General features: G+C 39.4%; 1 protein-coding gene across 9 annotated transcripts; it reads right to left on the reverse strand.

Moving 5' to 3' along the window:
* Positions 1-43086: 43086 nt before the first annotated feature.
* Positions 43087-116397, reverse strand: PPP6R3 (protein phosphatase 6 regulatory subunit 3). 9 transcript variants are annotated; one of them, XM_075047786.1, is made up of 25 exons: positions 116108-116247; positions 98847-99016; positions 98354-98466; positions 87891-88123; positions 86190-86376; positions 85174-85311; positions 84599-84664; positions 84042-84154; positions 83241-83354; positions 82406-82535; positions 80374-80526; positions 78224-78373; positions 77637-77701; positions 70405-70520; positions 69932-70017; positions 65159-65245; positions 60977-61074; positions 58838-58892; positions 57985-58115; positions 56681-56799; positions 55098-55251; positions 54418-54524; positions 52733-52883; positions 48223-48345; positions 43087-44562 (listed from the first exon to the last, which is right to left on the reverse strand). In XM_075047786.1, the coding sequence occupies exons 4-25, from the start codon at positions 88115-88117 to the stop codon at positions 44511-44513; spliced, it is 2622 nt and encodes an 873-aa protein (XP_074903887.1). In that variant the 5' UTR covers positions 88118-88123; positions 98354-98466; positions 98847-99016; positions 116108-116247; the 3' UTR covers positions 43087-44510. The 9 variants fall into 9 exon arrangements, 8 of the variants coding, with proteins under 8 accessions (XP_074903887.1, XP_074903886.1, XP_074903889.1 ...); XM_075047785.1 differs by lacking the exon at positions 98354-98466; XM_075047788.1 differs by lacking the exons at positions 98354-98466; positions 98847-99016; positions 116108-116247 and adding an exon at positions 116273-116397.
* Between the last annotated feature and the right edge of the window lie 5499 nt (positions 116398-121896).

The raw sequence follows: 121896 nt of genomic DNA on the forward strand, positions 1-121896 counted from the left end.
GGGACTTTATTTCAGCATCACTGGGTGAATGAAGTCTGCAAGATATAAATAATTACCACACATTTTCTTAAACTGTATTTTACAATGGAGATTAAAATGGATTAATCAAAATATTAGATTAGAGTGCGGCAGTTCCTGCAGAAAGGCATGCAGGAAGGGCAGCACACTCTGCCAGTTATTGGACAGCTGCCTGCTCTGCTCACTTGCAGGCTTAGGCTGCAGCCCTGATGGTCACCCCATCTAGCTGGTGGCTGTACAAGCCTACCCAGCAGCTTGAGGTCTCCAGGGAATTAGAAGCACTTATGAGGCCGTGCTTTGAAGTTGTCGAAAGCATGGTGGGTGAGAACAGGCAAGGATTGTGCTCTGCAGCAGACAGGAATCAACTATCTAGCCAGGCTAGCCTGGGATGAGCGGAGGCAGCCACCCAGACAAAGCTCCCTATCAGGGAAGCTGCTGTCCTGGTGAAGGGCCGCAAAGGCTGCACCTCCCTGCCTGGGTGGAGGAGGGTGGAAGCACAAACTGTGCTCCAGTAGAGTCAACTTTGACAGTGGGTGGAGGAGCTGCAGGAGGAAGTTAACAGGCTATGCTGTATTAGAGAGGGTGAACAAGAAATAGATTATTATTTGAGACTTTGCAAGAAGAAATACTAGTGCCCTGTGGCACTGACCTCTAAGGACTACCAGACAAAGAGTTTGAACAGTGAACAGACAGTACCTTGGAGAATGAGCCACCATTGTCTTAGGTGACCCAAGGGAACAGGCCATCATTTCACCCTCCTTCCTTGTATGTACCAACCAGCAACAGGTATGAAGCCTTGGCAGTGGACAAAGCCAATAAGCAAGATTCACAGGGAGAAATGGCACCAGCACCACACACTAAAAGCTGCAAAAGGAAGCAGCAAGTGCTAGTGGTGGGTCACTCTGCTGAGAGGCACCTCTCTGCCTGCCTGCTATACAGTGAAGGGAAGTTTGCTGCTTCCCAGGAGCCAAGACAGGGAATGTCAGAGAGACACTGCACAGACCACTCTCCACTACTTCTTTTCCATGTGGGGACCAATGACATGGTAAAGCAAAACCTGGGCAGGATTAATCAGAACCTCAGAGCCCTGGGGGCACAAGTGAAGGGGACAGGTGCTCAAGTGATCTTCTCCTTTGTCCTGCCACTCAGAGGCAGGGGTGCAGGCAGAGGTCTACACATCATGCAGATCAATATCTGGCTTCAACTCCAAGGCTTTGGTTTCTATGATCACAAGACATTTTTTGATGAATACAGCCTCTTGGAAAGACATGGGGTCCACCTATCTAGAAAAGCCAGATGAATCTTTGCTAGCAGATTGGCTGATTAAGTGAAACATACTTTATAAACTAATGAACGTGGGGGATTGTGTCCAAAGCTGTGACACTTGCATATTCATAAGCAACAAGTTGGATGTGTGCACCTACCAGGGTAGTGAGAAATGCTCCCCAACCCTCTCCAAATGCAAAAGCCCTAAGATGAGCCATCTCAAGTGCATGCAGACCACTGCATGTTGTCTGGGTAACAAACAACAGGAACTGGAGCTCCATGCTCAGTCAGACAGCTATGATGTCATAGGAATCACAGAAACTTGGTGGGAAAACTCACATGATGATGACCACAATGGATGGATGCAAGCTCTTTTGGAAAAAAATAGGAAAGGAAGAAGAGAAGGTGGAGTTGCACTTTATCTAAAAGAGAAATTTGAGCATATGGCAGTGAGCTATGGAGACCATGAAAGTTGTATAGAATGCCTTTCAAGATTAGAGGAATTGTCACCAAGGGGGATCTTATGTTAGGTAACCTCCCAATCAGGATGACGAGGCCAACGAAACCTTACTTTGCTCAAGGAATTCTTGAGGCCAACAAAACCTGGTCCTCATGAGTGTCTTCAATTACCTGAACATTTGGGGGGAAAACAACACAGTGGTGCACAAGTCCTCCATCAGGTTCCTGGAATGCATCGAGGTCTGCCTCCTGCTACAGATGCTGGACATGCCGACTCAGAACAGCGCATTGCTATGTTTACTGCTCACAAACTGAGAAATCTTACTTGACAACATAACTACTAATAGCAGCCTTCGATAGAGTGATCATAACACCGTGGAGTTTAAGATCCTGTTGAGCACACTAAAGACCAGTAGGAGGATAAAGGCACTGGATTTTAAGAGAGCCAACTTCAATATGCTCAGAGCCCAGCTGCAAGGGATTCCATGGGAAGCATCCATGGAGAGGAAAGGAGGCAATGTGTGCTGGGAATTATTTAAGAACAACCTCCTGAAAGCATAAGAACAGTCCATCCCCTACAAAGGGAAACAAGAAGGCAGAACAAGAGACGACTATGGCTTAACAATGAGATTTTGGCTGTGCTTAAAAGCAAAAAAGAAGCATACCAGCTATGGAAAGGTGGCCAAATACCCATTGAGGATGACAAGAACCTTGCCAGGGCAGAGATGCAGTCAGGAAGTCAGTCGGAACTGCAATTAGTCAAAGATGTCAAGAACAAGAAAGGGTTCTTCAGATATGTGAGCAGTAAGCAGAAGCACTGGGAAGACGTAGCCCCATTACTAAATGCGGCAGGGAAACTAGTCACTAATAGTGCTGACAAGGCAGAGGTTCCCAATACCTTCTTCGCCTCTGTCTTTGCTGGTGTAGCCGGACCCCTGATCATAGGATCAAGTAGCTATGACAACACATAGGTTGACCCACCAGTGGTGGAGGAAGGGCTAATTTGAGGCTTCTTGCAAGGGCTCAACCCACATAAACTCTATGGGCCGGGACAGAATCCACCCCAGGGTGTTAAAAGAAATGGCTGACATTGTTGCAAGGCCGCTGTCTCTAATCTTTGAAAAGCCATGGAGATCAGGGGATATGCCTGATGACTGGAAGACAGCAAATGTGACACTCATCTACAAGAAGGGCCCCAAAGAGGAACCAGGAAACTGCAGCACCATTAGTCTTACTTCAGTCCCTGGGAAAATAATGGAATGAGTCCTCGCGGAAACTATTACAAGCCAAATGAAGCAGGTGATTGGGAAAAGCCAACACAGATTTACCAAAGGCAAATCATGCCTGACTAACCTGATCACCTTCTACAGCAAAATAACATCTTCTGTTGACATGGGGAGACCTGGACTTCAGCAGAGAGTTCAACAGTGTTCCCCATAGCCTCCTGCTTGACAAACTGGCACAATACAGATTGGATGGGTAGTCTGCAAGATAGGTAGGAAATTGATTAACAGGCCTCACTCAGAGGTTGGTGATCAATGTTTTTTACTCAGGTTGGCAGCCTGTCACAAGTGGGGTCCCCCAGGGATCGATATTGGGCTCCATCCTGTTTAACATCTTCATCAATGGTCTGGACAATGGGGTTGAAAGTACCTGAGGTGAACATGTCAGAAGGGTGAGCCACCTTACAGAGAGACCTGGACAGGCTGGAAGAGTGGGCTAGCAAGAACTGTATGAAATTTAATGAAGACAAGTGCAAGATCCTGCACCTGGGATGACATAACCACAGCCCAGTACAGGCTAGGACCTATGTGGTTGGGGAGCAGCCTTGCTGAAAGGGACCTGGGTGTCCTGGTGGACAAGCTGAACACGATTCAGCAGTGCGCCACTGCAGCAACGAAGGCAAATCTGATCCTGTGCTGCATCCACAGGGGCATTACTAGCAGAGTTGGAGTTGTGATCATCCCGGTCTAGTCAGTGCTTGTCGGGCCGCACCTGGAGTACTGTGGCCAGTCCTGAGCCGCACAATTAAAAAAAGACACAGACAGACTGGAGAGGTTCCAAAGGAGGGCCATGAAGATGATCAAAGGGCTGGAGAACCTACTCTATGAGGAAAGACTGAAGGATTTAGGTCTTTTCACCCTGGAGAAGAGAAGGCTTGAGAGGATCTCATCACAGTTTTCCAGTAGCTAAAAGGCAGCTACAAAGAGAATGAAGGCTCTCTTTTCACAAGGAGCCACATGGAGAGGACAAGGGGCGAATGGTACAAGCTGCACTGGGAAAGGTTTCATCTTAATATAAGAAAGAAATTTTTTACAGTGAAAACAATCAATGTCCCAGGAACTTAGTGGAAGACCCATCACTGAGGTTTTAAAGACTTGAGTGGACAGGGTGCTAGATAATAGGTTGAACCAGATGATTTTTTGTGCTCCCTTCCAACCTGGGCTGTTCTATTATCCACCTAATATATTACTTCTAAATTACAATAAGTCAGATATCAAATTATGTGTACTAAAATAGGGACCCATAAGAAAACAGGTCAGCACTTTCATGGCTTTTATTTTTTAACAGGACGTAAAGCCAATTGCTTCTTTAACAAGCATGTTGCAATATCATAATACAAAAAGACTCACAAATAGGCATTTCACATAAAGTACATTCACAGTAATGCAAAAAGGAACTACAGAATAATATTTACATCAAATAAATATTTTCCAAAAATATTTTCGTATTAAGTTCATTTAAGTATAAGAAAATTAGGCAAAATGTTAAAAGGTAGGTATTCGGTTACAAAATACAATTTTGTATCTTTGTTGTTACTGGTTTTTATTTTGTTAAAGCACAAAATGGAATTAGCAGGATGATATTACACAGCCTTTGTTATCCTACTGTAAATGCACCCAATTAGTCTTTTGCTGCTTTGATAAGAAATAACCTTACAGGCCCACTGTGTAATTTGAAAACAGGTTAGGGAAAATTTGGTGTTTTGCCCTGTATTCCAGAAGTGGAATGCTTGAGCACATTTCATCTTCATCTCTTGCAAGGAAGACTGAGGGTGAGTACTGAACAGACTGTTCTCCCTCATCTTCCCAATGGAAAAATAAATAGGGAAAAAACTTTCTTCTATTCTCCTCTAAAGTCTATTCACCTGATGCCCTGGTGATAAGAATATACTAGTAGTAACTATGAGGCAGAAGTTGTTCTCCCCAACAAAAAAACTTCAAAAAAAACAAAAGAAGAAAAAAAAACCTCCAAAATTAAAATCATTTGATCTCAGGCTAAAACCAGTTCTCAGTGGTCCAGCTTTGAAATGTGGAATTTCAGCTATGATAGAAAACAAGAATTTTATGACTTCTTGAGACATACAGTTCAAAAGGGATTGTGCTAAGCTAAAAGTTACTTTAAAGTTATCTTTTTTCACACCTGTGATTCATATGGCCGCAAAACTTCTGTTATATTTAGTAGGATATATACTCAGAGCCTGATGGGTGCTGAACACTCACAACATTTCTGATTCTTAGTGGGAACAGAAGTCTTTAACATCTTTCAATATCCTAACTTCCATCAATATTTTTTGACATATAAAGGTGTACATATTGGCCTTTTTTTTTGCATTTTAAAATCTTTTGTTAATACATTTTAGTATTGTCAGTGGAATAAAGGGGAGAAAAGTCAGTATGTCTGTGCTGCATGTGACCTTTTCCATGGCCTTGCAGAATAAAAATGTCAATGATGGCATGCACAAGGTAGGTTAAATAAGATGCCTGTGCAATGGTGTTGTATTGTTGAAAAAGGAATGTTTATGAATTCAATATCAAAAAAGCAGTTTACATCCTGTTTGTGTGTGGATTTTTGCCCTGTAAAGTGCCTATTTTTTCCACTGGCTACAGAGGGAGCCCATGCTCTTAATTTAGTTCAGGATTTAGATAATGTGAGTTGCCATGTTATTTGCATTTGGGGGCAACAATAGAAGGCTGATGGTTTCTTGGCAAGCCAAAACCACAAATAAAAGGCTATTAAGGTGTGGAGAGGGCTCACACACTCTGCTGAAATAGTAGCTTTAAAACCAAGCAAATGAAAAATTTCCCCAACAATCAGTAAACAGTCCCAGAAAAATGGAAATAAATCAGGGCAGGTAGAGAACAGAATTTTCTGTGCAGGTGTGCATGTCTATGTAGGGGGTTACTTCCCACCAAACTCACTTCAGTTCCTTAGCAATTGCCCGCCGCCCCAAGTTTCCTTATTACAGAAAATAAATGAGGCGTTGAGGTAATCACTCCCTGCCCCCCCCCCGCCCCCCAAGATAAAGCTTGAGAATGAAGAAATAAGAGGGACACATGGCATAGGATTCAGCTTCTTAGCTCTAGGAACTTACATGTGAGTACAATACCAAGCTCCCATGATAGTGAGTGGAGAGGGAATCAATATGGTCAAGAGTGACTCCACTTAAGCTAATTTAAGTACCGACATGTGGTTAGTTGACTAGCACTTTAGATTCCAGTGACTCTTTTGGCTAACTATCCATTGACTGTTATGGAAGTTTTGACATGTAGGTTACCTGTAGGGACCTAAATTAATGGCAAATAATTCCAGCCCTGATGACAATTTTTCAAACAATTAAAAAAATGTTAGAAAACAGTGATCAGTTGTTATTCATGCCTAATGGGTGGTAGAAGAAGGTAGAGCTGGATTAAACTTCAAGAAAAAATGTTGAGGTTAGTTATTAGGAAAAACTTCCTAACTATATGGTTAGAAAAAGAAATATAATGGTAGAGGATTTATGTGGAGGCTTCTCTAAAGAACAGGATCAGTGACTGTGTCAAGAATAGTGCAGGTACTCTTAATAGTCCAGAGGAGTAACACATCAACTACATGATCTCTTTGTTCTACCTGTATGTCTCTCTCTGTGTCAACAACACTCAGGGACCATGTGTTTCTTAGAATTATTTCAAATCTATTTATGCTATGACATAATCTGGATTTTTTTCTTTACTGTTGTGATTGATTGCACATTTTAACTTTGTGTACTCTCCCAGCACATTCATCATCTTTACTACCTAGCTTCCCTCATGTGTTGCCATCTTACATTTTGTTATCATCTCCCTTACTACTTCTTCTGTCATTCTTCTGCTTTGCTGTAGGATCATCACTCCTTTTCATATTCTCTCTATCCTTGTCTCATTTTATTTCCACTCTTTTTAGTCTGTTTTCCTAAAGAAATAGAGCTTACAGTGTTACTCTGCTTGTGGTCTCTTTTGTCCTTTTCCCACACAGGATTTTGGAAAAAAAAGCTTAAAATGAAGCATGACATCAATCATAAGGCATAATCTGTAGCAAACTAGGTTTCATTGACTTCAATGATGGCTGAATTAAAAATCTTTTTATTTTCATAGACTTATACAGTAATTAAATTGGAGAAATCCTCTAGAGGTCATCTAGTTCATCTTCCTGCTTCTAGCACGTCCAACTATATCTGGTTCCTCAGAGACTTAACCAGTTGAGGTCTGAATATCTCCAAAGCTGGAGATATTCCCTCACCTCTGTGGGCTTCTCCTCCAGTGTTTGACTATCTTCAAGGTGATTTTTTTTTCTTCCTTTTATCTAGCTGCAATTTCCTATATTGCAACTTGCATCTGTTGCCTTTCATCCTACCACTGTGCATATCCTAAACTGTGTGCAGCTGTAGCACAGAGGAAAGTTTAATTGCTGTTAGTACTTTGTGTGCCTGTATGAAACAGAGCACATAGCCTCCATTAAACTACTCTTTTCTTCAGATAAATATAAAAAAATTTATCGCAATTTTTGTATAATCAAGATGTTGCAAAAACAATAACCAGTGGGGGGTTTTTTTGTCTTAACTGGAACCTGAATCTGGATGACAACTCCTTTGATTTAACTCTTGAGCACTTTGGCTTATGCTATGTGAATGTTAGCAATTATCCTTATCCCTTGCCTTTCTAACAACCATGATTATGCTATGTATGACTGTAAGTTAGGAGCTCTTTAGTGAAAACAGCAACTGTAGTTTTCATATTGGGATAGTGACACTTGAATCAAAATTTATGCCAAGTTATTTTTCAGAATTTCACAGAAAGGTCTGTCAGCATGTCCATCACTTTGCCTTATACCTTATCATCTGTTAGCTGCAGAATAAGACCTACATATTTAGTTGAAAATATTTTTGAAGAGTTTTTTCCCAGTTTAATACAAGGTAAAAATTAAAAAGATCACCAAAAGCAAGGCACGAATAAGAGCTATCTGATTACAGAAGCTGGTCATAGTTTACCAGAACTTTCACTGCTTCATGTGCAGCTCAGTTGTCTGTATTAGCATCTTAGATTCTATAATTTTTTTAGTTTGCTTACCATTACAAATAAAATTGCAGAAGGTATAGTTTAAATCTCTGCTAATGATATATTTAATGCGAAGAAATAATGTTTCTAGCTCTTCCCTAATTTCTTTTCTGAACTTTTCCTCACTAGAGTCCACTATCCTCTTTAACACAGAATATTTACAATTTCTTGTACTTACAACAATAATCCCCCTAATTGTTTAAGACAAAAAGAAAAAAAATACTACTTCCTATGTAGTATTTTCTTCTGAGAAATATTGTTTGCTTACCAATCGATCCTTGCTTCAGTATGAGAAGATTCTACAAAGAAAAACCCAAAGAAATGGACTCAAGTTGTTTTAAGGGGTGTTTTTAAAGCAACCCCATTTCCTCCTCTGGGAAGGGTGGTCACTGCTATCACTTACAAAGAGCAGTTAAATCCCACTGATCCAGTCAGATATATAGTGAATATTCACTCAGCCTTTAACATTATCATCCCAGTTATCAAACCAACTAACAGTATGGCTAATTCAGAGGCACACAAGAAACAGAAAGAAATCCTTATTGTGTCCTTTCTTGAAAGCTTTTAAAGTTGCGTGTTGCAAGTGCACATACATGTTTCTTGGGTCTAAATTTTTAAGATCTATTATGATACACTTAAGTATGCATATTTTCTCATGTGTGGTTGAAAACTATAGGTATAATATACAATGCAATTGCTAATGTTATCTTATTTTCTAATCTATTTGCAAAATTTTCAGTATTAAAGTTCTATAATACTTGCATTAAGTCTATAGATCAGTCCTGAATGAATTTCATATGTTCATATGAGTATAAGTATGTTCGCTTACTTTCTTTTGACTTCAAGTTGTACTTTTTAACTAGTACCTCATTGTTCTGAGGTTATAGAGGTGAATTCTGTAAATACCTGAGTTTCATGAAGGAGAAAAGAAGCAGAGATAAATGTCTTCTCACATTAAGGTTTTCTTGATATAGTGCTCACAAACTTATCCCTGTCAGGTTTTTTTTGCCTTCTTTTAAATCCTCCAAAGTATTAAAAATTCAAAAGCATTGACTATGATTAAAGAACTGATTTCTTTTTTTATATACAGGAAATGAATAAAATCAAACTTTATGTTAACTGTAATAGCCTCAAATGTTTATAAAGGTAACTAAATGGATTAAGTTCCATAAACTTTCTGCATATAAAACTGCTAGATTTTCTCTCCTGGCTCTCCTCTTACCAGGCAATGAAAAAAGGCTATTGAAAAAAGGGCATTCAGTCAAAGAGTTATGAAGGACTATTATTCTAGCAAATCTTGTATATTATTTGTTAGAAGGTATGACTTCTTTGACCTTTAAGCCTCAGTAGATGTCTTTAATAGGTGGTACAATTCACTATGAATCTTTAGTAGCCTCTCAGAAACTATATAGAAAAAAAGACTGAGTCTCTTATTTTGTGATAACACTAAGACACATCAGTCAAATGAAATGGGAGTGCACCGTTTGGTAGGGGTTAAAATATCTGTATGTAAAAGGCAAACCCAAAAAATCCAATCTCTCTGGAGAACTGCTGCCAAAACCCTCTCATGAAAAAAGTATGGAGCCTTCTCAGTACCCCAAAAAAGAATGTAGGCTAAAAAAACAATATCAGCTCTGTCTTCCCTGTAACAGGCCCCCACTCAAAGGCCTGGTTTGCAAGACAAATGAAGGAACTGATTTTGTTCTACCTATCTTCCCAAATGCCAAAGCATAGGTGTTTTGGGTTTGTGGTGGGGTTTTTGGTAGTGGGGGAAGGGCTGCAGGGGTGGTTCCTGGGAGAAGCTGCTAGAAGCTTCCCTGGCTCCAAGTCAAACCTGCCTCTGGCCAAGGCCAAGCCCATCAGCAACAGTGGTAGCACCTCTGCAATAACACATTTAAGAAGGGGAAACCTGCAGTGGAGGAGGGCAGTGGGGTGTGAGAGAAAGCCCCGTGCAGACAGCAAGGTCAGTGAAGAAGGAGGGGGAAGAGCTGCGCTGGAGGAGGGATGCCCCTGCAGCCCATGGGGAGACGGCAGGCTGTCCCCCTGCAGCCCATGGAGGGAAGCGGGGGAGCAGATGCCCACCTGCAGCCTGGGGAGGAGCCCAGGGATGCCCCCGAAGATGGCCGTGACTCCATGGGAAAACCTGTGCTGGAGCAGCCTGTACCTGAAGAACTGCAGCCCATGGAAAGGACCCACACTAGAACAGCTCGTGAAGAACTGCAGCCCACAGGAAGGAGTCATGCTGCAGAAGCTCATGGAGAACTGTCTCCCACGGGAGGGACCCCACACTGGAGCAGGGAATAAGCAAGGAGTCCTGCCCCTGAGGAGGAAGGAGCAGCAGAGACAACATGTGATGAACTGACCCCAACCCCCATTCCCCATCCCCCTGCGCCACTGGTGGGAGAAGCTGGAGAAATCAGTAGAGTTGATCCCAAGAAGGAGGGAGGGGTGGGGGGAAGGTGTTTTAAGATTTGGGTTTTACTTCTCATTATCCTTGTTTTGATTTGATTGGTAGTAAATTAAACTGATTTCGTTTCTTCCCCAAGTTGAACCTGTCTTTTGCCTATGACCATAAGTGGTGAGTGATCCCTCCTTGCCCTTGTCTCAACCCACGAGCTTTTTTTTATATTCTCCTCATCCCACCAGGGCCAGGGGGGAGGAGTGAGCAAGCGGCTTCACAGTACTTTGTTGCCAGCTGGGCTTAAACCACAACAATAGGCTAGGATATCCTAGGCTTATTCTGGGACCTGATGCAATATATGTGATCGAGGAGAGGCTTAAGACTGCTGCTTCCAGCGTTATCTGGCCTTTTGTGCACAGAAACTATGCTCTGTGTCTTGCAGTATTTATAAAGAGGAAAATTTCTCAGATATTGGAGCAATATTAGAGCTTTATCCTAGTGAATCAACACTGCTACATTATATAAGCGTCTTGATTCTATGCCATTTTGAAAACTGTCTGTTATTGCTGGTAGCAACATGAATTTACAGACTTCAATTTGATTTTTTTTTCTACTTCTATCTGAGGAAAAGTTATGTCAACCATATACAATCTTATCAGCTATTACATTAAAGGACTTGAACTTACAGACTAATGACTAATTTCCTTTGAATGAAAGTTAGCTAACAGTTTCTATCAATTATCAGCAGATAGTTGCAAACTCTTTAAGAAAAAAAAAAATGCAATATCTCATGAGGTCTTTCGAATTGCCATCTTTGGAATTACCACACACTTCTATTATGTAGCACCAAGCAAATCCAGATAGCTCAGCAAACACCACATAGAAATTTCTCCAAACTGTGTTTATGATTAGTTTTTTGTTTTGATATTGGATCTGCTACCCCTCCCAGCTTTGTACTTCTGATAGAAGGAAAGAATAGGAAAGCTTAAAAAAGGACATTCATGGGCAAATGAGTTCGTTATAGTCCCCTATCTTCTAGCTTGCCTACATTTTATTCCTTCTATTTTTCCCATCCATACCCATTTAGTTTTGTATGTTCTTTGGACAAACAGAAACAAATGTACAACATTTTCAAATCCAGGTGTACCAGGGAATATGTTACTATATTTCTGTTTACTATCTTCATTCTGTGTTTCCTAAGAGTTACTTGGAAATTTTTTGGTTTTACATGGGGAAAGAAACATCTATTCTATTTGTCTATTTATTCTATTTGTGGACAAAATCCAAAATCATGACTTGGTTGAACACTTCATCTGGATTGTAAATTTTAGAAGTACTGTTCTATGGCCATATTTTAATCAACTTTCACCTCATTATTATCAGTCTAAGAATGCCATCAGAAGGTTTGGAGATTCATGTTTTTGCAGAGTTTGAACCAGCAGTGTCATTTTGAACTTAACTTGCTTAGACATGTAACAGCAAAAAAAATGTTGAGTTTAGTACTTTACAAGTCACCCCTACTGGATCACTTTTCTGTATGTTGCAACTCAGAGTAAAATGACTACCATCTTAGTCTATTATATCATATTCATTTGCCAATAAAGCTAAAATAAGAATGATTCATACCTCTTTTGGAACTATTATTTCAAGCTATTTATAGGTTCAAGAAGACATCATTGCACAGGCTTGATAGCTGTATTCAGAACCATAACATCGCATTTTTCAGGAAGCGACTTTCACACCATCCAGCTTCAGGTGTATAAGTACCTAAATTAGGAGGTCTCAGGAAAGTGATTCTGATTATTTGTTAGTAATTTCTCTCTCTCTGCTGAAAATATGAGCAGCTACGGTCTTGTCTTAAGAGTCTTAGTTAGATGCTAAAGGTAGATGGTGTGAATGCCTTTTTGTAAAAAAAAAAAAAAAAAAAAAAAAAATTACACTTGCCTACATTACCTAGAAGCCTTTAAAAAAAGATTTAAATGTTTTACAAAAGTATAGGTTTGTTCTTCAATCAAATGCCCGACTTTATAAGCCAGTCTTCACTGTAAGATGGTACTTTTTTTCTTTTTACATAGAATATAAAAAGTTCATCCTTCATCTGAAATTTTAATTCTCTAAATGTACAAATGCTGAGGTAAAACAAATGGGTAGTTTTTCTTCAGATTAATTCAATGGCTAGATACTTCTCTGTGCATTTATTCTTTCTTTCTTACAGCAGAGCAGTTCAATTATTACTGAAAATTTACAGGCTCCATTTTCCCTAAATAATTGAATAAAGCAAATTAAATAAAGCCCCCCAAAAGCAGAAATATGCCTGGCAGACGGCTAGCTTACTAGTTTTCTTGTATAATTGAATAATATTTATCAAATAAGCTTCGTATATACTGAAAAAACAAGAAACATTACAGACTGTTAAAATACTTGTGCCTGTTTTTCATTAGATATCTACTGTCTTGAAAAGGTAAATGGTGTGCATTAGCACTTCAAGAAGAAAACAAGCAATTTCATAAACGTTTCTGTAATAAACATTCATATCAACATAGATTTTGCTAGCATGATAAAAATAGGAATAATTGTGCTTATTCTGTTTCCAGTTTATTTTTTTCTGTATGTCCTGGATATCATCAATATGTCTTTGTGAAAAGAACTGGTATCAGTCGCTGCAGAATCTGGCATGACCCACATGTTACAATTTAACAAATAAATGAAATAGCATGGGTGGCCAAAAGGACTGCCTCCACTATTGTGTCAAAATATGCACACATGCATAAAAATAGACCCTTGCTTTCCCATCCGTCATTTGCTAATCAAAATGGCTTACTGTAGTCCTTGAAAGCTAGTAAATACAGACTCTGGTGAAGGTTAAAAAGAAGTGTTTCATAAACAAAGTCCTAATACAATACTGAAAAAATACACATTTTGACAGATGTCTCAGTTGCAAGATGATACTCTCTGGGAAGAAGAGTGTTTTCTCAATAGGAAGTTTTAAATTACTGAGGATTGTATCTGGTATTTTGAGTGAGGAACAACAGGTAGGTGAGCAAAGGTGGATTCGGGGGGGAAAGGAAAAAGGTTGCCTCTTTACTTGTAGACATCTCTCTAGGCTAAAGAAAAATATATTTTAAAATTTCCTTTGTCAAAATATGTGGGAAAAATGGGGGTAGGATTTATTTTGCCTACCTACTTTTAGGCAACTGCACATGAGCTAGTGAGTTATCTTAGCTCCATTAGAGTTAAGACACCTCTTCAATATGGCCATTGGAACTTAGAGTACAGATACATCTAACTGCAGATAACAGTGTACTTTGAGATGAGATAGGTCACTTCCTGGATTCCATTGACTAGCTGTCTTTCAACTATAATGGCAGCTTGAACAACTAGTTCTTATGTAAACACTTACATTGTGGACATGGCAAGTCAGTTACTTACTGAGTGGTCAAAATTGTACCTTGCAACATGTCAAATCTAGTTACTTTATGGAAAATGCTTGTTTATGAGAGGGGGACTTTTGTCCTCCATTGACTTTCAGTTGTTTACTCTGACTTGTTTTCACCTTTATAGGTGTACTGCTTTTGGCTGAGATGATAGATTTAATTTTCTTCATAGCAGTTCATATGGTTGATAACACACCAGTGTTTCAGCTGTTGCTGAACAGTGCTTGCACAGCATCAAGGCTTTCTCTGTTTCTCCTGTTGCCCCATGGGGGTGTACAAGATGTTGGGAGAGGACATTGTCAGGACAGATGTCCCCAACTTCAATACATGTTCAGTGTATTTCCATATTCTTAATATCTGACTGGTGTGGCAGACTGTCTGCACTAGCTTCCTGAATGACTTTTTGTCAGAAAGTTTGTTTAGTTCATGTAAATGTAGCCTCCTTTCAGAAATTTCTGTTGGTAATTGATATTCTGGTCCTGTACATTACCCTATTGGGTATATACTTCCAATATACTTCCCCTTGTAAGTAGAATTAGTACAGCAGTCAACTGCTCTAGGAAGTACAGTCTATATGTTTTGTAAGTAGGTATTTATTCTCACTGATGAATTCAAGACTGAAGTGAAATTGGACTTCAGCTGAATGTGGAGAAAGATGACAGATGAAAGACGATGAAAAAAGAAATCTTTTTCACAATTTAGCTTATAATCTTTCAAGTTTTGTGTATTAACATTAAAACAGTATCTAGATACCCACTGGCAAAGAGCTGGTGAAGACTTGCTGAAATCCTTGGTAATTTAAGAGCTAAACTTGGAGCATAAATGGTTGGAAGATTTCATTGTGTAGCGTGGGGAAACAGTTCAAATGCTTTTGTTGCCTTATATAGCAGCAGACATCTTCTGAATGTATCAGAGAACTTTCTTTGACCTTGCTGCAAGGTGAAAATGAGACACGCGCTTTTCATTTGTTCCCCTTCAGATAAAGTGAGATGCCTCAGGTTTGAATTAGGTCACTACAGGTTTTCACTGGGAAAAATGAACACTTCAACAAGAGGAACAGAATGGAAGAATGATCACTGCCCCTTCTGTTAAATGGCATGTATGTCTTTGATTTGACACTACGAGTGATTATTTTTTCCTTATTTTATTCATTTGCCATGCAAGTTAACTGAAACTGCAACAGTAATACCTTTGCAAAGTAATTCTGAAGAATGTTACTGTTGATTAAATCCTATTTCTGTTACAGACTTCAACCTGAAAAAAAAATGGCTCATTAACAAAAAAACCTAACCATGAAGTTGAAAAAACTTATTTTGTGTTGTCCTAAGGTTTCATTGAATTTTTTCAATTCATGAATGTGGTTTCAAATTTCAAACTGTGCTTGTTAAAATGTGATGTTTTCCTTTTTCACTTGTAAACCAGGTATGAAAATGTCAGCTAATAAAAAAAAAAATAATGCTTGAAGATTCATTGACTGCACAAAACAGCACAACTTCCCATGTATTATAGCTAGTTTCTTCTGTTGCAAAGGTCCTATAGATACAGTGTGTATAATACTAGTAATTACTGCAGTTTTTGAAGACTAAGAAAAAACTTACCCTTTGAAGTGGCAGTTCTTTTTTCTGATCTGAAGCTCAGATTTTAGAAATAGCTAGATCATTTTCCTTTCCATTATTTCTGTCACCACAGAGAACTTGCTCTTGGTTTCAGAAATTGTTACCATATCTTTAAAGAGCAACACATTTTTCTGTCAGTTATCACTGTATGGCCTACAGTTAGAAAATTACATTCATAGTTTATATAAATGAAATTTACTCATTTTCTGTATATTTATGGTTAGCTTGCTTATTTTATTTGCATTTTATTCCTGCATTAACTCCTATTTGAAGAATGTATGTGATATTTAGGGAAATTTTAATGCTTTGAAAGCCATTTCAATATTTAGAGGTGTCTAAAATATTTTTTATTAGACTTCTCTAAAGGAAGACCTTTAAAATGCAATTGGTGTCAACCATGAAGCCTTGTGAGTCATTCTGGGCTATTAAGAAGCAGACTTATCTTTTCTCAAGACAGCATTTTTAAAACAAAGTACTAATTCACAGACTATTCAGAAAACATTAAATATTAAAATAGTCCTCTCATTGGCAAAATAATTCCACTGTAAGCAATGTGAATTACATTTGTTTGTGTGCAGTTTTATGTATCCTTATCATTCTATTTTCTAGATACTGTTTTATTGCTCAGTCTGGTTCCCTGGATATTCTCCATATTGAATTTTGCTGACACAGTTCTCACTCTTTGCCTTTTCCTTTCGTTTTTTATTTGTTCTGAGCTTTTCCATCTCCACTCCACAACTGCACCCTGCCAATGAAACTGTTCATAAAGCTTCAGGGAATTGAGCAGGACTTGGCTTGAGACTGTATTAACACTGCTTAGGGGTGGGGGTGTGTGGAACTATTGTTCCAGTCATACATCAGTTCTTTTTAAATAAGCATTACCCTTATACCAAATGCAGGATGTGGAGTTGTTAACCACCAAGCTTCCCTATTAAGCAGTGTTTAAATATTTTTTAAATTAAAAAAACCCAAAACAATAAACCACCCTAAATTTAGGGTTCTAACTCTGTATTTGGACACCTTAATATAGTTTGATTACCTGTAAATTTTAATTAGCTTCTTCTGTGTCCATTTGCCTGTAATATTAAGTCTTCATAAATTTGTGGTGCTTAATGTTTGTGGTTCTATATTTAGTTAGGATCAGACTAAAAAAATCCAAACCTTCAACATACATACAACCTTATTTAAGAAACCTCTCCAAGCAGTTTTACCTTGTAACACTGATCAAACATTTATAATTCCTGTAATTTAAAACTGTTACAGTCAGATCTAAGCAAAAACATATGATTGCTGTTCCTTCCCTAAATATGGCTTTGGAAGGAAAGTCATCATAAGAATCTCCCATTCTTCCTCACTTTCCCCTCCTGTAGAGATTTTTAGGAAGGCAAATCAGGTGGGGATTCAGTTCCCCATGTAGTTATATGTTATAAATTGCATTCATTGGTATTGCTTTTTCAACCATGACATTCACTTTGATGCAGCACATGCATAAAAGCACGTAATTTCATAATATATCATCTTTGTTAGGCTATTGACAACCATATCTGAGTAGAAACTGCACAAGAAAATTGGGATAAACTATAATTACTCAGATGGGCCTTTGAACATGACACACAAGCCTGGGGTGTATATATGTGATGAATATTATGAGATGCTGATGCATGCAGGCACACAGAACAGCTCATTCAGGAACACAGCCACATGAGTTACTCCTCTTTAAGCGTCTGCTGTATGCTTATCCACCCTCTGGCAGGCAGTAAGCTGTAGCTTTTTTACCTTAGCAGTGGGTGTTAGGTATGAAGCTGTGCCTCTTCATGTAACCTGAATACAGCCATTGTGCAGGCTGTATGGTCCTGAGTTCCCTCCAGTCATCCAGCTGTGTTGCAGACTTTCCCTTAAAACTGCCTTTACCCTACATGTTTTATTTTTACCATCTTTTCTCCTACAAAATTGACAGCGAGCCTCTGGCTCTTGTCTTCCATGCCAGTTTTGCCTTATGCTATCTTTTTTTGCTAGACAAATTTCCTTCTCCAGTTTTCCTTTTCTTTAATTTTTCATTTTGTCTTTTGCTTGGTGGCTTTTCTATTTCCTATATATGTCTTCAAACTTTGCCCGTTCTGTTATGGGCATATTCCTACCATAGAGGTTCACTGTTACTGTTTGTACTGTATAAGTGAGGATTTGGATTCAGATCCCCTTCAGGTACTGTAAATCCCAGGAAATTAATATGTCTTTAGTACACATCCAGAAATACCTTTTTGAGAAATATTTTGGGATGTGAACGTGAACAATCCCTAGCACCAGTACTGAACCCTCCTTCATTTTTATCTGAGTGACTTCCTGCAACTTGTAACCCAAAATAGGCTGACATTCCTCACTGCTATGAGTTGTGAAAAGCAATATTTTCCATCCACATGAGCCTGTAACAGATACTGCTGACCAAGGTGATTGCTTATGACCAGATCTCGATCTCTGTTTTCCATGAGTAAGCCTCATCAGAGAGAAAAATCTACAGTCTTGGTACTGTTCCATGATGTACGTCTGCCATTCAGGAACATAAAAAGTAACATGACAGCTTTAAGGCTTAGCTTCGTTATCTCCAGTCCCCAACACTGTTGTGCCTATTCACAGGTCTGTTCACAGAGAAGTCTGGAAATGCAATTATTCCATCCTCAGTATCATCCATTTCATGGCATGCCTGTTGGACAGCTTATGCAGTTAGAGAAGATGTTGGTGGCTCTGATCCTGAGTTACTTCTTGTATCTCATGATGAGTAGTTGCACAGTGAAGGATCAGCTGTGATAATTTCCTTTCTATTGATGGCTAGTTGGTGTTTATTCCCCCTTCAACCCTAATTTTTTTTAGAAGTCTGGTGAGACTCTTTCCTCCAGTTGGAGACCCTTTGTGATGTATATCTGATTTTCAGTACCACCCTTACCCCCCAGGACAGTTCTTAAATGCTTAGCAACCTAATTGCTGCTATGGCTTTTCACTAGCATTTACAATTAACCTCTTTTAGCAGAACTGAGTCCACAGAACCAGGCAATGATTCCCCTGTCTTTGTGTGTGGAGACTGCTTAGAGACCAAAGGGCCTGGCTATCTCTATTCAGGTTCTGTAAAACTGATAAAGAGGCTGTGTCCATTGCCTTTCAGTAAATATTAACTATGTAGTTCTTGAAATAGTTTAAAAGTGTGCTTCCATCACCTGGCTTAAGGATGAAATTATGGTATCTTGGGCTCAGATAATTCTTCAGGGGAAAAAAAAAAAAGTGGATGCTAGTGATACTCCTTTTTTTTTTCCCTCTTTTTTTTTTTTTAAAGATATTGCCAGAATCTGGCAGATTACCATCCCTGACTTCAAGATGATACAAGTGGCTTCCTCCATCCCTCTCTTCCCTCTTTCCTTCCTTCCTGCCTGCTTGCGTTTTCCTCAGCTGCTTCCAGCACTTTCCAGACTGCAGGTCAGATGCTGACCTATTCTGCCTTTTTGTTTAGCTATCACCTGTTATTGTACCTGCTCTTGATAGCATACTTCCTTCTCAGCCATAGCTGTAAATTTTCCTTTTATTCTGTAGTTATATTTTAAAGAATTACAGACATTTAAATGAATGATGCCAAGTTCCTAGAAACATTTTTATTTATGATTACACTTTCACTTACTCAAAGTTACACAGTATGTATAAATGCAATACATTTAATTAACAAGAATGTTAATTTTTTGATGTACTGAATGCGGGATGGATAGCAAAGAACTAGGCCTACTGCCTAGTCCTTAACCATCAAAAACACCTCCTACCTCCCAGAGACATATCTTCTAGAAAAAGGGATGGAATACTTAAACAAAACTTCTGGAAATTCTTTCTACTACTCTGTGGGTTCATCTTCATAAATTATAGCTATTCCTATGGCCTAGGTAAATACTAATTACAGCAGAATATAAGGTACTCTCTGTAACAATGTTTGGCAATTTAGCATATAAGAATAATAAAGAAATATTTCATGTCAATTGAATATCAATATATAATACTTCTATAGTGGTTGCGTCACATAGATGGAAATATAAAATGTATTTTTAATAGGAAAATCTTTTATTGAACAAAAACATAGATATTGGCACATTAAAAGGAATATGCATTGAGAAAAGCAGAAAAATTATTGTTGTGTAAAGATCAGCCTTGTGTAAGTCTTGTTCTAATACAGAACTTGTCAATAGGAAAAAAATGGTTCTTGCTGTGTGGTTTGCTATAAAGCCAGACTGTACTATAAAGAAGTTGTCGTGCTTTAACCCCAGCCAGCAACTAAGCACCACGCAGCTGCTCACTCACTCCCCCCCCCACCCCGCAGTGGCATGGGGGAGAGAATTGGGAAAATAAGTAAAACTCGTGGGTTGAGATAGGAACGGTTTAATAGAACAGAAAAGAAGAAACTAATAATGATAATGATAACACTAATAAAATGAAAATAGTAATAATAAAAGGATTAGAATATATGAGTGATGCACAATGCAATTGCTCACCACTCACTGACCAATACCCAGTCAGTTCCCGAGCAGCGATCTGCCCCCAGCCAACTCCCCCCCAGTTTATCTACTGGGTATGATATCACATGGTATGGAGTATCCCTTTGGTCAGTTTGGGTCAGCTGTCCTGGCTGTGTCCCCTCCCAACTCCTTGTGCCCCTCCAGCCTTCTTGCTCACTGGGCATCAGAAGCTGAAAAATCCTTGACTTTAGACTAAACACTACTAAGCAACAACTGAAAACATTAGTGTGTTATCAACATTCTTCTCATACTTAACTCAAAAACATAGTTCTGTACCAGCTACTAGGAAGACAATTAACTCTATCCCAGCTGAAACCAGGACAGAAGTATATTGTAATAATTATTCCAAATTCTAACCAGTATTTAGAGTCTCAGAGAGGACATAAAGCATGGGGAAACTTTCTTAAGTGTAAGAAACAGTGTTTTAAAACTAGTTTTTATACCAATTTATCCAAATTTTGGCACAGTTAACTTACTATCACAATGGTATGATTTACTCTAAGTACCTATTAAACTCAAGTGTAAGGAAAGGGTATGAAGTGTTAGCGAGCTCTAACTTTCAAACTGAAATATTTCTTCAGCTGTAGTTGACAAAATCAACCAACTGATAAAAAAGGATTGTATCTGTGATTAATCTGGTGATTCTAAACCCAGCCTTGACTTTCAAGACACTTTTTATCCCTGTAGATGTACTGTATGAAAACACAACAATGAATAGGCAGATTGCTTTGGGACTCATTCCCCTTAGCTGGGGGTGCTGCTAGAGTGCTATTAATACCTCATCTAATAAATCTGAAACTTGCTGATAGAAAATTTCCATTTGTACTTTGAAATGTCTGCTTATGCCAGTATTTTCATGGTTAATACACAAGTCTGTTTACAGGAATGAGAAATGGTTTACACTTTAATACCTCCTTTTAATAAAGATCTGATTCAGAGCTTACTCTTTCAAGAAGGCATCTACTGCTGCTCTGAATCAGAGAGACAGTAATAGATGGCTGGGGAAAGAAAAAAGAAAAGGACAAGTGCAGAGGTACTGCTCCTGCTATCCCCCCAGTTATCGTAGTCTGTGGCACGTGGACTTCCTCAGTAGAGGAGTGTATCTATTTAGTTACGTAGTTCCTTTTCTTAAATTTGTGGTTTAGTAATTTAGCTCAACAACCTTCTTGTGGTACAGAAAACTGATCATTTTTATTCGTATCTTTCTCATGTTCTCAGTCACTTTTTTCAGTGCAGAAGACTCCAATTTCACATATGCTGTTTCTGACTTCTGATCTTCTCTGCTGTTGCTGTCAGTACCTCTTATTGTTATCCTGTGTTATGTGTTTGTGGGGGGAGCAGTATTCTAGATGCAAGTGCAAATTGGATTTATAGAGTTAAGTTTCTTATTTTGTTTCTAATAATTCCTAAAATTCTTCTAGCTGTTTTAACTACCTCCTCAGCATTAAGTTGATATTTTAAAAAACATTGCAAGAGTAATCCCAAGACTTTTCCCACAGTGCAGTAGCTAGATTAGAGCCTATTATAAGATTCTCTCTCTATGTCGTCAGTTGTTTTAACCCCAAACATATTGCTTTATCTGCCATTTTATTGCCTGTTTTTATTCAGTATTGTGAAATCATTTTGCAACACTCCGCAGGTTACTTTCATTTTTGCTCTCCTATTTAAGTTTAGAGGACAAACTTTCCATGCATGCCCTTTTCTACATTACATGAATGTGCTAAAACACAGTCTTATCATAGCTCTGTATGGGTTTCCACTAATTGATAACCATGTTTTAAAAGTCAGTGGAGATGTAGCCTAGGTAGGATTTCCTTCATGAAGGGGATAGTAGCTTGAGCTGCTCAGAAACATAGTTTAGGTTAGACATGTATCCAAATGGTCCAACAATGATACATTTTTGATGTCTCCTAAGACGGGGCTATAATTGACTTATGTAATTAGATCAGGACAGTGAAAAACCAGGGAGAATGAGAGAGAAGAGATTGGTTTTAGACCAATACAATCTCACAGAACAGTAAGATGTCTAAACACTACAATTAGAAAAATCTCATGGTAGCTGGTGGTCAGGCTGTTCCTGTACTCTACAAACTTAGCCAGTACCAGCTGTCCCTTGGGAGGAGCAATAGTTAAAGCTCTGCATACTAATGAACCAAAGTTGAAGATGTATGTGAACAGGGTTTGGACTCTGTTGTGTGCAAATAGCTTGACACAGAAATGTACGAGATTGGTTCAATAGTTGGCTCAGAATAACTCGGTTGTTCTGAACAATACTTAACATGCTTTGAGTTTAAGCTCCCTTCCTTCACAACATTTTGAGACTGAGAGTTACACGTTTTTCTTTACTCTGTGCTTGCATTTTGCATGTGTTCCCGCTGCTCTGCATGAAAGCTGGCTTAAGATACAGTATTTCAGACTGTTCTGAACCTTACAAGCTTATTTAGATTTTTATTTTAAGAATGTAGCCAAAGAAAATTGTATAAATAAAATAGAGGATGGTAGAAGACCCTGGAAAGATCAGCACTAAGGAAATATAAGAATCAGCAGTATTAAGGAAATAAAGAATCATAGAATGGTTTGGGTTGGAAGGGACCTTTAAGGGTCATTTAGTCCAACCCTCCTGCAATGAACAGGGACATCTTCCACTAGATCGGGTTGCTCAGAGGCCCATCCAACCTGACCTTGAATGTTTCCAGGGATGGGGCATCTACCACTTCTCTGGGCAACGTCTTCCAGTGTTTCTCCACCCCCACTATAAAAAATTTCTTCCTTGTATCTAGTCTGAATCTACCCTCCTTTAGTTTAAAACCATTACTCCTTGTCCTATTGCAACAGGCCCTACCAAAACTATGCTTAATGCTCCTTATTAGTTCCATGAGCAATATGGCTAGGTGTGTTAGAGTAAAAAGCATTTGTGACTCTCTAATGTGAATATGGTGGGTAGTTCAGCATCAGAAAATGCATCCAATATAGAAATAAGATATGCATATTTGACTACTTTAGTCAGCTAAAATACTGCCTCAGATCATGAAACAAACACAGAAAACAATTCTATTTTTCTACATTGTTTCTTTCTGTCAGCCTAAACGTGGAAATCAAACTTTGACTGCTGTCTTTGAAAAAACCCTATAGCCTGTGCAAATGCAATCTGATAAGAATTAGAAGTTTACCGGGGGCATATCGAATAGTTATGAGATAAGGCCAGGACTTGCAGGGTTTGAGTCTGTTCCCCATACTTAGGAAACAGGGACATCTAAATCCAAAACTAGCCAAATGCAGAAGGGCCCAACCACCAATCTAAATACCGTAGCTGGCAGCATTATGGGAAAAGTCATTGGCAAGGACAGAGAATAAAGTTTGCTTGGAATAGCTCCAATAGCTAGTTTTGACCATATCAAAACAAAATGCGCTTTTAATTGTACCTCATCACAAAATCTCAAAAAACATTGCTAGGTCTGTTTCCTAAATACAAATTTAGGAACAACTTTAACTATGGTGTCATAATTGCCCCTTCCTTTCTCCCCTCCCCCCCCCATCTGATCAAAATAATATTGCTTAGTCTATGGGGGAAGGGTGGGGAATGCTGCAGTGATGCAAATTTGGCACCGTGATTTCACTGGGTTCCTCACACACAGTATTGTATCTTCATGAGTCACTAACACACTGTAAATCCCTATATAAGTGAGATTTCTTTGAATAGTGCTATGTCACAAGAAGAGGAGGGGAAAAGAGGAATATTTTTCTGTAGAACAGAACTGTTTTATCTTCTCAGAGCTATTATGCCAAGCTGTGTTTCATCAGTTCGGGATGCTCACAGTCAGTGAAGAACATCTGTTGAAATGAATGTGCTGTTCCACATTTCTCTTCTCTGCAGAAAACAGCTACCCTTTCCTATTAAAATGGCTTATACACTACTGAGCCTGAAGTGCTACTTCATTCTCCTTTGGGCTTTGCTCTCAAAGAACATTGACCAAGTCTTTTTTTTTTTTTGCAATAATGCCTGTGGCCCAGCAGAAGTGTGGAGAGTCCAGAACAAGATCAGAATTGCTCAATGTCAGTGCAATGGTATCCTCATTGCTTCTCAAAAAAACCAAACCAACAACAATGGAAAATTTAATGCCCATCAATGTTTGCTAATACAGGTGTGTCATTGCTAAATATACTTTGCATTTTTTGTATCTTTCAGGATGCAAACATAGTATTATGTTTAAAACACAGTATTGTTTTCATTTTTCTAAGTATCAGTTAATTCAAAGAATTCATGAAGAATAAAAATTACTCTCTGCAGCCAGGAAAATAGAACATTTTCTCTTCAACCTCATCCTTGACTCCCAACTATTTTAATGCTGTTCTCGTAGAATGATGCTGTGATTGCAGTCTTTGACAAGCACCATATTTCAGGCAATACTGCACACTGTATGCACTCTGTGAAAAAAAACTTTCAAATTGTGACCTTAACAAACAACAAACAAAAAAAATGCCACCCCCGTCAACAAACCTAAAAAAATTAGGAAGCACCTGACAAGTCAGACACACGTTGCCAAACTATCACTTTTTGAAATCCTAAGATTTCCCTTGAATCATTGCTGTGTATATACATACACCTCTGCCCTTTAACACATTTCTATGTACTGCTAGAGAGCTCCACAGCATAATCTTCAGCACAGAACTAAGAAGGGAGTCTGCATTCTGAATAGAAACACACTCATCCTGGGAATAAGTTGTGCAGTCTGCCATAACCAAGTGTTGCTCTAGAAAGGAGAAAAAAAGTTCATTATGTGCAAGAAGAAATTGGAGCATGGGCAGATGATTAACTAAATGTAGTAGTGACATCAAACACATCACAGATCTGAACATTCATATAACCATTTAATAATTTAAATTATTTTCTTATGTTTATTTTTGGGTAGCATATCTGAATTATGCTTGCAGTATATCTTCTGTTGATTCATTTTCTGGAGCTACTTTAAGTTGCTTGCTATGAAGACTGTACATTTCAAACCTATTCACTCTGTGTTTTCAGCAATTTCAACTACTGATACCCTAGGCATTCTGGAACTGCAGAGCATGTTATCCAGACAACTATAAGTCTGCATTTACAAAGCTTTTGAATGGTGAATGCATTCAGATAAGTTGAAAATGGATGTAAAGCTAGAAGAGAATTAAGGGTTTCATAGAATCATAGAATCACTTAGGTTGGAAAAGACCTTCAAGGTCATTGAGTCCAACCATCATCCATACCCACTAAACCATGTTCTGGAGTTCCCCTGTCTACTCTCTCTTTGAATACCTCCAGGGATGGTGACTCAACCATTTCTCTGGGCAGCCTATTCCAATGTCTGACAACCCTCTCAGTAAAGAAATTTTTCCTAATATCCCATCTAAACTTCCCCTGCCGCAACTTGAGGCCATTTCCTCTTGTCCTATCTCCAGCCATCTGACAGAAGAGACCAGCACCCACCTTATTACAACCCTCCTTCAGGTAGTTGTAGAGAGCAATAAGGTCTCCCCTCAGCCTCCTTTTCTCCAGGCTAAACAACCCCAGTTCCCTCAGCCGCTCCTCATAAGACTTGTGATCCAGGCCCTTCACCAACTTGGTTGCCCTTCTCTGAACACGCTCCAGCAACCCGATGTCTTTCCTGTAGTGAGGGGCCCAAAACTGAACACAGTACTCAAGGTGCTGCCTCATCAGTGCCATATACAGGGGAACAATCACCTCCCTGCTCCTGCTGGCCACACTATTTCTGATACAGGCCAGGATGCCATTAGACGCCTTGGCCACCTGGGCACACTGCTGGCTCGTATTCAGCCAGCTGTCAACCAGCACCCCCAGGTCTTTTTCTGCTGGGCAGCTTTCCAGCCACTCTTCCCCAAACCTGTAGCATTGCATGGGGTTGTTGTGACCCAAGTGCAAGACCTGGCACTTGGCCTTGTTGAACCTCATACAATTGGTCTCAGCCCATCGATCCAACCTGTCCAGATCTCTCTGTAGAGCCTCCCTACCCTCAGCAGATCAACCCCCCTCCCAACTTGGTGTCATCTGCAAACTTATTGAGGGTGCACTTGATCCCCTCATCCAGATCACTGATAAAGATATTAAACAGAACTGGCCAATACTGAGCCCTGGGGAACACCACTTGTGACCTGCTGCCAACTGGATTTCACCCCATTCACCACCACCCTTTGGGCTCATCCAGCCAGCCAGTTTTTCACCCAGTGAAGAGTACACTTGTCCAAGAGTTTGTTACTTTTCAGGGATATACTTTATAGGAGTTCACGCATGCTGAAGACTTCTACTTTAATCAAATCACACATGGAAAGCAGTATCAAGGTTATAGAGAAAGAAGATCAGTTATTTTTCAACTACGGTAAGTTTGAAAAGACTGAAGTGCATTTTAAACAATTCATGTTCTATCACTGATGGCTGTTGGCAAAGGCAGGCTTGAAGGCTAGATCCTCTAGGCTGAGGGTCAATCAGCCAGCTTAGCATAACAACAAAGTGTAGCAGTATACAGTATCAGTATGCTCTACCAGCAAAGTTCTTCTGCAGACTGTCCTGGTTTCAGCTGGGATAGAGTTAACTGTCTTCCTAGTAGCTGGTACAGTGCTATGGTTTGAGTTCAGTATGCGAAGAATGTTGATAACACACTGATGTTGTCAGTTGTTGCTAAGTAGTGTTTAGACTCAAGTCAAGGATTTTTCAGCTTCTCATGCCCAGCCAGCAAGAAAGCTGGAGGGGCACAAGAAGTTGGCACAGGACACAGCCAGGGCACCTGACCCAAACTGGCAAATGGTGTATTCCATACTGTGTGACATCCCATCTAGTATAGGAACTGGGAGGTGGGGGGCAGGGAATCGCCGCTCGGAGAGTAGCTGGGTGTCGGTCGGCGGGTGGTGAGCAATTACCTTGCGCATCATTTGTACATTCCAATCCTTTTATTACTACTGTTGTCATTTTATTAGTGTTAGCATTATTAGTTTCTTCTTTTCTGTTCTATTAAACCGTTCTTACCTCAACCCATGAGTTTTACTTCTTTTCCCAATTTTCTCCCCCATCCCACTGGGTGTGGGGGGGAGCGAGCAGCTGCGTGATGCTTAGTTGCTGGCTGGGGTTAAACCACAACACGGACACAGGTATATTAGGAGAGTTAAACCTTCATCCCAATATGATAAAGCCATTCACACTACTGAAAAGAAATTCAGGCTAGTAAAAACAGTTTTGTCAGAAGTCAGTGGAAATTTTGAGTTGCAGATATCCTGGGACTGAAAGACAGACATAGGGCACTGCACACAGATGATGCAGTGAAAAACAGTGATGTAACCTGAGTGTATACTTTCATTCTAAGGACAGTTCACAGGTTTGTGGACACAGGCAACTGGGAAACCAAAGTGGAAGGCACCTTCCTTACCTGACATTGTGCTTACTAAAATCATTTAGCATTACATTTATTTAGAGGCCTGCAAGGCACATGTATTACCTTGAAGAGAAGACTTCTAGAACCAGCTTACATGCAAAAGGAGACAGTGGCTCCTGAGGAGTTCCTCCACACCACTGCAGGATGAACCTTAGACTCATAGAATCACAGAATGGTTTGGGTTGGAAGGGATCTTTAATGAACACCTAGGTCCAACCCCACTATCTTAGGCACAGACATCTTCCACTAGACCAGGTTGCTCAAAGCTCCACCCAACCTGACACTTCCACATCTCTGTGCAACCTCCTCCAGTGTCTCACCAGCCTCAGCCAGTTGCACTGCCAAGGGCAAGCCAGTGTTATCAGCCCTGCTGGCCTTTACTACCTCACTCTTTTTTTGTCCCACAGCAGGGATTCACAAGCCCTAGCAGCCTACATATAGCAGAGTCCACAGCTGATTATGTGATGTGTCCTTGCCCTAGGAGCCCACGTAACACAAGGCACAGGCTGGCTACTTTCTCTAGCAGTACTGCTTCTACAGGAATTGTGGATGAACAAAAAGAAAGAATAACAACAGTGCAGAAGTCAACAACTGCTAAGGTCTCTGTCATTCATTAAGACCCCTCCAAATTCAGTTTTGAACAGTGGATATCTTGTCCAAAACAAGATTTGCAACAGATGGCTTAAAAGAAAAATTGCAAATTGTTATTGTAAAACATGGAGATATGATTCCTAATTCAAGCTCAAATTATCTACAGACTTAAAATATAAGAAAGGTAAGTTTTGTCTTTTGAATCTATTATCTTTTGAATTAAGAAATAACATATTTCTGGCATATAACTAAGACTTAGAAGAAACTCATAAAGAAAAAAAATCTTATTTTGAATTTTTGTTTACAAAACATCAACGTGATTTTGACATTTCTGCAGCAATAGTTTTGTGAGTCAGTGTGGTGGTGCAAGTGAAATCAGCTCATAGTTGCAGTTCTGTTTCATTTGCTATAGCATTTCTGAGTAAACATACTTGCACAATGCCTCTTTGCATTTTGCTAATGAAATTATGCATATTCCACCCTTTGAAGATTGCATTCTCATATGCAATATGCAAATTTGTATGAAAAATTGATACCTGTCCCACAGATCAAACATATCTTCATATGATAAAAAAAGGAGAAAATAAGTTTTGTGTTTCTTGTGCAGCTTGGAGTACGGGTTGGGTTTTTTTTCTAGATACCTTCAGGCTTATTTTTGCTGTACAGCTTCACAAGATTTTTTTTGCATTGCTACCACCTAATGGTCATAATGTCTTGCCTTAGCTCTAATGGTAGTGATTTTGTCTCACTCATATACAGCTTTCAGACAGAAATCATACAATAGCTTTTGTCTTTTTATAAAAAATAAAATAGTAGTAAAATACTAAAATTACTGCCAGACTTTCATCATCCATTTTTTTCTATTTGCATGGTAGAATCTTTTTTCCTCAGTGTTCCTGAATTTCTAATGATAAAGAGGGTTATGATTAACTTGCAGATAGAATAACCCTTTTCTGAATGCGTAGTACTCAATAAATGAACAAGCTGCTTACAGTAATTAATGTCATCCTGTGCTCAAATTGCTTGTGCTAATAAAGCTAATTGGCAACAGCAAGCATTAACTGTGATTAGTCATATGCATCTAATGTCATCACCAGTGCCTATAATTTTCTACATAGAGGGAATTTCACATCTGTTTTAAATCACTTGTCTGTGGTCTGCATTGGTGTTCTTTCTTGTATTATTGTATCAAAGATACTTTTACTACAATAGATGACAAAAAAATTGATTTTCTTTTTCAAACAAAGAACTGCACAGTAGAGAACAAGATAAGAAGCGTTTCCAAGTCACTTATTCTGAAATAAGTGTTTGGTTTCAGCTAAATTAATAAATCTGCTTTTTCTGTCTTTTGCATATAGTCTGATATCCCCTTCTACAGGAGGTAGATTATTTGCAACAGAACATTAATCTAATAAATTTAGACCACAACCCATATTTCACAGTAAAACAGATGAGTCAAAAGATCCGTTTTGTATTTGTTTTGGAAATTTGCAAGAAGTTGTTATCAGGAGGACAAACTTTCCAGGCTTTTGCACCATTTATTATAGACAAACTCTTAGCTGTAAGTAGAACAATAATTATTTGCTGTGTCAATCCAAAAAAAGGGCAGACATTAAATTATCAAGAATCAGGTAGCTAAAGACACAGCCTTAGAAACCAAAATTTACTACTTAGTTTTATTACAACAGTCTTTTTTTTCTGTTTGAAGATTTCCTTCTCCCTTCAGTTTTCAAACAGCTAACCAATAATTTCTACAATTGTTTTTCATAAGTTACATTTACTAGACCTCTCTAGTTCACATAGCTTTCTATGTTCTCTGTCCAAATGGGTACATTTTTCTAAAACCACGAAGGTGTTTTCGGGTTCTCCAGCTAAGGCTTTTTGCCAGTGCTGGATGGAGTAACCATTTCATGTGTTACTTTGTTTGCTACACATCTTAGTTTGCTTTTATCCAGCTGCTTGGAATTACTGATTTATGTTCAGCTGATGTTTGGCCTTATGCCTCACAGCTTCATTGACTGTAAGTTGAGACCAGTTGGTTTGCCTTTACTGATCCTGAGGTGATATGATAGCTCTATGTTTTTACAGAGAGATGCACAGATAAAAGTAAAGGCAACATGTGTTCTCTGAACAGCTCTGGTGATCCCCTCTTGTTTTACAGCAATTTAGCTGGCTTTTTCCACTTCAGGTTTCAGGTATACCTCCATTACGCAAAGTTGTCTAGTTGCTTGTGAATTTTTTTTTTTATCCCATTTCAGAGTATGATCAGATCATGAGTTTTTTTCATCATTCTTCATTTTCTAAGACTAAGTTCCAGATCTCCTCATAAAAATCCTCATAATTTTGGAATTCGCCATGATCTTACTCATATGAATTATATGCACCACTATGACCTGCCTCTGTAGTTAATGTAACATTAATGTCAGTACCCTCACTCTTTCACAGAATAGTCTTAAGTTTCACAAAATAACTTTATTGTAAAGATATAAAGAACCTGATTCTTAAGCATATCAAAGCATCAAATTCTTAATCAGGTTCAATTTCTTTGATTGTTTTTGCCTATATAGACCACAAATGGTTTTGTTTTGTTGGTTTTGGGTTTTTTTTGAGAGAACCAGTAGAAATAAAAGATACAAATCTGAAATTGCATCTAGAACTGCAAATACTAACTTTCATTTTATCAGCAGACAACACAAACTTCATATCTTGTTCAAAAGATCTGAGCGACTTGTTTGTGAGCTCAGAGGATAGTTATCACATTGGCTCACTTTTATCTAGGCTTCCAGATTTCAGAAAATATTCTTTAACTTTTAATTGGCTTAGTTAGCAAAATCTTCCCATTTCAGAGAAGCCAGAGTGGTCCAAATAGACTTGGGAGATTTTTAAATTTTGACCGCTTAGATAACTTTACAAGTACCCAACTCCTTCGTAATGGCAGCAGTACTTGTGTTTATAAGAAATAGTCATACTGTTTGTTCAGACACATAAAATCAGCAACGCAGCTCTGTGAAATCTCTAAAAAAAAAAAGCCTCAAGCTTTCACCTGTTATGCCCAAAAGTACTCTGTATTTGTTTTTAGAGCTCATCACCACCACTAAAAACAGTTCATCCTTTCTATGCAATATGGTGAACTCAGATACTTACAAACCCTGCCCAGGGAGCACAGTTAGGGCATCTAGTCTTGGGGATGACTGGGCATAGAAGCTTTGCAAGAATGTTTTATAACTGAAGATTTCGAGACCCAAGTTTAGATGCCGTTTCATCTGTTACAGAAGTATACTACCACTACCTGGTCAGTGAACCCAACAGGGAAATCATTTCCTGGTATGACTGACAGAAAACGTTTCTGAAAAGAGATGAAGAGAGCAGACATGATGAAATATGATGCAACCACAAAAAAAAAAAAACAACAAAAAAACCAAACTATCTTGAGACCTCATGGACTGATTATGAGGAGAAACCATTTAGCCTGTAACCAAAGGAGGGACAGTAATGAAAAGGAAAAAGTCTAAGTTTCTCATGTTCCCCCTCAGGGATTTGGGTGGAGACTCTGCAGCAGTTAGTATAGCAATGTTAATGTTGCTGTATTTGTCTCCAAGAGGTTCACACAAAAGAGAAGTCCTCCAGCATCAGTGCTGCCTGTCAAGGGCAAAATAGAGAATAACTGCTCTTGGTACAAGAAGATAAATGCTACTTTGTACTAGAAGCATGGAAAGTTGTAGAAATAGGGCCTATTTTTAGGTGTTTTTATGGAGACCAAGTAAGCAGAGATTGTAATAAGGAATAAAATTAGAAAATAAGTAGATAAATGTGATCTTTTTGGCAAAGGTGGGAAGTTAAAGGGAAGTTGTGCCTCACAAGTCTATGAGATACAAATGGAGTTGTGCCCTGGAAAGCTAATCCTCATAATAGAAATGAAACTTACTTTTAAATTCAAGTTATTTAAATAACTGATCAGAATATGCACCTGAGGCACTTCATTTGTATGGTGCTACTTGAAGAAGTCATAGGATAGTTACTTAATCCCTTAGCATTTTTCTTGTTACTGCTTCTTCATGTAACCCATCTCAGTTTGAAGTTTTCTTTTTGTCATTTAAAAGCTTTATGGTTCTTGCCCTCACTTTGGATTTTACATCCTACAAAGTTATAATTTACTGGTCTAACAGATAAGTAGACCAGTAAGGGGCAAGCTGACCTGCCTCAAAGAAATGCAATACACTGCTACCTATGTAACTACTGTCCAATGCCAAAGAATATCACTTGAATTTTATTTGTATTCATTGTTCTTCTGACAAGCAAGCAAAAAATTTGCAAGTCTAACTATGAAGCTGGTCATCCTCTCACCTTCCCCAACATAGATACTAAGTCATTCTATCATCAAAAGGCTGGTGGAATAGAAGTAAGGAATATTATAGGGAAAGGAAACCCAAACCATTTTTGATAAAGGACTACCTGTATCGTTCAATTTTAGTTAACATGGCTACATGAGCCAGCTGTTTGCCTAGGCTTTCCTGATAATCATTAGAGAGCCAGGTTCCTCTAGAGGAACACTCTGGATCCACCTATTGCATCTCAGGAATGCTGCCTTCTCAAATATAGACAACAATTAAGTCACTTCTTTCAGACAAAATAAATATAAGAAGGTATTAATAGATGGGTACAGACAATCTAAGTTTTAGATGTTAAAAATTCAAGATAGTCTTACGTTGACAATGCAGTACTAGTCATTTACCAAAAAAGTGTTATCGTGGTCATCATTCAAATGCATTTTCTACAGCAAATGTTTCACCAATAGAAAAGTGCCCAATTCTGACTAAATGTCAGTTTAATGACTTGTTAGAGTTTTTATTTATTTAAAGTGCATGGGGAGCATTACAAATTCAACAGAATCCCAGTACTACAGCCAAGACTGCTGATTTTTATTTTATTGGGTTTTTTCTACTTTTTTTTTTTAATATGGAGTTAGTCCACACTACTAAGATGGTATACTTCATCATTAAGAATTTAAAAACTTTTCTTGTAAGATAAAATTGTCCAGCTTTTCCTTCCTTATTTTTTCATGGGCACAACAGTCAGAGATTTATATTAGTGATCAGTGTAATGGACAATACATGTAATTGAGGAGTTTTACTATGCTGTTCATTAGCTGTGCTCAAATCTATGAAAAGGGGGCATTTTTTCCCTGTACTGTTTTTGAAAGGGCACCTACGTCTTTTTAATATCACATTAACAGGTGTCTGAGAACATGCCACCACTAAAACTTGATGAAAAAAACAAAAGCTTTGATCTCAAAGCTATTTAAGCATTCTAACACCTGTAATCTATTAAAAACAAGTTTGTATTTTTAAACTCAACAAATGTCTTGCTTTAAAGATAGTGACAGTAGTAAAATATATTATAGGAAATGCTTTGGTATCTTTTAAATCCTTAGAAAATGGGTAGATATGCATAGTGGAAAAAAACCAAACTACATGGGATGGGATAAGTGGTCATGGTTTCCCTTCTGGTTACAATGCAACTTGGCTGTGCAGCTTGTAATGTTTTGAAGTGTTGGCTACTACCAAAGAGAGATACTGAATTTTTACTGAGCCTTACCTTCTGCAAGGCATGGGGACCCTGCAAATTAAGACTCATGCTGAGCATTGACAGCCATGGGGACTGGAAATCTGGGGACTCTGTTGCCCCTTAAGTGTTCTGCATCATCTTGGGCATCAGATCTCAAGCAAGCCTCTTCTCACTGCCCAGCTGTCAGTTCTTACTCCTCTTGCAGCAGAATAGGCCCTTTTCTTCTCCTCAGAGAGGCAGGCTTCAGCATTCCAGAGAGGAAAAACACTTCTGATTTGGATTTCTACTGTTTTGCCAGTTCTCAAGAAGTGGGCAAGGGGAGGGAGGAGAAATAGAACAAGAATCTAAGCATAGATGATCTGGAATTACACTGTATATAACTCAAACTGAGCTAGTCACAGAGCATGTGACAGATGCACAGTTCAAGCTGATCTAGCATGCTTAAGTGGATTAGAGGGGGTGGAAAAAAACAAACCAAACCAAACAAACCAAGACCAACCACATAGGGCAACAAGGCTACAAGAAGTTTGAGTCTAAAGGCTCAACAGTAGATGAGTTCTGGGTTGCTAGGACTCCCAATCAGTGCTTAGAAGTTAGTTATATTTCACATTACTACTAGAAATAAACTAAGCAGTTCTGACCTAGTTCCTCACTGTGGCAAACAAAACAATTAAAATTGCAGTATACTAAGTGATATCCCAAAAAAAAGGTGTAAGTGTGATGCATCATACTGTAGATGTGATGTACTTAATTTTTGCTTTTGCAAAAATCTGATTTCAGATGCAAGGCACTGCAGTTGTATGGGTAGCTAGTAAGCTGAAGACAGATGTAAAACCTTTTTTCTGCATCATTTAACTCCTCAGGTATGGGGTAAGAACAGCTTTTTTATTTCAGTTAGATCTACTGCCTTGATTTGTATAATATATGCCACTTCTGAATTTTAGACCCATTATCAAGCAAGGCTACTAAAATGGTGTGCTTTTTTGATTGCTACCAGTAAGTTACTTTATCCAGATCTATTAAGAGACATCAATTAATATAACTAACTATATAATATAACTAACTAATATAATTCACCAGTCAGAGGCAAATTACTGGACTCAAAGCAATAGCACTAGGAATGAAGTGAAATGCCAGTCTTTGTTACACAGATTTGCGGAACAGATGTTTTGAATTGCCTCTCTCAGCTTCAGACATGCATGCTTTTACTTATCAGCCTTCATCTCTATTTAGCTTCTAACATCTATGAAAAAGGAACATTTACTTCATAAATACTTGCCTTGAGTATGTGATTTTTGCAGTTTTAATAACAGTTCATTCTACCTTTGCACAGTCCCAAATCTCAGTTCTGTGAAATCTTCCATGAGACATCAGGCAAAAGAGAATGCCAAATACAACGCTGCCAGGATTCTTAATGCATAGAAAGCAAGAGCTACTTTTGTACTGTAAAAAAATAATTCAAAAGCTGGAATCATTTATCTGTTACCTTATTTGTAATTATCATCTTTTGAGCATACAAAACCCCCTCATCTCCAGCACTGTTCCTTTTCCTTAAGTTCTGCAAGAAACTATCCTGACGATAAAGCTCTTAAGCAAAATGGATACAAGTCTCTTACAGTGAAGAGTATTAGACAGTGTTGACATAGAGTTTGCTCTCTCCTTCACTTCCTAGAGTAAGAGCAGTTTGTTTCAAAGTTCAAATACTATACATGCACTATAATTACCGCAGTGTTTCATCAGTTCCATCCACAGCCACTAGAGAAGCTGCTATGTCAGCAGAAAAGCAGTGAGCAATCCTTACACATATATTCAGTAAGCTGAAGACCTAATAAATGCATATCAGCTTAGTAGTAGACATCATTACCTTTATTCCTCCTCAACGGAAAAGCTGTAGCTAATAGAAAAGCTTATGCTCATTTTTCAGTTTTTAAATATTCTTACAGGTTTGTAGCACACATCAAGGCCATACATTGTTTACAAAAAAATCCTTCTTGCCCCATTACCCTTTCCACTCTGAGGTTAAAAAAGCTTTTCTGTTATGAGAACACACAGTGAAGATTGTTAAAGGTAGCAGTAATCAAGCAGAGACAGACTAGTTTGGATCAAAGCTGGAGCATATCAAAAGTCCAGAGGCCATGTTAAGTCCTACAGTCAGATAAGAGCCTGTGGAATACCTTGACAACACATATGGTTGGGTGTTACAACAGTCTCAAAAATAATCTTAAAAATGAACTAATTACCCCTTCAAACATGCCATATTATCAGTCTGTATATTCTGTTACATGTAAGTGAAAACTAAATCTGCAGTCCTCATAGCAAGTCTAGACAGAAGTCTCTTAAGACAAATTATGTCAATAAAAAACTAATAACCTTGTGATTTTTGTCTAGCAGCAGCAATCGTTTGAGTTTCTGAATCTTCACATTCCAGAGTCATGTTTCAGTACATAATATTCAGCCCACACCATCAGTATAAATTCTGACTTCATATTAACAACTTCTTCAGAGGATTTGATTACCGTGCATCCTGCTTCTTTCTTCTAGTGCAACTCACAACTTCATTTTTTTCCCTCATTATTAACTTGACACAGGAATCATGGCCATGAACTAGTTGGAAAAAAAAAATTCTCCCAGGAGCACAAGGTCATTCAGATGTTCTTGTTCATAGCAGTCCATTATTTTGCAGGCAGTTAGCCAACTAGAAAGATTTAACCTTCTTTAACCTTCTTTTTCTAGCTCACTGAATGACCAAAATTGCAATGACCAAAAAGATAAACAAGAGCTTGCTTGAGATTAAGAACTCCGAATCCCCTTCCCCTGCTCTCAAAGCTTAACTTTGTAATTTATCTGCTTTATTTCTTTCAAGCCCATATCTTGACATGTGCAATAGAGATCTTCCCATTTGACTCTGTTGCCTACCTATAAACTTTTGGTGACAGACTTTGCACATTTGTGAACATAAAGAATATCTTGCTCCCAATAAGTATGTTTCAGTGTAACTGGGTGATCTAGTCTCTGTATGAATCTGTCACACTACCCCAACACCACTTTCCTTATTCCTCTCCAGCCACTTGGCACCAAGAATGCATTAGGAAGTAGCAACTACCCCTCACTGAAGGAACTGGTTATGATAGCATATTTCCATACATTCTGTATGGCACATCTAAATATTTTGATGGTTTTAATATTTTGTACCAGCTGTGGAAACTGGTTTGCTGCTAGATGACTGTAAAAGTGAGATTTGGTAAATAATTATTAGAAATCTTATACTAACACTATGATTGAAACAATAGATAAAAGTATAGCCAAGCAATTAACTAGTAGAGGTAGTTATTCATAAGTTTTGCAGTTCTTTGCTCTTATGACTAGATGTTCCTGTACACTAGATGAGAACAATGTTGAAACTGACCACATGTCATTGAAACTGCATTAAGTTTCAAGATCAAAGAACAAGAACAAGAATAAAGAGTTTAAGGACAGCCAGCAAGAACTTCAAATGGGTCGGTGGTCACAAAAGCAGCCCTTCGACTCAAATGGATCCTTCATTGCACATGATCGGATGTAGGCAGTACTATGATAATCAGTTGCAATCATTTTTATGTATATGTATACTAATCTGATTAATATGCAATTAGTTATTCTATATAACCTGTTTGTGCTAAAGCTGTGGCATGCACACTAGGTGGAATTATCCCCTGTGCATTCAGCGCTGCAATGAAGAATGCCTGCTTTCTAAAACTCCAAAATGAGTCTTAGAGAGTTTTTTCGACCAGCTTTTCAGTATCAGTTAGTCATTTAGAACATAGTCCATGCTTTCTCATATGACAGAAAAGGATGTTGGAGAACAGCTCAGATGAAAGAGCACCAAGCACCCTCATATGCACAATCAAGCTTAACATAACCTGCACCTAGTTTTGCAATGAAAGCCTTTTTCTGAGATACTCCATTCTACATAACTGGAGACTCCCACTAGGTATGAAAGCTTCCTTCAGAGCCGAGTCCTCTGCTAAGACCTTTCTGTGCAGCCTGCTCAGCTCAGATGCCGGGATGGCTGGGGGCAGGTCCTGCAGGCACTATCCGTAGCCCTGTTCTCTGGGCTTAATATAAAGTCAAGGGCAATTTGTTCCTCCAGCAGAGACCAGGAAGCTCCAAACGAACAGCAGGTAACCATGCAGGTGAGTTTGCTTCCTTCAGACTGTTTTCAGGATGCATTAGACCACTCCTTAGAGCAGCTGGAGGCTTGTTCCACCACATCAGAGAGACCCTACCTTTCTGTTCATGTAAAAATTAACTCTGTCCCAGCTGAACCCAGGACACTTTCTCACACAGAATGTTATGATGGTTTACATCTGTGGAACACCAAATTCAAAGCTGCAGCCAGTCTTTCAGTGTGTTCTTGAGGACAGTACTGGTGACAGTTGCTGAAGCAGCTAGATCTCACCATTGTATCAAGAATTCAATGCAGCATGCAGAAGCATAGAAGTTAACAGATTAACAGCATCAGTACAAGTTTACAGATGAACTACTTTTGTCTGAAGTGAACAGTGTTGATTCAATAATCACAAATACAAGTTCTTGCCTTGGTTCCTGGGAAGCTATAAATATGTCAACAAAAAGGCTCAAACATATCAAGCAGTTGGACTATGAGAGAAGCAGAGAAATCTTCTTTGACAAAAGTTGAAGTTGGCCTCAAGAAATCAGAGGCACCAGTTCCTCCTCCAGTCAAATTACACTCAGGCTGGCCAGCGACCATGGATAATGTCTACATGTGCAGAGACAGGAGCTTAAAAACATTTTATATTTACTGAAGTGCTTCCGAATGGGCTGTACCATATGCACAAGTACCTCTTTCTTCTTCCTAGTGTTCTACAGTTCAGTGCATTTAGGAAATGCACCATGCACACTGCAGTCAGCCTTGTTAAGAGAATATACCCTACCTATTGATGTGTGCGCACACAAGCATGTATCTATACATTTATTTATACAGCTTAGTTAAAAATTGTCTTAAGTGCTTGGACATCGCAATCAATATGAATTATGTATGAATCATGTAAATAACACACTTGAAACAATGTAGTTATCAAGAAGTCACCCACCACTTCCCAAGTTCAGACTTATCTTTAGAGTACTTCAAACTAGACATGCACAGTACCAGCATTAAAAAAAAGTGCTGCACACTTCCTCAGCCCTTATATCTTTTCAAGCTACTTAATTCTGAAGGGACTACAGAGAAAGAATAGGACACCATAGTCCCATGAAGATCTCACAATTCCTAGTTACTACCTCTTCTGAGTCCACCATGGCTCTTTCCAAACCAGAACCCTTCTCATTTGAAAGCACACTGCAGAACGATGGTTTAGCAGTGACTACAGAAGAACGAACCTTTTTAACAAATACAGCATTAACAGCAAGTGTTTCTATAAAGGTATAGCAGGAAAGGTGCTGTGGAGAACTCCAACAACAGAAACAAGGTCACTTGCGTTTTAGCAGAGTTGGTAGGCTTATCTCAGCAATCTTGTGCCACTAATACAGGAGCCAGTAGAAGACAGTCAGTCAACCCTTCATATCTTTCATTTGAAAAAAATAGCAAAGAGGGATTTTCCAAACACCTAATTCTGTTTGGTGTACTGAAAAACAGGTTTTATTTGCAATGTATGCAGTGAGGCTCCAGTGCCCCTGCGAAAGAACTAGGTTAATTTATTACCCAAGATGTAATTGTAACAACCTTTGACAGATAATTGGTGTAGGTAAGAGGGGAAGGGAAGAACCCCCCTGTTGTGGTTTCAGCCCAGCCGGCACCAAAGCACCAGATGGCTGCTCGCTCACTCCTCCCCTCCTAACTGGTAGGATGGAGAGAGAATCAGAAAGGGAAAAAAAAAAAAAAGGTAGAGCCTCATGGGTTGAGATAAGGACAGTTTACTGGGACAACACAAGGAGAGAAGAAACAATAACAGTAGTACTAATAAAAGAATATACAAAACAAGTGATGTGCAATGCAATTGCTCACCACCTGCAATGTGACAGCCCCCCCATCCCTCTCCCCAGCCTGCTCCCCAGTCAGATACTGGGCATGATGTCATATGGTATGTATGGCTAGTTCAGGTCAGCTGTCCTGGCTGTGCCCCCTCCCAGCTTCCTCTGAAAACTAACTCCATCCCAGCCGAAACCAGGACACCCCCCCCCAGGTAAGAAAGACAGGAAGAGTAACACATAGTGGAGTTCAAAAGCAGTCCCAACGGATCTGTAAGTAACAGGTCCAGGATCCATCTGAAAAAGTGAAGTACCTCTATTATGCCCTTGAGGATCAACCACCAATCTACCTAATTATCATCCACACACTAAAGTAGTGAGACAACCAAACTTTACCTGAGCAAAGTGGGTAAGCTGAATCTCATGAGACATGAGTGACAAAATCTACTCAATGACAGCTAGGCAAGACTTGGTTCTCTTAATCTGGATGACTGTATGCCAACAGACAATCATGATCTAAATTACAGTCTTCAGAATCCATGTTTTGAGATGCAGAGAACACTGATCACAGGAAAGCACCCACACCACTGAGAAGAGATCTGGAATGAGAAGGGAGAACACTCCTTCTGAAGAAGATCCTAGAATCAGAATTGCAGTACTTAAGCTACAGCCAGAAAGATGAACTAAAGGGAATCCTACCTCATTTTGCAAGGTACTTACTGATTTAGAGAAGATAAAATGCAGAAAAAGTTCCCCTCTCCGGTGGAAAAAGATGCATCAAACACTAAGCCCAGATTCATCCACTAGAGAGAAGTTCTGAAAGATACTACTAGCAAAACACAAAGTACAGTTCAGTTCTTGTTACTGCTTCAGCTTGTGGCAGAAGAGTAAGAAGCACACACTGACTTCCCTATGATGTCATTAAGAGAAGTGTAAACACGAAAGTCTAGGCACAGGGCAAATCACAGGCTTGGAACAATTTGAAACAGAAAGCCAAGCCAGGTCTGGGCAAGTCCAAAAGATTTCATGAAGTATCCTAGCAAAAGCAGGCAAGAAGATGGCTCTATTTTTATGCTAAGAATATTTTTTATTTTAATTTTATTGCCTTAGTCTTCCTACTTGCTGTAACCTTACATATTCAAACAACAATGGCACAGAAGAATGCCAAATCCTTACCTGTTAGGAAGCAAGATGCAGAAACCAAAAGAAGTTAAATACTTCACAAAAAGGGCTTGTTGCTGCTGCATTAAATTCCATTTTCCATCTTGGTTTGGGAAACTATACAGACACTTTTATAAAGAAACCTGAAGCACTTCTACTACACTGGAGAAAGCACTATTTATTCTGAGAATCAGAAGTGATTGTTTAAGTGTATCAATAGAGCCATGAATTATATACAACAAATACTTCCTGATATAACTGTGTAAGATGTATGTCAGAAAACAAAACAATCTCCAAGGAAATCAAAGCTAATTTAAACAGGATAATAAGTTTATAACGAGTGTAGTAATAACCTGATTCACCTTCCTCATAAGTCTTTCATAACTCCTCAGTGGATTTCATACAAAGAATCAATGTCACAGCAAGTTTCCACAGATGACAATAGAGAACTCACTGTTTTCAAGAGGTAGATACTAGGCTTAACGGGAGCAAAAAGGTATGTTTCACTCAAGAGCGTGGTCACACTGGGTTCCATTTACAATGATATAATGAGATTGTTTCAACTATCTTCTTGTCTTCTCAGTGACTACCTGTCAACTCAGAGAACAGGGGGAATGCTTGCTTAATTAATAACAACAATGTTAGTCAAGACAACACCTGACATTTTTACTTAAAAATAATGGTTTAACTGGTCAAGAAGGCATGATTCATGCACTCCACCAGGTAACAGAGACACAGGTCTGAAGACGCAATGAGATATTGCACATATTGCTGGTCTAGCCACTTTTGCAACATGCTCTTACTTGAGTAAAAATCCTTTACCAGAGAAGTCCTGAGGGTTAAATCCATTGCCCTTTGATATCAACTGACATCATTACTCCTCACTTTCAGATGACTAAGCCTCCAGCCATTTCAAAGAGCACTGTGAAATGTGGCAATGTGTATATTATTCAGCATGAGCCATTCAAAGCAAGCTTATTTCATCCTAACTGCTGCTAAATACACCATAGGAAGTCAAACCTGTACAAAGGTACTAGACTTCAGTCCATCTCACAAATGCATTGAAGTATCTTTTAATAAAGCCAACTATAAATTCCATTGCATGCAAGTCAAATTTGATTAAACAGGCTGGGTAATACAGCCATTCAGAAGAACATTCCAAGTACATTCAAATGTTTGTAAGCATATGTGAGCAGCATAAAAGTACTGGTAAAAGATGGCAAAAGGTGTGGGGATGGGGGTGGTGTGTGTACACGCCCCCATACACCCTCCCCAAAAACACATCTCCAAAGCTTTCCCTTCAAGTTCAGGGTTCCTTGTACAAGTAATACAGTTAGTGGGTAAAACACACCCTACACCTCCTCAGAACAAGCTCACACTACGTCAAATCTAGGTTAAATCCCAGGCTTAAACTCACCTCCCACACAAGCTGTTAAAACTAACAATGAATGCAATAGTAAGGAAACACCCTCAAGACCACTGGAATCAGCATGAGGTAAGCCAATCTAGTTTACCTCTGTTGCACCCTTTAATTAGAAGGCAAACTACACTGAAGGTTGAATTCCACTCACCACCACTTCTCACACCTCATGCCAACTGATATTACTTATCAGGAATGGAGGGAAGGGGGACAAAATACTCCTTTTTCAATTTTAAGCTCAGTATGAAGTGGATAGTGGACTGATATGACAGTTCATTAACGGAGGGAAGGACAACATACTGGAAGACTTTGTTGAACTGCAGACAACAGGGCTGAAATACAGTTTCAACTAATTTGCTGCCAGCATCTCCTTCACTTTTCATGGCTATGTAGCTAGTAAATTCAACTTGTTAGCAAGGGAAAAATAGCTGCACTGGAAAGGACAAAAGTTTCATTCCTTAAAAGCATCAAACTTATGTAAGACAACACATTGCTTTACCTGGACTGCAAGTCATGTGTTGAAATGAGTGGTTTTGTTTCCACAATTGCTCAACAATTTCCTTAATTGTTCAATAACAGATCAGAAAGTGATAAAAGGACAGCTGCCAACCTTAAAGCTAACATACAAAACATTTTTGGTCAAGCTGATCTGGAAGCAATTCTGAACTGAAGAAGAAAACTTAGAAACTGACTGAATTCCATCATTTATAAAGTACAAATAAAAGGGCAAATAAATAAAATAGTTACCAATTCCACCTATGATAGTGTTTTCCCGCTCAATTTTCACACAACTGATTAGTTAACAATTTGTAATGATGAGTGCTACAAATTTGCTGCAGAAAATGCAAGAGGAAACAATAAGGGCAATGCCATTATACATATGTGGTTTGTTTTTTTTTATTTCTGTATGCAATGTAATGTTTAGGCACGTTGCTTGGGACACCTTCTAAAATAAATCATTGGCCATTGTTTAGAGTATCCTTTTGGCTTTAAATACTGGTCAGGAAAACAAATTATGTAAAAAATAAATGAATATAACTATTACAGAAACAAAAATGAATTTGTATCTAAAAGTGCAGGAGGTGAAGTACTTTAACCCTTTCACCAGACAATGTGGCAATATACAGTATATTGCTTCTGTTTGTTTGAGAAGGCTGTTGGAATTTTACACTGACATAGAAAATTATAAATTACACAGAATTAGTTTCCATAATCACTATATATATATACACAAACCAGCTGTGAAAAAACTGGTTTAGAACATACAAATGAAAGCCTCACACAGATCAGTACAGTGAAAGTAACAATTAACATGCTCTGCTGCCAAAATTTGTATTAAAAACACTATATACTTTTAAAATGCATGTACTGTAATTACATTAGCAGCACGGGCATTTAATTTACTTGACTTGTCTAAAAGGATTATAGCGTTTTAAATACGCAGATTGTTCTGAAATGTTCCATTGTATAATGCATTGTATTAAACTAAATCTTGGTGAATGGGTTAAAAGGCAGGTGAATCACTTAAACACAACAAGCTATGTGCACTTCAAATATTCTAGTGTTTCACCTGTAAGGTATTGTTTCAAGCAAACAAGACTTAACAGAACATATGGCTTTACAGTAACATCAATTTGTCAACTAAGTTGTAGCAATAAATACTTAAAACCTCTACCAATAGACTTACAATTTTGATCTGTTTTAAACAATACGGAAAACAATTACCAATTAAAAAACCTGTTGTAAAATGTTGAACACCAAAAAATTTTCATTTAAATCACTTTTGTAAGCTAAAACAACCAAAATAACATTTATAGGGCATTTCAGTTTCAGAAGAAACATGAATTCATTTTTTTCTTTTCTTTTTACAAGGTGAAAAAATGTATGAAAACTGCTAAATACTTTGGTCACACTAATCGTCAAATAGTTATGTCTCAAATACATTAGATTTGTGTATTCACTTTTTATAAAACTATTCTTACAGCCATTTTAACTATAATAACACTACTGTCATCATTACATGGGTAGCAGGATCTTATTTCACAGGCCACCCATTATTTAGAACAATACAATATAAACATACGCAAAAATTATTGGTATTTCTCAATGTGCAATATTTTTACACTTATGAATTTCTGTACAATGTCTTAAAATCTAGAATATAAATGTTGCTGGTCCTGATCCCTTGCGAAATTAGTGCAGCAGTGACTGGCTTCAACAGGTTCTAGATGAAATCCTCAAGAAACACTCAAACACCTGGATATCAGTTCATTTTCTTCAGCCAAGGTAGTAGACATCACATATCATACAGGGCCATTAACAGACGCCTCTCCTAAATGAGTGTGTTGATCAGTCCTAAGAGGCCAAAAAAAGAGATGTAATTATACAAGAAACAAGAAGAGTCCAAAACAAATTCGGGTAGGTACAAAAAAAACCCCCCAAAACCAAACTGTCCCAGATCATGTGGAGCATGACCCCTGAGCTGGAGAGAGGAAACACAAGCTAATAACATGCTCATCCCATTTATTTTCTGGAGTCCAGCATTTCTGGAGTCTTCATTGCCTAATTAAGCATAGCACTTTAATTAACTGAGCACACCATTGAAGAGTGTTTGATCTTTGTTAACTGATCTATTAAATGATCTCTAGAGATGTGGTATCTCCAAGAGAACAGCTAATAAAAAGCACATTTCTGATACTTCTCCAAATCTTATTCTGAGAGACAAAATGTGGTATCAGGAGTATTTAAAGTTGCATTTGAAAGTAAGCAGCTAAGACACAACAGGAAAAACAAGAGTGTCTTAAAAAAACTGCTTTAGTTACTAATCTAATCTACAAACTGCCATTTCACATATACTTTGGAAGTGAGTCCATTAGCATGAAAATTTCAGCAAGTATGGAGAAAAGTAAGGAGCAAACCTACAACAGTGAAAACAATAATAGTATATACATTTCCAGATAAGAAGCTTAGTGTAAGAGTGGGCTCAATTGCTCTGGACTAACACAAATAAAGAGATCAAATCAGTAGTGCATGAGAACATTAGAGAATTGCAAGCAACAAAGGCAAAAAATCTCAACTTCTATTCAGTGGAAGTCTACTGAACACATTTGAAAACTCCCTTAAAGAATATAAATACCATTTGGAACTACACATGAGAAAAGTTACCTGTAACTCCTGTTCTCTGATGGTGTACATCACAGAGAAGCCACTCTTGGGTCCGTGCTCTACATGCACATGACCAGCAGGAGTCCCCTAGCTAAGTCTTTGGCTGCTATGCTCTAAAAACACTTTTTAAAAAAATATATACACATTAGAGAAAAGACAGACAGCACTAGACAAAAGTAAACACTTCTTAGAGAAACCTGGAAGGTAAGAAACAAGTGCTGCATGGACAGGAAGTCTGACAGTCCACACAGCAGTAAGTCACTTATTAACTGGAAAAAAAGTCCATGACAGAACAGGGCTCCTAGCAGAGATTACTACTGCTGGCCACCAGCCAAAGACCTACCTAGGGGACTCCTCCCACTAGTCATACATGCATGGAGCCCCAAAACCACAATTATGTTTATCTTGATATTTATACTGCGCTTATATAAGGATCTGCTGTGACAGCCACCTTTAGAGAAAGTACTGAGCTTTGCTGAAGCCAGATGGATTCAATGAAAGGTGTTCTTGAGATTTCCTGCAACTCAAAAGCAATCCAAAGAACTGCTAGCTCTGAGGGCCTTCTATTGGTTTAGACAAGCACCTTTACTCAAAAGGCAATCACCTAGTACCCAAAGACTTCTTCCGTACATTTTAATGCTTATCAGCATTAAAAACATTGTCTTGATAAAAACAGTACCTCCAGTAAAGAAGAGGCTGTGAAAGACAGTTTCTGGGTTTCCCACTTCAACTAAGTATACAGGGTTGGTTTTTTTCTTAGAATCCACTTCTTGATTAAATTTATGGAATTTATGCAGAGCAGAAAGTTCTGGCTTACAGGAAAAGGTAGCAGTGTTTTAGTGTAACACCCAGTACCACAGAGGTTAGACATACTAGCTCATAAACAAGTCTAAAAAATAAAATCTAAATTTGTCGAACATGCTTGCATCTTTCTTAGTCTGCATACAGCATAATCAGAACATGCAGCAGAGTTCTGTGTTGCATGTAGAGCTATACTCTAAATCTTTGCTTACAAAAGCATTTAAATTTTGTCTTCACTAGAAAGCTAGATATAGAATACAGCATCCACAAAGTCTTAAAAATGATTACTTTCACAGGATTTGTGTGAAAAATACATTTCTCTAATAATAGTTTTAAATCTATTAAAGTCAAGAAACACAACAGCTTTTGAACTATTAAAACAAGTATTTAAATACACATTCAGAAAATATATATGTGTGTGTGTATATGTATATTCTAAATTCTGATTTTCAGAATCATACCGCTGTTTATACTGCAAGGCTAAAGTGACTCCTAGAATTCCTTTTAATTAAGCAAAATCCTCTCTCCCTTCAGAACATGCTCCCATTCAGAACATCCTCAGCTCCCCAACAAGAAGGCAGCGTGCACAGCTCTGATCCCCCAAGCCCTGCCCTCCTAGAAAGAGCAGACAAGCCTATTTATTACTCAGGGTTTAGTAAATACACATTTAGGTTTTCCTTTTACAAGGGTTTTCTTTTTGAGACAGCACAGTTCCTCTGGTCACCCACGAATTACATCCAAACCAGGAAATGGCAGCATACCACCCTTTGCCTTAACACCAAGAATCAAGCCGGTGGGATTGTACCTGATGTTCAACAAGCCATTAGTTTGCTAGGAAACCAGTAAACTCTTGCCTAGATATTAATTTTAAAGTACTTATGAATACCTAAGTTCCAGAGCAAGGTCTTCACTAAATACTGCCTTCAAGGGTGGAAATCTTCTCACCTACCTTAAACTCTTCATTGTTTTAGGCTTTTAAGATAAAGATGAATCTCGCTCTGACTGAAGTCTAGAAACTAGTGCAGATATGAAACACCTGCATTAAGCATTTCTAACACTTGGTGATTAATGTCACCCTACATGCATTTGATTTTGGTGATGCCATACTAGACCTGGAGTTGATTGTGTACATTTCCATACCATTGTAACTTGGGAGGCAAAAAAAACCACCCCAAACGAGTACTTCAACAGGAAATGAAACAGGAGAAATACTGTCACAGGAGAAATTGCCTTTGTCAAATGCCTTTTTTTGGAGAAAGGAGTACTACCTGACAATTTAAGGGAAAAACTTATGCAAGAGCAGCTTTCTCTGGTAGTACTCCCCTCAGAATTGTATCCTGAATTACTATTCTCCAAGACTGCACTAGTAGCCAAGCTGCCAGAGAAAAATGTCGTCTTTTCTTTCCTCCAATAAGTATGCTGAGCAATCCAGGCTCCTCCATATTTCAGGCAAGTTTTATTTGAAACAGATTATTTATGTACTTTGAAAAAGTATTCTCCAAATCTACAAGTATTCAGATTAATACCTGATGAAGACAAGGGTGCAAGTAATAACTGATTCACAATCACACAAGCATGACTTAAGGCACCATTTCCTTTCCATACAGCTGCACTAGTGGACTCCCCACAAACTGTTCTGCAGTATAGAATACAGAATGAAAAAATGGTAGACCTAACTTACGCATATTTTCAGGACAAAGTCAAACTTATTCCCCTAATTACTTTTTTTTTATCATCACTTTCATTAAGTGTATCAATTCACTATTCTAACTTGATAACATATCACAAACCAGAATGGGGATATTGACAACACCCTGCAAGACAAATAGTACAAGGCAAATGCATTTTTGACAACTCAAAGAGTCTTACAATCAACAGAAAATATAACTTTTGAGAATTTTATAAAAATAGATGCAAACACATGTTTAGATTGAGCTAATCTCAGAACTGATAACTAACAGGAATTCATTAATCTCTTTAGATCAATTCTATGAGAAAAACATGCAAACTGCTATTTAGAGGATTGAAAGCACCCTTGAATGCAGTTACCTCTGTTCTGGACTGCTGTTAGTAGGCTGCAGAGCTGAAGGAGCCTCTTCTGCAACCTCTGCATTCTCTTCTACTACATATTTACAAGAAGCATCCTGCGAGGTAGACAATTTTCCTTCCTCACTTAAAAAAAAAAACACAAAAGGAAAGAAGTTTAAGTTTTCTTATAAGGAAATTTCAGGCTACATGAGAAAATTGGGAGATGGGTCCATATTTCACATGCAAATGGATTTAAGTTGATTGCAACATGAATACAAGCACACAGCTCTAGACTTTACAAACACCTAATAATGCACCGGTGTTCACGTCCATTCAACTTGACTGGATAAAAGGGCAGGAAATAGCGATTACAAATAACATCAGAAAGGAAATAAGGAATGTGTGTGTGATGCCTGAAGTGGTAACAATCAATCGTGATCCTTTACTATACATACCGATAGGATTTCAACACTCTGAAGCCAGAAGTATGCAAAAAAGGAAAAAAGTATAAGAGAAATTCAAGATTTCCCCAGAAACTGGTATTAAAGTCTGTCCATGAAACACATCAGCAGAATCACTAGCTCATCACCATCTTTAATAAACTCCCTAATAACTCCACAGTGAAATATGATATATGGGTTAGGCAGTACTAAGACTGCAGCCCAGTCTATTTAATGAACTTCCTCTCAGAGACAAAACCAAACATAGTTCAGTGAAAAAGCAGTGCACTCACTATATAAGACACTACCATGTAACTAGGCAGCCTAAAAAGTCATTAGCAAATACTTGTGTTTTGTCTCTTAATCAAAGCTTTTCTGCCTCTCTATTCCACCCTCTCCCACCTCAGCCACACCATTATGAGTACACTAAAATACAAATTTGATCACACACTTGCAAGATATATATAGATAAGAGATATAAAGTAGCTCTGAAGTAGACACAAACATCAATCTTATACCTCTGTGGCAACAAAACTATTTATGCAAGAAGTCAGGAACATTTTAAAGCCACTCCCCTCTGCTGATTTTTCTTCCTATTCTCACAGTTCTCCTTCCAATCAATCCTTTAAATTTCAGTGAATCCCCCTCTTTCCTCCCATGCCTCCTTATATCTGCAGAGCCTGTAAAAATACTGTTTTTTGCATTTTAACCTCTCACCAAGATCCATTTTTTTCCCATTGTATTGGGTTTGTGTGGCAGGGTTTTGGTAGCAGGGGAGGGGCTACAGGGGCAGCTCTTGTGAGAAGCTGCTAGAAGCTTCCCCAGCTCCAAGTCGAATCCACCTCTGGCCAAGGCCGAGCCCATCAGCAACAGTGGTAGCACCTCTGCAATAATACATTTAAGAAGGGGAAACCTGCAGTGGAGGAGGGCAGTGGGGTGTGAGAGAAAGCCCCGTGCAGACAGCAAGGTCAGTGAAGAAGGAGGGGGAAGAGCTGCGCTGGAGGAGGGATGCCCCTGCAGCCCATGGGGAGACGGCAGGCTGTCCCCCTGCAGCCCATGGAGGGAAGCGGGGGAGCAGATGCCCACCTGCAGCCTGGGGAGGAGCCCAGGGATGCCCCCGAAGATGGCCGTGACTCCATGGGAAAACCTGTGCTGGAGCAGCCTGTACCTGAAGGACTGCGGCCCATGGAAAGGACCCACACTAGAACAGCTCGTGAAGAACTGCAGCCCATAGGAAGGGCTCACGCTGCAGAAGTTCATGGAGAACTGTCTCCCGCGGGAGGGACCCCACGCTGGAGCAGGGGAAGAGTGAGGAGTCCTCCCCCTGAGGAGGAAGGAGCGGCAGAGACATGTGATGAACTGACCCCAACCCCCATTCCCCATCCCTCTGTGCCACTGGTGGGAGAAGGTGGAGAAATCAGGAGTGGAGTTGAGCCCAGGAAGGAGGGAGGGGTGGGGGGAAGGTGTTATAAGATTTGGGATTTACTTCTCATTATCCTTGTTTTGATTTGCTTGGTAACAAATTAAATTGGGTTCCCCCCCCCAAATCCAGTCTGTTTTGCCCGTGACCATAATTGGTGAGTGATCCCTCCCTGTCCTTGTCTCAACCCATAAGCTTTTTGTTATATTTTTCTCCTCTACATCCCACCAGTGGGGAGGAGTAAGTGAGCAGCCTCATGGTGCTTTGTTGCCAGCTGGGTCTAAACCATGACACCCATCAGATCTCCCCATCTCATTTGCCTTCATACTCTTTATATTTATTCAAAATAAAATACTTGTCACTACCACCATCAGAACCGGTCTCCTACTAATTTTTTGTGGGTTTTTTCTGAAAACGGGTAGTCTCTGCCATAATTCTTCCCTTTTCAGTCTCCATTATGAACTAAGTTCAGAAACCACATTTTTGTCATTTTCAGTTTTCCACAAATTAACTACCATGCTTATGATGCTCCTCCTCCCCTCAATATTGACCTCAACACCATCAATTTTCTATTGGCAGAAACCTATATAAAACTTAAGTCTGGAAGCATCCATATGCCAGGTAAACAGGCCAGAGTGGGACCTGCTCTCGCTACTCTAACTGTCCCTTAATCTAGACTTTTTTTTCAGCATTGTTTTAGGTATTTATTCCAAAGGAAATACTACTTTTCTCTCCCGTTTCTTGTTTTGGTGTATTTAAAAGTCGGTTTAAAGAAAGCCACGTGAGCATTAACTTAGTATGACACCACATACCTATCAGAATAGAGCAGTCTCCATATTTAAGTAGTCACCTTTCAGCCTCCTTCTACATTTCCTTAATCTCCCCTTTCCAAATCAAGATGCTGAGTCCCCACTGCTAGGGGTTTTCAAGATGTGATCGGACAAAGTTCTAGATAATCTCATCTGGGGTCCCATTCCCACAAAAGGTTAGACCAGATGATCTTTTGAGGTCCCTTCTGACCTGGGCAATTCTATGATATTGCCTTGCTTTGCACCTCTGCATCCTTTTAACTACAAGAATTGAAATGCATACTCCACAGCTAAGGCAGGTAATTCCATGGAGGCAGGCAGGCACTGCCACAACATGCTGCCTCCTCATACTAGTTTTTGCACCAGTATCAGAAGTCACAGAACTTTAAAGTGCGTGTGAACTAAAGCAGTTTAAGGAAACGTTTAAAAACACCATGGATAACTAAATCCAACTGTAAACTTCTAACACAATAGGAGTGCCGACCATATAAAGAATTCCCCAAAATACAGAATAAACTGGATAGCAGATACATCATTTACTAAGTCAGCAAGGCACTATGGTTCCATGCCACATCAGTCTGCACCAAGTCACAATCTTCCTCTAAACTGCTTTGGTTCATTTCCTCTAACAATGCCATTTGATTTATAAGCACTGTGCAGCCATAAATGCTTCCTCCTCCATAGTGCAAAACATCAGAAGTCAGGTGCAAAAGAGGTTAGAGTTGGTATTTATACATTCAATAATCAAAAGGATGGAAGCAAAAGTGACTGAAAGCTGTTAGATTTCAATTCCTGAATGATCCAAGATCAACAGCACTACCACTAATGGGACAAAGTAAAATTAATTTAAAAGAAGGGTAATATAAGGACTAACACTGGGAAGTTTTTTCTACTGAAATGGACTGGGATTATTTAAAGCAGCTTCCAAGACATATGGACAATTCCTTTTCAATAACTAAAGCCAGAATAGGGACAGATACTAGGAAATTATTCTAAAAGAATGAGAAGAGGGTTGCATGCTAAAATGCTAGTATTATGTTCTGATTTGTCAAGATTGGGGCGGGGGACGACACACCAGCTTCAGTTAATAAAGGCAAAATTATTTTTGCAGGTCAGACTGTTTGTAGCCTCTATTTCCTTATATAACGATTTGATACCAAATAAAAACCACTTGATCATTAAATCTAAGATCACAAGATCTTAGTATACATGATCTCAAACAGATGAAATGCAAGTGTGCTTTATTCCCATAAAAGGATCACATTGTTGATATATCTAATATGGACTATAACAATATTTAAGACAGTTATTCCCAAATCAAACACTTTGTATCAGAAGATACCAAAACTAAGGAGTTTTTTCTTCCAGTTATTCTAGAATTCTACATGCCACCTGTAGTCCAGAACAGATTTGACACCACCATCCATACCACCAAGAGTGATCACCCCAAATGTCTGATGAGTTACTCTCAAAAGCAGTACTTGGCTGCCAACTTCTATACTCCATCCTCCTGGATGGGGGGGAGTGGAATTCCAATCCAAATCTAAATTCTGTGCAAAATTTAAAAAGCTTAGCTTTGACATGCAATTAACTGGATGTTACAAGAATAATTGTACATAAAAAAATGCACAGTAACATGCATCAGGGTCAAAAGTTATTGAGTCAGTCTTCCACTGAAATTAAGGCTTGCTAAGGAAAATCATACATTACAGTAACTAACTGGAAGTAAAGTTTCAGAACAATTACTTTGGGAGATTTCTAGTTAAATCGTCAGGAATTATCACTTGCAAAGAACTCTTTTTGATGACAGGTAGTGTTCCATCAACAGTGCTTATTTTACAAAGACAAATAGGTATTCTCACCTTTTGAAAACAGCCGTTTCAGTTTTAGCATCTACAGTAAGGCTCAGTGTCTCTTTCATGCTGCCGTTCATTACTGTTTCAGTTACCTTGTCTGCATTTTCTACATCATCCTCTCCATCTGAGCTGGCCTCCATAGCAACACTTCCCGGGGCTAGATATAGAGAAGTAATTTAATATCTGGCTGGTTATGTTTCTATTTCATGAGCAAGCATACAAGCCAATATAACCAGAACAATAATTTTGCAGTTTTTGTACACTTCTTGAATTCTTCCTTACACACAGTCACCTTTCTGCAACCCCCACTATACACATATATAGAGCGTAAATACTTCCTACAGATGGCTTAAGTCACATTCCATAACTCATTTTTTTTTAATTTTGCAAGCCACTTAGTGATTTAGATGTTACTGCAACAGGTTTGCCTGAACAAGACTTCAGTAGGATTATAGTGATGTATTATTTTTCTGTACAGTCAAATTCATTACACAAGCCCACACAGCACAAACTTGACAGTAAGTTTCCAAGTACAGACAAGCCTTTGGGAAGTCCAGTCTCCCTAGACTTCTCATCTGCACTTCTTGTTCTGCCTGTTAATAATATATACAAAAACCTAATTAGCACATGTTTGGCCTTCAACCAGTTCATACATGTAGAAGAAAGAATTAGTGCATGCATAGTGAAGGTAACCTGGAAAGGAATGAGCAGGAAGGGGAAATTTGAACACATTGAGCCTACTGGCCTATTGCCACATAGGAAGAGACTAGAAGCTACCAGTCTTCTCAGGCATCAGCTCAGCTAACTAAGTGCTGAGACAGGTGAGGATTCTCTAACAGAACACACTTAGCTTCTTTGTAATGCTTTTTCTGTTCATGATGTGCAGGCTTTTTAGAGGAAATAGTAACACTGGCTCCTGTTCTAAATAGGAAACTATTTTAAATAGTTCAGAAATTCTCTGACAAGTTGTCCTGGTTTCAGCTGGGATAGAGTTAGTTGTCTTCCTAGTAGCTGGCACAGTGCTACGTTTTTGAGTTAAGTATGAGAAGAATGTTGATAACACACTAATGTTTTCAGTTGTTGCTAAGTAATGTTTAGTCTAAAGTCAAAGATTTTTCAGCTTCTGATGCCCAGCCAGCAAGAAGGCTGGAGGGGCACAAGGAGTTGGGCGGGGACACAGCCAGGACAGCTGACCCAAACTGACCAAAGGGGTATTCCATACCACATGACATCACATCTAGTATATAAACTGGGGGGACTGGGGGTGGGGGGGATCGCTGCTCAGGGACTAACTGGGCATCAGTCGACAGGTGGCGAGCGATTGCATTGTGCATCACTTGTACATTCCAATCCTTTTAGATTACTATTTTCATTTTATTAGTGTTATCATTATCATTATTAGTTTCTTCTTTTCTGTTCCATTAAACTGATCTTATCTCAACCCACGAGTCCTACTTTTCCCGATTATCTCCCCCATCCCACTGGGTGGGGGGGAAGTGAGTGAGCAGCTGTGTGGTGCTTCGTTGCTGGCTGGGGTTAAACCACGACACAAGTCATTTTCATTACCTGGCAGAACAGCACTAGAGCCAGATAAGAGGTCTCTGGAAGCCTAAATTTTAAAGTTCAGGGAGATCTTTCTCAAGTACAAGTCTTAAAATCAATCTTTGCATTTCTGAATGCAGAGTACTTACTCTCTAGCTGTGTTGCAAGAGCAGTTATGTTTGCACTCAAGGGATCAATTGGGTCTGTGTTTGTTTCCATTTCCACAGGAGAATTACTTCTTAAGGAATCTTTTGAGCTTCAAATACAAAGTAAAAAAAGCTTTAGAGACATTTCTGAATAGCAGAATGAAAGTGTTCTTAAAACAGTATTTTTAGTTCTATATCAAGGCTATGAGTCCTAGAACTCTACTGAAACTGAATGACAAGTTTGTTTGTAGTAGTCTTGGGAAGATGTGCTAAACAGAAGTTTAGTAATGCAAAATCCACCAGAACAGAGCTGATTGAGCATATTTGGTGGTGGTTTTATTTTTACTTGTTTTATTTGGTTTGATTACAATTATTAGTGGGCATGTTCCTGCTAAATAAGGCAAACAAGTATCACTGGGTCCTTGTAGCATTTCCAGTATTTTTAACTGACTTTCTAAATGTACTCTAACTTGTAACTTGAAAGATGGTTCTCTGCTGAGACTACCAACGCAGTCCTCATCATCCACAACAGATGCGATTTTATTAATTGTATATACAGCTTAGCTACACATTTTTCATTCTGAAGGAGCTCAAAAGTCAGTCACTTTTCTATCCACCATCAAATGGCAGATGCTATTACATTTAGTAGTGAAGAACTTGCCCTGAATCACTAACATTCTTACCTCAAGGAGGATGTGAATTCAGAAAAGGAAGCCCAGCCAGTTTCTTTTGCTGGCACAGGTTCTTCTGTACTCCACACATCAGACCCAACAGATTCCAGATTGGCACCATGCGCAGTCTCCATGGGTATATCAAAGTTAGCTGACCAGTTTGGTGCTGAAAAACCACCAACAAGTTCATTAGGAACAAATTTAAATAAAGAATACGAGTGCACATATGCCTAACGCACCGATTCTCTATATGTACATTCTAAAAAGAGCAGCAAAATTCATAACTAGACTTTAAAGCACATGCAGAAAAATCCTCTATATACTGTTAAAAAAATGAATGCATTCCCTAAAACAGAAATTCTGCTAGTAAAGCAGAATTTTAAAAGGAGTAACTCAAGAGTATTCTGCTAAAAATTGATACAGTTTATCTGAAGAACAAAACCAATAAACCATACCAGATCACAAGTATCATCCCACTTTATTCTTTAAACTAACATCAACATTTGTTATCATTTTTCAAAATTAATTTCTGTAATAATAATAAAAAAATCTCAAGAGTTTTCATCCCTTTTTCAGTTTCCTACGCACATTTTCCTGAACACAGAAAATGAGCATGTCAACTTAGGTATGGGCAGTCTCTAAATTTTTCATGCACTAACACCACTGCTAAGTTTCAGAAAAGTTTAAGGCTTTTTACAACTTAAAATATTTATTGGGATTTTAATTTTTGGAGCAACTGTGACTTAACAGCATCTAATTTAGGATAGGTCAATTCAAAATACTTCACCTACCCAAGGGGAAACATATTTGTCATTAACACTTACATACAAAAAAACAGGCTGAAAAGGAAGCTCTGACTAGCAATTAGAAATTCCAACCCAGGCAGATATGGGAGGAGACCCACATGGATCAAAACTTGTTTGACACACAGATGCCAACGACACCAATCTGACAAAAGAAAAGAAAACCCTTAACTTTTCCTTCTATTTTAATTTCTTACAGTCTAAACACAGGGCTTTTACCTACAAATATCGCCAGTTTAACTAAAGCTAGTTTAGTCTACTGTGACTTGAACGTGAAAGCTTTTAAACCAATTACATCAGTTAAGTTTCCACATAAGAGTCTACTGATGCACATCTTTCACTCACACATGAAACCAGACCAATGCAAATTCCCTTGGCTTCTGTAGAAAGTCTTTTAAAACAGCATTGTTAGATGAAAAGTTGGTCTGAAAGGCTTCCAGTAAAAATAACCATATTTTAGGTTTGGAGATTAACCACCTATTAGTTTTGCAGGCATTCAAGAGGCATAAATGATTACATTTCATCCTCCCCTTTCTGATTCCTCCTCCTTTTTTTCCTCTTGAAGAGTAGAAACGTGAATTTTAGAAAGACTCAGTAACTTGACTCAAGATACATAAAGGAATTCAAACTTCCCAACATTTGCATGCTCTGTTGCAAGCAGTCTTTACAGTGGGAAAGACTACTTTATTAAGTTAGTTGAATAGAAACAGTAAACGAGGAAAAGTGCAAAGTAAGACTGCTAGATCTAACGCTTTCCTGTAACTCAAAGCAGCTGGGAGAAAAGCTACGTACGTTCACTTAAGTCTACTTCCATTTTGTCCTCTGTATTGGTGTGTGATTCAAACAACTCTTGTTTTGTTCCATCCTCTTCCTCAGAATCAGTACTTTCTTCACTGTCTGTACTGCCCGAACTTAAAATACAAAGAGATAGTTTACATTCAGTATTTAGTATCAGACCCTAGGCACAATGAAATACCGGCAAGTTTGACGCTAAAGAACATTACAACAGCTATCATTTCTGATAGATTAACTAAGGTGTAATTTGTTAGCTGTTACCATTTCCCACATTTCTCCACAAACCCCCAGAGTTTAAGGTTTTTCACTTAATCATGTAAAGAGGCTATCTTTTTCCTCCATTTGCATTTAAAAGACAAAGATTGGTTTTACTCCTGTCATGCAAAAGGGAGCAGAACAGGCAAGTAAAGAATCAGATCTGTGTACAGAGGTTGTTGGCCTATTTGGTCTCTTCACACTAAATGGAAATGCTGAAACACAAAACTCTTCAACACCAATCTAACAAGATATAACTTGATTTATTTTAAAAATCTAACAACAAATCTATTTTAAAATCTCCCCAACTGCATTCCAGTCCATCCTCTTTAACTTCACATATACTTTAAACCCTAGGGGCATCTCTCCCTTCCTGGTGAGTGCAACTAACACAAAAAGCAAGGTAACATGAGAAGGTAAGGATGTCCTTGAAACACATCATATTAAGCAACCATGACACCATCAGACAGAATAATTTGTTTTGTACAGAATATATTAGCAACTTGCATTTCAAAGTCCGCAAGGGAAGAAGAGATTGGGTTTGTGACTCAAGCCACAAGAGAAGCCAAGACTACCCTAGGACAAAATTCAGTAGACATCAAGGGAGGCTGCACAGCCCTGAGAGTTTTGGGGATCAGATGCTCCTTCCCCTCAATGTAGCTTTCTATGCAGTTTTGTCCACAACCACAATGGTACTGTAGAGAGGAAGGACAGCAACATCTACAGAGGTGTCTAGCGGGACTGCATTGTCCAAGGCAAGAATGGCTAAGCAGGTTTAAAAGCAGAGGGAAAGAATAAGAAGCAGGAAAAAACAAGCTACAAAAGCTGAAGTGCAGGAAGAGCTGAGTAGGCAGGGCAGCTGTTGCCATCTTCTGCAAATTATGGCTGGGAGACGGCCACTAGAGCTATCCCTCTACTCATTTCTCCACAGAACGGAAATAGCTAGTTATGCTGGACAGCCTATGCTAACAGTCAGCCTGAACCAAAAGACATGCTCAGTATTGAGGGCTCACTATACTGCCATTTGAATGAAAAACATTTCTTACCTGGAACGCCTCTGGGATTCTGGTGTAAATGGAATATGTTTTTCTTCCCAAATGTCTTCTTCATCAGAGCCACCATCATCAAACTGCTGTATCCGCTCCTTACAGCATGCCTCAAACAAGGCTATATTGCCCTAAATACAGCAAAAAGTATAAAATCTGTATTTATGATTAATCATTCTGCTCCCATTAGTAAACATTTTGGAAATATATGACTATTCAGAAGAGAATCTTAAACTACTGGATGGGGGAAACAAACAACATTTCTCTAAAAGCAGCAGAAAATCCGAATGTCTTAACAACTTAAAGCTTGTCAAGAAAACATTCAGTGGTGTTTGTTTTACTAAGCTAATAAGTTGAGTGGACCATCAAAGAACAGCTAGGAGTTTCGATCATGTTTAAGAACGGCGTGCACAAATGACTTTGAACAGTTTTTCAGATAACCAGACCACCAAGTATCCTAGCGTTATTTTCTGTAGTGGAGTTCATTTCAGCTCAACTGACAAATAACATCTAGGGTTCAAGTCTCTGGCCTTACTTTCCTGTCACCACAATCTCACTGGAAGACTGAAATAACTTCTACTGATAAAACACAAGTGTGCAATATGCACAAATCAGATCCCAGCTTGTTTTTGAACCTGGCCATACAAATTAGAAACAATTCTGTTTAATACTGATCACAAGGAACAATAATCGTGTCTTCTAATTAGAAAATCTCATGACACAGGAACAAGGTAGGGTAGTTACTTTTCAAAGATTACACATCAAAGGAGTAAATATAACAACCACCAGCAAAACTCTGCGGTCACACCAAAAAGACAGTAATTTTTCTGACAGTACAGGAACACATACTTACACTTTCATTTGTATTGAGGGTAAAGTTGATGTCTGAAACCCGATCAAAAGAAACGCTACAAAAAAAGCAGATGCATGCAATAAAACAAGATGTTGTATTATGACATGGAAGACATTTCATTTCTCTTGGGTGTCTCATTTTCCAATAATCTAAAAACATAAGATTAAAAACAAAGTAGTTTCCAACATAAAACAGTCAAATTCCACATTGAGGAGGCCTGGCATTCATGTGATTTTTGTAACTGTGAAAATTTTTTTAAACAAAAATACAAAACAATGTTGTCTCTACTCTATAGTTAGTAGTGAAGATGCAACAAGCCTAAGCAAGCATAACTGAAATGATATATGCAAGTATCAAACACTGTACTGTTACGCACTGGAGAAAAAAATGTAGGCCTAGAGAATGCCTAATATGACTATGGTCTACCAAGATACAGCTCAAAATCCTGCAAAGATCTGCATTAGCAGTTCTTATACCTTCTAACCGATTTCAACACTCTACAGAAGGACCTTCTCAACAGGAAGAAAGTGAAAAATGTAATATCAACTTCTGTTTCCTAAACAGAAAAATGAATCTTTTTTTTAACCAATCACTGAAGTTTTTTTCCAAACTGAAAACTAAGTATTAGGCTTTACACATCTTCACTTATTAAGTTATTGAGCAGTTTCACTAAAGTAATTACAAACACGTCTTTGACTAAAAATAGCATTAGGCAAACCAAATCTTTAGGGGAAGCAAATAGAAACAGAGAAGAAGATGGGAAATACTACCACTTTCAGAAGAGTTAATATTTTCTTCCTCTAGCCACATATAGCAGTACATTCAGCAGAGCAGTACTACTCTTCCTCTAATCCTCACTGCATTACAAAGTAGGGAACAAGGTAAATGGTCTAAAGGAACATAAGTTTCAAGTGTAACTGAATTACTGAAGTAACCATCTAAATTACTGTACAACAGTAGGCAGGTAATTTAAGCTGTAATTAATTCTTGCACAAAAGGCATAACTTTAAAGTAACTTTATCTACAGCTTAATTCAACTCATGAGTACCTCATCAGTATACCTATTACAAATCTCAAGAGATCTGCTTACACAAGTAGTCATCTTCTTTCCACCAAGACCATATACTACCAAAGGCATGATCTTAAAGGAATTCCCACTCCTATCCTTGCCAAAATCCACTTGCTTCTAACAAAGTTAAAGACTATCCTGAGTGGCTTCCTCTCCCACTATATCTTAATCTATAATCTCAGCACATTATGTGGTATAAAAAGGCAGCAATGCTTCTTAGACAGCATATGCAAGCTTCAGTCAATCATCACTTACTGAACATCTTACAGAAGAGCACCAAGACATTTTATTGTATTTTACCCAAGTCAAGATCAACTCTATTTTCAGCGAGAACCCCTATTCTTTCTTTTTTCCCATTAAGGCATCAGTTTACTCAGAAATGAAGAAAGAGATCAGTTTTTCTGGGGGGTGTTTTTGTTGTGGGTGTTTGGGGGGGGGAGTGGTTGTTGTTGTTTTGGTTTTTTGTTTTTGTTTGTTTTTTGTTTTTTTTTTACCTGACCATGATTGTTCTCATTTCCTCATCACTTACCATATTTGTAGAAATGAGTCTTAACTGCCTTGACCTTGAAAACAAAGGTAGATTTACGATGCCCTTCCTTACTGTCCCCTACAGAAAAGTACACTCACAGATGTGTTATTCCCGTCATCTTTTCCCGGAAAGCTTAAAAGTAGAGCTATTCATCTGGTCTGGTACATAGATGGAGAGGGGCGAGGGGAAAATCACTTTGAGGCACAGAGAAATGAAAGTGCCCCCAACAATGCCATATCATTGCCTAGACATAGCTTTAAAAAGCAGAGTTATAATTTAGTTACTTATTCACAAGCACTCTGTTCTCGTGCTGGCACAACCAGAACATTAGAAAAGGAATATAAGCTGTGGCTTTCCTCTGTAAACTGTTCAGGGAGGCTTCTATCAATGAACACAGATGATACAAAAAACCAGGACTGATTGGCAACTGCCTCACATCAGTAAAGGCTTATATTTATCATCAACAGAACCACAGCCAAATACACAATAAGAAAGGAAGCTCCCGAGACTACAATCAAAACCAGTATAATGTTATACTCACTTGCCAATGTCATCTTGATCAGCAAACTTCTCATCGTTGAAGCCAAACTGGTCAATAAAATTGGACGTCATTTGTTGCATCTGATAATCAGAAAAGGCCTGGCAACCCCAGGACCAATGACAGTGATATAATGATTCTAATAATACTCTAAATCCTATTTGCCCATTTTGCTCCAAAGAAATAAAAGTCTCTCTAATCTAAACATAAAGGGCAGGAAAAGGATTTGTCTTAACCTTTGAATTTTAAACGGTAACACTGACTACACACCTACTAACGTTTACTGACTTTAAAGCCAGTCTAATAGCAGCTCTCAATAAGAAAGTTAAATCTCTACTTTAACCACATATTAATTAGCACCTTTCCAAATGCACCCCAAAGAAACAGTGAAACAACACAGTATACTAGAAAAAAGCTATCTTTGCTCAAAATAACATGTAAGAACCAGAAAAGTACATTATATACAGATTCTAAAACACAGTTGCATATTTATCATGTAGTTAGCACTAGAAATACCAGTCTCAGGCACACACACCAGCAGCGTCTAACCAACATCTCAATGCAGTGTCACCGACTCAACTGTACTTTTTTCTTCTTTTTTAGATTTAAAGATGCCAGTGTGTCCTGGGTTCAGCTGGGATAGAGTTAATTTTTTACAGGAACCTGGGAGGTGGTTGGGGGGCGGGGGGCATAGCTAGGGCAGCTGACCTGAACTAGCCAAGGAGCTATTCCATGCCATTTGACATCATGCTCAGTATATAAATAGGGAGCGGGCGGGGAGGGGGGGGTCCTCTGGACTTTCGGTGGGGGAAGTAGCAGGGTCCAGGTGGTGAGCAGTTGCACTGTGCATCATTCTTTTTGCGTACTCTTTCACATTAGTACCGTTGTTGTTGTTGTAACCTTTTGTGTGTGTTGTCCCAGTGAACTGTCTTTATCTCAACCCTCGAGGTTCCAGGGTTTTTTTCTTTTCTCTCCTCCGTCTCCTCCCTATCCCACTGGAGGGGGGCGGGAGGAGTGAGCGAGCGGCTGCGTGGTCCTTTGTTACCGGCTGGGTTGAAACCACGACACAGCGTCAACTGCCAGCAGGCGGGTATATACACATTAAGGTACACATGGGCATCTTCTCTTATCCATAACAATAGTTTTTGTCCCTTATTTCCCTGGACTATAATTATCACACATTCTCTAGAGACTTTTAACAGTGTTATTTCCATGTGTAAAGTAAGCCAATGCTAAGATATTCTATGAAATACAGCTGTCACAACAACTCTCTTGGTCTCTTGCCCAGGTAGCTAAAGGGACACAGTACACAGACGAAACCTTTGAAGAAGGTGGTCAAGCTGACCAAAGTGAATATGGAAAGAAAACAAGAGAATGGTCAAAAAAAAAGCAAGTTTGGATTAAGGCATTATGAAAACTGGAAGAAAAAGAAAGGAGATACAGAAGGATGATATACAGCAAGACACTATCAGGGCTGGGAGTGGGTCTGTAAAACATTCATGACTAGTAGGGTCATCACACTAAGCAAGGCCAAAGCAAGACCTCTTCTACGTTTTGATCCTAAATTTTAAGATCTGACAGTTAGTTCTAAAAAACTTCAGGATTTAATACTAACACAGTTAGTATATCAACATTACACAGGTAAACAATCAATTACTGGCTGTCCCCCCTATAAAATAATTACTCTGCTTTACACTGGTTACTGAGCTCTCCATTCCTGTAAAGTATTTTTACTACTATGGGTATTAAAAAACAAATGTAACTGAAAGCAATTAGTGAATTACCTCCATGGAAAGAAAACAAACTGAAAGAAGTTAAACAGACTTGTTCTGTTTACGAAAGGTACAACCATTAAGACCACCACTCACCAGGATAAACAGAAAAATTAAGACATGAGGTTTATGACATCAGCTAGTTATGAAACTAGTGTGAAATCTTATCACTACATCAAAATTGTCTACAAGTATATAAAAATGCAGTTATAAACTGCTAGTGTATCTCAGACCCTAGACAGCTCTATCCTGTTCTCCAATATATTTTCAGTATGCTTTAGAGACAAAAAGTGGTACTAAGCTGGCGGAGAACAGACCAATGCTTTCCTGGAGTAAAAGCTTCCAGAGCCACAGCAAGAGAGTACATTAAATACTGCTGGCACAAGAAACCTTACAACCCAGAACTAGGTGACAGAACACTTCTTCAAAGATGCCAGTTTTGAAGTGTTATTCAGAAACTTACATAAAAAGTGTTTCTGAGAAACGGGGGGCGGGGGGGGGGGGATAAACCTTCCCTTCTGGAACAAAGGGTCTTCATTGGAAAACAGTATTTAACTAGATTTTGATGCCAGAAGAAAGAAGTCATAGCAAATATAATTCTGCACAGGTGCACAGGCTGAAGTTGAATTTGACAAAAATAAACAAAAAATTAATAGGTCCCTTGGTATTTTCCTCCCTTATCCAATTCCTAATGGGTCCACTTGAATTCTGGAAATTTACCTCCTGTTTCCTCCTTTAACTATTGGTCTAGAATAGGGTATTCTAGCTTAAGTCAGACACACCTTTATGAATGAATTTGTGCAGCTGAAGAATGCTTTAAGTAATTTCAATACATTTCCCATCAGTGATTTATCTTGTCTAGTATCATGCTTTCCTCATGAGACCACTTTAGAAAGTATATTTCACTAGCTTAGCTTAGGGAAAAAAAAAAAGACTAAGAAAATGGTGATGAAGTTGAAAGAAACAGCACTGGACCACCTGCATATTTCCAGATCAACTATCTGGGACTGCTTGGATTGCCTAGGCACAGCAGGTCACTAAGGGGATGCACGAAAAGCACAGAGATATTTGAAGATCTTACTTTCTCACTAGAGCTGCTACAGATAGCACTCAGCTTACCAAGTTTGTATTCAGGTGCACCTTATATGCACAAAAATCACATGCATCAGATTTTTAAAATTTGAGCCACCACCCACAATTCAAACTTAGACAAGTAATTACTTATTATAAAAACTACGTAAGATGCATTAAGTACCAAAGCCAGTCTTAGACTAGGTAGTTACTACATAGCTGTGAGTGTGAGCTGAAAGATTTTGGTTAGTAATGCGTTCCATATAAGGGATCTATCGGCAGTCTTGTGCCACATGGCTCCCACTCTTTCACCACCAGTGAAAAATAGAAAGATATGCATATTGCAGATAGGACTACTATTAAAGAAATGTCATCATTCTTCATCAAAATGGCACCAATGTTCTCCATAATCACTCATCATAAAAATACTCTAATACCATAACCATAGTAAACACTGTATCATTATCAATTAGTCAGCTATGAAAGCATTAAAACTTCAAGGTGGACACAGCTTTGACTTAAGCTTTCAGTCTGGTTGATCTGAAAATTCCCTAGACATTCTAAAATTTTTTTTTTCATTAAACCAAAGATGAAATTATCTTTGAAACACTCACAAATGAGTTGTCAAAAGCATATACTGAATTTAAAAAAATAAGTGATCAAGTTCATTTGAAATTTAGTTCAGGAAGATTTGGCTACATACACTTGCCAGGTATCAATGGCCTATAAAGTTAAAAGCATTCGAGCTGCTAGATACAACCTGTCACAGTAGCATACTTCGCTCTTCATTTGTATTGCTGTGACAGCTGCAGAGTTTAGTATTTTGCCAAAACCTAAAAACGTTTAACAATGAATAGCCAATCATCCTTGTTCCCTCATCAAAATAAGGTCAACATTTAAAAAAAAATCTATTAGCAAAACCAAACAGAAACCCGTATTCACTTTTATAGCAATACACACTTGCCAGAAAACACAATTAGAAGCCACCATTGCAAACTTCTACATCTAAGTAATAACTAAAGTTAATATAGAGACTGTGTTCAACTTAGCCAGATGGCTGGCACATAAAATGTGTTCTTAGGCATAATGAGTAGAAATCTGCACACACAGCATGATCAAAGACTAAAATCCGGAAGGCACACCAAGAGATTGACTTGTGTTGAAAACCATACCTCTGGGTTTGACAAACCACAGTTGTGCGCATGCACACATGCCTAAGTTTAAAATAAAACTTCCTAGATTTGTATTTGCTCGTGATAGAAATAGAAGTTCCACTGCTTTTTTAAAAACTTCTTATTTTTACAGAAAGAGCAACTTACACTGTTAAAAGAATTCAACTCACCTGCTGCAAAGAAGAATCCTGTGAGAAGCCAGTTTCTTTAAAGTCAATTTCATCATCACTGGAAGAATGAATGTGGCAGGTAGTAACCTATACAAAGGAATTTAGTCATTTGCATAGTATGTGACAGCCACTCAAGTATACTCACACAACCTGGCTGAATCTTCAGTTTCACATCAAAACAAGAAACAAACTGAATTATTTTTAGTTTTCCCAACTGCTATACCACATAAAACAGTCCCTGAAATATTTCAATAGCATTAATACATACATGAGGATTAGATACCAAAAAAGCCAAAACTACTGACTACTTCAGAATGACTATTTAACATAAAAAAGCCAGTCCTACAGCTGACAGTTATCTAAAACAAAATGAGACAAAATTTGCATCTTGTCTTTGTACTGCACAAAATATATTGAACAGCACATGAATTAATAGTCACCAAAATACTAGATTATATACAGAGATCCTCCTCCTTTCCTATATATAAAATATATAACAATTAAAGGGAAACTGTCTTGCATATCTACACTATTTACAAAAAGACAAAAGAATTAAACTTCAGAAATTCATAACCAATGTGTACTTGCAGAAACAAACATGGAGCTGTTGCCACAGCAACCACTGTTTTAAACATTACCCTTGAAATTAGAGATTTTTTTGATGATCTGACACAGAACTAGTGGGAATAGTTTGTTCAGTGACACTGCTATCTAAGCAACATGTTCTTGGAAGTACTCATCTTCAATCAGAACAGCACTCCAAAAGTAGTTTTAGCTGGGACAGCAATTATCTAAAGTAACAGCAGTGACAGCTGACCCTTAAGACATACTCTATGAAGGATCACTAGTATAAAGCAATCTACAGATGACAAAATTTATACTGCACTATAATATATTGCATTTTTCTACAAACCCCTAGAACTCCTTGTTACAGATTCTCAAGTTAAGTCAGGTGGTTCATGGATTCTTTATTTTTTGAAGAAAATACAAGTTTATACAAAAGGAGTACTGAAACACATACAAGGCTTCATACAAGACAGACACCTTTCTATGCTTCCACAAATATCACAGGACAGTGCTACTCAGGACACATGTACAAGAGAGAAATGAATTTGTCAGCTGAAGTATATTCTGCTTTTATGCATTTTCCTCTGTTAGTATAACACTTATTTAAAAAAAATAATTGGGAGTGCTTTATTCTTGCACATCTACCATTCAGCCCTGCACTGCAATTTGCATACTAGAAGTACCCTGACTTCAAGTTAGTGAATTTCTGAAGGAAACCTGACCTATCAACACTAAAACTGTCAATAAGTGGGAAGAATAGGAATGCACCAAGTGATCTCTGGACTTGTTGTGTCTGGAGAAGAACTGTTATATCAAATGACAGACCAAATCTATTGAAGGTTAGTGCTCAGTGTATATTTATGAAAATATTCTTGCAAAGTCTGCACACTTCAAGGTGATTATATGGCATTTCATACCACAACCTGAGCTGCCCTATAAACCACCCCCCCATGTGGGCAGATTTTGAGAGGACAAAAGTTAATGTACCTACTCCTTCTACAACTGCAATTTGTTGGGGGAAAAGACACCCAAACCCAAGTAAGAAGTTGTTTATTTAGTTTTAGTTACTACTAATGAACAAGTTAATCCCCAGTAGAAATCCTGCCCTTACTGCTGTAACAGAAAGGAGCTCAGGACTCTTAGCTAGACATAGTGTCTTCTTCCCCAAACTCTCCCTTTCACAACCAGCGGATAAGATACCAGGCTTAAGATACATGAGTTACTTCTCTTGTTTTCTGACAGCTGCTTTAGTTGAAGCATAAACCTGGAAGAAGAAACTAGTATTACTCCACCCTAATAAATAAATGGCAGAATTATGCCAGGGAAGGGAGTGGGAATGACCACTGCAAATTCCAGCAATTAATTCTTTATTTAAGCAAGCTCCTTACTGTTCAGACCAGTTGCTTTCTAACACTAACACACAGCACAGGCACTTTTCACAATAATCCATTCTAATGTGTGGCATTTTTTCCCTCATTTTCTGGTAATACTGAGAAGGACTTCCCTTAAGAGAAAGGAACTATATGGTGATTAAGGCAACCATGAACAGTTTGTCCTGTAGACATATTTTTAGGCTTAGGGGAGGTATATTCTCTTCACCTAGTCTAAGCACACCTAATGAACATTCAATGTCATGACTAATATTGGAAGGATGCCAAAGAGACACATCTGAAGTTATACAAAGTCTCTTGTACAAACCTAGTATTACAAATTGTATAGCATTCTTCACTGTGCCAGCATCATTAATGCACCCTGTCAAAAGTGAAAATGAACAATTACTCCACATTTGTTTAAACTTCAGGTAGGTAAGTGTAAGTAGGTAAGCGTAGTGAAATACTGCCTACCTTCTACCAGAAGGACAATTAGCAATGGAAAACAAAAATAAGCTTCATATAAAGTCTGTAAAGTGTTTTGGGGAAACTCTGAGATAGTGCTGCTACATGCTCACTTCTAAGTCTGTAGTTACTGTTGTTTTAGAAAATGTAACAAGAACTTGTTTGAAAGACAGAGAAGCCTATAGAGGGAGAAAGAAAATGAGAGGGGTGAAGTGTTGATAGATTTACAATCAACATCCCTGATGTAAAACAACTGAAAAAGAATAGTCTTATGGCTGCAGAAGCAGTTCATTATGCATGGGACCCCAAGACCACATACCTTGTTCCATTATAGTAAAAGAGCTCTCTTTGTTGAGCATCAAATGACTGAAGCATTCAAAGTACTCACAAGATCAGTTATTTCCAAAGCCTTCACACAGCAAACTTATTTACATACTTTTTAATGAACTTCACATCATAAGAGTATGCATACACAAAGATCAGATCATCTGATCTTAGTAAATCCAGTAAGTTAACTGAAGATCAAGTATAACAGTAAACCACAGCTCTGTCATTGAGGTCAGGAACTGTGTGCTTAACCATATCGTCCATGACTAGATTCTGTTCAACAGCTTGCTTAGGACAGGAAACCTTGAAGTAATCTTATCAAGTAACTAAGTCTATTCATCTACCCAGCAATAAATATAAGGCTAACCCACAGAAAATTAAGAAAAGTGTGCTTAAGATCTTGCTCTGGGGACCTTGAAAATCTGCACTTTATATCAGGTATATAATTTCTCAGGTATAAACACTAGTTCTGATAAGCTGTTGCTTTAACCCAGGATGCTTTCATCAACTTACAGAAGAGCTCAAACACTCAGACATACCAGGTTGTCCAGGTTTATAGATGAAGAGGACAGGTCTATGGAGAGCAAAGCACAGATCAAAAGCATGGGTATTAGGGGACAGTATGACTGGGAAGAAATACCATGGGGCTGTGCTTTGAGGATACACCCATACAATAACTATAACTTAAACTTGACTAAGTAAAACAACAAGCTGAGTTTTCTGTAAGATCAGTCTCTTAATATCTCCTGCACCATTGCAGGAGTACTGCCTATTACTGCTTATCTTTGAACTACATGCTAATCCAAAGCTCATGAGAATGGATCACGCAAGCAGAAACAAAGCCTATAACTTTAGAAATCCAAAGACACAGTATTTTCCAGATGGCATTTTAGATACAAGAATTTGTTTTAATGCTTCGTATTTCTATTCAACTGAATATTGTGGAGTTTAGAGATATGTTTTAAATGAGGTTTTACTGTTGTTACATCAAGTATGTCCAAGTAAATGATTACATATCTAAAGAGCTAATTACAATGTTATTAATTATAAATCAGCTTAAAATTCTGCCTCTCTAGAGGACTTTTCTCTTGGCCTTGACCAAGAAGTAGTTTCTAACAAGAGGAAAATATCATTATTCTACAAGCACTATGAACTTCTTTGCATTCACAGGCTCATGGAAAAAATACGATGCGTACATCATTTGGTCCTGTGCACAAGTTTCAGATTAATTTCCTATTGCTTCTACTGCCATACACATCATGTTAGCATCATGTTCCAGTTGCTGTATTATGTTGAAATAGCAAATCTAACAGTCTATTCATCTTATAGCCCAATTAATATGGCACCAGCACAAGTTAATGAAGCCACATGCAAAGCACTGCATCCCTGGAGAAGTCAGGTGTATTAAAATTCATTAACTGGTCTGCTGCCATTGGAAACAGCCTCTGCTTATTAAAGTCTCCAAGTGATTACTCTTAAACTATGTTTAACATGATTACACAAAACCTCTTTGTACTTCTACTTAAGTTTAGCTTTTTTCTAAAAGTGTAATCACTGCTGCTGTGTGCAGGAGAAATTTGACAGGTGCACAACAAAAGTATGCAAAGTTACTTGACTTAAGCAAGGTCAGTAACATATGCAGTGGGACACAGGTAGCATTTTTCCATTAAACTTACATAGGCTCATTTACATACTGTAGATAAAGCAATTAACACCAGCTCCTGCAGTTTTAGTTTGTACTCTTCAAGCAGACAGGAGCTTTCAACGACACTAACTTAAAGCTGTAAAGAAATCTTCCTTCTTGGCAACTGTCTGGGATAAGCTATACAAACCGAGCTACTGCAAGATGCCCGTGCAAAATATTAATGGTACGGCTTTAGCTGAAAAGTAAACTAAAGAATTATCAGTTCCACAGCTCAGCAACTAGATGTACTTCTTGACACAAGTACATGGTAGTTGGGAAGATTGGCTGTGCTGCTAACAAAAAGAAACTGGGGCCCAAGTAAACAGCAGCAATTTTGATACCTTACCCATCACTACTTACCAGGTCCACTGTGTTCCTCTTGTTAGTTTCTCCTAAAGAGCTTGTGCAGAATGTCTCCCATCGCTCTCTGACCTCCTCTGGAAGCTCTAGTGTAGGAAACAGGAAAAAATCCAATTTGATACTATCAACAATGGAGCATCAATTAATTTTTAATTGTTCTCTTCTGCTCTAGCAGAAATACTGCAAAGAACATATATATCCTTCTAAATCCATACGGATTACTCCATCTAGCAAACAAGTCCAAATTAAGCAGATCAGCATCTCTTTGCATTTATTTCAGAGAGCTTTGATAGTGTTTGGGGAAAAAGACTTAAGCATATGTTTAAGTATGGCTGGTTTTAAATTGAATGCATCAGAAATAATCAGTATTTTCTTCTTTTATCCAACAGCTGGCTTTTAATTTAAGCTTGATTCATTTCCTCAAAATTTGATAATGAAAGCCATGACGACAAACTTAAGACCATTAACATTACCTTTAATGAACTGCTGGACTAGTGTACTGTTTGGCCCCTTATCTGTACTATGCACAATACAGTTTGCTATCCTTGTCAGGTGACCCATATAGCCATGCCGTCTTCCTCCTTCAGCCCTACAAGAGACAAAAGGAATTCAGCTGCCCACACTCAGAGCAACTGTGCTACTATTCATTACAAAGCTCTACCAGAGTCAAGAAGTTACACAAGACAAATAGCACAACGGTTCTTAAGCAGAAGAGTTGCATCCTGAAACCAAAAGGTTCACAAAAGTACTCAAGAATTTAAGATACCAACTGGTTTGACTACACTGAGACAGTTTAGAAGACTTAAAAAGCATGTAAACTACCAAGAAGGAAGTGCACAGTATCCAAACAGATTAATTCTGCTTTCACTTTTCTGTGTGTAGAAAGAAAAGTATACAGCATTATTGAGATACTGACAAAATTAACAATGGATCCACAGTTTTTAGGGAATTTCTGTTGCTGAGAGTATTTTTCAAAACCCCAATACACTGAACATTCTCTCAGAGCTTTGAGTAGCTGATCAAAAGAGAAAAAAATTCTTAAATCCTAAGTGTGCTCTAGTACTGCAGAGTTTCTTAACGTTACCTTTAGCATACAGAGCTGGAATGGTATGACCAACTGAGATTTAAGTTAGGATCATTGCTCTCCTGAAGTTTAGGAATGACATTTAAGTGCATACCGAAGATACAATTACAAGGTGGTTCAAATATATATTTTTTTTAATGTGACAGAACTCCTTTGTAGAAACAGGAATTACCAGGTTTTAGAGTAGTGCTTTGAGTAGCTATAATCAGCTAGAACCATTCTGTATCTGACTAAAGAGCTACAAGTGAGAGCTCCAACTTGGACTGAATTTCTAGCATTTAGCTGCAAGCTAACCAGACGTTTGCTGTGACAGCTTTTTAAGGTTTTGTGCTTTTTAAATGAAAAATCAAGACAGACCCACTCAATTGACTAGACAAACCTCCTATGAAGTTAACTGAAATCTTTGTAAAGTGACAGCAGTTCAGGAAGTAGTTTATGTTATGCAAACACAAATCACATCACTTGATTTTTCCACCATCATCATCTAACACAAGGTAACTGAAATTATGTTATGCCAGTGCAATATATCATGAATGAAACAGTACCACACTGTTTACAGGAACAACTTGAGAGAGATTCCTGTCTAATTTCAACTGCTTAGATAACAAGTACACTCAAAACAAGCAACACGTGATTATGGCAAAGATTAGAATTTCTAATACAGGATATGCCATAGAGTGCTTGTATTTGACAACGTGGACTGACCTGTCATTGCCTAGCCAAGAAGTCTACAATACAACTGTACCTTCTGCTAGCAAATGCTTATTAATCCCAGTGAATCAAACGTCTTTTTACTACGTCAAATTTTCACCAGCAGAAAGCAGTCACCCTCAAGCTGCTACAGCTGCTCAAAACAACATTAACTGACAGAATACAAAAGCATAAAAAAAAAATAAAATCCATCTCCTGAAGCAGCTAAGCTAAAAATACCTTTAGATTATCTTAAGGACTTATATTTTATATTTGGAGTCATACCTGTACAAAATTGGATAAAAGCATGAATTACTAACAACAGCCTGCTTGTTTCTCACAAATAAAAATCAATTCTTTCCAGATAAAAGCACAATCTGAGGTTTGCAACAATATTTTCCATGTTAGTATTTGCAAACATAAGACTAAATATTAATTAATTCATCCATATGGTAAGCACCAGATCAAGTACATTCTTATCCAACCAAAGAATAGTTTTAGGCTGGATCTATGGAAATAACTTTCCATACTTCTCTCCTACGAGAGTCTAATTGCTGATAAAGTTGGCAATTCTCTGTAACCTCAGGACAATATGATATGAAATAGAAGACATTTGGGAGTGCATGTTTTCTACAGTTAATTTAAGTCACATTCTGTTGAGGATTTCTTGGCTGGGCAAAGGCATGTGAGCAATCCAGCCGCTATGTGGGAACGAAGCATAAGTTTACAAGATACTGGAGCAGACAAGGACGCTGTGTCCTTGTATGCTGGGAAAAAGGAAGATAAGAAGAGTCTGACAAACAACACCTGGATGCTGAAGAATGAGACAAGTAACTGCTGGACGCCTCGTGAAGAAGCTTGCACAGCCAATAGAGATTAAGATAGTGTCGCGTGAAACGGGGTATTGTACCAATTAGAGTATTGTATAAGGCGCGTGGACAAGTCAGTTTTGTATAAATGTCAGAATGTCTGAACAGTAAAGGAGCAAGATGTTAACTCATATTGAGTGTGATTCTTGACTACGGCCGTTTTTCCCCACATTTGGCGCCCGAACAGGGACCCTCAAATCTGTTAGGCCGAGAAACAGACGGAGGGCTTCTCAAATCTGCTCACAAGACTCGGCGGAGCAGACGGAGACGGGAGGGATGGAGCAGGAAGGCATCTGCGAGAATTTGGGCAGAGAGCTGGATCCAAAGCTGCGTGCACCAGTTTGGACCTGCACCGGTAAGACCGCTTTTATTTATTATGGATCGTGAAGCGGCACTCACACTGTTATCGGATATTCTCGCAAAGCGAGAGGCCAGTGTGAGCACACGGAAGCTCCAAGAGCTCAGTCATTGGGCAAGAGAGAGAGAATGTTTTAAGACTCCTGAGACTATGTTCAGTGCCACAGAGTGGCATGAACTGGGAGATAAGTTGTGGGACGAAACAATTAAGGGGAGTTGTACCGCAAAAGCTTTCGGACAGACTTGGCGAGAAGTAATGAATCACCTTCTACAAATGATAGCAGAAAAAAAAATGGCCAAGGCTGCCTCCGTAATGTTGGGCACTGAGATTACTACTCCTGAGTCCACATGTATTTCCGACTCGGAAACCACGAAAACCGCTAGAGGGGTTGTTGCCCCTATGAAAGCGTCAGCTACTGAGCTTTTAAATAATTCACCTGGCCACCCAGAAACAGGACAGTGCGGTCCTAAAGAAAGGGGTGCCGATTGCCGCCCGAAGGAATCTCAGGCCCGGTCAGTATCGGTAATAGACACTGAGCCTTCCTCCCCCGAGGACGAGGGAAGCCTGGGAGACGATCAAGATCCGCCGCGCTCCCCCCCCCCCCTTTCCGCCCCCCCCCTCTGCCGCCTCGCAGCGGCCCGTGTCAGCCGGCCATGGAGCGGCCGCCGCCAGGCACGGCCAGCCCCCGGGCAGAACCATCCGCGCCCGTTCATCCATCCCGCCTCTCGGAACCGGAGACGGTGAAACCGACTGCACCTGCGATAGACGCGGAGCCGCCTGCAGTAGCCGCTGCAGAAGAAAGGCAGAGACATTGGAGGGGAGTAATTAAAGATACCATTATAGAAGGGACTATGCTCCAAGCATTCCCAGCTATTGCATTAAATGGACAGAAAAAATGGGAAGCGTTTGACTGGAAGGTCATTGAGAAATTAAAGAATGCTGTGAGTCAGTACGGAATCAAATCTGCGTTAGCTCAACAAATACTGCGATTCACTTTTTCTGCTGATACCCTGATACCTCAAGATATTAAACAGATAGCACGGTTAGCTTTAGAGCCCTCCAAAATGCTAGTGTTTTTCCGACAGTGGGAGACGCTCTGTGATCGGGAACAAGCGACACCATGACAACAAACAGATCCCTTATGGGGAGTAACCACACAGATGCTGATGGGTACTGGACCCTTCGCATCAGGGAACGCTCAGTTACAATGTATCACTGAGGTTCATCACCTATCACAGATCTTGGCATATTAAGCTTTTCTTTCCATACCAGACAATATGCAAAGCCATGCTTTTACTCAGGTGAAACAGGAGCCTAAAGAACCTTTCACACAGTTTATTAATAGACTGCATAGGACAATCTACGACCACTATGACATGAACGAGGGCATGAAAGAAAACATGCAGCTCCACAAGGAGCTACAAAGAAGCACAAGGCCAGTAAGACACCCTTGGTCAAGTGTTTTAACTGTGGCAAACGTGGACACGTTAAAAGCAAATGTACAGCTTCTGCTGAGAAAGATGACAATACCACCAAGAACACAGGGAGAAGGGAAACTTTACACCGAGCACGAAGGCCCCTTGCGCAATAACACAAACGCAAGGAGCTTGGGCTGCCAGCCCTCAGGCAGCCTCACGACCACCAGATCCGCCACTGCAGGGAGCTTCGGAGTGGACGTGGAAACCGCAGTACACATTCAACATAAAGGGACCATTGGGGCTCAGGCTTAGTGCATTTTTGATGGGGCGATCTTCAACAGCTTTAAAAGGAATTTTGGTAGTCCCAGGGCTTATTCATGCAGATTTTTGTGAGACTGTGAAAATTATGATTCATGTTTTAAGTCTTCCTGTTTCTATTCCTAAAGGTACCAGAATAGCACAATTAGTTCCATTCAGGTCGTGTGTTCCGAACCCAGGTGAAGTACAACGTGGGGATGGTGGATTCGGCTCCACAGGGAAACCACAGGTATACCTTGCCATGGACATAACAAAAGGTAAACCAGAAAAGGTAGTGCAATTGGAAGGGCCTGACAGAGTTATCGTCAAGAAACTGATGACAATCGATCCAGGAGCTGATGTTACAATTATTTCACAATATATTTGGCCTCCATCATGGCCATTGATCAATCCAAATTTTGGCATTGCAGGGATAGGGGGCACACAAGCCACCTTAGTAAGTCAGCTACCAATTACATTTGTGTTCCCCGACGGTGAACACGTTACGACGCGTCCATATGTCATGACTACCCCAACTGAATTGTTTGGCCTCATAGGCCGTGATTTATTGAGCCAAATGAAGGCAATGTCAGTGACCCATCCTTTTTAGGAGCAGTCACTGAGGGGCAGCCAATCCTGAAAATTAGCTGGAAAACAGATGAGCCTGTTTGGATTGATCAGTAGCCGCTAAATTCTGGAAAGCTGCTAAAAATACAAAAGTTAGTTAAGGACCCAGAGTCTGGGAAATGGTGCGGACCAGCAGAAGTAAAACTTACTGGGAGAGGGTATATGTGACTGCTTACAGATCGAGGCCTTTGCTGGATCCTGGCTAAGTGGGTCAAGCCATGGCTTCGCAGTGATGCTGGACCTGGAATTGTCCCAGCGGCAACTGGCACGGCACCGGCGGGTGCTGGAGCCACTGATCCGACAGATTCCGACTAAAAGAGTATTACACTTTAGAGGACTAGCGGACATTGAGTCCTTCAGAGAGGTTTTTAGAACAGCGTGCCTTATTGTATATAGAACCTGCTTTAGGTAAAAAGTGTGTTAAGCATAATTTGGTTAAACATAGTGTGATTACGGGAAGACAGTGTGGGGTAAACGTAAAAGTCAGTTAAAGCCAAAATTAGGGGTAAGGTCTATTTCCATCAATAACCTGGGAACGAGGTTGATTGTGTTTCCACAGATACAGGCCCACGATGGACTCCTGTTCGATTTGCACGATCATCATCATCTGGAGCATCATAGATGGTGTGGCAATATGAATACCACCTCAGTCAAAAACTAATGTATAGGTCATCTTGGTTAACATAACAGGTCAAGATTCTCTGCGCACCGCAACCGCATCATAAAGCCCATGAACCAATAGACAAGATGGCTATGACTCGTGCAGTGCGCCTGGCCAGCAAGTGCATGCGTCATAGATTGCAACCGAGGCAGACTTTTGGCACCCGCTGGCCACGTGTGCTAAAACCCGTTCCTCCGCAAATGTATAAATACCGGGATTTTCCGAAGAGCATCGGGCTGGTGTACAGTGAGGCCATCGTTGCCTCTGTGGGGATGCCCATGGGATGCTGGCACCTACCGATTGCTGGGCTGAGTTTGCAGAGCAAGCTGGCAAAAGAATGTATGGATGGTTCATCTTTCTCATAGTCCTCATGGTTCGGGTCATTAGGGGTAACGGGTTGGCTCAAAGAATTATGGGCATTGTTGTAGTTATTACGATTTTAGCTATTGTAATAATTTTACCTTGTTCAGCTTGTTAAGGAAAAATGGCATCCCAAGTTATTAAGCAAGCCTGGATTGCTCAAAAACAAAAAGGGGGAATTGTTGAGGATTTCTTGGCTGGGCAAAGGCATGTGAGCAATCCAGCCGCTATGTGGGAACGAAGCATAAGTTTACAAGATACTGGAGCAGACAAGGACGCTGTGTCCTTGTATGCTGGGAAAAAGGAAGATAAGAAGAGTCTGACAAACAACACCTGGATGCTGAAGAATGAGACAAGTAACTGCTGGACACCTCGTGAAGAAGCTTGCACAGCCAATAGAGATTAAGATAGTGTCGCGTGAAACGGGGTATTGTACCAATTAGAGTATTGTATAAGGCGCGTGGACAAGTCAGTTTTGTATAAGTGTCAGAATGTCTGAACAGTAAAGGAGCAAGATGTTAACTCATATTGAGTGTGATTCTCGACTACGGCCGTTTTTCCCGACAACATTCCTTTTCTTTGTACCACCCTCTTCAACTACTTCAACATCCTTATTTTCAGGTCAGTTACGTTAGCCATATATTTACCATCCGATTCATATCAAATAGGAAGAGGAATATTTTGGGGAGTAGAACTGTTTCAAACAATACACCAGCAAACCAGCAACACTATCCCACTCAGTTAATTCAGTATTTTGACAAGTTAGGTCTAACATTTACTGTTCAGCATCCCCTGAGCCAAACTTATGAGGCTTCAGAGAGCTGTTTTACTCCCTCAGGTAAAGATTGAGGTTTTTGTCTGAAACTGTTCATAGCAGGAGAAAGTGTTAGCTACTTGAAACTTCCATCCTTTCCACAAACACTTTTAGAAGTTACTCCATTGCTGAGGACTTGGCTTTTCCTACTTAGGAGTCTGTTGCTCCCCAATATGTAACATGCTTTGATGTGTTTATAAATAATCTTAAACTGCTTATTGGAGAAAAGTATTTCCTGTCCTCTCAAAACTTATGGTATGTTTCTGTACTTGAAGATCGGTAGACTTTAAAGATCATAGTAATATCTTATACATGGCAAGAATGAAAAACTATTGTATTCTCAAACGGTCATGGGAAAAAGCATTAGAATGCTACCAAAAAGTAGTATGAGAGAAAGCTTTAATCCAAATATTGACATACGAGTGTTTTTGGAACTGGCCCGATCAGTTATGAATTGGTCATACATTCATTTCACAATTCAAGCCCTATGTAGAAAATTGCAGGGAATTAGAAAACTAGTTACTCACTGTTTCTTCTCATTCATCTCCCACGCTTCAAGTATTCGTTCTATTAATTGGCACTTAAGGAAGAGCTATCAAAAAAAGCAAAATATGCTTAGTAGCAGTAAAGTAGAATACTATTATACATTTTACAGTTCATTTTAACAAATACTAAAGTCTTACAAGACACCTAATTTCAGGTTGAGGATAAATACTTTCATTAAGGGTTTAAAGTTCAGAAGCAGCAGTCAGATCCCAACCACAAGCCTAAAAGCTAAACCTACATTAATTCTACTTCTCTTTATAGCTGCAGAGTTGTAGTAGCATAAAGCTATTAAAATAGCAATTTTAATTCTTAAAAGTAAGAGGAACTTTTCTTTCAAGGAAAATAAATACTTGCAGCTCTGTATACATGCTCACTTCAGGGCAGCAAAAATCTACTCTATGGCACTTTCAGGTTTAACACCCTGAACTGACATTTTAAGAAAAAACAGGAAAATATTCCTGTTCATTCCACACATAAACAAAACTGGGGTATATTTTGTTTAACAGTAACTGCTACAATAGGCTGGAGACAGAAAAATTCAAGATATTCCCAAAACCCCACAACTTACATGTTTCAGTAAAAGATTGTCCCCAGTGGAATCCTGATCTGTAATTGTGCCATTTTCTGTGCTTTCAAGAGGACTTGCAAGAATCAATGCAATACAGATTTCTACTTGAGTATGCAAGAAGTTATTCCATGTATACTTAAAGAACATGTCCTGAAAAACAAATTCAACAAGGTTTACACAAACCAAGGTCTTTTCGTTAAACATAACCAACAGGCTGAACCCAGCAAGTCATTCGAATGACTACACTGGAACAAATTCTTTAAGTTTTAGAGTAAGTATTATCATGCAAGAGAAAAATCTGTGACCTACAAAAAAGTTAATCCTTGTGCTTGCCATTATCTGAACACAAGGACTATCATATCAAATCAGAACAAAAACTCAACTGTAAGTGGATTTATCCTGGGGGTAACCAATAATACACTTTCAGAGAACAAAGACAGGGAGGAGTGACACTCCCCACTTATATTCTTTCTGCTAGCTGCAGCCCAGAAGGTCCCAGAGTCAGAAGTGTTATTTATGACCTTAGTAGCCCTTGACAGCTTGCTTTGAGTTCACGTAAACTTCTAGCACCTACCATACCATTTATTATGTGCTCCCCACTTCAGTGAGATTCCTTACAAAATCATATCTACCTGTTTTGAACCTGTCATCTAATTTTATTCTTCCACTGCAGAAAGCTACCTCGGATAATCTAGATGCAGTTTAAGATTATTAAACACCTTACACAAGACAGAAATACTGAGGTTGAGATACAATAAACAGTGTTCATTGAGTCATGTTCCTGGTTCTCCACATTATTCCTCTTAAACATAGGAAATATTTTTTCAAGCTTTATGTCCAGTTATTTTAGACTCCTCCTTACTGCAAAAGTCAAATAATTGCTGTCACTGGTAAAGTAAAATTAATTATGGAAATATGTGCAGTGATTAGAACAGTATTAAACAATTTAAGTCTCATTCAAAATACAGTTGAAGATCTCCAACTTTCCTTCAGTCCTCCTAAACTAGTGACATCATCCCGTAAAGATATGCTACTGGAACTAGACAATTACTCTTCCTAACAGTCAAGTCTGCACAGTAAAGCACGTACTGTTTCAGCAAACAGCATGAAGCACCAACAACTTTATATGGCTAGAATTACTTTTTTATCCTTATGCAAAACCTGCAACAGAAAAGCATGTTCAAACCTCACTGAATTTAGTTTACAAAATAATCTACTTATAAGAACATGCACATGTTCATAGCATGTACATTCCCTTAGACAACCCATCTAGTAAAAACTTCAGTTACAGTGAAGTTAACTATTTGTATACAAGTTAACACCTGTCTGCAAACCCAAGTTTTGCAGAGAAATTGAGACAAAGACATTACAGCCACAGCTGTATTAAGGAAAAAGGGATTTTAGACTAAACCAATTCAGGGCAGAGAAAAATATTTACATTTTAAATTTGCAACTGCCTGCTTAGAAGCAGAAGTTTACATATTGTTTTTAGAAACTGTAGTATAAGTTCTAGCATGTTTTGCTAGTTATTTTTTAACTGATTCCACCATTTAAACTTTTTGGTCAACCTAAACACAAAGAACATGTCCTGCTGTAGTTGAATTATGAGATAGGAAGCACTAAAAGTACACATTCCACATTAGCAAAAAGCAGCGAGTTAACTGACTGAAAGTTTGCTGTACAACATCGTGCTTTCAGAGGTTTGAAGGCATGTGAGCTACTAAGAATAACTGTCTCTTTATAGGACAGTGCTGAGATACCATTTGGTGTGACATATATTAAGAGAGGAAAAGGTGTTTTGAGGGAACAACTTAGGAAAAGAATGAAAACAGCAGGGAAGCCTTGAACATGGCTGAAAACTTGAGAACATACAGATGAAAAAAAAGAAGCTTAAGAAAACCACTATATATTTATGAAGGTGTAGAGACTAAGAATCATTCAAGTGATCAGAGGAAAACGCTGAGTTCAGACAGATGAATTTAACAGTAAAATCCAATATTAAAAAAGTTCTTAAACAGTGCAATAGAAGCCATAACACAGCCTGAAAAGTTAGGCTGGAACACTTACTACAAATTATCTGCAGTGACAGAAAAAAGACAAGATCTTAACAGCAATCCATAAAAATAAAGGCAGCAGCATAAAGTTCTTACCAGTATTACTCCTATGCTGTTAAGCTCTATAAGCTCCTGATTCACACTGCTTGTATTTGTCTGCAAAAGGCTAGATATTAATCTAATCACATTTAAACGTGTGTTTCCCACAGGTGGATCCAATACACCCCAGGTTGTCTTCATGACAGTTTTCTGAAAAAGAAAAGGGTAAATACACAAACCCCATTAAAATATCTTTAAAAAAACAGCTCATCATTACCACGCAAAATGACAGGGTAGTGCTTAAAAATATATACAATCAGGCCTTCAGCAACAGTCTTGCCTTCACCCTGCAAAAAAGCAATTTTTAGTTCTGAACACTACAGCTTATTTTAAGTCCATAGACAGGAAGCACTGAAAACAGCCACATGAAACCAATGACATTGTAAAAATTGATTGTAAACTACAGACAGGATCTCAAAGTAGATGCATTCTACCCACCCTTGAAAGGAATTAGAAGATACTTCCCAAACAATGCTTCTCACTGGTTAGTCCATGTACAACTATAGTCTACATTGCTACAACATACCCTGGTAGGTAGACAGTCCCTAAGTATATTAAATGCCTCAACAATGCTAACTTCATATACTTGAAAACAATTTCATACAAGCAACAAGCTTCTCTGGTGACTTATTCTGCTGTTCCACATGAAAAAAGCTCCATCTGTAGTCTTTGAAAGAGTTACTTGCAACACAGCAAGAATCTCTTTCCATGCACTAATGGGTCCTTGTTATTACAATCATAAGCTTCAGGGTTCTTACATTGAAATTTAGCTGGTTAACAAACCAGAAGTGTTGTCACATAACTAAATGCCAGCCAATAAGAAAAACCTGGTATTAGCTACCATTAAAAGCTAAAAATCTAGTAGCAAATATGCAACCAGCAGGGGAATTCACAATGAAAACATCTTCCTATCTTAAGGCACAAACACATTTTGACAAGGAGACCACCACTGCCTTCTGTAACACTGGATGACATTTTTGCCTGACCAGCACCACCCTTGCATCAGAAAAAAGATGACTGACATCCTGCTAGTTCATTTAGTCCATTCCTTACATAAGGAAAAAAAACTAAGGATGCTCATTTAACTAGTGCTCAGAATAAGCAACAGATTCAATAACTTCACTAGATGACTTATTCAAATGCTAAGTATGTCCAACCATCAGAAAACTTCAGTATCTTATGTGACCCTGCTTTTACTGTAATATAGACCTGTGTCTTGCCATGTTGTTGCAACAAAGACAAGACAGTTTCTGTGCATTTTATTACCTCTTCTGCATTTGGAAATCTTGAGGTCTCATCTTCTCCAGGCTAAAATAAACTTTAACACTGCCTTGACCCCCCCCCCATCTGGTATTTTATACACCTCTGGTCTTCATTTTCACTTTGGCCCACAGGTCCTTCTCTCTTATGGACTGTGGCACCCAGTTCAGGGTGCAGTCCTCCAGCTGAAATTCTACCAGTGAAAATTTGGGTGGAAAAATATAAATGGATCATAGGTAAACCCCCTATTTATACATCTTGTATTTATCTTTTGCAACAGCATGACATAGATAAGTTGCTTAAATCAAAGAATTTAATGTGTGTAGAGTACAGGGTGCATGCCATGGGCTGGTCTACTTGTGTCCTGGGCAAGTCTAGAGGAACTGCGCAGGCCTCGCATGGGCAATGCCAACGTTCCAAACAACTGAAGCATCCATAGCCCGTGTTTCCTATCCAGATAGGATTTCCAAGCAGAAAACAGGACCCGCCTTGATAACATATAGCAAATCTCTTTTCATTGCTTTCAGAAACTAATTGCTTCAAGGCTATTCTGCCAATTAAACAAAGTTTAAGCTGGAAAAGCATATCAATTAGCACAACATATTGGCTCAGGGACAAGAATAATGAACAGCAAAGCTCACAACAGGTTGGGAAGGAGCCTGGGCACTTGCCCGAAAGTTGTCAAACTGGGTTTTGTTTGCTGCCTAAAATACAGTCACACAGTGACAGTCTTGTTTCAATTAATTTGGTAACACAAGGTTTCACTTACTTTTGGAGGCTCAAGTAGGAGTTCATGGAAGGATGAAAGACGTGCTTTTATGGCTTCTAAAACACTTTTGTTGACAGAATATGTTGAATTGCTTATGCCTGGAGGACAGATCTCTATATGGCCTTCAAATCTAAAACACACACAAGTAAAATCTGATAATTAATATCAAAACTAGTTTTAAACATGTTTAAGATATGATTTTGAGAGTGTCACAGTTCTGAAGGCATGTGAAAAGAATGAAGAGGCAAGTAAAAACAAGGTTTTATATACAAATATAAATTAAGTGTGAAGTAATGGTTGAACAAGGTTTTTCTGAACACTGGCTCTAGTATTTTTAGGTTTATTGTGCTTGAAATCTCCAATATGGTTTTGAGAGTAAACATTACAGCTGTTCTTTTTCCTCTTTTGAGGCAGATAAAGAGCTTCACTCATCTATCCTGAACAGCATAAACAAGTTGAATGTACCACAGATATCTGTTCAGCGGTTTCTCAAAGTAAAGTTATAATAAAATTCCACGTAACTTTTTAAGAAGTCAATACCCACTCACTGCACTGTACATATTTACTCTATCCCTTGTATCCAGAAACAAACTGATGAAGTGTAATTAGTCTGATCTGTGAAGTGGCACTTAAACTAGCTTCTAGAAAGAACTGCAGAAAGACCAGTCATTTGGTGAAAGTGTAGTAATGCCAACCACCTTGCTCTTTTACTTGTCCATCTACAACAGGCTACAAAAACAGTTCAGTTCTAAGTACATGGAAGGCACTTGCTATTGCTGAACAGTAGTTCAGTTAAATTATGCAGGCATAATTTAAGCAAAATAAGAAGACTTACGTCTGTCGTCTTGTCTCAAGTAAGGTCAATAGTATTTGGATTGCACTGACTATTGCAGATTCATTTTTTTCTCTATGAAAAATATTAGACAGCAGCTGCTCTATGATTTCTTGTCTGAAAAGAAGAACACTGGCATCAGATACAACACTACTTCAGGATACATCTGTCAACAGAAGTAGCTACCATTTGCCCACATAAAATTAATAAGGGGATAATACAAAGAAAGCCAGTAGCTATTTCAAGCTAGCAGGTACCACTAGGACAATCACTCCCATCCTCACTGCCCCAGTCATATCTTCCTATTCCTTCCATTGATCTTTTTTTTTTTTTTCCTGACAACCAACGCTACAACAAGGGAGTTTTCCTTCAGATCGAAAACCTGATTCAGCTTGCCAGAATGGCCACACAAACCTAAGTCTATAACCAGCAAAGGGAAGAAGGGAATACAGGAGAATCTTCTGTGGCAGAAACACACACTTAGATTAACTTAAACCAAGTAACAGATCAAAGCCAAAGTCTCCCATGGGTACTCTGCATAGTATCAAGCTGACCTCCACGTCTGATCCCACTAACTTTGGCAGCACAGGAAATACTTTACTCAGACACCCCTCCCCAAGGAAGTCCTCCAGGTGGGCTCTGCTTACTTGCTGAGTTATTTTAAATTACACAGATGACAGGTAGCCAAGAAAATTCACCTGGAAAGCACAGCTTGCCATTTCTAGAGGTTTTCAAGGTCAAAAGTTGAAAACTATGGTTTTTATGAACTGAAAATAATATCAGAAATTTAGGAAAACAACTTACTTCTCTAGACTTGCAAGCAGTGGGTCTGGTTCTGAACTGTTCTGTACTTGCAACATCTGGTCTCTGCTTAGACGAATAATTTCACAGAGTGACTGTGATGCATTTGAATGCCTCTGGAACAGAAAAACATAGCTTTTCAGTATAAGAGTAATAACATGCTGGACTAATTCTTCAGTTAAAAAAGGCAAAAGTTTCAACTTGGACAAGAGTCTCTCCTACCCAAAAAACATTCAGGCAATAGCTTTATGCCATAACTAAATATTAACAACACAAAAAAAAAACCTTGAGGCATGAGGCAAGAAACTACTTCCAATATTAAGGTGGCAAAACATTAGAGTTGAATCTTTAAACAACACTAAGTATGCATAAGGCTTTGACCTGGATCTGATAAGGGGTGGGGTGAACCACACACCTTCCCTCAAATGACCACACTTAAAATACTGCAATCAGCTTACTCAAAGAAACAAGCACAAAACAGTAAAACTGAAAGTTCTAACACTACGTTGTACAGCAACTTGCTGAACATAGACCCAGAATAGTGTCAGACCAATACTTACATCTTCATCCTGAGATGGATGTACAATTTCCACAAGCCGCTGGATAATTCTCTCCTCATTGAGCCACTGTAAAAGCGCTTATGGGTGTTAGTAAGAATGTTATCCAAGTGAATGAATTACAATTAACAAAATTAAAAGTAGTCATTTGACAACTGCCATTAGTCATACTGTCAATATTTCTAAACAAGCACTAACAATACTTCAGAAAAAAAGGAAAAAAGTAAAGTTAGTGTTTCTGAGCAACTGTAAAGAAGAAAGCCTTGGGTATAATTCTTAAATAAACTTTCTGATGCCAGGAAAAAAGTGTTCAGTAAGGTCCAAAACATTTTTAAAACTGCATCTGTCAGTTTTAAGGTAGATATTAAAAACCAGGGGAAGAGACCAGCCACTCAGGTTCTAAGTTGTTCCCACCAGTGCTGTGGCTCCACTGGAAAAGTATTGGCAGCTCCAAGCAAAAAAAACCCCACATATTTAATTTCAGCACAGTTAAGAAATAAACTTAGTAAAATCAGCAGAAGATAAGCCATCTTACAGTTTATACATCAGACAAGAGTCCTTTGAGACATTTTACTTACATTTAACACTTCTTGCCGGGGCTGTGGTGGTTCTATGCAAGTCAACAGCCTGAGCAACAAGTCCATGATAGCAGAGGTCCCTATGTGCTTAATAATGAGGTCTACAAAATCATGTTTTCTCTTTAAAAAATCCACAATCTAGAAATTAAAAAGAAGTAAGCTTACACTTGCTTATCTGTATTTTACATGGTAAATTACACCAAGCAGTTTTAGTTTCTCTCTCCTACCAAAGGGAGAAAAATAAATGAGAACTTCTTAAACACTTTTGCCACTTAAAGCTTACAGTACAAGGCAAGATAAAATAATATACATGTATAGAGTAGCAAAAGTGAAACAGGACAGTGTGTCCTGGGTCTCCTCTCAAGCCCAACTTGCTGACCATGAACTACTCATAATCCAATGCACAGTCAGTTTTCCTTTTTGGTACGAGTTCCTCTCATCCGTGCTTAGTGAACAAAGCTCGACACAGCAAAACCTTAACATAATACAGGCAAAGGCAGAGCTTGCTAAATAAAAGATACAGAACAGAGTCAAACTTAATTTGCTCAGGTATGAGAGCCAGTCCTTGCAGCTGTTTGTAGCATTGGGCCACATGAACGCAGAGTACAACAACACTTCTGAACAAGGACTCCAAATACCTCTCACTTTGTTCTCTAACAATTTTTTACACCAAATGGGACCCACTCCCACTGATTCAATTCGCTTATGTTCACCTCTAACAGCAATTAATGCAAATATCACCATATAAAATACTGAGCTAAGCTAAGCCAAAAGGTAAGCACTCACACAGTGATTTCACAAATAGCTCAGGCAAAACAAATACATCTTACTCATCCAGATATATTTTTTTTAATCCTCTGCATACCATATAAAAAGCGTCTTCAGCTAGTATGGAAGCTGAATGCTCTTTTTTGACTCAGCTGCTATCCCTCAAATGTGTAGTCTTAAAGCAACATTGCTGAGTACTACAACTTTATTAGAGCACTTGTTAAATTGGAGAGCTTGTAAGTATTTACCTGTTCTGGTTTTCTGCTTATAAGAATACTTAGCACCTTGCTGAAGAAACTGGCCAGTAAAGGGTTTAGAGGAGATTCATTTAAGAGGAAGCTGTACAGTTTCATAAGTAAGGATTCTTCTTCTCCCAGCCTATCATTGATCTGTGAGACATCTGATGTAAGCAACTCACATGATATGTTTGGATATCTGGGGAAAAGCAAAAAAATTATCCATCACTCATACTTCAAAGTTGTCGTACTTCCAGCTCTGAATTCAGAACTTGGTAAGGCTTCTGGCCAAGTTTTCAAGCAGGGTTGGTCTGGACTAATTAAAGCAGCAAACTATTGCAAGATAACATAACTACACATTCAGCCTAGAAGCTCTGTTGTTTTATTTAAGAAATGGACTACTCCATTCTTCGGTAGCAATAGGACAACACTAGGGAAGTGGGGAAAGGAAAGGGCAAGCTTTTATTTTAAGATCTATTGTTAAATCCATCTGTTCCATTGTTAAATCCATCTGTTCAAGTACTGATGTCTCATTTCAGGAGCTGCTTATTTTTTTGAAGGGAAAAATAGTTACCAAGAAGTTAAGCAGACTGATAGTACTAGACCGATACTGGGGAGGGAACAGTGTGTTTGCCCTTTCTAATATAACACGGTTTATATTTAAAAGGTCAAAAGGAACAGCTTCAGGAGTTTTATATACATATATACACACACACATATTTTATGTATTTTTATATATATATTGCAATTATGTAGAAACTCAATAAACTAATCGAAATCTGACAAAGTCTGCAAAACTAGCTAGCACTGCTTCATGACACAGAGCCAGAAGTACCATTCAGAACATTGAGCAATTAAACAAAGAGGCCATCAAGACCAGTAATTTCCTGCTTTTGACAGTACTATCACCCACTCACACTAAAGGTAATTTTGACAGCATCAGCAGCTTAAGGTTTCTAAGTGAAAGATGCTTCGATTTCAAACTATACTAGAAACACTTATAGGAGGCTTGGTTTACCAGAAATTGTGAAGTGCTGCAACTAAGAGTGTAGCTTATTTCACATTATTTTTTACATACTGTTTTAAGAAAAAAAAAGCAGCTTTCTGCATGGACAACTCTGAAATAGACCAAAAATGGCAGAAGTGCTTTTATACAAATTGCTATGTTGACTGTTGAATTTAAAACTTCTCAGCAAGCTAGCTGAAGTCATGGCCATACCCAATTCTTATAGTTCTAGGTCTGCAAAGGAAAACACCAGCAATTAGATATTAAGTACATTCTTCCAAGGAGTGCTACAGACCTTCTAATAAGCATCTTCAAAACATCTCACCAATCATCAATAAAACAAAGCTAAGCACTTAAAACTATTACCTAAATAGGGCATTTCATTCAACTATTTTCTTAATAATCACTACTACAGGATTCTTTATGTGAGTTCCGATTATTTTTTTTGTAAGCCTCCTTTGGCCAGCAATTGAATTTGGAAGCATTTATGGATAAGAGTCTTCTTTTTGAAAAACATGCAAATATTAGAATGATTTATTTAAAAGGTTACAAAGCCCCTGGAAAACAAAAGCCCCTTACTCTAAAGATACCAGTACTGTACTGCACACCAGAATGCAGGAATTCAAAATAGACTATCAAATTAACTATAGTAATCTACCCCTTTCCACCTTCCCAAGTCTCCCACCCACCCCCAGAAGTTTTCCTACTTATATCGAATTTTTTCATCCATGTCTTGAGGTGGCTCTTCAATAATAAATGAAACTAAGTCTTCCAAACATTCTGACTTCAGCAGAAACTCTATAAGTTTGCGATTCTGAGCCTTGCACTCTTGCAGAACATCCTCTTCATCCATCAATTCCTTCAGTGTTACATCTTCTCTCTCTAGAAGTGTATCTATGTGGGATGACGAATGGAGATCAAATTTCCAAAACATGCTGGTCTGGATGAGAAGAATATATACAAAGCGTTAAGTTTACAAATCTATTTAAGCAGTATTTGTAGTAACACTTCACAGTAGTATTTTATAGCTTCTAACCCCAGCGGTACCTGCATGCACAGAAACTTTCTAAAATTCAAATGAGAAACAACAGTAGATGCTGATGATCAAAAGCTACAAAATCAGGCTTGATTAAAGATGACTGAATACTCCATAGTAATTTTTGTACCTGTAGCAATAGCCAATATTCTAACATCCAAAGATAAAGTTAGGCAGCTCCAGGGTTTTACTTACATGAAAGTAACATGCTAATCTGCATTAAAGAAAAAAGGACAACTTTGGTTGTAAGTTTATTGAATTTGCTCTTCCCAACCTTCATTTTTAACCTATGCACCAAGTCTCAGATTCAGAACAACTTGCTCAGCAATTAATAGAGCTGGGAGAAGATAAAACAGGCACTACATAAGTGCACTAGAGTACCACCCCTACCATTGAAGAAAACAGCTATAAAGGTACAGGAATCATAATAATTTTAACTTGCAGACAGTGCACATCTAAGTACTGGAGCTAATTTCAACACAGGACTTACTCTGTCACTGCACCTCCATCCACAAACTTGGCACAGGAGGAAGAACAAGGGACAATAAAATATCTTATGCAAGCACATGAAAGGGCAGTAGCTACAACCACTGAAATATTGTAAAAGGCTGTAACAGGAATGTATAAGGATGAGCAACTTCACCTTTCCTTATAAAATGCTTTGGCACCTCCATGTTAATTCTGTTGCTCTAAGACACCTTGCAAACAGTTGCTATCAAGACAACTGTGCTATCAGAAAAGAATATTTCAGTCTATGATAGATCCAGTACACTCCTGCTTTCACCTCTCAAGCTCAATAGAAGCATTTGCTCCATTCCCCTCTCCATTTAACCTCTGACATGGTATCAGCTGGTCTTATGTGAATGCAGAATTTAAGTGGATTGAAAGAGATACAACAGATACTAGAGAAACTTTTCTTTCCTTGTAATTGGAAGCAGCATGCTTTTGTGCAGTACTCATTTAAATAATGAAAGAAACACTCCTTTTGCTCCTTCAGTAACTGCCTTCCAAGTGTGAAGGATTAATTCAATACATTAATTACTGTTGTGCATTAGCAACATCATCAGCTGTGAGGACACAGTTACTACAGAGAATGTAGGTGAATAGTACTATTTTAGCAAAAACACTTCTGTAAGCTGCAGGCTGTATGCAGGAGCAAGTTTAAAGACAATCAAACTATGCTTTTGTCATGTGCTACTATAAAAACCTACAAAACCTAAAATAGAAATATCTAATTCTTATGCAGACTAAGAGGTAGACAGCTTGAAGCACTTATTTCCAAGTTAAAATGGATTCAGCATGCACAGTACAGCTACTTAGAACAGTGAAGCGTCAAATTTAGTACTTGAGCAGGTTAGAAAACAGATACAGCAAAAGGATCCAGCAAAACCCTTATGACTCTTCATTAGCAATACTTCCACTATTTGGCCAAAATATTGAAAAGCCTGGCATACTCACTATGAAAAAGTTTTAATTGCTTTTAGGGGTTTCATTGTTGCTTTAACCATTACACACTGATCACTTAATACCACTTTACTTTGTTTAGTCTTTTGTCAGAAGTTGTAAGCATACATAACGGTCCCTAGATTACACAGCTTTCTGTTTAAAGATATGGGAGTCCAAATCAATCAGGAAAACATACGGATAATTTCAATTGCAGTATCAGTACTTATAGTCATCTGAGATCCCATACAAGGATTAAGTGGTTAAAAAACAACAAAAAAAATTCTTTTCTGCTAAAAGTACTAGTGAACCTACAAGCAGGGTTCAAAACACCTGATCTCACAAATTAGCTTAAATCAAATATACAGAGTTGTTATTAAAAACACTAGCTTGTGGGTATTCAGGCTACACACACTTACTGTAAGCAAGTGAAACTAGTGCATTAAAGTCACAGGATATTTTTTGTTTGGGTTTCTAGAAAGTACATCAAATCCCCCACCCCTTGCCCCAATTAGTGAAAGTAGCATCTTTGCAAGTAACCACTATCAATGCTAATTCCAGATGTAAATCTCTCTGCAGCGATTAAAGCTCATTTTAGTAGTATCGATGTATTTCTCAGTTACTTATTTCAAGAGAAATTCAACAATGGAAAATAGCAACAAAAAAAAAAAAAAAAAAAAAAGAGGCATACTACTGCAAACATGTTACTGCGTTATTTCACAAACTGTCTCCCAGGCAAGCTCTTTTAGGGGGTGCTCCCTCAACATGTCAGGTGCCGGCCAGAGATTATTCCATCACTTTTCAACAGGAGCCCAGGTCCTTTGAAATAAGGAAAAATAAACAACATAAAATGTGCCAAAGAGGAAGTCCAGGAACCCTGAAGAGAATTTTCTTAGGTGTTACCATGGGCAATAATCTAAGATCAGCCTACCATAGTTCTGAATTAAAGTTTTAAAAACAAAAAGTTGTTATTCTTCTCACAGCCTATTGTTCTACCTTCCCTCCCCAAACCTACCAATTCTGAAATTTTGGATTATCCTCATGCTTTTTCAAATTTCAGTCCCATTAACAGAATCAGAATTAGGCCTTATGTCCGCAAATCAGGAGTGCTCCTCCCAAAATTTTACTATCTGTAAATTTACAACAAACTCCACAAGTCAATCGCGTTGTTACTCCCAGTGTTGAACTCCACTGCCAATATGAGCAGAAAACGACAACCCAACCCAAAAAGACAACCCAAAAAGACAACCCAAAAAGACAACCCAAAAAGACAACCCAAAAAGACAACCCAAAAAGACAACCCAAAAAGACAACCCAAAAAGACAACCCAAAAAGACAACCCAAAAAGACAACCCAAAAAGACCAAACAAACAAAAAAATCACATTTGGATTCAGTGCAAGATGCAAAAGACTGCCAAATACAAGACATGCTCAAGATTAGATACTACAAGATGCAAATAATCCAAGATAATACTAAAGCCTCTCAGATGTGGAAAGAAAAATTGTGTTAAAGATGGTAAAGCTGCTGCAGATATTTGACTGTCTTTTGTAACTTCAGTTAGCATTCTGTTATCTCTGAAAGTTCCCAGCAAGCAAGACTAACAGACTTCCAGTTCGTGTAAAGAGTACTTCTGAAAGTTTACATCAACTTGCTGATGTACAAGTTATGATAATTCAAGATTCTAAGGAACACCTAGCATTCAGAAAAATATTGCTTTGTTTTCTTAGTTAATATGCTTCTCTGAATGAATGGTGAAATAACATTCTATGTAAAACACCTGACTTAAATCTAAAAGGAAAGAAAACAGTTCACCAAAATGAAGAAGCCTGTCAACTGCTCTGAGATACAGGTAGCTGAAATTCTCAATTGAATTGTTTGCTAAAGGGAAGAAATAAAGCTTAGAAGCAATCCTTTCAGACCAGAAAAAAAATGGAAGTCATCTGCCTACCACAGCTGAAGAAAACCACACTATATACTTTGTTTAACAGTAATAGTCCGTGGTTCTTTCTAGTGGCCAAACACTTAATTGGCATCTCCATCAAAAAAAAAGCTGGTAACAATTCTATCAGTAAGTTTCTCTGTAGCTTCCAGTTGACATAGCTGTCAAACACCTTTCCTGAATACAGACATTGCTGTTTTCAAGCTATAGGACAGACAAGCACATAGTTTAATTTTGGACAATGTCTCCTCTACTGAACCTGTTACAAAACAGACTTGTTACTTTAAGGCATCCAGAAATCCCTTCAGTAAATAAGAAAACAATAGTTTTCTTATTTTCTTCACAGAAGCAAGCTACTCATTTAAGGTAAACTTTTAAGCATTGTACTTAGGTAAAACAAACATGAGAAACATACTTGGCAAGTTCCAACTTGGTACGTCATACTTCTACCTAAGAGTAGAGTGGTGGTAGCTACAAGTAGACATGGGGATCTAGACCAGTGCAGAAAGAAAACTAAAAGGACCTCAGCTAGCCAGCTGAAGGCTCTTTTACCTGACAACTGGATGTTAAAATAGGTATGAACTTCACAGATTTTTACAGCAATAACCAGTTTCATTTTTCAAGGAAGAGAAACTTTTTTTTTTTAAAAAAAGTATATCAGTGTCAAGCTGAAGATTCTGTAATATATGACAGTCTGAGAAATGCTACATAGGAAGTTGTAACAAGGACCACATTATAAAAAACTAAACTCAGAATATAACTGTCAATTTTTCTTTATGTACCATCGTATTTCTTACTACAGGGTTCAAGTGCACAGATAAAACAAAAAACTCAGTTACTTTTGCACCAATAAACTTTTCCATGATTGAAACACATGCTGAATTATGTAGCCTACTTGAACAAAACAGGTTTTTGTTTTTTTACAGCTGTGTAGCAAAAGACAACTTAGTTGGTGGATGCAAGGAGAGCAACCACCAAAGGAGTCCTTGGTGCCACCAGAGGCTTTCAAGAAGGTCTTACATTCCTTAATGATAGAAGTATTTTCAATGCAAACAATCCATTGCCTTCTAAAAACCAAAGAGGTAGGTAGGTTTGGGGAAGGACAAAGTAATGGTGAAGATAAATTCTTATGCTTTTATTATTAAAAAAGAATCTACCAAAATTTTAAAAACCTTTAAATGCATTAAGCGATTTCTTCAAAATGCTAAGGATGCCCTTCTGCCAGCTTCACATAACCTCAACCAGTTAGTCCCTTGGTATATTTAATCAGTTTCCAGTTTTGGTGGGGTTTTTTTTGTTTTTTATTCTTTCTCCAAACAATGGACAGTAATTAGACAGCATACTAACATTTATAAAGTGCTTATTTTGACGCTGGAAATGGACCATCTGTTCAAAATAAAGCTAAACACGAGTAGACACCTGGAAATATTTAGAGCTAAACAGAATTACCAGTCACCCAAATTTACAAAGATGACATTCTAGTAGCTACTTTTTAAACTGCTTATTTCACTCAACCAGAACACTACCCATTGTAAACCTGCTGTCTACAACTGCCTGTCCTTTGCAGGCTGGGGTACAATTCCTCGAAGTATTAAATATCCCATGACATATTAAACGGGAAAATTAAGCACTTATGCATCTAGTCTGGAATTGAGGGCAATTTGAACAAAATACAAAAAAATAAGATACCTGCATTCCAGCTTGAAGATCTGGACCAAAGCAGTTCTTTTCCATAAAGTAATGATTATTTATAGCAATACACAATCATGCCATAACTGAATTCCCCACTTTTTCCACTTGATGAATGCAAGAATCTCTCACATGCAGCAACACACTTATATTGCTGCTTCTGCACTGAGAGTTCAGGGGAAAAATAAGTAATTCTTTATCTTCTATCCTATTAAAATAGTATTGATTTTAAGTAGTGTAAAAACTCTGCCCTTAATTATTCCTTAATTTCTAAATACTTCAAATACAAGAGACCATACTTACCCTATAACCTATTTGAAATTAAATTTATTTTAAATTAAAGCTGTGACATTTGTTGTGTTATTAGCTAGAAAGATATAAATTACTGTTCCAAGTCTGTAGATTTAACTACATTACATCGAACAATCCCAAATAAAAAAATAATATCAGTTACACAGGAGTGTTTTTATGGTACAGTTTCTACATTTTTTAAACAAAATGTAAGATGAGTTTGACAAAGAATAAAAATCTCCTGTGAACACAAAGTAAGAAGTAGCAGTCTCTTCAGTGTTGGAACAGCCTGTTCAGGTCATGAATGTGAGCCCTAGTAGAAATTAATTTTTGAGAAATACTCCATTGCTTACACTAACAATTAGACTTTATTATAAACTAGTGAAGTTTCAAAGAAGCTTTGTGGAAGAGGGAGCCAATAGATGGTTGGAAGTTAAAAGGAATCAAATAAAACACGAAATACAAACACCTTTACCTCAACAAATCAATACATATCACACCCATATTTCAACAGTCCTAGTCCTCCCATTTCCAAAAGGGCATAACACACTAGTAAAGATACTAAAAGAGAAACAAAATCCATTAATCAGGAATTCTTTTACAGACTACTGGGAGTCCTTGTGCAGGTTGGGTGCACCTCCCTTTCCCACCTGCAGGACATCTGGATGCTTTGCCTCCTCTCAGCCACTGTTGGGCACAGGGGGCTGCGCTACTTGATGTGAGGCCACTCAGGCCACCCTGGACCCCCCTGCAACACTGTTGCCACTACCTCATCCCCTGGACCCCAAGCACAGGATGAGGAGGGGGCTGGAGCCCAGGCACAGGAGAAGAGGTAGAGGGCAGTCCCTGTGCCCAAGGAGCAGCAGAATAGCACAGAGGAGCAATCCCCAGGAAAGGGGCCCTCGGCACCCCCGACCCTCCTCCTTCTGCCACATGAGGCCATCTTTCAGGCCACAGCCCCCTCAACTCCCAGAACAGCCACATTTGGCCACATGCATAGCCATCCTAATATCATGAGCTACCTTACTGCCTTCTGTTCTGGGCCCTATAAATACAGGGACACAGGCAGCTGGCCTACAATTCGCTGAGCTTCGAAGTCCTCAGATTCCAAGGATGATAGGAACAAAGAGGTCCCACAGGAGCAAGGCAAGTGGCTGCCCACTTACACATGGGAAGGCAGATAGGTGGTTGCAGGAGACACAGAGGAAGAGGCAGCATCAGAGGGGGGACACTATCAGCCATATGGTAGCAATGGCCATGTGGCTGAGCCCATGGAGGTGGATCCAGCCAATGATCGAGAAGAACCAATGGAAGTGGATCCACCTCCAGTATGGCTCCCCTGGCACCATTACACCATACCAGGGCTCCCCTCCAATGCACCATCAACATGGCATCACAGGAGCACCTAGCCAACATCCTACCACCAGCCCAGCCTCTGCACCTGGCATTAGCTGGGAGACCCAGCCTCTGCACCTGGTTGTCCTGCAGGCTCACCCATTCCATCTCCCAGCATTAACAATTATTTTGTTGATTGCCACAGGTGGTGTGAGCCCTTTTGTTTCCTATCCCCCACACCTCCTGAAGGGGTGCCATCTCCTCTGCCCTAAGCCCCAAGAAAAGGGGATGTGACAACTTGGCTTCCACCAGGCTGCTGCACCAGGAGGAGCCCTTCAGAGGGCCACCAAGGTCCCTGGGGCCTGGAAGTGGGGTTTCTTCAATCTGAGGACAAGAAGGCTATCTGATGGGTGGTTGAAGTTGAAGGCAGACCCTCCACAGTGGTGCACGAAGAATAGCAACAGATCAAGCAAAGAAGTTGAGACAGTTATTCCTTTAAAGAAGCAGAAGACTGCAGTTTTGCCAGGAAGAAGTGCTGGCCTGAAGCATTAAGGTCCCTTCTAGCTGCTTCATTAGTAGTTCTTTTCAAGGCTGGGCAATAAACAATTTTAAAAACCCAAAACAATAAAAGAAGAAGATAACAGTAAAAATGCTTTCTTCTCTTATTTGGTGACTGCATCTGGACTCCTCTGTCCCCTCCTGGTCTCCCTAGTCCAGGAACTACACTGATGCATGGGGTGTGGCCCCAGCCCAGGGCCTTCAAGATGGTGAGGGGCAAGGGCACACAACACACAACGGCAGGCTGAGGGAACGGTCTCTGGTCATGAGGGTGGTGAGACACTGGAGCAGGCTGCCCAGAGCCTTGGATGCTCCATCTCTGGAAGTGTTCAAGGTCAGGTTGGCTGGGGCTTCGAGCAACCTGATCTGTTCAAGCATACCCGTCAGCCTCACCTCTGTGTCTGGGAAGATCATGGAACAGATCCTCCTAGAAGCTGAGGTGATTTGAGACAGCCAGCATGACTTCACCAAGGGCAAGCCTTGCCTGACCAACTTAGTGGCCTTCCATGATGACTACATCAGCAGGTAAGGGAAGAGCTACTAAATACTGTTTAATATCTTCATCAACGACATACACAGTTGGATTTAGTGGACCTTCAGCAAATTTGCAATGACTCCAAGCTGAGTGGTGCAGTTGACACACCTGAGGGACGGGATGCCATTCAGAGGGACCTGGACAAGCTCAGGAAGTGGACCCATGTGAACCCCATGAGGTTCAACAAGGCCAAGTGCAAGGTCCTGCACCTGGGTCAGGGCAATCCCCAGTTATCAATAAAGGCTGGGTGCTGAAGGGGTTCAGAGCAGCCCTGTGAAGGATTTGGAGGTACTAGTGGATGAAAATCTGGACATGAGCCAGCAATGGGTGCTCGCAGCCCAAGTGGCCAACCATATCCTGGGCTACATTAAGAGAAGCATGGCCAGCAGGTCGAGGGAGGCAATTCTGCTGCGCTACACCACACTGGTAGGACCCCACCTGCAGTACTGCATCAAGCTCTGGAGTCCTCAATATAGGAAAAGACATGGACCTGTTGGAGTAGGTCCAGAGAAGGGCCACAAAAAATGATCAGAGGGCTGGAACACATCTATGAAGAAAGGCTGAGAGAGTTGGGGTTGTTCAGCCTGGAGAAGAGAAGGCTCCAGGGAGACCTTACTGCAGCATTTCAATAGTTAAACAGGGCTCATAAGAAAGGTTGGGACAGACTTATTAATAGGGTCTGTTGCAACAGGACAAGGGGTAAAGGTTTTAAACTGAAAAAGGGTAGATTCAGACTAGATATGAGGAAGAAATTTTTTACAATGAGGGTGGTGAAACACTGGAAGATGTTGCCCAGAGAGGTAGTAGATGCCCCATCCCTGGAAACATTCAAGGTCAGGCTGGACGGGGCTCTGAGCAACCCAATCTAGTGGAAGATGTCCCTGTTCATTGCAGGGAGGGTGGACTAGATGACCTTTAAAGGTCCCCTCCAACCCAAACCATTCTATTACTCTATAATCATCATATAACCATCATTAAGTTGCAAGATCCAGAAATTGTGGGGGAGCATTCCTTGAACAGAAGCTAGCAACATTTCAATGTTTTGAACTATTTGCAGGTGAAGTTTCACTTACCAAAAAACAAAACTCTGCACCTTCTCCCAGATACTATCAAGAATTCCTGGGTAACCAAACGATGTTTCAGAATGCAAAAGAAACACTTCAGCATGTTCGCTGACTACTGTACAATTTTAGCTTGTACTACATATAGAATTCCTTCCAGCCATTATACTTATTTACAGCACATATGCTCCTCAGCTAACTACTATACTTTCAGAGGGTACCTACATACTCTTGAGTGAAATGCAAGCAAAAGACACGATGTGGTAGTCCTTTCTTGATTGGGCGAAAAAGACACCAAGTGCTAGTCCTTTCTTGACTGGGAGAGAAACACATCAGAAGACTGTATGAAGACACAGTAATTTTCATAACATCCTATTTAACAGCTGCCACCTCCTCCTAATGAGGAGGCAAATTATCTAGTAAGTAGGGACTTTTACTATCAGACAATGGAAGAGGGAGCCTGTTATGGTTGCAGAACAGTTAAGAATTGAGATAGAAGTGAAATCACTTTCACCCTTATTTATCACATTAGCCTCCCTTATGTATGCACACTAGCTACTCTTCTATCTATATCAGAACTATAAATATATATTTTTTACACAACATATAGATAATATATATCCATCATATGCATATACACACAGCCCCTATTATGACTGAATGCCACAATAATCAAATCGCTTTGACACACTGAAGTACATAAACAAGTCCAAACTAGTTAATGTTTACTCAAAGACACCAATCCCTCAAAATTCAAGGTCCATAACCATCCAGCAAAAGTACAAAAATCAGCTGAAATCTACAGTTTGCAATTTTATACCAAGCAACAAGAGTATCCTTATCAATTCCTACACTCAATTCCTACACTCTATCTCAAACCACGGGTTAGTAAGTGTTAATAAATGTAGATCTTAATTACCTGCAATAACTACAAATTAGACACTGATCTCTCCTGCCCAAGGAGAAAAGATGAATAATTTTCTAGTAACTCCACTTCAACAGCCAAATATTTACGTATTTAAAATATTAATTTGCCACAGAATTGTTAGATTCTTTGTATTTTGAATTCATTTCCATTTTGAAGATAATTGGGAGAAGATATTTATGTACTGAGAAAAGCAGATGGTTCCATAATATTATAAAAAGCAAGCTCAACAATGTATAGCTACCCAGAAGACAGTTTTACACTGAAGCATGCAGTTTAGTACCAAAAATTCAATTGCAGAAGACATTATTACCATACTTCAATATAATAACCTCTAGTGCTAAACATCATTCATACCTAATGTATGTCAGTTCATGAACACATTTGCTTTGAAACTCTTCCAAAGAATTGGAGGCTGGGCAGCAGATACACCTCCTGGCACAAAACCAAAATACTTTAAAACATGTTCCCTGTAAAACAAATAGAATAACCACAACAGTGTATCTAGATGACCCTTGATTCTCATTGTAAGATCAAAGCAGGGCAGAAAAAGAAGATAGCACAACAGCAGGGTGGGTTAAAAGATGAAGTTAGAAACAGCCAGCTACAAAGTAGTCAGAAAAAAGCTACAAGGAAAAGGAAGGAATGGCCACAAAGTCTGAACTGTAGAAGAAATAGCAGCTTAGAGGTAGTAAATATGAACCTACAGAACTCAGGTAAATAAGCCTTTAGTGGACATTGGGGACATGAAAAACTTAACGCATTCAGGAACCACTTAAATTTTAAGATAAGGCTTTACAGATGCAGAAGCTAAATCTACTGCTGTAGGTGAAGTTTAATAGTTTCTTACCTGTTAAACACAAAAGTTTTTTAAAGTTAAAAAAACAGAACGATTTGTATTCTCTCAGGCTCCTTGCCCATTACAGGGTATCCTGGCAACAGCAAAAAATCTTTCAATCTACAGTATTAGCAGATTAGCAGGACTGAATTAGGATTGAATTAGATGAAGCAGATTCCTTCCTACAACAAAAAACAAATAAATTTAATACTGTTAACAGCTTCTATTCAATAGCTCAACAACTGCATGAATACTAAGCATTGCTTTGCAGGGAACAAGACATATGAACTGAAGGAGGAAACAACTTGCTAGGAAGAAGAGTGTCAGTTCAGTGCAGTATACTCTGAGAATAAATTCAAAAGCAGCTTGTCATCTGAAAGACTTATTTATTTTTAAATCAACTTTAATTCAACATTCCCCTTTACTTTGGGAGACAAAGGAAAAAACTTCATTGCCTCACTAAAATAAAACTGCCTGTATGATCTGCACTTGACTGTGCAATCTAACAAATCCAGACTTTTTTCTTTTTTATAAACTATTAGCAATTTCATATGAAGTAATGTCTACAGATCTAGAAGATCTGAAATACCCATTACTAGAGTTATTTGCAGCAGTCTCTTCTATTCTCATAACTATTCTCTTACTATATTAACATCTGATTTATCCACAAATCTGCACAGAAATAAATGTACAAGCATTAAGAAAGCCCGTTATTTTGGCGTAAGTCTATATAAGCAATTCAGCCATTTTCAATTTGAAATCAGTTTAACTTAGAAGAAAATTCAATCCACATACAAACTTACAAAGTAACCAGCTGTTTAAAGACAGCATTCAGTCACCTAAAATTCATCACTAAGACAATCTCTGCTTTTGACAGTTTAATTCTTTCAGTGTAAAGCAAAGTAACATTGAAGAGCTTAATTAGATACCCATAACTGGCTTCAGAGTGACACTTACCTGCCTGTGCTTTGGTCAACACCAAAATAGGCAAGAAAAAGCATCCTATCAATTGATGCTTCTTTCTGATGTAGCTGTTTCTGGCGGTTGTGAGATGAATTTCTAATAGAAAAATTCACCTTCCCTTTCTACCAGTTAGAGATGGCTTTTTGATTTTGCTTTTTAGTGTAGGTTTCGAGCAAGACAAGAGTTTTGTTTCTTTTGGGAACATGGGTAATATTGTTCATGGAAAAAAAAAGCAGAAGTACTAGCAACGAAGAAGGGTAGCAAATATAGTAGCATGTTCATTAATTCATGTCAGTGACTACCTAGTATTTGGCTGAAAAGCTCTACTATCAGAGTTTGTCACAAATGTGTCTTCAGCTAAAAACACCAAAACAACCAAACTATGCACCTCAAAAGCATTTCAAGTATTCTGCCAAAGAGAAGAATGATTTAACTTTACACCTTCCATGTTAAAGAAGCTGTGTCTCCAAAGCTGTTTCTTGATCTTTTCAGGTGATTTTTAGATAGCCTCTGTCAACCTAAAGATATATACTACAAATAAATTCCTCTTGAACTAAAAGAAACTCTTGCATTCTAGTTAAAAAATCATGCAATAAAAGTGTTTTTTCTTAGCTATGTTAGGGCTAGTAGGTTTTGTGGCTTGAAATACCACATTTGCTATCTCCAGCAGTTCTGGAACCAAAAGCCACATTTGTTTTTTATTCACAACAGCACAAAGACTCCAAGCCTTAACATACACAAACACTAAACACAACTTTCTCTAAGACTATTTTAATAACGAACATACACATGAACTGAAGGCCAGTGTAATACACTGACCATAATACTTTCAAAGGTCACAGGTGTTTTTCATCCGTAGACCTTCAGGTCTACATGTCAAGTAGATTTGCCAATCCCTTGTGAGTCAAGCAACTAATTAGAGTAGGAAAAGAAGTTTACTGGACTTCATTTGCTCTGCTAAAGTTTCCTTGGTTATCATTTCTGCATTTCAAATGCACACCTAAGTTCAGAAGTAAAGATCCAAAAAGGGAGAGAACATAACTTCCTCAATTATGTCATGTGGAAGCAAGATAAGAAGCCTGCTTAGCTTAAAGCACTTTCAGAAGAGTTTACAAATTCTTAAGATATTGTCCACAGAGATTTCAATTGCCAATAGAACTATCCAAATGAAAACCACTATTATTATTCCCCTTAGAAGTACGTCTTTCTGATATTTCTCTATTCCTCTTTCTGTTTGAAAAGAAAACTTTAGTGTCTAAATACCATTGTTTAGCACCAGAACAGTCAGCTTCTGAATTAAATACAGTAGGACTATATAGGAAAGTAAAAACACTAGTGTAATCAAAATTAACAAGATACTAGCAGTGCAAGTATTGTAGCATACCCTGGGAAGGGTGTTCCACCAGAAGCCTGCTCTGGTCAATCAGGACTTTTTTAGTTCACCTCAGAATCTACAAGAGTAGAGAGTTTGGTTTAAAGAATGACTTTCAGTGGTACAGATAGTTTATTGGCTCAGACTGTTCCCTTCCACAGCACAGATTAGGTATTGAAAGGGCCTGCAGTATGGATAAAGGAAAAAAAGAAAAACCACAGGGTTCTTCCCTTAAAATAATAAGGAAAAGAATCAACTGACTGGATGAGGTTCAAGTCTATTTAAATCTGGCTTTCCTACATCCAGGGATGGCTCACATTCAGCAATAGTTCAGCCACATTAACATGGTACTTTTGTCAGGGAGAAGTGGGGCCATGATGGAAGGTATCAGAACTTTAAACCTGAAAATAACATGCAAAGGCAGGATAGAAGCATTGTCACATACACATATTACATTCAAACATAAAACTATGGAAACTCATCACCACTAGAACATATATCCACGCTTACACGTTTGCCTAATACACCTGAAAAATAAAGCAAGGCACAATATCCAGGGTAGCATACATCTTCACGTGGAGTGCAACAGCATGGTAGAGCCCATTCTAAAGTATTATCTGATTAACTTTATTTACACTTTTTTAGAGAAGTTAACCACTATGTAATCAGCTGCCATAAACAGGACTAAACAAATTTTATTAATGCTGCATGGATTGGGATATGTCTGCTTCTAAAGCCATTCCCATGCATCTCTATTGGCCCAAACACTGCAACTAGACAGGTCTCTGCTTATAGAAACCAAGACATTTATGCATCCTGATAAAGTGCAAGAACTGCAAACTACTGAATTGTGCTGCTCTCACAGTAATTCATTCCAGGCATTCAAAACAGTAACTTATATAACCTACTATATCTGAAATAAAGTTGTTATATAAGATTATTTTTTTGCGATATAAAAAACTTCAGTGAAAAATTTCAAGTTTCATTTTCTAGCCACCACACCATCACAGGGGCAATCGGTTTGACAAAACCATTAGCAGAACAGCAGCATCTCTTCAGGAAGAATGAAGGTGTCTGGGCTGCAACTAATAATGGGAAACATAGGCCTCTGCATGGTTTAGTTCTATTCCCTCTTTGGACCATACTGTACTCAGAACAAGTGCAAGTGTTTTTATACAACACTGTGCTTAAGTAAAGAAATAGCAGATTTTTTTCCCCTTTTTCCACTGGCTTATTGGCCCAGAAAGATTCCACAGTGAAGTTAGTCTACCAATACAAAACTGTTTATCGTTAATGCTCAAGACAGAGCGCTGTGAAATCATCATTTAAGCCGCATCATTGCTCCTTACCACACCTCTCCAAATGTCTGATGGGAAGATTAAAAATAATAATGTGTCCTCCTTAGAACAGTCATGTCTTAGGGCTTATTACAGAAGTTAATCAGGAACATCTCTTCCCAAAAACTTTTATTTAAGCAACCCCTTGAACAGATGGTCTTTAAAAAAAAAAAAGAAACTTGGCCTTAAAATGTTGTCCACCACCATGAATTTGGTAGGGTGGAGACAGCTGAAGGGCAGAGAAATCAGGGCATCTGATTGAGTCCAGAATTCTAATTTGTGAACAGTGACATTTATAAAAAAACGTGCACGATGACCAAGGCAACTTTTAAACACTGTAAGAAGTGGCTCACTTATGCTAGGACTTAAAACTTTGAATGCTTTGCGTATCAGTTTCAAACACCTTGCTTAGAAGGCACATTTGTATGCTGAAATGTCACCATCAATGCTCAGAATGAGGACCAGGATTGCAATTCCATCCAGTCTTACAGGAGGGCGGCTACAGGAGGGCGGCTACAGGAGGGCGGCTACAGGAGGGCGGCTACAGGAGGGCGGCTACAGGAGGGCGGCTACAGGAGGGCGGCTACAGGAGGGCGGCTACAGGAGGGCGGCTACAGGAGGGCGGCTACAGGAGGGCGGCTACAGGAGGGCGGCTACAGGAGGGCGGCTACAGGAGGGCGGCTACAGGAGGGCGGCGCAAAGCAGCTCTGCGCTACCCCTGGCTGCGCAGTCTCCCTCTGTCGGCTCTCTGACACTGGTCAAACTTCTGCCAAGTCATTTATGAGTGAAAAACATACTTTAAGAGGTGACAAATGCAGTTGGTGGGGGAAGAAGGGAAGGCATTTTTCTGCCAAGTCCACATGGTGACAAAGCTTAAAGGGTCTGTCAATCAACCAGGGCCAGCATGGCCAAGGAAGAAGGAACACACCATTAGGGACAGGGCAACCAGGATTTGTCTCTTCCATCTTTGCCTCAAATTATATCACCTTACACCTGCTGCAGGACTGCAGAATAAAAGTTCTCCTGAATCTGGTAAGTAAGAACAAGACATGTAAGGCTGTATTTGGACAATTCAACATCAGTTCTACTATTGTCTCAATGACCTGATAATCTGCAAGCATAAATGAGTCCTGAATTCCTGTACTACTACTCTGGAAATGTAAAAATCAGTAATGCTGGCTGACTGCTTCAGCAGTACACTTTTCCTTTTTTGTTTGAACATTTAAGGAAAAACTATTTTAACTTAAGGAGACAGCCTTAAGATAAGATGTATGAATTTTAGCAGAGATTTCTTTTTCTTAAGCATTTATTCTGTTCTGTTCCAGTGAGTACTCAAAAAGTGTGTGGGTTTGGATTTTTTTTTTTCCCCCCAAGTCTAAGACACTACCACCAGATCACAGGGATACAGTTACCATGGCTGCACTGGTGCTGTGCATGACTTGAGCCACAACTTCAATTTTCAGCATTTCACTCAATCTGCCGCACTCCACCCCAACCAGATGGAACACTGCTGAAAAAGAGCACGCTCAAGATAACACTACTGTTTGAACATGCTTACCAGTATTTGGCAATAGTATGATAAAGAGTTCCCTAAGCTAGTACCAGAAGCAGTGCTACTAGAAGGCGATACAGCTGCATCAGACACTTTGCTGTACCAAAGCTACTCAGCGCTGTTTCTCACTTCCCTTAATTAACCTGAGTACAACATACTAACTGGCCACACAGCTTTTGAACCCGAATCACTACTTGGCATGGCACACTGAACAAAAGCATATGCATAACTGGCTTGGACATTTCTAGCAAGGCATTGTAGGGTATCATGTAAACACACCCACTTTCTCTGAACAACCTTTAACTGTTCAAATAAACAAGTTCATCCTCCTTTTCACCTCGTTGATTAAACCTTGAAAGTTGGATGCAAATCAAATGCTGAGACACATGAAAATACATGGAGACAGAAGAAAGCTGCTTACTTCAGCAACTTCTACCCAGGACACCAGAGTGCTTTCTGTATAGACAGTGCATTCAAGTCTTACAAGCTTTTTTTTATTTATGCAAAATCTTAGTCTTGTTAGAAGGAATACTTAAGATCTTTTGCAGTTCAGAAGTGGATGTCGGCAGCCTCTAGGAGCCTGCCAATGTTTTGCCTCCTGAAGCTCCAGTCAGCTATAGCTGCTGCCAGAATAAGAGTGGACTCTTGCATCAAGATAGCAACTTCAAAATTTAACCTAAAGCTGTCTGTCACTCTTCACTTTCATTAAAGGTTCCTTGGACCTGTTGTTCAGGTAACATGCATTTTCATTGCAGGTTACCTGAACTGCAATAGTTAAAGGCTGTGGGCAAGATTATCTTCCTGCTTTTCTTCATACTAAGGTTTACAGAACTATTAAAATTTAAGTTTTGACAGCTACACATTTTCAACATGTCAGACAGGACTGCCCTTTTATTTAGGGGCTAAAAAACTGAGCCACTAAATATACTACCTATTATTTCTGTGCTACCATATCCTGTGAAAACTGACAGAACTAATCAACCCACCCTGCATGCATATACAGTCTAATACTCCCCTAACATGACAGCATCACAAAAACATGTTTTGCTTTTCAAACTGGAAGTTGGAATCCTTAACACTCTTCAAAGAGTGTGCAGGTCCAATAGCATGTTTTGGGTTTGTGTGGCAGGGTTTTGGTAGCAGGGGAGGGGCTACGGGGCAGCTCTTGTGAGAAGCTGCTAGAAGCTTCCCTGGCTCCAAGTCAAACCCACCTCTGGCCAAGGCCAAGCCCAAGCCCATCAGCAACAGTGGTAGCACCTCTGCAATAATGCATTTAGGAAGGGGAAACCTGCAGTGGAGGAGGGCAGTGGGGTGTGAGAGAAAGCCCCGTGCAGACAGCAAGGTCAGTGAAGAAGGAGGGGGAAGAGCTGCGCTGGAGGAGGGATGCCCCTGCAGCCCATGGGGAGACGGCAGGCTGTCCCCCTGCAGCCCATGGAGGGAAGCGGGGGAGCAGATGCCCACCTGCAGCCTGAGGAGGAGCCCACACTGGAGCATGGAGATGCCCCTGAAGATGGCTGTGACTCCATGGGAAAACCTGTGCTGGAGCAGCCTGTACCTGAAGAACTGCAGCCCATGGAAAGGACCCACACTAGAACAGCTCGTGAAGAACTGCAGCCCACAGGAAGGAGTCATGCTGCAGAAGCTCATGGAGAACTGTCTCCCACGGGAGGGACCCCACACTGGAGCAGGGAATAAGCAAGGAGTCCTGCCCCTGAGGAGGAAGGAGCAGCAGAGACAACATGTGATGAACTGACCCCAACCCCCATTCCCCATCCCCCTGTGCCACTGGCAGGAGGAGGTGGAGAAATCAGTAGAGTTGAGCCCAGGAAGGAGGGAGGGGTGGTGGGAAGGTGTTTTAAGATCTGGGTTTTACTTCTCATTATCCTTGTTTTGATTTGATTGGTAGTAAGTTAAATTGATTTTGTTTCTTCCTCAAGTTGAGTCTGGCTTTTGCCCATGACGATAATTGGTGAGTGATCCCTCCCTGCCCTTGTCTCAATCCACAAGCTTTTCTTTCTATTTTCTCCTCCCCATCCCATCGGGGGGAGGAGTGAGCAAGCAGTCTTGGCTGGGCTTAAACCACAACAGCATGAAAAGAAAAATTAAAGATTAAAAGAGCAAATATCTTCAATTTAAGCAGTTTAAATTAAGTCTTTGATTTTGATTTACTGTTGGGGAAAGATTACTAATTTGACTTCATTTACGAAAAAGCTTAAGCCCCATCTATACTTATTTCTACTATCCCTAAATTTTCATGTTTATCAATACCACCTCTACGACAAAAGTAGAAAAGTTATTCCATTGTCAAGAAAGAAAAATAAAATATAGCAGCAGCACCTGAATACAAAGGAAGTGATGATACTTTACCATACTTGCTTATTTAAATCTGCATTTAGACAAATGCTTTAGTGCCATCTGGAATCTTCCCTAGTTTAGTGCCAACGTTATGGCTTTAGTTGAGCCTTCAACCGAGTAAGAACACCCTCCTTTCCTTCACAGAACATACTTCATATATTCGGGAAAATAGTCTATACAACTGTTTCTCCATCTCTGCAGATATCCTGAGGATGAAGTTAGATATTGGAAAAGAAAAATACTTGACATTCCATATGTATTAAAGTACTGAAAGCCAAACAGTTGGGTTGTCTTAATCTTCGAGTGATAAGGTAACTGAAAAGAGATTCAATATCCTTCACAAGCATTTTACCACCATTTTTTGTAATATGAAGTGCTAGAAAACCCCCTACCCCATGTTATTTAACAATGAGCACTTACCACTACATAGTGAAACTACAGATAAAGGCTTTACTTTTCTGAGAGAATCAGCTTACAAAACTAAGAAAAAAAACTGTTTTGAATGAGAACATTTCACCAAGTTTCAACTACATAAATTTAATGAATGACTATCATTTTTATTTGGGTATATGCAAAAACAAGTTCTAGAAGAGAAATTAGAAACCCAGCAAAATAATGAAAGGTCACTAGAAGGCATTTTGCACGTAAGAGTTTGAAGTGGCTATTAAGGTAACATTACCTTTCTTCCTCCTTCCCCCACCTCCCAGGCAATTTATATTATGGAGGAAATCACTCCAGTAAACCAAGTTTTGCCATGCTATGCCTTTACAAACTACACACATGGCGGTTACACCACATTTTTCAGGCACAGATGCCTCTGGTGTCTCCACTGAACAGAAGTATGCCTTCCCCATGGAACTCCTCTATTCTGATGGACCATACTAGGAAAAAAAAAAACACAAACAAGATTGCCTAACAGAATAAACCACCTTCTTCCAACTGCAACACACATCCTACTTATGAAGAAAAAGCCAAAGTTTTATACGGAAATACCAAACCTACTCTGTTTTCTCTGTAATCTTCAAAAAAATCTTTTTTAAAGCTGTACTTCAATGCTTCTCTCTGCTGCTGCTCCAGAGTATATTTGTGTGTCTCAAAACAATCATAGTTGCAAGTAGCAAACTACAGGGCAAGTCTACTTCAAAGATTTAGTAGCATTTCTTAAGAAAACTGTTTTCAAAGGGAGATTACTTTCATATTCTAAATCTTTACACTGAAGTGATCATCATCTGTGCAATATTGTAAGTGTACTAATATATATATATGCAAAAAGAGTTTAAAAAAAGCCATTTAACCAACATGCCATAGTTTAGGGATAAATTGTTTTGTAGTGACCCTTATTTCAACTGGCTATGTTTCCTCTCTCATTTTCTTCATGCCTTTTCAAGACAGGGCTACACCACAGTAATTCACTAAAATATTTCTAGCATCCATTGTTTCCTACAAGTCCCTTCTCTAGCTACCAATACATGTCAGCAGTTTTCTCCCACTGCAAGACGACGTCTCGACTCTCACCAAGAAGCATTACTTTACTAACTTAGTAATTACTGAAATAACAATGTTCGAATTAATCCAAATACAAGACAAATAGTTACCAAAAACTACACTGATACCTCTGTGCTGTATGCCTACTCCAGGAGTTGAAGAATAAAGTTTCAGAGAAAGCAAACCATTTCAAATGCTAGCTCAGAACTTAAATTGCTATTTATAACAGCATTACATGATATAGCCCTAAAAAGAAATACCCTGCTGAGAAAAACTTAGAAGTCAATTTACTTAAGACCTGAACTTGAGCCTTCTATCCTTTAAGTAACATTTAGGGTTCCACACAGATTTTGTCAAGTTAAGTCTTATTACCATTCCATAAAGTTAAGTCACTAGTGTGGCAAGTGGCACAGAAATTAACTTACTTTGAAATGCTTGAAAGTCTACAAACAAAACTTTATAGGTGGTTTAGCTGCAATTAAAACAACCAAAAAAAAAGATAACTTCATCTCTTTCCCTCTCCAACTTTCCTTTCTTTACTTTCAACTGCCAGTTTACTTTTAGTTTTGGGGGGTATGGATTCACTGGCTGTTGCTTGCAGTTTTTCCTATAATAAAAAAAATTGAGATCACATTTTTCTCCACAAAAACCCATTTAAAGGTTTACCATTTTTACTTGCATTCTGCTGCTTAGTAACTATGTAACATCATAGTTACCAATTCACATTTCAGATATGACCTTAATCCTCACACTCAATCTTCACAATCTCTGATAAATTAAAAAAATTATAGACATTGAGATTGTCTATAATCCCTCCCTCTCATGAGGATGAGATCAGTAATGTAGTTATAAATTTTCTATTGTATCTATTAATAATTTCATTCTTGGCTACATGGGAGGGAAAAAACCAACCCCACTGCATTCTAGTCTCCAGCCTTATGGCTACCATATTATTCTGAGTGAGAGTTAAACTTCAGAATTCCTGAGTCTGGAGAAGGGGAGGATTGGACCACTGTATTTCAGGGAAAAAGCTATTGTACAGTCATTAACATAATTGCTTTCTGTTGTGCCCTAGAAGGAAGCTGGTTTCCTATAATGAAAAACATCAGTCACACACAGGTGTTTCCTATATTACAAAAGATATCAAACAACCTATGGGTTTTTAAGACTATTAATCTTTTTTCACAGACACCCACGTACATAAGAGATTCAGAATTGGTTTTTTTTTTGGTCTGCCTTCAATATTCCCATCTCTATTTGCCCAGATTAGAATTGTAAATTCCCTATTCAGTAACTGGAAAGTTAGGGATTAATATGTATTTATAAACTGCATTTTTGAAGGAGAGCATCCAAGCCAAGTGTGGCTGGTACTCAGTTCAGCCATCTCAAGGTTCTTTCTTTTTTGCTCTCAAAATAAATAAATAATACTTAATCACAGCAGACGAGCATACAGGAACAGACAACCACAACAAAATAGTATGTGCCCATCTATGACTGAAATGATACTAAGACAACTGCACCTGGCACAACTACTGAGAAATAAAAGCAATTAAACATTTGTAATGGGTTGAAAAAGAGTAAAGTTGCAAATTCAGTCCCCAGTCACACATTACTGGTCTCACAACAGAATTTATAGACTTTTGGATTATAAGTGACTCTAGAAGACAGCCTTAGCCTGAAAAACAATAAAGCTACAGAATTACAGACACATAATCTGATGGCAAAGTAGATCCCTTTTAAATGGGGAAAGGCATCCCATAACACTCACTGGTAAAGCAACGGGAAGGACTCAGTTATATCAAAAGGAACTGCAAAGTTCTACAAGTGTCTAACAGTTAATTAAAATTAAGCACTGAATACTATTATCAAGTCACAGCCACGATGACAATTAGCTTTTCTTATAACCTGCAGAGCTCAAGTTATGCAGTGATCTTACATCACCAATCACTGTATTTCTATCTGCATTGCCTTTAAATCTTCCTCCATTTCCGTTCTTTGAAAGGAAGGGGAAAAAAAAAAACTTGTTAAAATGAAAAGAGCACATTGATCACTACGGTAAAGGCAAGCGGCATGAAAAGATGCATTTAGGTTTTTTATGCTGACCATTAAGAAATGCAGACCCCTCACTAACATTATCTGTACCACCTCCTTTATCAGACAAATTTCATCGAAATACAGTGTTCAGCATACATCTTTCTGCCATTAAATGTGGCTTGAACCTATAACAATGAGCCCATCATCAGCATCAAGTACACACACAAGGATCCTTTGATGAATGTTTGCTTGTCACAGCCAAAAGGAAGAACTGACTACTTCATAGCCAGTTCAGTCTAACTCCTACAGCTGTCACTCACAGGCAGGAAAAAAAAAACACTTACCAAAATGCTAGCCCTCAGAACGGCTGTGAGCAGTGACAAACTCCTCCTTCATAAGAGCCAGAAAGAACACAAAGACAAACATGGAAGATGGGAATACAACCGCTATGCTGTTGCAATTTTCAAACGGACTTCCATCTGGAACGCATACTGACCAATATCAACATGAAATGGAAGTTGGTTTCCTATAGAAGCAAGCCACTTACAACACCAGCATGAAACCCAGAGGGGGGTCTGCTCCTGCCACTACTACAGCTTTGTTATAGCAGTCTCTAGACTTTCCATTCTTTCTCAAGATGTTTGGTGACAGCAGCTAAACTTCTCAAACAAGTGTAATCTACTACTTACTATTTTCCAGAAAAGTTAGCTTCCAAAGATACTTGGATATCTGGAAATAATGCGAATTACTACAGTTCAAACCAGTCCTAAAGTTTCCAGCTGGGCTCTTTAGATTGGAGATTGGTCAAATTAGTACACAGTAATTAAGAACAGATTATGAAGAGAGCCCCAGATCTGCTTTAAAGGTAAAGTAACAGTGCGTTTCAAAGAAAGAAGAGGGTTTTTTCACCAAGACCTTACCTATGATTTTGCCCTACTGTAACTCAGTTAAAAACCAAAACAACAAAAAAAATGCCACACATGACTTGGTTTCCACTACACTTACGCAAAATAAAAGCAAACAGCATTGTATTTTTTACAGTTTCTATATGAGAAACACTAACTGTATAACCACTCTGGTACAAAGATGCAAAAATCCACTCTGTGGAGGCACTGGCTGATACTCCTTTCACAAATGCAAGTAGCATTGAAGTAATATCAATTTGTAGCAAGCCATGCCTTTAGAAATGTCTATTACTCCCTTGTTTTCTTCGCTAACTCAACTGCTCAAACAAGTTAGAGTACAATGAAAAAAAAAAGATGCAATCACATCTCTACCAGCATTGCCTACAGCCACTGTATAAAGCACTACTTGAAATTTTATTAACTTGCTTTTGATTTATCTATCAATTAGGACACTACTACAAGTGAGAAATGTGCATCATCTAACTGGGGACTGGGGTCTTACGCTTCACTCTTCTAGAGAAGCATAATATACATTTACAGAAAGCATCTTTCTCTCTACTCCTAGTTTGGGAAATAATGAGATTCACTCCAAAAACCTCTAGTAGAAGTTAAATTTGCACAATAGAACCTAACTTTATATATTCAGATCCAGTTAGATTTTTTGCATATGGTCACTGAAGGTGGGGACTATGTCACTACTAGCAGGGATAAGAGGCCTAGGATTCACTTGATACATAGTAACAATGAAAATGCTTTTAGTATTGGAATTGCTATATTCTAGAACATATTTAATAAAATCAGAAACAAGTCATTGGTTTTTACTAAAAAAAGTTGGAAGTTTCCATCCTCAATCCCAACCATGCTTTGTTACGAAACTGGAAATCACATGGCCCTTTCACAAGCCTTACCCAGGACCTGCTTGGTCATCATAAAAAGACTTTAGATTTCTTCATATTTAGGAGTATTTTTTGGCATACCTGACAAGAGCTGGCCTATAGTCTTTCAGTGCGTATTTTCCAAAAGACCCAGTGGACACAGGATGGAGACCACTAGGCCACCATACTCCATCTCCTTGCAGATGCGCAACTTAAGACTCTGTGCAAGTGCTTGGAATCATCTTATTCAAACTGAAATAGGAACGTTCTCAAAACTTCCTCCAAGGAAACTAACTAACCCTCAAGTCTCACTATGAGACAGTTTCTGCTTGTGCAGAGTGTTTTTTACTCAATTCTGCCTCCCTTCACATCTTTAACCAAATCCTCACTACCAATTTCATAGGTGCTCTTCTTAGCCATTTTGCCAACATGCCTAACAACTTATACCACCACTCCAGTAAAGTGTATTACAGCTTCACAGTTCCATACAGTTATACACTGAGGTCCTTTTGGTATTCTTTTCCACTGCTGGCATGCAACACATTGCATAGGTTCTGTCACTGAGCATTCCAAGTTTTTAAGTCACATGGAAAAGATACATCCATTTAACAGGATTCAAGGATGACTATACAGAGTAACAGCAAGAAGAAAGAACAGTCAAAGGGTTTAGTCAGGAACTTCTTCACCCACTCCAAATTGCATATACCACTTCAAACATGCTTCTTGGCACTTTATGGAAGTTATTAAATAAAGAAAGGTCATGAAGAGTCTTGTATTTTACAGTAACAGATTTTTTCCCAATACTGTGTGAAGAACTATTCCATAAACAAGCAAGCTGTTAACAGTTTATACCAAATGTCTTCCTGATCCTATTTGGTCTATCCCATTTCCTGAGAAGTGTCCCAAACTTGCTATAGAGCTGCATATAATATCCAAGAGTAGAAAAACATTTTACTTTAGTTGCTTAGTAGCATATGGTTTCCAAAACAGGTGCTGGCACCCTGACACACCACAAAACCAATTACACATGCTATGCAAAGCTTTCAACATTATGTTCATATTCTCTACCTATTTTCTGATTGATCTTTCAGGCTTGCCTCCCACCCCAAAAATACCAGGACCAAACATGATCACTAAATAGTTTCCCAAGTTCTTTGCTCTCTTCCTCCAACTTGACAATATGAGACAAGCAACATATTATTTCTCATTTAACCCTACTTATTTTATTATTGTGGAAAGTTTTGCCAAAAACAATGGCTTCACAACTTGCTCTCAGGATAATCCAGACATCTGGTCTTCTAGAATTTGGATATGGTGTCTACTTTGAGATAACACACTATTCCTAAACCTGGCATATGAAATAACACAGTAGAGAGCAATCTTAAGGGTCATAGATGAAGGTGCCACTATGAGAGCCAAATCTAGATGGAAGACAATATGCTTAAGACATCCTACCTTACTACAGAAACAGATCACTATGTTCATACTAGTGCCTCTTCTGCCTAAGCAGAAAAGCCATGGTTTCCATCATAACTTCCAAAGGCCATAAATTAAGCCAGTCATATGTGAGAAGTGAATATGCAAGCCTCCTACCTACAAAGATGTTGTATAGTATGCTGGAATACTGAAGCTAGAAAAAGTCTTATTGCAATATACTGATACAGAGTGATCTTAACTAACTGCAGTTAAGTAAATATTTTAAGGCCTTTTAAGCATTTGGACAAAAGAGGACATCAATGGAGAGAAAGGAGAGCGGACCAGACAGTTCTTCAAAGTGTTTCTCCATTCTGACTGTTTCAATCCCATACTGGTTGTTTTTGAGCCAGCTCTTTAGCATTTCATAGTACATGCATTTCAAGCTTAAAGCTGAGTAGAGAAGCAAAGCTGTTGAGCCATAACAATAGAGTTCACTCTCTAGCCATCTGTTAATACTAAAACTAAATACATAATTTCCTGCTTTAATACTGCTAAACTCAGATGCTGTTCTATTAATTCACTTGAATTTCACTCTTAGAACATCACCTCATTCTCTGAGTGGTATACAGACTATAGCATCACCTCCATTAAGTGCAAGAGAGAAAGGTTTTGAAGGAAACAGTCACATTTTTCTCACTTTAGCAAGTCAACAGAAGTAGAGTGAACAGTTTGCAGGCAGTATTGTGAAGAGACACACAAACTATTTAGTATCATTAATTCCACAAGGGAATAATAATGGCTAGTTGATTTATATTTAAAAGAATGCAAAGATATTGGAGTCAGAGCAGTTTACATATAAATCTAACTTGCCTGCAAAGATACTATAATGCACTACCCTACTTAAAGACATTCCTGTTAAGCAGGCTGCTTTTCCTGAATTTCTAAAGTACAACTTTCACTTTAAGTCAGTGTTTTCCTTAAGCTTGTTGTAAACGGACCTCTTCAGCAGTTCTTCTGGCCAAAATAAAATCTTTTAACAGTGTTAGAAGATAAATTCCTTTACTAACTCAGCCAGTGCAGGATTCAGTACTGCATACACATTCTGCTTTTCACACGGAAAGCAAATAGAAGTATCACCTATGTTCAAGCAATATCATAGATGAAGGAAACAAATCACTTAAGTGAACTTAAACAAGTACTTAGAACTACAAACTGTCAAGAAATACACAATGCAGACTGGATACCACATTTGCATGAAGTCTCATTAACAAGTTATATACCAAAAGATAGTTCTGCAGTGTTCTTTTATATTTGTATAATAAAGATTCTTGCAAGTTACAGTTAGTCGATGCCTCACTACTGAAAACATAAATAGCCCAGAGCTAAGTAATCACAGGCTCTTACTAGAATGTATGTTGTACTGAAAATACACACTGCAGTTCACATAACTGCAGTTCCATCATTTGGAGCACTGAAACAGGGAGACTTCCTATCTTTCAGCATTCCAGGAAAAAAAAAAAAAAAAAGCACACGTTATTTGTGCAGTTCACAAGCTACTTTATATACTACCTGAAAATTTCAAACCAGCTAAATATGCATCAAATAACAAAAAAAAAAAAAAACCAAAACAAACCCAAAACAACAAACCCAAACCAAACACACACTGCACTATTAGAGTACATTTAGATTCCTTCCACTGAAGGAGATTTTAAACCTAAGTAGTATCACTAGCAGTAACACAACCTTTCATTTTTAAGTTGTCAACATCTCACAAGGAACACTTCCTAAAGCTATCCCAGTCGCAAGTTTTCCGTACTCTTCCACTCAGAATAGTTTTTTAAAATAGCAACACACCTATTCAAACTATCCTACTGCTCTATCTTAAATAACATTTATCCTGACAGAGATGATCTTTAGCCTCAGTTGTATTTATGTCATACAAGACACAAGACTACAACACTAATTCCCTCTTACATGTTGAGAAGTTCTTGGCAAATAATGCAGAACTAACCAAAAGAACTGGTGGCTTAAAAGTCAGATTTTGCCAAATGTATTTAACAGCAGTTAAAGCCTACCCAAACACTGCTATGCTCTTAAAAAAATAATTAAGAGAAACTGCCTTGTTAAAAACAAACAAAAAAAAGGAACCCCCCCAAACACCAACCCCCAATCCCCCCCAAAAGGGCAGCGTCCTCACAGAAATACTGAGGCACTGATTTTAAAGAAAGGAAGTGAATGTAAAATTAGCTATCAGCAAGGCTTATCTCTTTTATTATCCGAGAGATATCAGTGAAGCCACAGTGAACTTCTGTAAGTTACAGCAACAACACAAGTGACTGCCGGGGGAGGGAGCAGTGCAGACAGCTTCCCCTATTTCCACAAACACTTCACCCAGTTCAGAGCTCCACCGGTCTACCGGGAACAATGCGCCGCCCACCGCACCCAACCCAGTTGCGACCCACTCCGCACCGCACCAGGCCGCCAACGCTCCGAGCCCAAAAGCTACCGTGGAACGGCCGCGGCGGCGGCGCCCCTCCGCGCCTGCGGGCCGGCTCCCCACCCGAGATGAACAGCCAGGGACGCCAGGAAGAAGCTTTGGGCAGCTGCCGAAGAACCCACCGTCACGGCCACGGGAAGAAAGAGGCAGCGGGCGGGCAGGGCTCCGTCCAGCGCGGCCCAGGCCTTCCCCGCCGCGCCCAGGCCCGCGGCGCCCTGCGGCCGCGCCGCCGCCCGCCGCGCCTGGCCCGGGCGCTCCGGGCTTAGTGGTGCGTGTGCGGGCATGGGGAGGGGTGGGGGCACACGACAGCCATTCCCAACAGCCCCGCCGTGCCCCGAACCGGCGGCGCCTGAGAAGCGCCCGGAGACCCCTGCGCGGAGGGCAGCAGGCATTAGACCCGCACCGCCGCAGAAGAGCCGCCACCGGAGCGCCGGCCCGCTCGAAGCGGCGGCAGGGAGAGCTCACCACTACCCCGCCCGTACCTCGGCAAGCGCGTCCCCCCGCCACAGGCCCCAGGCTGCCTCCGCTCAGGCGGGAAAGCCACCACTTGCCACCATCACCGACTCTCCAAGATGGCGGACATATCAGCTCCTGCGAGCCCTCCTCTCCCTCCGCCCAGCCTGCCAATCATACTGCCCCGGCACCACCTTCCTCCTCGGCTCGCGCCTTCCTATTGGGTCGTGTGCGGAGCTCGGCTTCTCACTGGCAGTCTGGCGGGTGCCAGTTACTCAGGTACGGGACTGCAACAGGGTCGAACGGCTTCCTGTTGGCCAGTCAACGGATGGGGCAGGTACATCTCGCTTCCCACCTTCCCGACTTAGCAACAAGGAAACGTCACCCTGACAGGCGTTTCGCTCGCCCAGTAGGAAGAGTAGGTTCCTTTTAAAAATAAACCCTTTCCGTCCAATCCAGAGCTGAGCCGTTCAGGCCCGGCAGGAGGCCACGGCGGGAGGCGTGGGCGCCAGTGGTGGCGATCTCACCATAGCCTTGCCCCTTACGCCTCGCCATTGGCCAGCGCGGGGAGTCACGCCCCTCAGGGCGCGGTGCGGGCGCCAAACTGCCTGGCAACAAGTCGGTGGCGCGCGCGGAGGGTGTGCGATGTGGCAGCCTACAGAGGAGAGGAGGGGAGGCCCTGCTGAGAAGGGAATTGGCTTGAGCGGTAGAGTGGTTGTTTCGCGTGCGAAAGGTTGTGGGGTCGATGCCCGTAGCTTTGACGAGCGGGGTTTTACTTTTTTCTGAGCTTCCAGGCGGGCGCCCGTGGGACCTCCAATTCTACCTAAGAACTGGCAGTATTTTTTAACCAAAGTGCACCAGAATAAACGTGTGTGAAAACCAGGGGGAGCACTGTGCCCTGGCCCTGGTAACCCTGCCTGCACATCACCTGCGGTGCTGCTGGCGGAGGTGGCAACTTCGCAAAGCTGCTTGGCCAAACCCCAATGACAAGGACCTCTGCTTGAAAGCTCAGGTGACAGCTGAACAGGCGGCCTCGTGTGCCCCACAACTGGCAAAAAAACACCTACGATGGGGTGTTTCACAGCCTGTGTCTTAAAGGCACGAACACATTCTGGCTAGCCAGGGTGCCTGCGGCCTTCCCTCACAAAGCCTCCTGAATTACCTTCGCCCAAAATGGCAGTGACCCCTCTGGCTGCTCCCCTTCACCCCTCAGGGCAGCCCTCCAGGTTTTGAAATGTCACTTGGCAGGAGTCCCTGGAGGAGACCACCTGGCTGTAGTCAACAGCACTTTGCCTGTGAGCAGCAGAGCTGCCATCAGGTAACCGCCTTGCCTAGTTTCAACAGGTTTTGTCTGGTCTTGGTGGGCTTTTGCCTGGTTTCAATGTGGTTTTGACTGGTTTCTGCGGTGCATGGCTCTTGAAGAGCTGGGGGGGGTCTGCTGATTGGAGGTGGCACCAGCAAGGCGGATGGTGCCAAAAATGGCTGGTTGCACCCTGGGGCAGCAGTACTGGCCCGGTCACCACCTGCAACTGGTTTTGGTCCCCCCCTCCCTGCACCCACCTTGGTTTTCCTGGGAGGCAAGGTGCAGCTGAAGGAGGCTCTGCTGAGCCCGAGCCACCATGCCTGACCCAGCATGACAGTTTTGCTGTTTACATTTTGTGTGTTTGGGGTTTTTAAAAAAAGTTTAGAGTTGCCAATGCTGTTTGTATATATAAAATGTCTGCCTATCTGTGAATGAAGGTGCAGAGGGGGGAGTCACCTCCTAGAGCAAAGGGAGACCGCCTGTCTGCAAGTCCCAGGTCCCGTACCTCCGTCTTCTTGGTGTCTCTTCCCAATGTAGTAACAGAGCCAGGAAAGCCTGTTCTCCTTATCAACTGACATCATGGACTTGTAAAACACTCCCTTTCTCAGAGGCTTGCTCTGTGGGGATATCATTTGCATACCATGACAGCATAGCATTAGCAGCTCTTCATCAATGTGTGTAAGCAAGTAGCTGAAGGGGGTATGGTGCAGTCCAGGCTCACCAAAGCTAATTTTCCATCATGCTAGCATTTGTCTTGCCCATTATTGAGGGTAGTGTGTGTTTTCTGTGAATGGTGGCAGAGAGCGAGCTCTGTTTTATAATGAGTAATTATGAATCATGCATTAGGTGATTCTTTTTATATTTACATATATTCATTCTGATAGTTACTGGTCATAATACATTTAAGAGAAACAGGTATGTTATGATTAAGACAAGGACTTATTTATTTATTTACAGTGGGGGAAGAAACAACAGAGCTGAAAAGATAGTTTAGTGATAGGGTAGTTCTTGCGGGCTTGTAGAGCACATGAAAACTGAAGGGTAGCACAGATCGCTGTGTTTATTTCATATACCAAAGGAAGGAGAAAACAATGCATTTCTTTGACTTTGTTATGAATCAGCAGTCTAGCATAAAGCAACTTCACTTTGAATAATGTATCTGCACATCCTTATTTCACAGAACCTTTGTGAAGAGAAGCCCTCCCCAAGCCGTGAGCCCAGTGGGTTGCTTCCATTAGGAGGAGATTGTTGGCTGCCAGCTCAGACACATGATCATCTTTTTCTGCCTGAATAAGTTAGTAGAGTTGCAGCACTTATGGATGCATGTGATCTTAATGTGTCGCAAACACATGGTAAAAACACAGCAGCATGAAATGTATTTGCTGATCCACAGAGTTGCACGGTGACATCTCTGAGTGTAGAGCCTGGCTTTGTTTTCTTTTTCATGCAAGCAGATTTATTTAGTAAAATGTGCAAAAAAAAAATGTTTATCCTCAAAACAATCAACATAAAATGGGACATTGTTTCTTTTTTCAGTATTTCAGCTGCTGCTCAGTCCAGAAAGCTCTCTAGACTGTATTTGTCCTGCATTTATTTTAGCTGTCTCCTCTTTCTTTTCTTTCACTGTGTCTGGTTTTTGTTTTGTTTTGTTTATGTCATGCCACTTGCATGTTCTGGCAGTGAGTACCTGCACTGACTACAGCAAATGGAGATTTCACAATATAAAGTGTACAGAGGCAGTTCTGGTTGTATTGTCAGTTGTCAATGACAGTCTGTAGGAAAGACATTGCACTGGAAACTGTGAGCAGGGAGATAATAAGAAAGAATCATCTATGGGTTTAAATAATGGATAAATGAGAGTACAATGTTAAATGGCATTCTCAGGACAAGGAACTAGGTTGTTAAAAGGATGATGAGATTATAAGCTTTAGCAAGCACCAGAGGCAGTATGTGGAGAGGGAATTAATAGTTTGAGTGTAGAACAGCTACAGCAGTAAAATAGTTAACTACTTAGTATAGTTTCTGTAAGCATAAATCTTGTCTTCATAACAAAGTATTTTAAACTGTGCTGCTGTTGACACATCCTACATCCTGAGCAAATGTGCCCTGGATGTAAGGGATGGATCTCAACTCAGAAGGGGCACAATGATGTTTGCACTGGCACATGTCTGATTTTCAAGGGCATTATCACTGCCATCTCAATTCCGGAAAGGTTTAGGACATCACAGGCACTGGTTTTGTCTTATAGAGTTCCTGTTAATATATTTCTAAATCTTGATTTTGTGTAATTATTTTTTAAAACTACAACTGTCCAGATGATACTACCATGACCATATTAGTTGATAATGCTAGGGTGCTACTACCTCAAGGTAGAAACACTTCATGTCTACAAGTTGGATCTCAAAGCGCTACTGAACAGTTAGGGGAAATGAGGAGGTTACGCGGCTTGCCCGGTGTCACACAATAAGCTAAACCAGACGCAAAATACTGAAATCCCAGTGCTTTATCACTGTGAGTTGTGTGCAAATCTGAAGACCTGCACACTATTCCTATACTGTGATTACAGGCAAATCTGAAAAAAACTCTAGCCTGCTTTGGGTGGGTGTAGTATTTAATTGCTGGCAGGGAAACTCTGAGAACTTACAGGCATGGTCTGTGACCTGAAGCTTGATAGTGTTTTACTAAGTGGGTTGTTGCTAGTATCACAAATGTTAGTATGTTAACTTTGTGATGGCTGCTGCCTGGGGTACTTCCAGAGACAGCCACTTCTGATGGATTCCTCTATCTGAGTCAGCCACTTCCTCAACATAAAGTGGTATGCAAATAAAAAAAAAAATCAGCCTGCCTCAGTCACCATCACCCCATCAACCAATGCTGAGCATGGTTCCTCACTGTGCACCATTAACCCCTCAGCCATAGCTGCTACCACCTCCTGAAACTGGTGGGGGCTGGTGGACCCCACTGCACAAGTGCCAGGGGCAGCATTTGTTAGGGGCTGCTGTGACTCAGCAGCTCTGCCACCCCTTGGAGAACAAGCTTGTCTTCCCAAGCAGTGACATAGCCTGCCAGGCCAGCTCATCCCATGGCTCTGCAATTGCTAAATGTGACACCAGAGAAGGGGAGGCAGGACTGTACCCTTTCAGCAGCATTTCACAACTAGCTGCTGCAGCTCCATAGCCATAATGTCAGACTGTGAGCATGTGGGGTGTACTTCTGCTTCAGCTCCACCAGGATGACTATAGTCATGTCCCTACCAACGTGTTGTCTTCCCTTTGCCCCTCCAGGCAGGGCAGGGGAGGAACTAGCTGAGGGACCCTATGAAGAGTTATTTGTTTCCAGTTTGCCCAGCTTGCAGACTTGGGTTTCCCTGCAGGAACAGGAGGAGCTGAACTGCCCCACTGGCAACATCTGGCCATTTAATCACCTCAGGCATAAAATGAAGCCATAGTCTAAATTGGTTTTAATCTGATTGTAGTTAACTCTTCTGAGCACTGACAAGTCACAGTTAGGAAACAGAACTACAAAGAGTGGGACAATTGGGTGCCTTGCACCAGAGAGTCCGCAGCTGTGTTAACACTGAATGAATATTTGTAGAGTAAGGTCAGCTGAGACAAAACCACCTCTGATTTAACCATAGCCCTTACAAAATTCTTTCTCCCCCTCATAGTTCATGAGAGAATAAAGCCCTTTAAAGAATTTTAATGGCTTAATGTTTAGCCCAACATCTTATTAAAATTGTGAAATCTAAGTAGCTTTAAGAAGAGGGAAGGAGCATTTCTAAACAATGACTTCATGGTTATGCTCCTGATGCTGAACATGGATGTTTGGCTGTACCAAACCCACAAGTTAATCCATTTAGTTGAAACAAAATGTTCAAATTCAGTTTTCTAATCTCATTCCCAGCACTGATCCTATTAGCATTTCTAAGGCAAAACTGCTGGGTAGTAGGATGGGACCTCCATACCATCCCTGTGGCCCTGCTGGAAAGAGCATAGGCATGGAGGGAAGCTTTGGCACTAACCCACTTGATTTTTACCTGTGCCTTGAGTGCTTTAACCATCCCCCTTCCATCACCATAGGAAGGCTTATATCAGTACTGGTCCTCCTCCTCTCTCCTCACATATTATCTCCCACCTGCCCAGTACTAGCAATCATGGCATGTCACCTGGGAGCAAAAAGCAAAGAGAACTTCTTAGCTTTCGTGATCTGCCAGTGAGGTGCACAGTGTGGGTGGCCCTACAGGACAGCTGTCCTGGCTAACCAGCTCCATCCCTCTTGGCAGGATGGTTCTCATATTTTCTCAGAGGATGTTGGAGGCTGGCAAGGTGTACCAGCGGTATGGGCAAAGCACTGAGCAAATTCCTAATAAGCTCAACTGGGCTCACTAGTGTGACCTCTGTGCTGCTCCTGCTGGAGGAGGTGTTGGTCTGAGGGTAGGAAAGGGCAGTTTTGGGGAGCAAGTAAGGGAGCAGCAGCAAGGAGATTCCTGAGGCAGTGAGGCCTAATTGTAAAGAG

This window comes from Buteo buteo, chromosome 16, assembly GCF_964188355.1.
Source record: "Buteo buteo chromosome 16, bButBut1.hap1.1, whole genome shotgun sequence".
NCBI classification, from domain to species: Eukaryota; Metazoa; Chordata; class Aves; order Accipitriformes; family Accipitridae; genus Buteo; species Buteo buteo.

Coding starts and splice junctions, on each gene's coding strand:
- PPP6R3 (XM_075047783.1), bottom strand. Junction 58,116..58,837: donor CCCTCAATACAAATGAAAGT/GTAAGTATGTGT, acceptor TGCTGTATTTAG/GGCAATATAGCCTTGTTTGA. Junction 52,884..54,417: donor TCTTGCAACACAGCTAGAGA/GTAAGTACTCTG, acceptor CTCTATATCTAG/CCCCGGGAAGTGTTGCTATG.